At 38.6% G+C, this 144,179-nt stretch overlaps 5 protein-coding genes across 10 annotated transcripts; 4 read left to right on the top strand and 1 right to left on the bottom strand.

The window, feature by feature from the left end:
* Positions 1-50,712: 50,712 nt before the first annotated feature.
* Positions 50,713-66,530, top strand: bag6 (BCL2 associated athanogene 6). Of its 3 annotated transcripts, none has more exons than XM_063016285.1 (25): positions 50,713-50,866; positions 54,132-54,233; positions 54,342-54,459; positions 54,941-55,170; positions 55,425-55,496; positions 55,643-55,726; positions 55,825-56,003; positions 56,501-56,630; positions 57,100-57,303; positions 58,074-58,293; positions 58,381-58,440; positions 58,740-59,167; positions 59,608-59,692; positions 59,806-60,191; positions 60,466-60,739; positions 61,778-61,947; positions 62,069-62,122; positions 62,211-62,313; positions 62,910-63,034; positions 63,150-63,284; positions 63,547-63,600; positions 63,705-63,887; positions 64,067-64,174; positions 64,731-64,877; positions 65,497-66,530. In XM_063016285.1, exons 2-25 carry the CDS (start codon positions 54,150-54,152, stop codon positions 65,590-65,592), a joined length of 3,729 nt encoding a protein of 1,242 aa, XP_062872355.1. In that variant the 5' UTR covers positions 50,713-50,866; positions 54,132-54,149; the 3' UTR covers positions 65,593-66,530. The 3 variants fall into 3 exon arrangements, with proteins under 3 accessions (XP_062872355.1, XP_062872356.1, XP_062872354.1); XM_063016286.1 differs by having other exon boundaries at positions 55,604-55,726; positions 58,074-58,194; XM_063016284.1 differs by having other exon boundaries at positions 55,604-55,726.
* A 564-nt stretch (positions 66,531-67,094) lies between these two features.
* Positions 67,095-71,295, bottom strand: tspan13a (tetraspanin 13a). Its single transcript, XM_063016224.1, has 5 exons — positions 71,211-71,295; positions 70,469-70,831; positions 69,823-69,930; positions 68,786-68,896; positions 67,095-68,529 (listed from the first exon to the last, which is right to left on the bottom strand). The coding sequence occupies exons 2-5, from the start codon at positions 70,544-70,546 to the stop codon at positions 68,455-68,457; spliced, it is 372 nt and encodes a 123-aa protein (XP_062872294.1). The 5' UTR covers positions 70,547-70,831; positions 71,211-71,295; the 3' UTR covers positions 67,095-68,454.
* On the top strand, positions 68,662-79,529 carry ankmy2a (ankyrin repeat and MYND domain containing 2a). 3 transcript variants are annotated; one of them, XM_063016223.1, is made up of 11 exons: positions 68,662-70,345; positions 70,493-70,564; positions 73,406-73,470; positions 74,283-74,421; positions 74,577-74,675; positions 75,319-75,479; positions 76,120-76,334; positions 76,485-76,620; positions 77,108-77,236; positions 77,338-77,467; positions 77,637-79,529. In XM_063016223.1, exons 4-11 carry the CDS (start codon positions 74,289-74,291, stop codon positions 77,774-77,776), a joined length of 1,143 nt encoding a protein of 380 aa, XP_062872293.1. In that variant the 5' UTR covers positions 68,662-70,345; positions 70,493-70,564; positions 73,406-73,470; positions 74,283-74,288; the 3' UTR covers positions 77,777-79,529. The 3 variants fall into 3 exon arrangements, with proteins under 3 accessions (XP_062872293.1, XP_062872292.1, XP_062872291.1); XM_063016222.1 differs by having other exon boundaries at positions 68,662-70,564; XM_063016221.1 differs by lacking the exons at positions 68,662-70,345; positions 70,493-70,564 and adding an exon at positions 72,724-72,822.
* A 9,502-nt stretch (positions 79,530-89,031) lies between these two features.
* sostdc1a (sclerostin domain containing 1a) lies at positions 89,032-93,828 on the top strand. Of its 2 annotated transcripts, none has more exons than XM_063017039.1 (2): positions 89,032-89,300; positions 92,970-93,828. In XM_063017039.1, the coding sequence occupies exons 1-2, from the start codon at positions 89,072-89,074 to the stop codon at positions 93,389-93,391; spliced, it is 651 nt and encodes a 216-aa protein (XP_062873109.1). In that variant the 5' UTR covers positions 89,032-89,071; the 3' UTR covers positions 93,392-93,828. The 2 variants fall into 2 exon arrangements, with proteins under 2 accessions (XP_062873109.1, XP_062873108.1); XM_063017038.1 differs by having other exon boundaries at positions 92,964-93,828.
* Positions 93,829-99,679: 5,851 nt separating this feature from the next.
* crppa (CDP-L-ribitol pyrophosphorylase A) lies at positions 99,680-139,149 on the top strand. The gene is made up of 10 exons (XM_063016834.1): positions 99,680-99,885; positions 100,853-101,129; positions 104,044-104,193; positions 109,951-110,055; positions 110,181-110,226; positions 112,863-112,960; positions 117,205-117,285; positions 117,385-117,477; positions 121,155-121,286; positions 138,941-139,149. Exons 1-10 carry the CDS (start codon positions 99,740-99,742, stop codon positions 139,043-139,045), a joined length of 1,233 nt encoding a protein of 410 aa, XP_062872904.1. The 5' UTR covers positions 99,680-99,739; the 3' UTR covers positions 139,046-139,149.
* The last annotated feature ends 5,030 nt before the right edge of the window (positions 139,150-144,179 follow it).

Genomic DNA, 144,179 nt, shown 5'->3' with positions numbered 1-144,179 from the left:
CATAAGTGAGTGCACCCCACAGTGAACATGTCCAAATTGTGCCCAAATGTGTCTTTGTCCCTCCCTGGTGTCATGTGTCAAGGTCCCAGGTGTAAATGGGGAGCAGGGCTGTTAAATTTGGTGTTTTGGGTACAATTCTCTCATACTGGTCACTGGATATTCAACATGGCACCTCATGGCAAAGAACTCTCTGAGGATAAGAGAAATAGAATTGTTGCTCTCCACAAAGATGGCCTGGGCTATAAGAAGATTGCTAACACCCAGAAACTGAGCTACAGCATGGTGGCCAAGGTCATACAGCGGTTTTCCAGGACAGGTTCCACTCGGAACAGGCTTCGCCAGGGTTGACCAAAGAAGTTGAGTCCACGTGTTCGGCGTCATATCCAGAGGTTGGCTTTAAAAAATAGACACATGAGTGCTGCCAGCATTGCTGCAGAGGTTGAAGACGTGGGAGGTCAGCCTGTCAGTGCTCGGACCATACGCCGCACACTGCATCAACTCGGTCTGCATGGTCGTCATCCCAGAAGGAAGCTGACGCACAAGAAAGCCCGCAAACAGTTTGCTGAAGACAAGCAGTCCAAGAACATGGATTACTGGAATGCCCTGTGGTCTGACGAGACCAAGATCAACTTGTTTGGCTCAGATGGTGTCCAGCATGTGTGGCGGCGCCCTGGTGAGAAGTACCAAGACAACTGTATCTTGCCTACAGTCAAGCATGGTGGTGGTAGCATCATGGTCTTGGGCTGCATGAGTGTTGCTGTCACTGGGGATCTGCAGTTCATTGAGGGAAACATGAATTCCAACATGTACTCTGACATTCTGAAACAGAGCATGATCCCCTCCCTTCGAAAACTGGGCCTCATGGCAGTTTTCCAACAGGATAACGACCCCAAACACAACCTCCAAGATGACAACTGCCTTGCTGAGGAAGCTGAAGGTAAAGGTGATGGACTAAACCCAATTGAGCACCTGTGGCACATCCTCAAGTGGAAGGTGGAGAAGTTCAAGGTGTCTAACATCCACCAGCTCCGTGATGTCATCATGGAGGAGTGGAAGAGGATTCCAGTAGCAACCTGTGCAGCTCTGGTGAATTGCATGCCCAGGAGGGTTAAGGCAGTGCTGGATAATAATGGTGGTCACACAAAATATTGACACTTTGGGCACAATTTGGACATGTTCACTGTGGGGTGTACTCACTTATGTTGCCAGCCATTTAGACATTAATGGCTGTGTGTTGAGTTATTTTCAGAAGACAGTAAATCTACACTGCTATACAAGTTGTACACTGACTACTCTAAGTTATATCCAAGTTTCATATCTATAGTGTTGTCCCATGAAAAGATATAATAAAATATTTGCAGAAATGTGAGGGGTGTACTCACTTTTGTGATACACTGTATATCAGATACACAGAGACAGTGTTGATGATCACTCAGCGTTTCCTTCTGCACGACTGTCTCGGCTATGTTAGCACAACACTTTCAGAGGTTACCATTCAATTAAGCCCGCTCGCCTGTCTCACACCAGACAAAGAGCCCTCATCTTCCCCTCCACCCCTCTCCAACGGCTATCCCCTCTCCCAAAGTTGTAATTACAATGTTCTACACTCTGCTCCGCCATGACCCACTGTAAAATATGACCATCAATTCCGCCATTATCTCCTCATCGGGATTCCTGGCTGATAGCTGAGATTGGCCGGCCCGTGCCGAGCGTCAGGATGAAGAATATCGCGCTGCTATCTGCCATAATGAATTACTTTAACTTTTAACCTCGCCGAGCTACGCTTGAACTAACCACCACAAATCACTTTTTTTGTCTTTCACTTTCTTTGCACCCCGTCTTAACAGCACACTAAATTAAAACGAAGTCAGTCCATTTAGGAAGTTGCTGCTGCAGCATTTGTTTGATGGGAGATGAGTTATATGGATAACAAATGGTCTGAAATGATAAAAAACACTATTTAGAAGAATAAATACTGTGTAAAAACCTTGCTCCTAATGTGTCTGTGCCATCTTTAAACAATGGGCACTTTTGTCATTAGTGTAGGAGACTGTGCATGAATAGTTCAGGGAAAAGTTTGTGATCCCTTCAGGGTTTCTGCATTAATGACGGCATGAAATGACGTCTAATCTTTATCTACTTTAAAACTGCAAAGTCTGCCTAAATCAATAAAACAAACCATTTTCTTTGTCATTATTAAACACGTTGATTATTTATTCACAAAGCAGATTGGAAAAAAAAATTATTATGTTTTTTTTTTTTCTTTTTTTACTGGACGTCACCAGAAATCCTGATATTCAGTTACGAAAATTTTGTTATGATTTTGGTGTAGTACAGTGGTACCTTGAAACTCAACGTTAATTTGTTCTGGGAGTGGCATTGAGTTTAAAAGACGTTGAGTTTCAAGGTATTTTTTCCTATAAGGATGTATGTGAAACCTCTTAATGCGGTCCATGGTCCCATGGAACTGCATATATTTTAGGCTAATGTAAAATTATGGGGTTGTTTTTGACACTTATACACTGAAAATAGGGAGGCACGGTGGCTAGCACTGTCGCCTCACAGCAAGAAGGTCCTGGGTTCGACCCCCAGGTGGGGCGGTTCGGGTCCTTTCTGTGTGGAGTTTGCATGTTCTCCCTGTGTCTGCGTGGGTTTCCTCTGGGAGCTCCGGTTTCCTCCCACCATCCAAGAACATGCAGTCAGGTTAATTGGAGAGACTGAATTGCGCTATAAGTGAATGGGTGTGTGTGTGTGTGTGTGTGTATGTGTGTGTGTGTATGTGTGTGTGTGTCCGCCCTGTGATGGACTGGTGCCCCGTCCAGGGTGTTACTGTGTGCCTTGCGCCCAGCATTTAATTTACTAAAGTTGTAACTTGCAACTTATTGCACATTGTAACACATTGCACATTTAGGCTTGTGCAGTACTTCCATGCATAACTAGCTAGGTTTTTGCACAGAGCGCAGCAAAATTGAACCTAAAATAGGTGCAATGCAACAGGCTGCATGCAAAATGTGTTTGTTTATAATTATAGCCTAGATAAAGATGAGATATTTTATCTGTAATGAATTTACAACTATTCAGGTAATTCAGTAACATTCACATTTTTTCCCCTACAGCTGTATACAATTTATTCCTAACTGGCATTTTTTTTGCTGTTTACAGTCTGTTTACAATCTGAAAAAAGTGAACTTTCTTGAAAAACCTTGACCAAAGATGTTTATCCAGCTCACGATAAAACAATACAAGGACAGTGTGTAGGACTGACCATCATTCAAGGTCATTCTGCGTTGGGTGCATTACAGTATGGCAGATTTTCTTTCATTGCAGTGTCCTTGGTCTATGCTGCACCACATTTCAAAAAGCTTTAAATTCAGGTGTTTATTTACAGGAACGCGTACAGATTCCAAAAACAAGCCCCCAAGATCCCAGGGTGCACTCGGTTTTATGTGTACAAGTCAGATTCAGGGCTTTTTGTTTGCTAACGTTTGCTATCGTTGATGTATTTTAAATAGTGCAGTGCTAATGCAGGTGCAGTGTGTGTGTGTGTGTGTGTGGGGGGGGGGGGGGGGGGTTTGAATAGGGGACTAGCTGGTATTAGATACAGAGATGCACCTTGACCAGCCAGGGCTGTGTGGCACCGCGACAGACCAAGGTAACTTTCTGCTTTTGCAGATTTTGTACAATTGTAAGATCATGTAAAATCCCTGAACCATACTAAGCAGTGTTGCTAATTTACATTAAAATGGTCAGTCATAAAATGTTCATGCTTAAAGATCAAGAGAAATTGCAGAGAATTCAGGGTTACATTATTTTAACCCTGAATGATTTTTGTCAGTGCTCTGTTACAGTAAACCTCAAGTGATGCCAGTTGTGACATCTGCTTGCAGTTTATAAAAGACTGAATAACTAATTCAGCCAGAGGCTCAATAGAGTCTTTGGTATATGATACTGGCACTAAGAAGGGCCAAACAGAAAAGTCTTTAGCTTCAGTGTTTTCTGACAAACATTGCACCAGCATCAAAGTTCATCCAGTCTAGTGCAAAATATTGAGATATTCGTAATGGACCTTGTGAATGCAAGACCTGGAAGGTTGCAGCCTCTGCAGCAGTGGTAAGTGGGTGTGTTGGGTTGTCCCCATTTCCCCTGTGCCCTCTCCATGGAACTGTGGGAACACAGCTGCTTGGACATGCAGGCTCCATATGCCAGTGGCAGTGGGGTGCACCACAACATCAGCACGGTCCATCAATCACCGGACTACTGCACACTTCAGCATGCCTGAAACTTCAGCTCAGTGACTTCCCACAGTGAGTTTAGAGACACTGAACTCTAAACCCAGCCGCTTTGATTGATGGATATTAATAATTAGACAAAGGTGACACCAAATAAATGAAATAATTGTTTTATTAATATGAAACAACTTTTTACTATTTATTACTTCATATTTATTATGGTTAACTACAATAAATTAGGGTGTGATGTCAAACAAGCTTATGGTCAGGTGTCTACATACTTTTTTTTTCCAAAAAGTAATAAGTAAACAAGGGGGGAAGATCTAATTGTTTCTGCTCTGTTCAATATTATCAAACTAATTACTACTTCCTGTTTTTATTAACAAATCACATACTGTACAAACCTTTCTAAATTTAGGGTTTGTTTATTTTGTGAAAATGTTCCATTAGCATTTTGTTCTCGCTACCTGGTTAGAATGTTCTTTTTACAGTATATCAGCAATGACTTCCAATCACGGCTTTAAAAACCCAATTTAATAATCATAGTTCCAGTGTTCCAGTTACATCGCCTACAGGAAATCAGGAACCTGGTGGCTCATTAGCTGTTAAGATCAGTCAGGTGTGCCAGACCTTGAAATTGAACAAATACTCCATGAGAAAGGACTGGGGGTCCCCATGGACAGGCCTGAGAACCACAAGCCATGTTAGAGCACTTGTACTGCCTGATTATGTCCACTATTTTCACTAACACTGAAGACATTTTATATGTTTTGATCTCAAATGATGTGTGTAATAGTAAGTAATCAAATTATACCGTACAATCATGTATTTCTGAGTTTTTGTTGTGTCAGTCATAGGGGTTATACAGTGACTGGTACATGGTACATGTACATGGTGTGACTTACAGTGCCCTGCATAAAAAATGAAAAAAACTCAGTAGCAGAATATTGTATCATACATATTAGATAACTACTTGTTACAAAAAATACATACATCTAAGCTCAAGTAATTTCTACAGTTCGAAGGCTAGAGGCTGACCACAATCTTCTAATAAAGATTGTCTACACTGATTAACAAGCCAGTCATGATAAAAAATGGACAATCAGAATTCCACCTTGGCAAAGGAACACATTCCGTCATCATTCCTGTTCATCCCTTAATGAAAGGATAAGGACTGAAGGTTTGTTTTGTTTATTAGGATTTTAACATCATGTTTTACACTAGGGCTGCAACTAACGATTATTTTAGTAGTCGACTAATCTGACGATTATTTTTTCGATTAGTCGACTAGTCAACGATTATTTACTGTATGTCATACTAGGGCTGGGCGATATATCGCTATTTTAAAAATATCGATATATTTTCATACGCGATATAAGATAAGACAATATCGCATATATCGATATAAATGTTGCGTTCCAGTTAGATCCGACAGTTCGTCTTTCTCTTCTCCCAGTTTGTCTCTGCACATGTTCACCTGCCCCGCCCCTCTCCCTCACTGAACACAACTCGCCCCTCCCCTCTCCCTCACTGAACACAACTCGCCCCTCCTCTCTCCTTCACTGAACACAACTCGCCCCTCCCCTCTCCCTCACTGAACACAACTCGCCCCTCCTCTCTCCTTCACTGAACACAACTCGCCCCGCCCCTCTCCCTCACTGAACACAACTCGCCCCTCCCCTCTCCCTCACTGAACACAACTCGCCCCTCCCCACCGCTTCACCAGTAAGTCCTGCAGGCAGCGATAGCATGGAGACGGATAAAGACGTGACAGAAGCTATCGAAGAGGAGCTGCTTACTAAAAAGAAAAATAATGACTAATTTTGTAATTATTTGGAGATGGTTCGAATTCAAAGTGTCAGATGAGCAGCAGAATAATGTATTCTGTAGAGCAGGGGTCGGCAACCTTTTTTGTACTCTGTGCCGATTGAAAAAAATAGGTTGAAGATGAAGTAATAAGTGTGCCATAGAATACGTCATATAACACAAACTGTTGCTATGTATGTGACATACACCAATTAATCAGTTAATTAATCTTGTCAGTGTGATCCTTGTCCCTGACTCTCTACAAAGATGATCCATCTGTAGTGTATATGAGGTGAACTTACTGGCTTAATTTTTGAAGAACACTGGTTTGTTTCTTGTACCTTGAAATTGCTCGTTTGATTGATTCCATTTTGTCAGCATCATCCTTAAATGAGCTTTGGTGCTTTGTCTCAAAATGGCAGCGCACACTTGAGGTGCGACAAACGATGCTTTCACCGCACATAGCATACACAGGCTGGTCTTTTTGTTGAATAAATCCATACAAATCTGTCCAGTCTTGTTGAACTGAACGAACATCCACTTTTGCACGTTTAGCAGCCATGCTATACCACGTTTTGCACAAAACTGAAAGCTGACTCACTTCTGACACCTTGATTAACCTTAACTAGCATAAATTACTCAACCTTAACTGACCATAGGTGGAGGAGGTTAAGGTGGAGTAATTTATGGTTGTTAAGGTTAATTAAGGTGTCGGGAGTGAGCATATGGCATAAGGGTGTAAGGACGGATCCAACTAATAAGGCGCAACCCTGAGCATGAAATAATTTTTTTTACTCTTACCAATCAGAGTGCCAGACAAACGTGCTTCAAGTGCCAGCTTTGGCACGCGTGCCATAGGTTGCTGACCCCTGCTGTAGAGAATGCCGAAAACAAGTCCAGATAAAAGGTTCCAGCTCCGTGTACCTTCATTCGTTTTCACTTCAAATCCCAAAGTTAAAAAACAAGAAAACGAGTCGTTATTCGTTTCAAAAACCAACACAAGCGCATGCACGCGCTGACATGCACGTATTTACTTCACATTAAGTGTTGAGAAAGTAATAATAACGTAACGGTGCGTCTCCTGTTGTTCTGACTCTTGTGTTTGTATATGTGATGTGCATATATTTGCTCTATCTGTAAATACAAACATTATGGGGAGTGATTTCTGTACTGGATGTTGTACGTGGTTGTGTTAGTTTATACTGGACGATCGCCCGACGTCCGACACGTCATTTATTTATTTATCTTCTATTATAGTATTTCTTGTTGTCGGCCAATAAACAACCAAACATTATTAAATTGCATGAACTAACTCTGCAGTAAACAAGGAGCAAACAGCAATTAAACAACAAATAAAGCTGTTAAATAATAATAAAGTGCATGAAGAAGAACGCTGATTAAAATGCATTAAATGTTGTAATAGTTACACAGTAACATGAACGATTAGTTCTGCCTGTATTACAGAACTGAGTTCTATACAGTAAAAGAAAATATTAATGTAAATGTTAATGTTGTGGCGACATATACATAAAATAATGTATAAAGTCCAAACATGGGGGGGTGGGGGGTTAACGAGGGGTTTACTTTAACGGGGTTTTACTTTTAATGTCACACAAGCTCAGCCGGAAACCGTGTCATTCCAACATCTTCCCTACACACTCGCTCCCTGCGCCCTATAGTACACTTAACATTCTTAAAGGGCCAGACAATATATTTGTAATTCACGTTAGACAACAGGAGATGCCTTAGAAAACAACTTTTTTTTTTCTTAGAATCGCTCTTTTTTTTTTTTTTAAGCAAAAATAATTCTTGTGTGAAGCTTCCCCAACATGAATATTAATAAAAGTGCCTGTAAAAAAATTGGAACATGTAGCTTTGTCTCAGAAGTGTCTTTTTGTTATTACCTTATGGAATAAAAAAATATCGAGATATATATCGTATATCGCCATTCAGAAAAAAATATCGAGATATAATTTTTGATCCATATCGCCCAGCCCTATGTCATACCCTCCATCTCTGCCTTAACATAACAAAACTCTGTTATGTTATTCAAGTTCCAATATCAAATTAAAATAATGACCCATGAAACATGAATATGATAGTTTAATTAAATATATTTGAAACATTAATACACAATCACAATAAAAAAAATTCAATGAAATAAGAAAGCTTTGGACAGCATTAGAAACTGTTATGTTTCAGAAGTTATCACTCTGGAAGTCAAAAACATTTATAACATGTCATTGAGAAACATGTGAATGCTGTCTGTGAAGACCTCAGCCATTTGAGGGGTGCATGAACCTCTTCTCATTCACACTCCATTGCTTAGTGCTATTAATAGAAAGAGCAAAAAAGAAAGCTGTATTAATTATCACAAACTGCTGGCGTGAAACCACAACTCTGCTTTGTAGTGTCTGCGTCCAGCTCGTTTCTTTGGGTTATTTTGGCTGAAATACTTTAGAAAGTTTCGGTCTCTTTATCTTTGCCTGTCTTTCTTCATAAACCCCCCGCTGCGCCATGGAAGCGATGCTGCGCCCCCTGAAGTCCCTTTAGTGCGTTGCAATAATAACGACGCGTCGACAATGAAATTCTACGTCGACAAATTTATAGTCGACGTTATCGATTATGTTGACTAATCTTTGCAGCCCTATTTTACACTTTTGGTTACATTCATGACAAAAACGGTAGTTACAAGGTTCATTAGTTTACAAGTTTACATTGAACACAGTCTTGGACAATGTAGTGTCTCCAATTCATCTCACTTGCACGTCTTTGGACTGTGGGAGGAAACCGGAACTCCTGGAGGAAACCCACACAGACACTGGGAGAACATGCAAACTCCACACAGAAAGGACCCGGACCGCCCCACCTGGGGATCGAACCCAGGACCTTCTTGCTGTGAGGCGACAGTGCTACAGTCAGGATGATGACTGAGGATTCAGGGTTGATGGGAGAAACATCAATAACCTTTATATATGCGGATGACACAACACAAAAAGTCATGAGGACTGGAAGGCCCTTATGAGAAAGTCAAACATGTCAAAAGTCATGACAACAATAAAGACCACTAATTTTACCATTGCTGGAGAAGATGTAGAAGTGCTGGACAGCTTTTGCCTACTTGTATAATTCATTAACAGCAAACAATCCAGCAGTCAGGAATTCTGACAAAGTTGTCCAGGCTACTCTGATCTAGTTGTTTAGTGAAGCTAAACCACCTTCTGATATGGGGGAAAAAAACTAACACACACTAAAGACAGGCATCTAACCAAAGTTCTTGGGTCCCACCTTGATGCTCTCATGTGCAATTGCTTTGTTCCTGATATTTTAACTGAAATTAGCCCTATTCTACTTCTAACACTTGTCCACTGATCTAAAACCTGAGAGCATCCTTTCCCGCTTTACTCTGTGAGGTGAGACAGTGAGGAAGTAAGTAGACCTCCCAGCCGTGGCATCTTGTGTTGTAATCTGCCTCGTAATCAGTCCATTATGAGAAAGTAATGCTGTGCATTTCGGCAGGCCCCGCCGCTCAGGGTCCAGGATCAATAAAACCTACACAGTGGGGTGGCTCTGAGGCTCCATGGACCCTGTGTGATGAGGGACATCAGTACTGTCGATTGTATATTAAAAAGTACTCTGTCAGCCGCTGGTCACACAGGGGTGGCAAAGTAGCCTCCAGTGTGTATTAATACTGGGGTTTTCCGATGTCTGCCACCCTAGTTCTTCTGGGATTCAACAGTTAAGGTGAGAAGTAGTTGAACTGAGTAAAAGTGTAGAAGAGACAGAAAGAGAATGAAAGAAAGAGGTCAGTATGCACTGTTAGTAGGCCAATTTAACTATAAGAATTATTTAACTCAATATTAGAAAATAATTAAAATAACACTTTATATAAACTCTGCATTATTAGATGCCCTAAATGGAATCCTTTAGTATTTGGTACCAAGACATTACCAACTGATCCTTTAACTTCTGTACATTGGGATCTGGATCTGTAACAGGCCCACCTGCTGTACTGCTCAGCAGGGTGTGTGGATTACAGCATTATACCCACCTGCCAGGTCACTATGGTCCAGCGGAGGGCATGAAGGCACAGATGGCTGACAGTCTCAATTATGGAATTAAGTGCTAATTCTGCAGCTATGAGGAGTGCTTTAATAGCAGCTGACTCATTGTTGTGTAATGTTTTTGTGCATTTCTATCACTTGCATGCTCTGCAGAGACATTGGGCTTTTTTTATGCCCAGATTTTTTTTCCCACCGGCTTGTGTGGCATGCTTTTGGTCTTTTTCCTGGGAACTCAGCCGGCAGCTGTTTTTTTTTTTTCTTTTTAGTCTGCATTTTAGCTCCCTGCCATTGGTCTTTCTTAAGAGCTTGAGTTGGCACTGGCTGGTGGAACGAGTAGCTGACATGGTAGGGGTTGTTTAGCCTATATCCTATTTCTTTTACCCTTCAATGCTTGTCTTTATTTTATCACCTCTATGATTTCGGTTGCAGATTTTGATAAATTTTTTTGTATTTTCTTATATTTTGGTTACTTATTTTTCATTTTATTTTCAACAGCCACTTGATCCTGGTCAGGGTTGTAGCTCATCTGGTTTCACAGGAAAACACTGGGTCCAAGGACCCAGAAATACTCTGAGCGGGGCACCAACTCACTGCTGAATTTCCCCCCCTCCCCTCAGACATAGCCCATAATGTCTGTGTAGATGCCCAGTCAGCTGATAGCACTAATGAAACATAGTAGTGATGGACTAGCATAGTAGACCAAGTGTTTCTCTTTGTTGTAAGGCTCTATCTGGTGCAGAGGAATTGAAAATGCCTAAAAAAAAAGGTAAAAATGCCAGAAATTTACATCATAACATGATAATATAATAAAGTAAAAATCTTGGGCAGTCTCAGTTCATAACATCAGAACTTCTGTTTGATTGGGATTAAAAAGGACTATTTAACTGAATGTTAGTCACATGACCCTAACTGAGAAATAAACTGCAGAGAGGAAATCTGTAACCGGCTACTCCTAGTGCATTTAGTTCTAATGTGTGTGTTTTATTATAATAACTCTTTTTTAGAGTTACCTTAGCTTACCACTTTCTCCCTGACAGCTGGCGTTAAACCTCTTCCTTATTCTCACACGGTCATTGTTTTCCCACGAAGGAGTACCAGCTCTCACCAATACCACTCTGCAAAAGCAAACAGCTCTGTCCATACCACACAGTTACAAAACATCAAAACGATTGGACAAGCTCCGTTTATGTGTAAACAATAGTGTGTGTTGGAGGGACAGTGAGCGGTTCATGAAAGGTGCCTCTAAGGGCAGCAAACTCATTTCCACTCCTCCGCTAACCTCTGACCCACAGGCCTCATTAACCTAGCTTCCCATCATGCTGTGGGGTGCTGGCTAAAAGTGGAGTGGGTACGGTGAGTGGGTACAGTGGAGGGGGGAGTAGAAGCCAGGTGGAGGTTCTCGATACAGAGGTGGTGGCTTCACCCTTTGTTTTAACCTCTTTAACCATCATTTATTCTTTTATTACTTCCGATGCGTATGTGCTTGGTCACAAATCTCGGTCACGCTCCTAAAGCTGTCAGTGCTGCTCGGGGCCTCCGACACGGTCACCTTGACAGCAGAAATCCGTCGAGAAAAGAGACACACTTCATCACAAGCTCTCAAAACACGCGTGCGCGCACACACACACACACACACATGTGATGCATAAAAGAAATACTTTAGTTTATTTTACCTAAAGTGTATTTTGTTAGTTGCATTCGTAGCATACAGGGGTGTCAAAAAGTAATTGCCCCCTTTTTCGATGGCACAGCACTCTATTATGCTAGCCCGCTGTCTAGCTGGGTGTCTACACAGACATGATTAGCTGTATTTGAGAAGGAAGAGGGGGCCTGCAATGGATTGGTGCCTGTTCAGGGTATTCAGGCCTTGCACCCAGTGTTTCCCCAGTGGAACTGGGTCCGTTGCAACCCTGACAAGAATAAAGCTATTGTTCAGCGCTTGGCTTGATCGGTGCAGTAAAACGTCATCAAAGTGTGAATATGAGACAAATCTGCAATTGTGTGGAATAACCATCAAATCCACTCTGAAAGCTCCACATGTATCTGTGTTTAGCTGAATTTTTCTCCTGTTTTACTTTTAAACTTGTGTTACAGCTCAGGGTTCTGAGAAATTGTAAGAATCAGCTTTTCTGAGTCTAAAACGCTTATCATAAAAAAAGCTTGATGTGACTTAATGTATTAAAAGAACGACATAGAAACACTAAACCTAAACAAGTTCCCTTCATTAATGAAATTCCTTGTTCATCATTTTAGTACAATAAGTCACATTAAGTTTTGTGCACCGCCACACTCCATAGGAAATAACGGCACAGCCAGGGCAAAAGCTATTTTGCCACTTCTCATGTAAAAGTGCCTTTACTGAACAAAATATGATATTCCGAGATCAAGCATCTCCACGATTATGAAGAATAAAAAAAAAATGAAGAAGGTAAAAAGCAGGTTTTATTATATACAACTGTTTTTTAATTGTTTTTCAGTCTATATTACATTAGTTTTATTATCAGTGTATAAGTGTTAAAAAAACAACCCCATTATTTTATATTAGCCATTGGGGGTGCACATATCAGTGCACTCCTAGTGCCAGTCACAAGCCCAGGTAAATAAAAAAGGTTGCATCTATACCAAATCAAATATGCAGATCAAAAGTCAGATATTTAATGACTGCTTGTACCTTAGCTAGGACAATAAGTGTGTTTCTATTTAAAGTTCATGTGCTAAACATATATAATAAAGATTCCAAACCCTGAAATGTTCATCTACTATCTTTTATTCCTTTACATTCTTACATTCTCTCAGTGTTCCTTCTGTTTTACTCTGTGGAGTGTTCAATGGTCCCGGATCCACATAAACCCTCACTGTTAATTAAGTGAACATAGCCTCTTGATAAGGGGAGCTGCCTCACAGCGGGCACCACGGGAGGTATTAGAAACACCCCAATTCACACTGCTGGGGTGCTGCCCGGCCTGCCGGTGTGCCAGCATCTCAGAGAACCTGGCAGTTCTCATGGCCACAGCAGGATGTATGACAGGAGATTATGTGAGCTTGGGAGTAGAAAGAATGAACCCTCGCTCGGTGTTCCCAGTTCTTACTATTCCTACTCTGCAATAACACACTGACCTCTAAAAAAAGCGTCTTGCATGTATGAACGATTACTAATATTTTCCAGATCATGAACTGTTAAATGAAAATTCCTGCTAATGATGTGTGTTAGCCCTTATTTCCATTTTGTTTTCTGATTATACTTTGTGCATTTTCTTTTGTTCGGCCAATGAAGTTTTTTCCAGTTCTGTATTACAATTTCTCTACCGCTTGCTCCACCTCCATGCCGGTCAAGAACATGCACACTTGTAAAGTCACCACACACTTCTTTCCAAAGGCAAGCCACATATGAAAGGTAACACTATGTCCTTTGTATTCCTTTACTACTCTTGCTGGCATCTTTACCAGACACCAGAGTCGGTAAGCAGTGATTAGAAAACGTATCCAACCTCTCAGACACAGCTAGTAATCTCTGTTAAGCGCCCAGCTGGCTCGAAACTCGCATCGAGACTCAGAATCTAGAGCTTGATCTCTATGCAGTGGTAGGCTTGCATATTATACACAAGTAACACATCCCAGACATGGCGGCAATCCATCACGGGGGCCTCGGCCACCACAGAGACAATCATTCGTGTATGTAGACGCCCGACTGGGCATTCAAACACTATTTCAAACCAAAATTAGGATAAGAATCATAAGAATGTCAGTATGTCAGTGTCCATGTGTGTGCGGTGAGATGCCAGTGAGGTGGATGGCATTATCATGTGTGTTATTGGGTCAGAGGGGGTACTAACACAGGCCTGGCACACTGTACCGTACCATGTGCATTTATATTAGCCACAAAGCTGTCTACACAAGCAGTCGAGACTCTGGTGACTCTGACTCTGACTCTGACTCTGACTCTGACTCTGACTCTGACTCTGACTCTGACTCTGACTCTGACTCTGACACACACACACACAATTGCCAAGGACAATGCAGAGAGGAAAGACACACCAGGTGATAGTAGTGGGTACACAGCTAGTCTGTTAGGGTGTGTAAGAAATACACTCCTCACACTGCATCACTGCTGTGTGTTCACACTAGGAAAAGTGAACATATACTGTATTTGCCTGACAACTACAGATCTGCACATTTAATTACAGAATTGTTTCAGATCCCTCAGACTTTATTGTTCTTTTTAGTGGTATCTTCTCTTCAGCTCACACCACAGCTTTTCAACAGGATTTAGATCAGGGGACTGGGAAACCCACGAGTGTTTGTTGCCAAACATCTCTATTTGTGTCCTATTTCACCATGTAACCTGGTTTTAGTATCTAGTTCTTACATTTAAGGATAGTTAAAGAAAAATGTTATCTTCTAAAACACCTTTTTAAAAAGTTTATTGATATAACATCTCCAACTTTGTTTAAAATGTTGTCTTCCTAACCATTTTCACACATAATTATTACCTTACATTCTGTAGTTATTGCCTAAACGTCAAACATTTGTCTTATTTCATCTGCGTATTCTCCAATTTTCATAAAGATGAATGACCAAGTAAATTTGACCTCTGTGTCACCTTATATTTACAACTCAGTTAAAAAGAAAGCCAGCTATCATCCACAACATTAGTTGAACCTGGGGTGTAAAACAACAGGAACATGCTTTAGTTTAAGTAAAATCTTAAGATTTTAATTTAATTGAAGTAAATGTATTTTGTGTACAATTAAGCCTAAAACAGACTTTTTTGCTTCTCTATCTTTACCAAAGGTGTAAAAAAAAAATTAAAAAAAAGTCTGTATATGCGTTCCACTTTTATCTGCAGTTAGCTTGATCATATTTAGTATACGAAATCGGTACAGTGGGTACTGACTCGAGTTAAATTTTCTGCCTATAGTCACCATTGGTAAAAAAAAAAAAAGTTGTATATGTTTAATATCATGTGTTTGTGTGGATTATTTCCTGTGTTTCTCGCACCTTTTATGCAAAAGGTAGACTGGCTACTCTAAATTGGCCATAGGTATGAATAAATGAGTGAATGTGTGCCTGTCTTGCCCTGCCCTAAACTGGCACACTGTCCAGTTACCTGTTCAGAATAAGCAATTGGCTTAAATAACACATTTTATACTTTATAAGTCTGTCTTTGTTATCTAAATTATTAGATATTAAATATTATTGATCAATGTTTAAGACCCAGGTCTAGACTTCCTACAGACCCCAGCCATCCTTGATTTTATTGAGAATGTCTTAATGTAGGTGTTTGTAGCAAAGAAAAAAAAGGCGTGGCTCTGTTCTATCTACAATAAAAAGCTCTAGACCAGGATACTCCTCACCAGCTCAAGATTTAATACACATACACAATAAAGAAAATGCATCGTCCCAACCCACTGCTTCAGCCCCCCAGTTCACCAGAGCCACAACACTCGCTTCTATTACAGCCTGCAAATTGAAATTTACATGTTATTGCTTCCTAGCATGCAGCGATTTGCAATGTGTCATCTAATTTTAAATCGAGCCTCCTTTAATTCACCATGGGCGAAAGAGAAGACGGGGTGGGGTGAATACTGTACAGAAGGATTGAGGAGACTGGAAGGAGGGGGGGGGGGGGTAGAAAAAAAAAATTTCTGTCTCAGCAAAAGTTTTCATTAAAATTTTAGACAAATGATCTCTGTGTCCTTCTCCCATGCTGCCTGGGGCGTCATGCTATTTCTATGCAAATAACAACCTCACGCCTTCCACCCTATTATTTTTACAGGAGCTGCTGCAACATGACCTGCGAGAGAGAGAGAGCGAGAGAGAAAGAGAGAGAGAGAGAGATGGGTGCTAGATGAGAATGAGTTTGCCAGTGCAGGCGATGGAGAAATAGAAAGAGAGAAAAGAAAAAAAGAGAAAGAAAACAGAATAAGCCAGAGAGAGAGAAAGAGAGATGGTGCGAGAGGAAGAGAAAAAGCGCGAGAGCGAGCATGGCAGGGCACACGAGAGAGCTGAAGTGGGGGAGTGTGTGTGTGTAGAGTAGATTCACTGAGGTGTGAAAATATATAACACCAAGAGTGAGAGAGACAAGAACAACACAAAGACACCAGGATAATTTGTTTCTCTCAGCCTCCCGTTTAATGCGTTATAGGTCTTTGCTGCAGCCCAATCCAGAACCTAACGCTGCTTAACTACTCACACTTCCAACCCCACCGCCCCATGTCTTTCCCACCCCAATAATTAAACACACACAACACATACACTCAAACACAAGATCTGCATACTCACACTGAATTTATGCACTGCTTATTGAGCCTCATGAACCTCTCAGAATGGAACAAATGCTGAGCAGGAAGAATAAAAGCTCTGATTTACTTTACGTTTGCTAAAGTATCCTTCAGAATCTGTGTACAGTCTGCAATACACACCTCAGTAGCCAATAAGTGACCTTACAATGTGATCACCTGACCTTGGGGTTTTTTGGATATTCAGGCAGCACCGTGGCTCAGTGGGTAGCACCGTCGCCTCACAGCAAGAAAGTCCTGGGTTTGATTCGCAGGTTGTGCCACCTGGGTCCTTTCTGTGTGGAGTTTGCATGTTGTCTCAGTGTTTGTGTGGTGTCCTTCAGGAGCTCTGGTTTCCTCCCACAGTCCAAAGATGTGCAAGTGAGGTGAATTGGAGATACAAAATTGTCCATGACTGTGTTTGACATTAAAAAAAACTGTAACTATCTGTCCTGTCATGAATGTAACCAAAGTGTGTAAAACATGTCATTAAAATCCTAATAAAATAAATCAATAAATAAATTATTGGATATTCAATTTCAACAAATGTACATTGCTTTGTCCACTGATGCAGACATCATGCTACCTGATTGCATTACGCTTCCTTTCTACTGATATTGACCTCCACTCTGACTGAGGAGAGCTGTGACTAACACACCACGTCCGACATGTGTGCAGTAGCTGACTGCATCTTTTCACCTGTGCGAGGCGAGTTCATATGCGTTTAATATTCATTGTGTACGGAGAGCCACACCCTGATCACACATTATCTCTGAGGAGGCGCCATCAATCAGTCAGCTGAGGTCATAATTGCATCAGTTATGAGGAATCCTCTCTAGCACCCTCTCTCGAAAAACAAACTAATCTTTGTTCGTGTAGGCGCTCAGCCAATTGGTGTCAACCGCCTTTTTTTTACCTGCACAAGTATCACACACCAATCTCTATTATTACTACATCATCGTTTAGCCAGCAGAGGTCGTCATGTGGAATCCTCTTTGGCATTTCCCACCCGTGGACAAGCCAATCATTGACTGTACTGGCGCCCAACCTGCCGGAAGCAGAACTTAGATTTAAAGATCAAGATGTTAGCTTTGAAGTGCTACCTTGTGCTAGTCTGAGCGTCCACTGCAAACTAATTTTATGAGATTTGCAGACAAGACGCGGGAGCATTAATATGTGAGCTGGACCTTAAACAATTCTTGCTTGTAAACAACTGTGCCTTTTGTTATTGGTTCTCTTATGGCCAATTTTAATGGCGTCATCCATGGAAAGTTAAGAAGCAGGTCTTTTTGATCATTCCACTGATGCCTTTTAGTGCCCCCTTTTTACCTGTTCTAATATTTTTGGATTTAGTGTTGTAAATAAATACCATCGTCAATCTAATGAGGAGCTTTTTAGTAGTGAAAGGTGGTGTGTGGTGAAAATACCATTTTATATTGTCTTTAATTTGGTCTGGACCACATTTCTGGTGTGTACAGAGTAATGCCATTATTACTCCCACCAACATAACAAAATATGCTCTTGTTTATATAGAAACATACAAACATCACACCCGTATTTACCCTCCCAAACATAAGGCCAAGAAAACACTTGCAAACTGACTCACACCCCAACAACCTGGAGTTAATCCAGAAGGTAAAGTGTCAACTTGGCTACATCTAAACTGTAAAGCAGCCAGTCAAAACAGAAGTCTGATTAGCAGCTAATTGCTGCTGGCTCCATTAGGGGGTTAATGACCTCAATGTGCAAAACCTCAATGTGCAAACTAAGAGTCATGCCTAGGTACATTTCACTGCCAATCCCAATTTAGGAAACCACATCGGATAACCGAGGAGACAAAGATGACCTGCGAATGCCCCATGACACCCTTCGCAAATACACACACACTTATACACACTCAGCACCTCCTTTAAGATTTTGCAAGGGCAAAGCGATGGCACTCAATCCATCTGCTCCACAATGTTATTTGCATTTTATGCCTCCTGGCTTTTTTTTGAAGTGGCGATACTATGATGCAGCCAGAGCGACACATTATCATTATTTCAATTCGGCGCCACAGCAACGTGGTACAGGGTGGTGGAACTGAAGCCAACCTGTGTGACACAGGGCTAGTGTCTACCAATCACTAATCCCACCCACAGGCACACGTTGTCTGTTTACAATTCATCTTTTGTAGTTCAAGTGAGAGACAAAGCCATAGAAACCAGAGAAACACCTATGCAGAAATAAACAGATTATGGAAACAATTATTTACTAAGATCTTAAATAAAAAGTAATAATTTGGTATGAAAAATAACGTACAGTTAGTGGCTGTATTGCTGGTGATTATTTAAAGGTTTTTTGGCAGCTCCCATATATTATTATTTTATTATAATTTTTTTTTTACCCAAGATGCCCTTCCTGAGGCAACCCTATTTGGCACTGAGAGCTCAATGACAAGTGCTCCTCTCATTGGCTAGGCTGTTGTGGCCATCCACCCCCCAACTTTTTCTTGCACCCCCCCCCCCCCCCAACACCTTTGACCTTGACCTTGACCTTGACCTTTGTGGATAGAAAGCTGGAATGACCATGCCAGTGATAAGCATGCAGCATTACATACAAAACAGTAGCCTCTACATGATGAACTACGTAGACTAATATTGCCCAAATCACTGCCAACTGTTTTCATTAAATTAGTTATTAAAAACAAATTCACTTTTATTCAATTATTTCCTTAAACTAGATCCCATCATTCTTCACTAATATCCATCAAAACTGTCCATTCTTATTAAAATAAATGTGAACTAATAACTAAAACATGTAATGCATTAAGGACCTTTCTAATTGACAGAACAGGTGTTAGTGATTAAAAGAAAAATAATGAACACAGTGGTTGGAGACTGCAAATCATTTCTGATTCTAAATCTTTAATCATTTTAATAAATTAATAGCATTTACGAAATATTCAAAACAAGTTTTGTGTATACAGTAAAGTGACATTGTATATTTATGTTTTATGCTAGAATTGCAACTAGCTGTTAATTCTGTATCAGTTTTAAATGTGTCCAAATAATAAATATAAATTAAGTAAAATGCGAATAAAATAGATACAGGTTTTGTTCATAAACCCCAGAGACCAGACTGCATGTCTGCACATTTTTCAGCACAAGCAAAATGCACACATCAGGTCATGTTGTGTATCACCAGACGCCAGTTGACCAGACTCTAATGATCTAAGATGTTTACCGAGGTTGTAACCTAATAGTATGTCTGAGTAGTATTATGATCCTGAACACTTTATTGTTTCATGAACAATTATCAAGTCCCTCAAGCAGCTAACTGGAAACCAGTGTAGACTTCTAAATTTTGGAGTAATGTGGTCATGTCTCTTACTTAATTTCAGCAGAAGTGTTCTGATTGACTCCATTGATTAGCCTTTTCAGATCCCGTGGAGACAAAATTTTGTAATACGCTTCATTTGGCACTCAGGTGGTGCAGTGGTAAAAGTATGCTAGCCCACTACCACAGAGATCAGAGGATCTGGATTTTGAATCTCTGCAGTTCTATCAGTCGGCCAGGCGTCTTTTGGGACGGGCACCAACAGCGCACTGACAAGTCTATTATTATTATTGTTATTACTGTTATTAATATTATTATAGTACTGTTATATTATTATTATTATTAATATAACAAAAACAATAATAATAATAATAACTTTATTCTAAAAAATTTGAATAATACTAATAAATGGATGAAAGTGCATAACCTTCTGAACCTTGTGATTATTACAGGTTCTAGTCAAGACTTGGTACTAGGGGTGGGTTTATAAAATCGATTTTTCGATTCGAATCGATCTTTATTTGAACGATCCGATATCTATTCATATAAACGCGAGATCGATCTTTTAAATACGCCCCTTTTTACGGTGTACACGGAAATCTGTTACCCCCTTTAATTTCGCGTGACCAGCCAGTGTTTTTTCATGCAACGAGATCTGACCTGCACATCAGTTCAGCATGGCAGAAGCTCAAGTTATGACCACTACACAACTTTTTGCACTGATTTTCGCTCGGCGACGGGTCGGTGCTGGATTCGGGAAGAACTCGGTGTTCGCTCTGCGATCAAAACTCGGCTCTCAATCAGTGTGAGAAACAGCGAGGGGAAACACAGGGGAGAGGTTGGAAACAGGTGGTGGAGCGCAATATAGTTTCTATCAGAATACATCAGCACACGCGAGTTTTACAGTATTTCTGACCTGATCGTTCTCTACAAAACAAAATATTTATTAACCTCCAACTCACTATAGAACAAGCCATGCTGCTCGTGTTGCCAAATCCACTCAGATTCATTTATTTCATCAGCGCACAAACTTTGATCTCTCGCTACTTGTTGATGTGCATGTTTGGACGTGGTATCATTAAACCTTTCATCACTTCTCACGTGTGTTTTCGTGACAAAACGTAGTTTTGGAGACCAGAGAAGCTCGCCTGTGATTCCCCCTGGTGATAGATGGTGTAGTGTAAAAACCCCCATCGCCGATCAGTCATGTAGTGTGAACATTACAGCGACCAGGTGTTAATCAGAGTGTCGTGTCGTGTAAACTTGGCATAAGCTGTTCAACAGCCAGGTGTACGTTTACATTACATTTACAATGTTGTAGCGTGTCAGACATATAAAATAATAATAAAAAATTTATGTTACTCTTTTGGATTAATTATTTATGTAAACAAAATACACAAATATTTTTAATAATGAGTGTTCTTTGTACAATTATCACATTCGTTCTCTGAACATCTTTACATATTTAAACAAAACCTGTTAATGTAACTCAAATATGCAAATATGTGTTGAATCGAAATCGAATCGAATCGAATCGAAACCTTGTGAATCGAATCGATCCAGGAAATTAGTGGCGATACCCAGCCCTACTTGGTACCGATGTTCATTTTGTCTTAACTTGACATGGACTTACCCCCTTTTTAAACAGTCTTGGCTTGATCACCGTCACTTGTTTTGGGACTCATGCTCAACACAGTTTATATATTTTGGGTTCATGTTAAGGACGCTTTTAATAAAAAGCTTTCTGCACGATTCAACACCACTTTTCAGACAGAATGGTGCCCAGAGCTAAGAGAGACTGCACAATGATCACATCAGCAAAATCAAGATGCTAAACTGCAGGTTGACACGGTGTTGAAATGACCCCAAATTTCAGTTCCACTACAGCATCGCCTTCCACCAGTACCGTGCAATTTAGAGGAAAATGAGTGGCCTTTACATCAGTGAACACAATCACACATGAGCATAAAGGATTATTAGCATCTTTTCTTTTTGGCTTGTTTGTATTTAGCTTACACTCCGGAATCCTGTCATCTACAGGATGAATGGATGAAATGAGGACAGGCAGGTTTGGTACAGAAAAGTGCTGTTTGCTGATGAACACTGGGACTGGAAATGAGGTACACAAATGTGATTCGACCCTGCGACTCAGTCAGAGGCAATGCTAGGAAAGAAAAAGAGAGACCCCCACGGGCCAAATCTCAGCACTGCATTCAGGGAGGACTATCAAATCCAAGAACCATAAGTTAAAGAAAATATGTGGCTAAATAAAAACCTCAGGACAGTTTTAGTAAATACTCCAAACACTCATCTAATCATTAATGTTGGTAACCACTTCATTTAAAGCTGTTTAAACCTTTTTGAGCAGTTAACATCTGGATTATCGGGATTTACGCAACATTCTACTTATATTTCTTTATTGTTTACTCAGATCATTTTGAAGACTTAGAGGATACTACGATAGTATTTATAATTGCTGTTTTATTTACTGCAGCACTTTTTTGAAAATAAAAAAAATGCAATGCTATGTTTTGTTGATTTTCTTAATGGAAATAAGTTAGCACGTCATCTACAAGAAACAAACTTCTTCTTTGATTTCACCTGATGGGTGATTTTGCAAAAGATTTAAAAAATAAAAAATGGCATTTAAAATAAAGATCAAATAAATGCTTTCTCTTCTCAAACCAATTTCCACCTTTTAAATTATAATTGGGGCACATGGGCAAAACCCAGAGTCAGTTTGCAATAATCTTTTGGATGCTGTACTTTCCTTGAGCATTTACAGGAAATATTCCTGCACTCCACCCAGTTCTTTGGCCCCTGTGACCTTAAAAATGAATAAATTAATGAAAATTAAAACAAGCAAAAGCAGAGGTTGATCAGACACTTGAATGCCACTAGAAGAGAGTCCCAGATTTATTAATTTAATTTTCCTTTTGTTCTTATTAAATTGTTTGTAATTTTTTATATTATTATTTAAAAAATGTAGTGTTTAAGACTTTGGAACCAAGCATGTTAATAACAGTCAGCTGTGCTCAACTGTATCCCTTGCTCATTATAACTGCCCTTTTTTCCACTTAACTGGACTATGCATCCTCTTATGCACTATTAAAAAATCTATAATAAATCTATATTGAATGTATCTATTATTTAAAACTGAAATGTAGTCACAAGTACTAGATCATCATGCAGGGATCAAACATAAGCTCAAAAAAAACAAGTAATCCAGTGAAAGAGAGATCAGTGCAGAGATTCGACTTTAAATGACACGGCTGTACCATCCTCACAGCCTGAGCTCCTACTTCATTCCAAGTGGCCTCAGAACTGCAGGGAAAAAAGGCATACAGATGTTTGGACTGAAAAAGGAATCATTGTCCATGAATTTGCAACCGTAATGGTTTCATTATATGGAGGCATGAATGAGCTTGCCTTATAGCTACAGTGCTAAGTGTTAATTAAGGAGGTGAACACAATGCACTGCAACTGGATCCTTATTTAATGCAGGCTGGCATCTTTAAATAGGAAGAAAATGAAATTCTCTCTTTCCTCCCAAACTTATTACAGCCACTTTCCTGTTTATAAAAGCAGAAATACACGATCACATTAATGTCTCCAGCTGTAAATGTATTATTCTGCATGTGCAGTGATTGGTTAGGATATAATGGGTTGTGTGTATATTCAAAGTAGCCGGTGGACATAATCATATGGCGTCATCTGCGCTTCTGAGTTTGTCTATTAAGACTAATGAAAAGCTAGATTACAAAATCAAGTCTGTAACGTACATGTAAGTGGTAGAAAGATGGTTTAAACAGCTCATTTACATGATGGTTACATTTATAGCAAAGTAAATTATTTATATTTCTCATTACTAAATTGAATGGAAAATGTTCTTACTATCCATACAAATAAAAACACAGATTTCATCCAAAAATAGTGTTATTACCGTCAACAACATATGTCTTTATTCATTGTTTGGAAACATTGGCTCTGATCATGCACCGGTGGAGTCCTAACACACTAGAAAAAATATATATAACCATCTCCAGATTCAGAAAATTACAGAAAAGAGTGTTTCAGTGAGCATATACTGTATGTCAGTGGCATAGTGTTACGAATGATAAGCGTGAGGATGAGTAAGATTTATACACAGGATACACTTTAATCAATGAATCAAAATAAAATTATGCTTAATAAATGATGTTTTCATTTAAATTCCCTTTATGTGATCATATTTCGGGTTTGTTTAATTTTTTTTCTCATTTGTATATAAAGTGTAGTGTTGGTATCACACAACTCCACCAGCCACTTTGGTTACATTCATGACAGGAACGGTAGTTTATCTTCACACGAGGGTTATCAGTTCACAAGGTTATATCGAACACAGTCATGGACAATTCAGTGTCTGCAATTCACCTCACTTGCATGTCTTTGGACTGTAGGAGGAAACGGAGCATGGGGAGAACATGTAAAATCCACACAGAAAGGACCCGGACCGCCCCACCTGGGGATTAAACCCAGGACCTTCTTGCTGTGAGGCGACAGTGCTACACACTTAGCCACTGACTTAGCTGTCATGGTTGTATTTTAACCCTCAGTGGTTACTAAAGATAAAGAAACTTATTTATTATTGTCTGACATTGAACTGATAAGAACTTATCAATTTTATTAGCTAATCAGTTGTTCAAGAAATTGTGTTTATAAAGTAGCACTGTTTGTAACAGGCAGAATAACATGCTGTCTGATTCATTCTAAATGAATGTACATAAAATATCAGCTGTTGGTGTGTGGCACACTCACTCTTAATGTTAAATGTGGAAAAATGTAAAAACTGTGAACGATTTGTTACATACTTAAGAAATTAGCAAAGCAGAGTAGACTTTAAAGAATTGCTTTATGGTAGCCTTAAAGGTGGCATAAAAGAACACTAAACGAAACTGAGGGATAAAACTTGAATGCTGTTTCAGAGGAGAAATGGAACACGATAAGATTAGCATCAGTTTTTTGTTGCTGTTAATGATGTCATATGGGTGTCGATTGACTTGAATTAATATAGGTCTAAACATCAGACAAAAGAGAAAGTTATAAAGGTGAAAAGTATTTAAGTTGTATATAAGCAGGATGAGGCGTCTGTACCTGCACTGAGTTTTAATGGAGAGATATCGACTGCTGGAAGGATGAGGAGTTTATTGAGATGGAAAATGGCCACACTTTAAGCGCCTAGGCTAAGTAAATGAAATAAAGGCCAATCGCATTTTATTAAATGAGACTCTTTCCTCTCAGCAAGGCAAAGTAATTATAAAGTTAATTATTGTAATGAGTTAGGCCATTCTGCTCAGGCCAGGGAGGAGAGAAAAGCAGACATTGATCAAACCGCCAAATCATTCAAACTGGCACGGTGCTGCCTAGGGCTGATGGGTTATGAGAATGAGACTGACTTTGGTTTGCCTCGCCGATGAACTAACAGTCTATATCCTACATTTATGCATCATGTTTAAAGAAAACGCTGTCGTTTTTTTGGTCCTTTCTAATAAAACTTTTAGCTATTGGGCAAAACTAATAAGATTAGATGTTACATCCTGATACACTGAGCTACAATGTGAAATGACTGGTAGCTAATCGTGTGCAGTGTGTAAATAAATAGCAGTAAGACAGAAGCAAAAAAACACACAACCTAAAGCACAATCCGGTTTTCTCCATCACGTCTGTGTTTTCTTTTTGACAGGACAGGACAGTATCTTGCTTATATCATGGCCACCAGCCAACATTTACGAACTGTGCTTTTGTGCATTTTGCTTCCTTATAATTATGTGATAAGAAAAGAGACAACATTTTTTAGGACGCTTTATATTTCTATACCTCAGCTGATTTTATATGCTTGCTGTTGTTACACATGGACGTCTCTAATGCTGCAATCAGAATGCTTACAATAATAACAATATTAGTCTAACTGAGAATTTTGGGATATTGCAGTCTGTTATCAAGTCTGGGCTTCATTTACTTTGATGATAGCTTTGATTTCTTTTTCTACGCTTCTTCTGATCTATTATATTGATATCTTCCTCTGTTTAATCATTGTTGGTGCTTCCCTATAACTTTCTTAGTCCTGACCCTGTGTGGCCAGTTGAGTCTGGAGACCAGGCACATGGCAGCAATGAGGCACAAAGAGTTAGTGCATTAGACTGTTGGACCAACTAAACGTATGGGGAAAAATATGTTTTACAAAGCTAGAATTCACCTTAATGCACCTTAAGTTTAATACAATATGTGATCTTAGAGAAAACAGGATTCATCAGATCAGACCACTTTCTTGCAATGATCCAATGTCCAGTTCCAATGTCTGTGTGCCCACTGTAGATGCTTACAGCTAGGGACAGGAGAAAACCTGTGCACTTTGACTGGGCTGCATTTCCATACATAGAATTAGATAGGTGTGATACACTGTGTTATGTGACGCATTAACCCAATTTCCAGTATTAAAATGATCTGTGATTTGAGTCACAATAGCCCCTTTAATGGGCCACCATAAGAACACCATAACCTTCGTGTCCTCTGGCATCAATGAGTTTTGGCTGACTAACAGCCTGTCAGTGGTTTGTGGCTTGTCCCTCCTTGGACCACTGCTGGTGGATACTCATCACAGCTGCCTGTTGCCGTTTCTGAGATACTTCAAACCAGACATCTGGTCATAACAATTTGGCCCTTATCAAAGTCACTCAGGTCTTTATGGTTGCACATAACTGCAGCATTTGTTTTTTTCCAATCAATCAGTTTGCTTGTTAATAGGTCCACCGAGGAATCCCAAAGATTAAAAAAAATTTTTTTTTTAACATATGAATATTTTAAACTGTCAGTGGACATCTTTCAGGCGAATGTCACAGTGGTAATTTTCAACGAGCTATTTAAATATGAAGCTAATATCTGTGTTGAAATAAGTGAGTTGGCACCCCTTCGGCTTGTGTAAATGATTTCTGAAGTGAGTCGGAGTGTGCGGCGGGTTTGGTGGAGACTCGAGACTCCCTGAACAAACACTCTGAACAGCTGCTATGACAAATATAGACAGCAGTGATCGTACCTAAATCGATATCAACCACTCACACACTGTGCTGTCCACTAATCATCACTTTACATCCCAGTCTGAGAAAGAAGAAACAAGAGGGTACAAATATGGAAATAATTTAAAAAGGCAGGTGCATTGAACCACTGTTAGGTAGTAATAGCTATGCTTGCTATAAGCACAGTAAAGCTATAGTTTACATAAACTATAGTTTGTTAGTGTTATTACACTAGCAATAATGTGTTTTCATTCACTGACCATGTACGACAATAGTTAAACCAGATAACCAAACTAAAGCTCTGTTAGTTTGGACACATTATGAAAACAACCAACTCATTGAAAAGACAATTATGCTTAGGAGTTAAAAGTAAAAGAGAAAGAGGATGGTCAGCAACAAGATGGATGGATACACACAGAGTAATCATAAATGAGCCATTAAGAAGCCAGAAAACCCAAACAGAAGACAATGTTCTGGAGAAACACTATCAATATAATTACCAGGAATCACTTAATCGCTTAATGATGGCATTTAATGATAATAATAATACATATTTTTTTCTGTATTTTAAGCATTTTCTGCTCCACAAGCTCACACTATTCTTAGAATGACCATAATAATAGTTATTATTAATATAATTATAATAATAAAATGATCAGTACTTTCTTCTCACAGCTTAAATACCATCTGCTTTGATCAAGCCGGAAAAAGAAAGCAGAAGAAATAGAGCAATTGTAAGACTCAAGCTAGTGGGCCGGGGCAAGTGGGTCCCGCTGGGTGATAATCTGATCAGCGTTATGGAAACAATCAAAATAATTCCCTTAAATTAGCCTGACGCGGCACCCCGCCAACCAGGAGATTGGAAAGTGATCGCAGAGAGACCCATCCTAATAAGAGCGCTAACTGTGCAACCAGGGCAGAAAATTGGGTGCCTAACAGAGTAGGATTCTTTACTGGCAAACACACAGTGATCAAATTAGCCACTGTAAATACAGGCGTGGTATAACAAAGCCCCCAAAAGAGATTCAAACACCCATCCTCGTATTGCCCTAATTCATATTGTAGCAGAGATAATTTAGTGTAATGTGACACTTTTCATTTATTACCCATAACAAGAAAATTGCAACAAGCTACTTTCTGAAACGTGTAACAAACACTTATTTTAATTACTCACTCACACAGAAGTGAAGAATAAATTAGCCTGAATAAAAAAATCACTCATGAGAAAAAAAGTATTATCCATCAGTAATTGAACAGTTTAACTATTTTGCCCTTCTACAAAAAATCCCAAAAATGCAAAAGATGAAGTGAAGGCTTTAAATTGTGCCTTGGTGAGTGAGTACGTGTGTTGCCCCGAGATGAACTTGCACCTAGTGTTTCTGGAGAGGGGGGCAAAAAAATAGATACACACTTACATAGATGTTATCTATGGATTTTTTATTTAAGTTAAATCGAAATACAGAAGCAATGTGTAGTATGATGTTAAAAGAGGGATCATATTTGTCCTCTTATGTCTGTAAAAATGTAATATTACAACTAACTTTTATACAGGTTGTTCTTTGGTTGATGTGTGAATACATTTAGTGTGTATACATTTATATGCTTGTATTTATTTTTAAGGTAAAAAAAAAAAAAAAGAAAAACCCATTCCAAATGTTTACAAGACAGACTTGCTGGTCATCTAGAGCAGTGGTCCCTAACCACCAGGCCGCACGGAAAGAATAAATAATTAGAGATCGCTACATTAGCAATGAAAACACAAGTGGGAGCAGCATCTCATTGCAGCGAAAAAAGCGAATTTGTGAGTAGTACAGTTATTCTATTTTAAATCCCCCCGCCCCTGCTGGACCATGAAATTATATCTTATATGAAACCGGTCCATGGTGCAAAAAAGCATGGGGACCACTGATCTAGAGCAGGGTTTTTCAAACCCTGGGTAGCGACCCTTGGTTGGTTGAGTAAAAAAAATAGTTCGCCAAAAAAATAATAAAAATTAAATAAACTAATTTTAACAGCCACATAAACACGAAATGAACTTGTACACGAACAGGGTGGCACAGTGGCTTGGTGGGTAGAACTGTCGCCTCCTCACAGGAAGAAGGTCCTGGGTTCGATCCCCAGGTGGGGCAGTCAGAGTCCTTTCTGTGTGGAGTTTGCATGTTCTCCCAGTGTCTGTGTGGATTTCCTCCGGGAGCTTCGGTTTCCTCCCACAATCCAAAGACGAGCAAGTGAGGTGAATTGGAGATACAAAATTGTCCATGACTGTGTTTGACATTAAACTTGTGAACTAACGAACCTTGTGTAACGAGTGACCACCGTTTCTGTCATTAATGTAACCAAAGTGTGTAAAACATGAGGTTAAAATCCTTAGAATGTAATAATATCACACAAACAACCCTTGTGGATGCTTTACGTTTCTTTTAAACCACAGTGGGACCAGATTGCCACTACTTTTATTAATTAATTCTATTTCATTTTGTGTTTTGTTTTGATGCATTCTGTGTGTCATCATAGACCAAATGTGAGTCGCTTAAAAAAAATGTTTGAAGAAACCTGATCTAGACGTCTTTGGTTCAGTGAGCCTCTATTGTGACAGAATTCAGTGGACAGGTTTGAATTTGTTTTAAAAAAGCTGGTGTGATGATAAATAACAACACCGAAGTTGACCTGGAGATTACGAAGATATCATGGAGCGTAAAACCTTCCTCCTTGTCCAGCTAACATCAGGCTGAACGTCCCTGCTACCGAAACCCCACACTCACGCCAGCTAGAACAGCAATTGAGCTTAAATGTGTGGGGATCCCTATTATATCTGAGTTAAGCTTGATTTGACAGCAGTACGGCACCAACGCTGTAATTTTCATTAGCCACCGCCAGCCTTAGCTTACCACCATATCCAGCTAGCAATTTAGAGTTTACAATTCATCCTATTGTGAGACGGTCTGCCATGTACTATTTGTCATTTGCTATTTGTCAGCACACACGATGAAGTGAGAGGAAACATAATCCACTTTTCTCTTGTGAAAAACGTGCACACAGCCGGCATCTCGCCGAGCGCAAAACAAAAACAACTGCATGGCGGAGCGAAGGCTAATTTAATAGGATTTAATTCAGACACAGGGAGCGGTGAGGGGAGGGAGAAAGGAAGGCAATTGAAGAGCGTTTTCATGTTCGGCAGGAATACCTCACAAATTATGGAAGGAGGGACACAATGACGCTGGTGATTATTTTTGAGGGCCAAGAAACAAATCGGCCTTTTTGCAATCAAGGCTATGGTGTGTCTAATCAAATGATGAAGGCAAAAAAGCAAATCCCAGAATTAGAGGACAAATTGAGCTGCTGCTGTCACCCATCCAGATACACATACAAACACGGGGGGCATAAAGAACTATAGCAGCCGAGTTATATCAAGCTTCCGGGACCGCAGTGCACTGCTCAGCTCTGTGTTGTGTATTTAGTGTGTTTTGTGTATCCTATGGATATAGAGCTTACTTTTATTCAAGCTAGTGGTATAAACTTTGTGTTCTTGAGGGATGACCTACTAGGACTTTAAACAATGGGTCGCGTCGGCATAACACACCCCATCTCAGAGGAACTGAAACGTTAATATAGGGGGTGCATTTCTGCATTAAAAATGAGAAATGTATTAAGTTTTGTTTATTTTTCTGAGATAATGTGTACAGTATTTATTTATTTATTTGGATTTTAACGTCATGTTTTACACACTTTGATTACATTCCTGACAGAAAAAGGTTCATCAGTTCACAAGTTTAATATCAAACACAGTCATGGACAATTTTGTACCTCCAATTCACCTCACTTGCATGTCTTTGGACTGTGGGAGAAAACCAGAACTCCCAAAGGAAACCCACGCAGACATGGGGAGAACATGCAAACTCCACACAGAAAGGACCCGGATGGCCCCACCTGGGGATCAAACCCAGGACCTTCTTGCTGTGAGGCGACAGTGCTACCCACTAAGCCAACGTGCTGCCCATGAGTACAGTAATAGTACCTATATTTATTTACACCTATAACCTGGTAGAAAAAGCATACTCTATGTGTCTGTGGCCTTGACCATCCCCTACTATTTTGTATTTTTTTGGCATATCCAGTTCCCTTATGTACTTTGGTGACTGTATATTTTTGACTATCTAGTGTACATTACTAAGTACAAACAGACGCTAGAAAAAACCTTTCCCGTTTTCAGCCTTGCTAATAAAAAAGCTTGTTTGCTGTCTTTTCTGGTTGTGTATCAGCCGTGTCTGATTCACAAGCTCAAATTTAGAGGGGCAGATTAGGTCATCAGTTACCAGCAGTGCTACTATTGTGTCTCGGTGCTAGCAGTCTGCTCAGGAAGTCGTTCAAAGCTAATATCTGCCCGGGAACACAATGGTCCCGGCAGCCTCTCCAGAAGCATTTGTCTTTGTACGTGGGCTGCTTTGCTCCACGCTTCCATGCGGTGCAGAAGAAACCTAGCCAGCAAATACATTTTACTGTTATTATATTTTACTTCCTCGCCCACTTTTCATAGTGACATTTCTCTGAGAGCGAGAACATTTCGCTAAGAGTCGGGAGCCTTCCTGCTGCAGTGCTCAACATAAACTTCACACATAAAGTGACGGATTGTCCACAGGAGCACAACTCTTCTACAGATGCACTATATGGCCAAAAGTATGTGGACACTTCTTCTAACTGTAGATTTTAATGGTTTTAACCACACATTTTGCTGAGTCATATAAAACAAAGTCATTGTGGCAGCAATTTAAGAGGATATTTCCTGATTCCGTTTCAGCATGACTATGCCCTAGTGCATAATACAGTGTGTATATAGACACAGTTTGATGATTTTGATGACCATATAGTGTATGTGGTATGTACAGTATTATAGACCTGGATAAGAAACAGGATACACATACTAACGCCAATGCTGGCGTCTCCAAAATGGAAGGTACTAGTACCTACCAAAAGTGGTCCAAGAAAGAACAACCGGTAAACTTGTGACAAGGTCATAGGGCTGGCTATGTTAAAAGATATCAGAACACACTTTGCACTGCAGCTTGCCACATTTGGAGCCACAGGCTGGTCATAGAGCCCAAGCTGAACCATGTTTACTGTTGAAAGCACCTACAATACGCACATAAGCACCAGAACTGGATCATGGAGCAATAAACAAAGGTGTGATAATTTCAGTTTCTCTCAGGTTGGCAGAAACTGACCTAGAATCCCAAGTTTCATGGGTTTCTAATTGGGCCAGTTTCTGTTTTCAAGTTTGCAATGGAGAGAAAAGAAACTGGTCCAAACCTGCAAGACCAGTACCAAACTGACAAGATAGGCTCTAGTGGCCTGTACAGACCCGACTTTATACCCGTTGAACACCTTGGGAAGAATTAAACGTCAATTCCTCATTCAGATTTTTCATTCAGACTGCTCAAAATCCTCTTTGAACTGAATAGATACACAGACACCATCCAAAATCCTGAGGTAAGCCTTTCAATACAATTAAAGGCTGTTAAAGCTGTAAAGTGTGAAAACATATTAATAAATGCCTGTACCAGGGCGAGCAGCTTCTGCCGCTACAGTGGGAAATAGAAAGTTAGTTTAAAATAACTGCATTTCCCACAGGCCACGGCGTTCATCAATGAATATTAGCAACACCTGGGCTTAGTACTATATTAATGTGCTTTCCCAACAACGTGGTTCTGAGTCTTTGATATTCATTGATGAGTGTGGTGGCCTGTGGGAAATGTACTGTAGTTATTTTAAACTATAGTGTGCCGCTGGGCACTTTCTATTTCCCACGGTAGCGGCAGAAGCTGCCCCGTTACAAATGCCCATATAATGTTTTATTAATGCACATGGTTTTGGAGAGGGGTGTCCAAAAAACAGTGTATATGGTATGTACAGTATCATAGACCTGGATTAAGAAAACAGAATACACATACTAACACCAATGCTGTCTACAGACCTGCAGACAGACAGACAGACAGACAGACAGACAGACAGACAGACAGACTTTATTAATCCCGAAGGAAATTAAGGCCTCAGTAGCAAGTTACATAAATCAAAAGTCAAAAGTAATAGTACACACTACAGAGATTCACATTATACAAACAAGTATCTGTATAATCACAACAACACTCAGACAACACACTACAACAACAGGACCTGAGGGTACATATGGAGGTGTTATTTCGGTATATCGTAAGGCTGGTATATATTGTAAGTAACAGCGGTAAAATATAAGTTATAAAGTGAATTATAAAGTGAACCACAATGCAAATATAAGAAAATGTGCAGATTGATGTACAAAAGGTGCGGATGTGCTTGTCTGTGCATGTGCACACATGAGTGCACACACACACGTGCTCACCCACATACATAAATAGAAACTTCGTGCTTCTTTAGTTATTATATAGAGTTAAATCAAAGCTAAGAACATCAGTTATGTTTGAATATAATCTAGAGCTATCACAATATTAAACTTTAAGTAGTAAAGTAAAATCAATTTTAACAACAATTAATACCACAGCAAAAAATGCCACTACAGACTTACTGGCTACTGCATTAGGAAAGCATACTAATACTGAGTAGGATGCCACTTTGTTATTAGAACAGCCTAATTTGAAACAGATTGTGCAGAGTGTTTTGTTCCATTCATACCATGCTGGACTGGCATTGGAGGCCCTTTGTGTTTCAAGAAAACATTGTTCATACCACACAGTACCACCACCAGCCTGAACTGTTCAGTATTTGATAATGCTTTGCTATCACTGCAAAATGCACGGTAAACAGCAGCACCGCGACCCAGATCAACCACACAGCAGCATAATATAATAACCGCGGCTTACCTGGGCTTTTCTTCTTCAAACTGAGACCAAATCTATACTTGTGTGTTGCTCCATTCGGGATAAAATCCACTTGTTTTTCTTCTTGGCGGCCATCTTGTATGTTTCCAGAATATTTCCAGAACTGTGTTTGTCCAACAAATTAACAAAACTTGTAGGTCGGAGTCCGATAATTTAGTCTCTCAGCTTTCACGGTAAAAAACTGAAACTGGTAATTCGTTATTTAAGCTGTCAATTATACTTCTATAACCAATAAAGACAGAGTTTTTTATTGCCAGCTCACCTAAATGGCGCACATGAGAGAAATCCCCCAAAAATTAGCATATCTTGCTTTGGATTAGAGGAACTAAAATTCCGCCCAAAATATGAATTCGGAAGCTCTGATTGGTTTATATAGCTGTTCATCAAGGCTTTTGAACCACGACCGAATCTCTGAATCAAATTCACTGATCCATGGAGGGAGCAAAACGAATGAATCTTTACCATACATAAGATATAAATTGTGATAGATTCGATTCCAATGAATCATTCGTTTGAAAAGAGTCGTTTTTGACTCAGTGATTCAGTTTGCTTTTGCACAGACTGACGTGAAGAAATGGGGGAGGGTAAATTTCATGTGTATGGACAGAGTCTGACAGAGCTTTACAGCCAAAAAGGCACAAATGTATTGAATAATGACGCTATTAAGTACAAATAATTCATCTTACATATTTTCTCTGCACCATAATCTGTTTTTTTTTGTGTTGAAAAGCTTTAGAGACCTTTACTTCAATAACTCCAGATCAGAATTAGTTAGAAACTAAGCATTTTATACGTGATTGTAAACAACATTTGCAACAGGAATAAATTGTTGGTAATGAAATATAATATTATAATAGTATTAATATATAATATAATATTCATATAATTAAATATATGCAGTTCCACAGGACCATGTAACACATTATCAGATAGATAGATAGATAGATAGATAGATAGATAGATAGATAGATAGATAGATAGATAGATAGATAGATAGATAGATAGATAGATAGATAGATAGATAGATAGATACTTTATTGATCCCGAAGGAAATTAAAGCCCCAGTAGCATAATACAACAAATAATTAACAGTACAAAACAAAACAAAAGCAAACAGAAAAGTAAAAATAGAACCGAGTCTTTCTTGTGATTAACATAAAATGAATAACTGGTAACTGTAATGATGCATGAGGTATATTGCCAGTGTAAAAATTGAATAGTAATTAAATTATTAAATTATTAAATAGTAAACTGACATGTGACAATATTGCACAATGAGGCCAATATAGCCATATATATACATACACATATACACCCATATACATACATATTCACACATGCAAATACATACACATATATACATATATACGTACATATACAGTATATACACCTGCACATGCACACAAGTGCATACAAGTGCATACAAGTAAGTACACACATGGCTACACTAGAAACCCTCACTCTTTAGCTACAGTCAGCCGTCCCTGCCTGGTGGAGTTGTAGAGCCTAATGGCTCTGGGTACGAATGACTTTCTAAGCCTGTCCGTGGAGCAGCTCTGAGACAGCAGCCTGTCACTGAGCATGCTCCTTTGTTTAGTAATCACTGTATACAGTGGGTGACTGACATTGTCCATGATAGAATAGAGTTTACACAGTGTCCTCTTTTCTGCCACTGTTACCAGTGGTTCCAGTTCAATGCCTACCACTGCACCAGCTCGTCCAATCAGTTTGTCCAGTCTTGCTTCGTCTTTCTTTTTAATGCTGCCACCCCAGCACAGCACCGCATAAAAAAGAACACTGGCTACAACAGATTGGTAGAACATATTCAGGAGTTTGTTGCATACATTAAAGGACCTTAACCTTCTAAGAAAATAGAGCCGGCTCTGTCCCTTTTTGTATAGAGTGTCAGTATTCACTGACCAGTCCAGTTTGTCATACAGTTGCACTCCTAGGTATCTGTAGCTCCTGACAACTTCCACAGTATTCCCTTCGATGGATACTGGTTGCGTAGGCCAATCTGACCTGCGAAAGTCCACTACCATCTCCTTTGTCTTTGATGCATTGAGTTGTAGATGATTCACATCGCACCATCCAACAAAGTCTCTTACCAGGTTAATGTATTCCTCTTCCTGTCCATCTCTAACACACCCAACAATAACAGTATCATCCGAGAACTTCTGCATATGGCAGGTTTCCGAGTTGTAGTTAAAGTCTGATGTGTAGATTGTGAAAAGGAAAGGGGAAAGTACAGTCCCCTGTGGTACTCCTGTGTTGCTGACAACAGTCACCGATGTACAGTTCCTTAGCCTCACAAACTGTGGTCTGCCAGAGAGGTAGTCAGTAATCCATGATACCAGGTGTGGGCAGAAGTAGCAGTCGCTCCATGGTTTTAATAATGTGTGAAGTGAGTGCGATAGGTCTAAAGTCACTCATCTCACTTGGACACCGCTTTTTTGGCAATCAGGTTTCCCATACATACTTATGGGAAAAAATACCTTAAAACTTGTTGTAAAAGTTGTAATAATGTTTTTGTTAATACTGTATATACATAAATGGCCTGAGACTATGCAGTCACATACATAAAATGCTTTAAAGCACATCACCAGTATTGAAATTATCTAAATTTAGGCCACAGTAGCCCTTCTGTTGGTCCATACCAGACATCAAAGCCTTTGCTGCCAAACAACCTGTCGGATTGGATTATCTCTCTTTACACCACCATCAGTGAGTACTCAACATGGCTGCCTGTAAGCACTCAGTGTTGTTTTAGAAATACTTTAAGCAAGTCATCTGACTTGTCATCAAAGCCATTCAGTTCTTTATGCCTGATCATTGCTGCATTTAACTCATGTACTACAAACATCCAACATTAACCTAACATTTAATAAATGCCTGACCATAACAGTGAATAACATTAATTATCTTGTTACAGTGGCGCCTGTTAAAGAGTGAAAAAAATTAGGCAGCTGGTGATCAGTCAGCTGGACAACATCTCCAAGTAGCTACCAAACGTGGTCCAAGAAATAGCAACCGGTAAAACTTGTGACAAGGTGTTACAAGTTAAAAGATATCCGAACACACTTTGCACCACAGCATGCCGCATTTGGGGCTACAGGCTGGTCATAGTGCCCAAGCTGACACATGTTTACTGTTGAAAATGCCTAAAATTGCCTAAAAAGTGCCACATGAGCACCAGAACTGGATCATGGAGCAATAGAAGAAGGTGGCCATGTGTGATCATTTCAGTTATCTCTCTGGTTGTTGGAAATTGACCTAGAACCCCAAGTTTCATGGGTTTCTAATTGGGTTTTCAAATGTGCAGTGAAGAAAAAAAATGGTCCAAACCTGCAATACCAGTACCCAACCAACAAGTTTGGCTCTGTATTTTTCAATATTTCTTTAAACTGAATAAAACACATTTATGTTTGCATGCAAACAATTCCCATAATACTCAAGACTTAAAATGTCAAATCCCCACCCTATTCAAAATTTTTACAATTGTATTGTACATTTTTATGTCCATTTTTAAAGGTTTACCTCTTTACCTCCCAAAGCCATACACATGTCTCTCTTCCTCCACTCCACTAAAAATAAATAAATAAATTAAACCATCACAACTAAAGACTACATTTTAGCTTGCGTGATTGGATGGTTCTCCTGACTTTTCCATCCCACCAAATTGCTTACCAGTTTCAACTGCTCTACAATTTAGCAAAGCTGAGCTTGTTAAATATTTCATTTCCTTCAGTGTGCAGCCTGACAATTTGTTTCTATTTCCATCTCAAATTCATTACATGTAAGAAAATGGGTGCGCCTTAGAAATTACATCCAAACCGCGAATGCATCTTGATGTTCTCAGACATAATTGGACTTTATCCAATTTAAAGATATATTGTAGATATATTAAAAAAAAAGACAGAGCCAAACTGTTGGGCTCTGTTGGTTGGGTACTGGCCTTGCAAGTTTTGATCCGTTTTTTTTTTTGTGGATTTAGTTTTTTTTTTATTCTATGGTTTATTTTATGCACCTTGAGCTACGGTCCAGTTCATGGTATAAACATGTAAAAGTTGAGAAGAAAACAGACACAGGCCCTACACTATTGTTTGACTGCTGCAATGTACAAATACCACAGTCATTAGCTTGATAAACAATGCAAACTGTGATTATCCAACTAAATGTGTAAATGATTTTTAAGAAGTTGGATATCTGTTTATGGTTAGTTAGTGGTGTTTTTTAAAAACTTTTTAAAAGAGTTTGGTTTAAGTGATTGTTGTACTTACAGGTTTACATCAGGCATGCAGGCAGCTGTGCTGGAAGTCAAAGGACCCGAGTACTCATGGTTGATGGTATTTGAAGTCCTTGGACTGCACCATGTTGGAAATGTGCTATTTTGAATGTATGTGTAACCGGTGGATGTCGACACTGCTACCAGAATAGACAAATGGACTCTGCGTTGTGTTTTCGATGAGGATTTTATTCTGTTAACAAAAACAATATAGCCCTTAATACTGGTAGCAATCCCCTGCTTCTCCTCTACACTCCTCACATCCTCCTCATACAGTACAAAATTCAAAAGGGCCAGGAGCAGGGCTTATAATAAAGATTACAATATAATACAAGGAAATTACTAAAACAACAGCTTATTAACAATAACAATTGCTTTTCATTTACAGTCTAGACAAACACATACAGCAATGACGTCACTCTATTACGCTCCGCTGCATTAGCATAGCCAACTGGCATACTCAGATTTTATCAAATTTATACATATAATTAAGCATACCTGTTAACAAAAACAATATAGCCCTTAATACTGGTAGCGATCCCCTGCTTCTTCTCTACTCTCCTCACATCCTCATATAAAAAGAATATAAAGAACAGACTTAACTGACTGATACATTGTGTGGACCATGCTGTGCAATATTAGCAATATATGAAGAAGCATAATTCACTTTAAAACTGACGATTAACAAAATATAATAATAATAATAATAATGAACCCAGGAACATATACAGTATATAAACCTGGTGAGATACTTATATTAACTAAACATGTATGATTAATATAGATTTAATATGGAGCATATTGTGATACCTACCTCCTCATACAGTACAAAATTCAAAAGGGAGGAAGTAGGGGGAGGGGAGGAGACTTTAAGAGAGGCAGGAAGGGGACGGGACGTCCCAATGTGAACTTACCCAACACCAATACAGGCTATATGTAAAAAGAGAATTGTGTGTAATTATAACATAAACATATAGAGATTTTTAACTATGTTACATATGGAGGGGGGAGGGGGTTTTGTGAATTATCCTTGGTATGTGTTCTTATATAATTGCGTTTCTGATATTGTCGTAAGGTAATTAATATGAATTTTTTTATTAATGTAATGATGTAATGTCTTGGTTTATCCTAGACCAATGTATTTTGATAATGGTGAACTTGGGGAAATGCTGAGTTACCTATAGTTGAGTTACCTATATTTTAATCCCACAGAGTATTTAAAAAGCAGACTTCAGCCAATGTTAGGAAAGAGGGTTTTTTTTTTGTCATAGTGGAGACGTAATGGTGGTGGTGTAGTTAAGAAGCACTTTAGTTTTCATTTAAGTTGGTTTATTAGTTTAGGCTTTATCTGAGTTTTGATATTGTGCACCTGTCATTGGACTTAAATAAATCACCATTATTGTGTCACAATCACTGATCCTGACTCAGTTTTTCCATCACCAATCAGCTCGTCGGTAACACACCTGTTAGAATGATTATGTAACGTTGTATCAGTAAGGGTTCAGGAGTTGGTGCTCACAGTTCCATTTTTAAAAAATGGACCTAGTGTGCGATGGAAAAGGGTTTGGCACCTGCTCATGGTGTATTTTTGATACCAGCTTTAGATCATATCGTAATTGCTAACTTTCACTGTCTCAAGGAACACTCCAAACTCGAGACAAATATCTCCAGCAACGACAGTGATCACAACTTTAAAAATCTTCCTTTCTAAAATGCCCACATGTGGTCAGTATCCAGGTCCTTGTCATGCTAATGCTACAACAGCTTTCTGACAACCTGTACTACAATAGCTCCTGACTATCCTCATGCTTTGACTTCATAAATAACCTGTGATTGCTGGCTTACCCTCTCCTGTCGTGGGGCTGGACGTTACTTGGCATGTCATTCTAACGACCACTCTGCCAACCAGGGCTGGCGAAAAAGACAGCCTATGCAGACTAAATCACTGCAATATGGGTCATTATGGGCTAAACCACAGGGCAGGAGTGTGAGGAGGGGACAGGTCTCCTTATGAGAGAGCTTTGTCACATCCAGTCACAGAGCGTGAAGGAGCTGACATACGCTATAATCAAACAGATTTACCTCCACACACACACACACACACACACACACACACACACACACACACACACACATACACAAAACATGAGCACACAGAACACAGTTGCACAGGGCTTTCAGCAGTCCATCAGAGTCTGGGAACAATAACACTGGACACACAATACAAACACTCACATCTCAATGTTCAGTCAGGGCTGAAGAGAAGGAAGAAAGGGAGAGAGAGACAAAGGACAAAAAAAAAGCATAAATAACAGGATGCACTGACCCATGCTGGCGGTGGGAGTTCAGGGACAGGAGATGGAGATCTCTGCTTGTGATACCTTTCCAAACTCCCTTCCTTTTTGCATGAGGAACCTGATCAGTCACTGTTGGAAAGACCTCGGGAAAGTCTTGCTCTGTAAAATGTTTGTTGTGGTTATTTACTTGGTATTTTGAACTGCTGAAGTAAAACACAGATTTACAATGTAATGTAATTACCAAAATGTTTACCAGTTTGCATTCATTTACACAGAAATGACTTGATGTACACGGTGTAATATACAGGTACGTGTTAGATTTGTAGGACTTTATGTGTACATTTACGCTTTTATCCACAGCGACTTACAGTACGGTGACAGTATATTTTCTAAGTAATTGAGGGTTAAGGGCCATGCTTAAGGGCCCAACAGTGGCAACCTGGCAGTGGTGGGGCTTGAACCGGTAACCTTTCAATTACTACTCTAGTTCCTTAACCACTAGGCTACAACTGCCTTAAAGTAACTTCTGTATAAAATACTTATTTTGTTTATCAGCTGTATTTACTTAGAAATTATTAATTTTTATTACAGAATCATTACAGGGCTACAGGTACAGGCAGCCTCAAGCAAAAAAGCCAAAATAACATCATTTTTAAAGAATGTCACACTGGGTTCAAAAGTAGAAGTTGGAGATTCTTAAATGGCCAATCTCCTTACTTGAATCACACTGATAATGTTAAAATTGCAAGTCTATCATTGGGATCATTGTAATATTGGTATATTGTAGACAGTTTGCTAAAAAAAAAGGTCCAAAACTGCGTAACATTTCTGCAAAAAAGTGATTTATTTTTTATGTGCCAAAGTTACAGTTGCCAACAGCTTTGTCATATTTTTTGATAAAACACATTATGCTTATAAGTTTTTGAACACGTAATTATGTGTTTCAATCAATCAGTAACAGTTGTAGAAATCATTCAAATTTTAAGGCATATAGGCATATGTAAACTTTTGACCTCCACTGTAATTATTTGAGCAGCAACAAAGTAGATATTTTTTAATTCATTTATTTAAAGGGACTGAAATTAAATTAAGCACAAGCCTCAGAAATCTGTAATATCAGAAACATTGTAAGCATTTGCCAGGGTGTTCTGCTGGCCCAATTAATCCTGCCACTATAAAACATGGCACAGTTATTTACAATCTGTGCACGGCTACACCAATTAGCAGAAATTAACACCAGGCATGGAGCACCTGCATCTTGTTTCTCGGCAAACACTGGGCCAAAGTTGGCGTTGCCCATGGTGAGAAATCCCCCCGACCATACACCTCTCTTTACTAAACATCTCAGCATGATATACACAAGGAGTGTGGCTTAGGTGTGTTTGTCTTTATCTACACGCCAATGATCAGTATCTGCTATGTTTGGAAATGCCGGATGATCTGGCTAGATGGCTAGATGATGAGGAGGTGAGAGAAGGAAAAGAAAGGTAAAGACGAGGAGACGACTGGATGAAAGAACAGCTGTATACTAATGACAAGCTTGCGTTGCGTGTGGACTCCTGCTGCGAGGGGTCCTTGTGCGGTCATCGAACAGCTTCAAAGCACATGAATCAGCCACAGTGCACAAACCGCCTCAAAACACTCCTCTGTGTCAAGATTCGTCTCTACATGATATTACTGCCTACATGCCAGATCTTACTGTAGATTTGACAGAAAGCTGGTTTAAAAAATCAGCATTAGGACATTTCTACACTATACAATTCCTGCATTGCTTTGTCTTTTGAGCATGAGTACTGGATGGAAGGTGAGAATGGGATTAAATATGGGATGAGAACAGCGAAATGCTTGCACTGACTTAAAAGAATGACTTGCCACATTTCTGATCTAAGCTCTATCCACTCTAAATGCATACACATCATTCAGTGTTTTGACTTTGTACTCATAAATGTGAACATCTGTATTTCTAAGCAAATGTTAATAAATCAAAAGCATTCATCACTGCAAATTAATAACATTAGTAAATGCAAAAATGTTGCAATTAATTAATTATGCCTTTAATACGTCAACAGCACTGTGGTTCAATTTTGGGCCTTTTTGATAAACCACCTTTAATTCTTCAAGGTTACAAGGAGTTTTAAGGCTGAATGTCTTGGAAATGTTACATTTCTCCATAAATTCTTAATAGGATTCAAGTCAGAAGCACCTTCGCAGGTGTTCAGTAGGGTAGGGTCACACCACTGGCGTTCCTCCACAAACTCTACATTTAAACCACGTCTTTATGGACCTTCCTTTGTGTTGTGTCATGCTAGAACAGAAGATGGGCTTTGGTAAGCACTGGGCTACCAATGGTCACTGTTGGTTTCTGAGCAAGGTGTTTGCAAAACCCTCTATTGCACTGTAATTAGTCACAAAAGTTGCTTTGGGGAAAAATCTCTGCTAAAATGCAGCAAATGTAAAGAGGAAAGTGTACTTAATTGTGTTATATGATTAAGGGTAATGTAATGAATAACTTAATTACAGAAAATGAACCAAAATACCAAGTCTAAAAATCATTACTATTATTATTATTATGCATGTAAATGCACTCAGTGTAACCTAGGTCAAATGGTTTATCAGTACTACTATATTTTAATGCAGGCCAAGCTGCAAGATGTCCATAATGGTCTCTGGTCAGTAGTTGCTCACCCAGGTTACAAATGTAAATAAAATAATAATAATCTTTAATCACAGGTCATGACAAACAGAAAGACAGTTTATTAAAGGAGGACATTAACATGGCAGAAAACTGTATTTGGCACGGTGCATTTCATCAGCAGGCAGGTTTGAATCTAATTCCCTCACCTGGAGTCTACAAAGGGTGGGTGGTATTTACTGCAGCTGTGGGGCATCAAGGGGGGTGTCTGAGAGCTGGAGTGGGTGAGGGTGGTGCGGTGACTAAGAAGGGGGTGAGTGTTACCAGGAGAAGGAATCACACCTTCACGACACCCCATAGTAATTACACACTCGAGTGGCTGGACTGTAGAGGAAATTGAAGGCCTGAGCAGGAGCCCAGCTGCCTGGCTCTCCCTCGCCATCAACGTACCCGTGATTGAGGCTGCACACGCACACACTTACACACACACGCATACACCCTGTACTCGCCTCAATCCTCTGAGGAAATGCTGCTTTGTGTCCTGGTAATGAGATTCTCACACACCAACCTTATTTACCATCGCAGACGGAAAAGCGCGAGCAGACGTGAACAGGGCAGGAGAACAGAGAAGGGGGAGTAATCCACAACTTTACTTCTCAATTACAGAGACACTAATCAAACCCACTCCATAAGTACGTCTCAACGGTCTAAACTATAAGAGATGGGAAACATTTATTTAATTCATTCATTAATCTTAAATAACTGCTTTATCTTGACCTAACTCCTGATGGGTCCAGAGACAACTGAAAACAATGGGCACAAGGCAGAAATAAACCATGGACAGGGTGCCTGTCCATTACAGGGCACAACATACTCGCCCATTCACTCAGTTACAACAAAGCAATTAAACTGTTACCCAATGCTGGGAGGAAATTTGTCCAGATGGACAGATGTAATCCAGAAAAAACACAAATACTAATTCAGCTATGACAAAAAAACTTCCACACAGCATGTTAAAAGTTGAAAGTTTGGGTTTTCTTCTTTTGTAAGAGACCACTATTCCATGTATCAGTGTAATAGGTGCTGTTAGAGCAAACAGGAAATTATCTATCAATAATAGCATTAATAAACACATGAAAAACACACATTTGTGAAAAGCTTTTATTGACAAATAAGTAGTTTTTTTTTATTTGGTCACAGAAGAAAAACAGTTGCACAACATTTGAACTGTTACCACATTCTTGTCCACTTCTGCCAAGCCTTCTGCACTGTTTCAACAAGAGTGACCTTAACATGTAATAAAAAATGCACAGACAGAGCCAGAAGCATAAAAAAGAAGCTGAAAAAGACTACTATGTTTGGAGAAAAGAGGCACCTATATTAACACCTCACCTTGAGTGTAAAGCATGGTGGAGGTTGCGGCATGTTTTGGGGCTTCTTGCTGCCCCAGGGCCTGGACGGCTTGCAATCATTGAGAGAAAACTGATTGTCATTGTTATTATTGTTGTTATTATTCAGTGATGAAATGGGAAAGCATGATACAATATTTAGAAAGCAAAAACTAACTCTGACAATTTAGAAGTCAGTTTAGCGCATCTGCACCTATAATGACCTTCCTTTAAGGACACAACCTGTAGCTTATGTACAACAATCTATTTATGTAGAACATTTTATGCTTATTTGGGGTCTGATCAGGTCTAGAAATGCACTGTACTATAGGGGATGAAGATCTGAGATTAAATTGATACTATGATAAACAACATTGCTCTCAGATTCGGTACTTCTGCAACATTATAATTAACAGACTATTATGTACTGATTAAAACTGTATGTTTTTTATTTGGTTTTACTGAAAATCCAGGTCAGGTTCACAAACACTGGGCCCAGGGCATAAACACAACCTGGCTGCAGTTCATCACAGGTCAAAATGCGCTCACTCAATATTTATCTCTCGCATGGTTTAGGAGGTGAGAAAAAAAAACATGGTGAACTCCTCACAAACAGCAACCAGACAGAGCAAATCAAACCCAGGTCGTTAGGACATGTTTCTGTGTGCCACCCACTCTCTGATTTTTCTGATAAAATGCTGATTTTGTAAAACTGTTAAATAAAAAATACTGATAAATAAACAAATATGGTTGTTTTGCTGGTAGTCTTGAGCAAATCTTTACCATTTGTCAGAGTTTGTATGTTATTATGCTCAAGGATGTGATGCTGTGTGTTGGCGGTCAGGTGGTGAAGTGGTAAAACATGCTAGCACACCAGAGTTTGAATCTCATCTCTACTACCGGCAGGCTGGGCTCATATACGGACAACGATTGGCTTGTTCGTTGGGTTGAATGCTGATGGCAATTCCTCATAACTCACGCAATGACCCCTCATGACCGCTGCTAGCCAATGAACGGCGCTGACATCAGAGACGGGGGATAATGGACATCGGTGCATGACTCTTTGTATACGAGACTGAGCCTCGTATGAACTCGCCTCGTGCAGGTGAAAAGATGCAGTCGGCTACTGTACATGGCTCTCTACAGTCAGGAGTGGAAGTCAGCAGCATTAGAGAGGTAGCGAAATACAATCCAGTAGTTGGATATGACTAAATTGGGAGGGGAAAAAATTGGGGAAAAAAAATGTGATGGGTTTTGGCCTCCTTTGGGAATACATGCCGCAAGCCAAAAAATAACCAGGGCGGCGCACCAATTTAGTGGTAGCATATTAAACAGTCAGTCATTCAACTTTTCTTACACAAAGATGAAATTTAATGTAGACAGTTCACTTACTAGTTTGATTTTGGGAGCTAAGAGAGATTCCACATAAAAAGTAACCAGAGATCAGGACCAAACCCAGGTCTCAAAAAAATAACAGCACTTTTCCACAATAATGAAGCTTCAACCTTGTCGCAAAACCCATCTGTAGCATTTTCTTGGTCTTGCACTAGAAAGGTCTGACATCTCACTGGGCGTACCTGCTGTTAGCATGGTGACCAGCGAGAATTTTTTAGCCACCCTCTTGTGGAAGGAGATGTAGTGGGGTGCGCTGGCCTGACTGGCCTGACTCTCCTAGCTTAGTGTGAACACACGCTTGTCACAGCGGCCTGGGAACGCACACAATTAAACACGTCAGCATGTGGTAACTGCCCCAGGCCAGCCAGGACATAGCTCACACTGCCACCACACAACCCTGGCTGCCTCTTTCTGTGTGTGTGTGTGTGTGTGTGTGTGTGTGTGTGTGTGTGTGTGTGTGTGAGTGTGTGCATGTGCACATTTAAGAAGGGAGGATGATTAAGTTAGCCTGAGTAATACACAAAACAAAGCTCAGTTATGACCTCAATTTACACCACACTGCTGCAGAACACAGCGAGCGCACCAAGAACAGAGAGACGAGCTGTGGATGCCTACATTTCTGTCCTTCCTGTCAATACATTTACATTTATAGCAGTATGACTCTGAATAAATAAGACACAAGTTTGTCTGAACAATTTAGCGGGCGTCTGTATGTCTGCTCGCTAACACGTGCTGTTTTTGTTTGCGACAGGCACTGGCGGAATTGCTGCAATAATGTGCAAAAAAGTCAATTAAATTAACTGTGAAAGGCTATTTATTTTGACCTGAGGATACATTTATTCTCCCTTCTTAGAAATTATAGGGAAAACAGCACAGCTCAGACATTGGCGAGAGAACAAAGGAAGAGGAGCACTTGGGGTTGTGCTTGCATCATACTGCCATCATGTGGGAATCAGAAGTACCAGGAGCTGCATCACTGACTTGGACAAATTTAGATTATAGTGGAGTACGATTTATTCTATTTAAAACTCAAATCTCTTTTCACACAGATATATACAGATAAGGTCTAAAGTTTACATACTTTTGTACGGGGCATGTAAAAGTATATGGTCAAAACAACTATTAAGTTTAAGTGTTTAGTCCACACCAACTGCTAACTGGTAAAATAAATTAATGCTTCAGATTCCATCACTGTCCTGTTACAGAAAAATGATACATAAAGACATGTTTCGTGTGGTTTTGTGACAAGTTTCGTGTGGTGGAACGAAACCTTCATATAAGCTTTCTTTTAAATATTACCCATAGTTTTGGAATTGGACGTCCAACAATCTTATGGTCAGATATTCACATACTCTTGATAGCCAAGGTTCTGGCACAACTCTTTTGGATTTTTGGTACTTGGTAGATTTGCTAGATACATTTTTTGGTTGTTAAAGAAACATGATTTAAAAAAAAAGTTCTTGGGGACAAAATTATTAAATGCTCAAATAGAAAAAAAGACCTTAAACATCCTGACAGTACAGTTTAAATAATCTGCAAGTGGACAGTTTCTAGAGCCACAAATTGTCCCTGGACAGATGCACTGTGCAAGATTTTACAACGTGGTCCCTGGCTAGTAATAAAAGAGAAACTTGCAAACAGTCACAGTACGACCTGAAAGCAGCATTAACAACAGTTACACCATAAACAATAAGCACTAAACATTGTATCAATACTGTAAGCAGTGCTGTTTAAAAAGACATCCACATAAAGAAAGCCAAAATTAAGAGAATTAAGAAAAAAAATTAAGATGAATGTGCATGTTGTATGACCCAGACAGTTCTCACTTTTCTGAGTTGTATTGCAAATTAAGAGTCCATCTGAATAACTCCTGCAACCTTGAGTAATTTGTGTAAGGGGTCAAAATTACCATTCATTAATATAAAGTCTGTAACAGCCTATAGTCTTCTGGAAAGGCTTTCCATAAAATGAATGAGTGTGTAAATTTTTGTGCAGATTCAGTCAGTAAGTAAATTGTGGATGAGAAGCCTTGATATTCCAATTCATCCCAAAGAGTTCTTTGTAGGCCACTTGATTTAATCTGCACTAAACCCATCAATCCATCATGCCCTTATGTACTTGTACGTCTTTATGGACTTCAAACTTTTGTTGCTTCAAAGTTGGAAGCATATAGTTTATTTATTATTATTTATTGTATGCATCTGTTAGTGATGGCTGTGGCTAAAACTCAATCATTAGGATAATAATTAGGGCTGTCCACATACCTGGCCATATAGTGTATAATACATGGCAAAAACAAACAACAAAAACAGTCACACATGCACCCACAAGCACACTTTTTGTTTTTAGGATCATGTTAATCTGATTCATTGAATCTATCAGACTGTAGTACTGCATGACGTTACATTCTAACAAAATGAATCTCACACCTTCCACCACACAGGCATGCAGGGAGGGAAAATGACATGCTTGTAGATTCTTGTTATCCGTCTACCCGCTGACTGCAGGACTGGCAGGACTGGCAGGACTGGCAGGACTGGCAGGACTGGCAGGACTGGCAGTACAGAGCGAGAGAAGCGTGTACTGCAGTAAGCTGCTTCTCTCCTGATGGGCACTTTGCAGTCAGTCATACACTCGTCTCAGGACTTTCTGCAGCTCCAACCGAGTCCCACACATATCCTGCTGAGTTCTCATCATATTCCGAATTCCCTTTGTTCATCAAGAGAGAGCAACAACAAACACTCACTTCACTCAACTCACACTTTATATGGCCAAACATCAGTGGACGACCAAATATCACATCCAAAGCTTTGAGCATTATTATGGAGTCAGTCCCCTCTTGCTGCTAAAACAATCTCCCGTTTTGTTGTAGGACTTTCTGTTGGATTTGGGAACATGACTTCTGGACTTGCTACTATTTAGATACCAAGGCATAGTGAGCTTTACCGCTGATGTTTGGCAATACCATTCATCCTTAGAGTGTTGGACATAGTTGAGGTTATGGCTATGTGCAGGTCAGTCAAGTGCAGCCACACCAAATTCTAACACCTAGTCATAGAATGTTAATGTATGTGGTAGCATTAATATTTTTATTTGCTGGAACAGAGGGCCACATCCCAAAATTGCACTGTTTGCATTAACTGTAGCCCAGATCTGAGTACCAAACTGCTTGGGGATAAAGTTGGATGAAGGGCTACTTAGGATGAATGAATCAATAAAGCATCAACATACAGCACTATTTAATCTAACCATAAAGTATGTCATCTTGCTTCTCTCAGGTTTTTGGACCAAGCCAGCAGAAATGTCACTTATGAAACAGCAGTCTGTGATATGGAAATGAGGTTTACTGAGCCCTGAGCATGTTAATGATGCTAATCCTGGGATTACTGGCACATTTCTAAGGTGCAATTACATAACCCGGTGTTTGGGATCACCATAATCAGAGATTTCACATGCCGCTTCTGTTTAATCCTGTCACATTTATTATCAGACCAGGTGGAGGAGTGTCATCTTAGCTGCTGGGAAATAATGCTGAATAAAAAGGTGTGTCTTTTAAATTTATTTGGATTCAAACATTTAAAAGCTTTTTTTCAAAAATAACATTTAAATAATAATAATAATAAAATAATAATAAAAAAAATTGTGGTGTGAATAAGTAATTGACCCCTTTATGCTCTATTATTGCATATTCGTCACCCCTAAGAAATTCAGATCCTGGAACTTAACTAAAATCACAACTCATTTTCTAAAACGATTTTATTTATTTATAGGACAATGGTGTCCTACACACATATTAGCTTTGTAAAAAAAAAAGTATTTGCACCCTTGGTTAAACAAACAACCAGTTTAAAACAATTTAATCGTAGCTAAATTGTGCATGCCATTAAAATTGCAGATATGACAACAAAAATGTCAAAATACACCAGTGTGGAAAAATAGCATATAAATTACATTTAATCAACAACCCCACTAATATATACAAAGTTACTTAACACTCAATCCATAAGGAATGGGCCAAAATTAAACTGCAGTGATGCAAAAAGATTTATGTTTCTTTTTGTAGAAGTCCCATAGCGGCAGCTTTGCAACAAAGTACTAATGTAGTTAATTTTATGTATTCTTTATTAACCACTTTATCCTGGTCAGAGTTGCAGAGGGTCCATCTGGAGACACTGGGTGCAAGGGAAGACGGGGTCCAGAGTATCAAAGGTATACTAAAGCCAGTTATGTCTGAGTAGATGCTCATAGCATTACCGAGATTCGGATCTGAAAAGACTGCTGGACCATTCCTGCGCCCATGTACTAAATATGGGGTAATTCCTCTGTCAGTTTTCCACATATCTTTGTATATGGTTATATATTAAACAAATACACTCACTCACTCACTTTCCTAACCGCTTATACAATTAGGCTCTTGGGGGGGGGGCCCTATCCTAGCTTTTCAATGGGCGCAAGGCACACAGTAACACCCTGGACGGGGAGCCAGTCCATCGCAGGGCAGAGACATACATACACACACACACCCATACACCTATAGGGCAATTCAGTGTCTCCAATTAACCTGACTGCATGTTTTTGGACTGTGAGAGGAAACCGGAGATCCCAGAGGAAACCCATGCAGACACGAGAGAACATGCAAACTCCGCACATAAAGGACCCAGGTCGTCCCGCCTGGGGATCGAACCCAGGACCTTCTTGCTGTGAGGCAACAGTGCTACCGCCCTAAACAAATACAGACATGGGTAAATACTTGTCTTTCACAACTTTAAATAAAAATATATAAATACGTTTATACTTACAGTACAGGGACAGTATACAGTCTAAGCATTTGAAGGTTAAAGGCCTTGCTTAAGGACCCAATTTCGATTACTAGTCCTGTACCTTAACCTCTAGGCTACAACTGCCCTAAATAAATAAATGGAGGCGTATTATGAACTTTACTTGAGCAGGAAATGTGTATACTTGTGTAGTAGTGTAGTAACTCTGTGTATTTTCCAAGGTGTAACAGTTTGAATGGTAGTGCACTATTTTAAAGAAAGCCGAAGGGAATGGGCGTGTCCTAACAACGTCACGAGCCCAGTACTGAGGGGATCTCTCCCAAGCCTGTAATAGCTAGGTCGCTAGCCAGCTGTTTTAATTCTGGTGGAATTACCGTGGTGACACGTTGTTAAACAGCATAACGCCAATTAATTCGTTTAATAAGGACAGAGACGACACAAAAGCCACAGCCGAGGAATAACATACACTTTCAAGGTAGGAAACACGTTAGCTTCTTGTTAGCTGGATACTTGTCTTATGCGTTGTTTTGCTAGATGCTAACTAGCTAGCAGCAGCAAGTCTACTAAGTAAAGTTATTGTTTTAATCAGAACAGCTGGTTTTATAGAGTTAACTTGATCTAAAATATAAGGGCGCTGTTCTAAACCTCAAATAAACCTGACAGTTTATTTTTAAACCCACGATTACTTGTTTAGCGAACCTTGCTAACATGATGCACTTAACAAGCGAGCTAAGTAGTATACACACGTTATATTGTGCTGTTTGTTTATGACAATCATTTATATACCTTAACTTGCACTTAAGAATGCAGAATTGTACTCAAATCAGATATGAATATTCAAGTCATCAGCTAAATTACTTTAGTCGAACAAGAATTCAATTCTAAACAATGAATCAATTGTCCGACTCTTTATTTCTGTGAATCGACTCAGAAGTTTTGGAGTCGACTACACAGTGGATGCGCGCGCGCTGTTGAGTTTCACCAACCGTCAGGGTCGCGATGGGTCCGTTTCCACCCGGAAACTCTAGGCGCAAGGATGGAATATCGTGGACAGTGCTCCTATTTATCACAGGGCTTAGGTAGTTAATGTTAGAGCTGTCCTAATCCGATACCATGTATCAGTCAGCATTACGCCTGAACTGCTTTAGTTTATTTGGTTTGCTGATACGTTTTACTTTACATTTGCCTTCACACCTATGTTTCCATTAAGTTCTTGCAGTGAATCAAATTAGTATCAGTATACTCAAACTTAATGCTTTTACATAGACTAAAGTTCAGACTGCAGGTTTGAGACTAACCCTCACTGCGCATGCGCCAGATCATAGGCATACGAACTAATGTAGTAAAAGAGTTGCCGTTTTAAACAGTAATAATTGTGTGTGTTTATATTATTTAGATCGTTAACGGCGTACTTGTTAAACATTAATCACAAACGGTAGCTGTTTTATGTTAGTATAAAGTGTAAAACAAACCATATGGAAATGTGGCAGATATTTTGAAATCGACCCAATTGATTTTTAACATCTGAATCAGAGTCGTTTTTTTATCATTTCGGAGTCGACTCCTGATTTCTAGAAGCGTTCAGGAGTTCAGTTCAAGGGCGGGGAGTTCAAGAAAGTTCTTGAATCATGGTTCCATACATACAGGTCCTTCTAAAAAAATTAGCATATTGTGATAAAGTTCATTATTTTCCATAATGTAATGATAAAAATTAAACTTTCATATATTTTAGATTCATTGCACACCAACTGAAATATTTCAGGTCTTTTATTGTTTTAATACTGATGATTTTGGCATACAGCTCATGAAAACCTCAAAAAATTAGCATATTTCATCCGACCAATAAAAGAAAAGTGTTTTTAATACAAAAAAAGTCAACCTTCAAATAATTATGTTCAGTTATGCACTCAATACTTGGTCGGGAATCCTTTTGCAGAAATGACTGCTTCAATGCGGCGTGGCATGGAGGCAATCAGCCTGTGGCACTGCTGAGGTGTTATGGAGGCCCAGGATGCTTCGATAGCGGCCTTAAGCTCATCCAGAGTGTTGGGTCTTGTGTCTCTCAACTTTCTCTTCACAATATCCCACAGATTCTCTATGGGGTTCAGGTCAGGAGAGTTGGCAGGCCAATTGAGCACAGTAATACCATGGTCAGTAAACCATTCACCAGTGGTTTTGGCACTGTGAGCAGGTGCCAGGTCGTGCTGAAAAATGAAATCTTCATCTCCATAAAGCTTTTCAGCAGATGGAAGCATGAAGTGCTCCAAAATCTCCTGATAGCTAGCTGCATTGACCCTGCCCTTGATAAAACACAGTGGACCAACACCAGCAGCTGACATGGCACCCCAGACCATCACTGACTGTGGGTACTTGACACTGGACTTCAGGCATTTTGGCATTTCCTTCTCCCCAGTCTTCCTCCAGACTCTGGCACCTTGATTTCCGAAAACAGTACTTTGGACCACTGAGCAACAGTCCAGTGCTGCTTCTCTGTAGCCCAGGTCAGGCGCTTCTGCCGCTGTTTCTGGTTCAAAAGTGGCTTGACCTGGGGAATGCGGCACCTGTAGCCCATTTCCTGCACACGCCTGTGCACGGTGGCTCTGGATGTTTCTACTCCAGACTCAGTCCACTGCTTCCGCAGGTCCCCCAAGGTCTGGAATCGGCCCTTCTCCACAATCTTCCTCAGGGGTCTTCCTCTAGAATCCGGTCACCTCTTCTCGTTGTGCAGCGTTTTCTGCCACACTTTTTCCTTCCCACAGACTTCCCACTGAGGTGCCTTGATACAGCACTCTGGGAACAGCCTATTCGTTCAGAAATTTCTTTCTGTGTCTTACCCTCTTGCTTGAGGGTGTCAATGATGGCCTTCTGGACAGCAGTCAGGTCGGCAGTCTTACCCATGATTGCAGTTTTGAGTAATGAACCAGGCTGGGAGTTTTTAAAAGCCTCAGGAATCTTTTGCAGGTGTTTAGAGTTAATTCGTTGATTCAGATGATTAGGTTAATAGCTCGTTTAGAGAACCTTTTCATGATATGCTAATTTTTTGAGAATTTTGGGTTTTCATGAGCTGTATGCCAAAATCATCAGTATTAAAACAATAAAAGACCTGAAATATTTCAGTTGGTGTGCAATGAATCTAAAATATATAAAAGTTTAATTTTTATCATTACATTATGGAAAATAATGAACTTTATCACAATATGCTAATTTTTTGAGAAGGACCTGTACTGTTGTATAATCCGTAGTTCAGAAGTCATTTCTTATTTTGCTTTAGTAACCTCAACTGTAACATTTCTTAACATTTCTTATTTTGCTCAACTGTATTAACCTCAGCTGTAACATATTTCGTAACTGTAACATTTTTTATTTTGCTTTAGTAATCTTAAACAGTAACTTTTCTTAACATTTCTTATTTTGCTTTGGGACAGTGGTAGCCTAGTGGGTAGAGCTTTGGGCTATGCAGCCACTGTTGGGCCCTTAATCAAGGCCCTTAACCCTGTCAGCTTCAGGGGCACCATACAATGGCTGACCCTGTGCTCTGACCTCAGCTTTCAAAAAAGCTGGGATATGTAGTAAAAGACTTTCACTGTACTGTACTTGTGTATGTATGTATGTATGACAAAGGAATTTTTCTTCTTACTTTACCCGACAGTAACAACAAGGTTATGAATGGTAGAAAGCTGGGTGATTAGTTGCCGCATTGTTAATTCACTACCAGTAATTTAATCTGTGCCCTTTTATAGTCACCAAGTCATATTACTATGGAGGAGCCAGAAAATAATACTATAGATGTTACTGTTAAGACTCTGGACTCACAGAGCCGAAGTTATACTGTGAGATCTCAGGTGAGTTTCCTAGAATATCTGATTTTAAATAAGTTGTCGAGTCCTGGATACTTTTCAGCCTGTTTAGTATTAGAATGTAGTAAAACAAAGTTTTGGTTTACCCTCTAGATCACAGTGAAAGACTTCAAAGAGCATATAGCTCCATCAGTTGGAATACCTGTTGATAAACAGAGACTTATCTACCAGGGAAGAGTTCTTCAGGATGACAAAACTCTGGCAGAATACAGTGAGTTCATTCTTTTATTTGCATTAAAAAGCCTGTTTTGAACTGGTTGTGTTTTTCAGTTACTCAGTCCTTGAGGGGTTCATTAAAGGTTGGCGATTAGAACTAACAGAATTTTACTTATGAGAGGGATACAATGATCCTACTTTTTTGATTTTATTTTTTTAGAATAAGGATGTGCAAAGGATGTAAGGATTTACAGAATACATTGAAAACCTTTTCTTTGCACTTTTGTCATTTGGACACTGAAACAACCTATTTTACCCATAAACACAGCAAAATGGCTCAAAAGGCAAAAGAAGAGAAAATACAACAAATTAGGTTTCTTTTCAATGCATTCATTATGTGGCATAATTTACAACTCTGTAAAGTCTACCAGTAGCTACTGATTACTTAGAATGAACGTTGGTATCTGTTGTTTTCTGTATTCATGCTTTTTTATAATTAACCTTTGTCTTGATCATTTCTTCTCCTGTGCTGGTAGATGTAAATGGTAAAGTCATCCACCTGGTGGAGCGAGCCCCACCTCAGACCACCCAGTCAGGTTCTGGTTCAGGTGGAGTACCTGGGACTTCAGGAAGCTCACAGGCAGAAAATGGCACAACCTCTCAGGGCGTATCTCACGGAGCCACACATGATCGCAACGCCAACAGCTATGTCATGCTCGGGACCCTCAATCTCCCAGTGAACATCATGGACCCCCAGCAAATTCAGGCATGGACATAGATTTTCTTTACTACATTGGGCAGTAACTGTTACTTATTCATTTATTCATTATTAAGCAACATCATGTTAAAAAGTGGACACATATCCTGTACATAAAAACAACAAGTTTTTATTTTGGAAGTCAGAAATAAGTTACAAGCAGCATTAACACCTTTACTAATACTACTCCAAGCCCCCCACCCCCTAGAAACATTTAATTTCTGTAGAAATGTTTAATGTCCTGCAACGTGATTTTTCTTTAGATGTCGATACAGCAGATAATGGCAGGTCTGGGAGAGGGTGTCAGGAATGCACGAGTCAGCAGCACTAATGGGGTAACACGTAAATTAATTTAAATTAAATGAATTATTTAAATAAACACCATAAAGCGTTCATATAGGTGTAGTTTTTTAGGTTTCTATTTTTGTGTGTGTATGTGTAGAGCAATGGCTCAGTAAACGTGCATGTTGATGTGGATCAGTCTCTGCAGAGTGAACCCAGGCTGCGGCTGATCATGGCTGAGAATCTGCTGAGGGACACCATTGCGCTGATTCAGAGACTGGAGGTACTTTGAAACTAAAAAGTACAATGCTTAGACCTATTTATGTACAGTATCTGCTAATATATGTATATATGTACCTGCTGATCTTATTCTTTCAAAAGGGTCAGCCTGTGGATGGCTCCTCGCCTCCAGCGGACTCTGCCGCTGCTGCTTCAGCCACTTCCACACCTTCTCCTCCTGTCCAGCCAATGGATACTTCTCCTCCTCCAACCAGCTCCCCTCCATCATCCTCTAGCTCCACTCAGACTGATGGAGCACCTCCTCCTTCGTCAGGCCACAAGTAAGGACATGTAAACTACTATAGCTAAAGCAGTCAAATCCATTAAACATTTACTGATCTGTGCACTTACCAGCTGTAACTTAGAGTTTTTTTTTTAATGTATGCTAAATATTAATGCCCTAAGTAGTTTATTTTTTATGTTCCAGTATTATGTGTCTTTGTTTAGCAAGAAATAATCTTGGTATTTTTAGGATGGTCAATTTCTATTAAAGCCAAACCATTAACAATTGCCTAATACCCTGACGAAGCATCTCTGGCCTACCAAGTCATGGGAAAGCCGGCGCCACCACCACCCTGGCCAGGATAAAGTGGTGGTAAAACCTGAAAATGAATGAATTAGTTTCATTGCAGCTATGTATTTAACTTTTGCTTTGATGAGCACAGTACACCAAAATTGTATATAACAATAACTGATACTTCTGTAAAAGTGTGTATAAGGTCTGCTGTTATTATGATGGAATGGGACCCTTTTACAACCTGATTTTTTTTTTTATCAGTCACCCAAGTCCTGCAGAGCTGGTAGAGATGTTGGGAGAGCTGAGGAGAGTGGAAGAGAGGCTTCAGCCATTCATCCAAAGAGCTCACTCCATCCTGGAAGCAGCCACCACCGCTGACTACAACAATAATGTAAGCAAGGGGTAGTTTATATTGTTAAAGGATTCAGCAGTTTATAGACCTGTTCACTGCTTTCTTGCAGTATTTGCCAAGATACATTAGTTCTGTCCTAATGTAAATAATTTAAGTCATTCCAAAGAGATTTACATTCTGCTTTTTCACCTCCTGTCACATTTAACATGTTAAATTTACTATTTACATAGATTAAAAATGCACTGGTGAACTACTAAAAACATTGTAAACATTGTAAATCTTTTCTCTGTACTGTAGTCAGTTAAATATAAGCTCAAGATCATTCAAAAGCACTACAAATTTTGTGTCAACAAATCCCAAATTCTTGTTTTTATTGTATTTTCCAAACTTTTCCAGCTTGAAATATAACAGAAGCAGACATTTTGTCAGTTGTTACATTGTTGGTTTGGTGCGATGTTAAGTTCCTTCATTCTTTACTTCTGTAAGTAAATACAATGATTTTTTACAGACCCAGGAAAGAGAGGAGGATCAGCATGTCCTGAACCTGGTGGGAGAGGCTCTTCGGCTTTTAGGAAATGCTTTGGTCGCATTAAGTGATTTGCGCTGTAATCTGTTGAGCGCTCCTCCCCGTCACCTGCATGTGATCCGACCCTTCTCTCACTACACTTCCTCCGTTTTACCACCAGGTGGAGTACATCACATGCCCATTCAGGTAAGATCGAGCGTACAACTCTAAATTGTCAGACTGGCCGGATTACACACTTCAGTACAGTTGGAAACACACTGTGCAGTCAAGTGGAAACAACGTCTCACCAAAATGCTCCCATAAACTGACTCTTAACTTGTCATTTCCTAATCTATCAGTGGTGATTAGCCTTTATTCGTCATTTATACATACACACATGTACAGTAAAACAGTACAGCACTTTTCTGTGCTAGAGGAAAGTAAACACAACAACCACAGCAGGGCAAACAGAAAATCTTCCTGTTGTTGCTGTTGTACACTTCAGCAACAAAATTGTCGTTGCTCTGAGTGCATGTTGCAGAAGGTCATTACTGCCTCGCCTTTCCTGTGCCCTTGTACTGTTGCAAACAAAAGCACATTAGGTACGGCAAATCAGAACTTGGAAATGACTACATTGGGAGATAAAGAGGAACTTTTATCCGTAATGTGTGTTCCTTGTATTTTTAGTTGTAGTTTTAGTAGTTTGTTTAGAACAAAAAAAGAAAAAAAAACTCTTGTTGGTCCCCAATTGTCTCCACATCTTAGTGCGGTTATCAACTGGATAGGCATCTATACAGACATGATTGACTATGTCTTTAGGTCCCAAGCATGGATACAATTAAGGAGGGTTGTGTCAGGAAGAGCAGCAGGCATAAAAACTGTGTAAACCTTTTGTTCAAAGTTTTGCTTTTGTTACAAGTTTACCTTGTTTGTCTTTTGTTTCCCACTCTGAATACCATTGTGTTCAATTGTTGTAGGTTAATCTGGGAACCACAGTGACCATGTCAGCCAATGGCAGACCAACAGCTGAGAGTCAACCTCAATCTGCTGATCAATCAGAGCAGCAAGGGCAGGAACAGACGCCCACCCAACAGCCAGGTATGGGCACTCAGCAGAGGGGACAGTCAGGGCCCAGAGTGATTCGCATAAGCCATCAAACCGTGGAGCCAGTGGTGATGATGCAGATTAACATTGATGGTGGGTCTTTCGTGTGCATGGTCGTGAGTAAGCAGGTGCATGTATAATTAAATCATCTTTATGTTTGCATCTTTTTTCCCCTCTCAGAAAATGGAGGCAATGCTCAGACTCCTGGACAGCAACATACTGCTGGAACTGGACAGCCTGGTGAGTACTCAGCATTTCTTTAAAACTGCACCTATTGATATTATTCTGTTCTTATTAGCAGGTACATTGGTCAATCAAGGTATCCCAGCATTCAGAACTCAGGTTTTATTGGCTGGATAGGTGTTTCATCTGACAGACACAGTCAGTTCTTTATATAGAACTTTTTCGGCTGTAATGAAATTTAGCGGATTGTTTCTTATACAAAAATGATTTTCTGATTCACAGAATCCAGTTCTGTTGGTTACCTGCATTGTTATAAATAGTTCTTTTATTTGTTTTTGTATGTGTTTAAATCCTAGGTGCCGCTCCTAATGTACAGATTCCTGGTCTACCTCCAGAGTTCATGCAGACCATCATGAACCAAGTTACCCAGCAAGCCATGGCTATGGCAAATGCTGCTGCTGCTTCTACTGCTGCTGGTCAACAGGGACAACAAACACCCAGTCCTGGCACAGGTTCAACGGGCACAGGTTCAACGGGCACAGGTTCAACGGGCACAGGTTCAACGGGCACAGGTCCAACTGGCACAGGTCCAACTGGCACAGGTCCGTTCAGCACAGGCCCTGTTCCTCCCCCTCCTATGCCCCCTCACCCTCCTCAGGCTAGAGTAGTATTTACTCTGCCTCCCTTTGCCCACCGTATGGCAAACCCGTCCTTCACCACAAGAGGCACCGGCAGTAACCTGAGATTTGCTGTTCCTCCAACAATGGGCCCGCAGCCTGGCCAGGTTAGCACCTCACCTCTTCTGTTTAGTGCACATTACAAAACTCATTTGTTTGCAAGGTATTAACTGCGTTAAAAAACAAATGGGTTCTGTTAAATTCAAGGGCTACTTGCATTAAAAAATTTAAAGTGGCTACTGTCAAAATGAGAGAACAATGGGCCCCTGAATACACATGCAATTCATAAGGCTTTAAGTGCTGACTGTATTAAGCAGCTTGCTTAGAGGCTCATATAATTGCTCAAGACAGACATTATTATTTATATGCATTTGTCTATGTTTCGTATGGTTTGAATACATCCATCCTGAAAATTAGTTCCACACTAGTGCTAATGTAAAGCAAGCATAGCTTTGAAGTAGTCTACAACACCTGGTACTTATTTCTAGGACACTTAAAGTTAACGATTATGTACCTGTTATGTATTTTCTTTGTATCTTTTTGAAAGGTTCCACCTGTGAATCCAGCTGTTCTTAATCAGATGATTAGTGGACTGGTAGGCCAAATTTTGACTGGGGTTTCAGGCCATACAAGTAGGTTTATATTATTTATAGCTCTCTGTATTTATAAATAATAAGGAAAACGATGAATGTAAAAATTTTTAGAAAACCTAAAGATTCCTTCTTGGTTTTTTTTTTCTCTTTAGCCAGCGAAGCCACCACATCATCTTCTCCTCACACGTTTACGTTCTCCACCTCATCTTCCTCTTCATCCTCCAGCTCATCCTCATCCTCCACCTCATCCTCCACTTCATCCTCCTCCTCTACTTTTTCACCAACATTCCAAACTGCCACTAGTGCCTCAGGACCCACACAGTCCACAAACACTGCTGCTAGTGCTGCTCCTCCACCTGGACCGACCCCTGCACCTCCTCAGGCAGCTCCTTTTGGAGGAAACTTGGAACAGCTCCTGGGCTCTGTCCTGGGAGGAGGGATTTCTGCTTCTGGTCAGGCTTCAGGAGCAAATCCTTCTGTCACTGTGACCATGCCTGGAATACCTGCCTTCATTCAGGGGGTCACTGACTTTCTACAGGTTAGTAAAAAAAAGTTCTGAACTAATCATAAAGAAACTGGTCAAAGCAAAAACATGCAAATGCTACATGTGTTGTGCTGCAACAGTTTTAAAGCTCTGTACTTTTTTCTGATGGCCAGTGTCTTAATAATGGGACTTCAAATATCACAAACATACACACCTAGAGCTACCTACTCACTTACATACATACACAAGATTAAAAAGTTTGTCCATAAACCTTCAGGTCTCCTGTTTATCAGGCTTCTGTAAATATATTTTATTCTTACTTCTTCAGCAGGCCTCCCAACAGACCCACTCTCAGCCTACAAGTCAGCCTTCCGGCCCCACGCCTACACCTCCAGCAGGTGAACAACAGCCACAGTCAGCAGGGAATGCACCTGAGGAAGTCCTGAACACAGAGCTTTTTACTGGAATAGTGCAGGGGGTTCTGTCCACCATGATGGGCTCTCTAGGTGCCCCTCAGGGCAATACAGAAAGCATCGCTCAGTTCATTCAGAGACTCTCCCAAACCAGCAACATTTTTACCCCCAGTTCAGGAGAAGCTATGGGTGAGTGCTTCTCTAACACCTTTGTATCCATATTTCATGATGACAGACAAAAGAATTAAAGCAATAAACACATTTGGGATAAACTGGGTCTTTGCGTGCCAGGTCTAAGTCACCTAGTATAAGGATGCTGGTCACTTGGTTGTTCCTAGGCACAGACTCAGTTCCATGGGCGGTCGTTCCTTTAGTGTTGCTGCCCCCTCACTCTGGAACTCTCTTCCTTCCTCTTTACGTTCCTCTTCCTCTCTCTGAATTTTAAATTCTCCTCAAGACTCACCTTTTCTCTTAGTACTCCTAGTACTCTTATTACTTTCTCACTCCTTAAGACTCACCTTTTTCTCTTGTACTTTCTCACTTCTTCTTCTGCTATTTCTGTGTGATTGTTTTATTTTCTGTTCAATATTGTGTGATTGTCTATTAACTTTCTGTTCAATTTTGTGTGTTTGATTATTTTCCGCGTTGTGCTCATCTCCGGTTTATTTTCCGGTGTGTTTTGTTATCTTTAATGTAAAGCGACCTTGGGTTTGAGAAAGGCGCTATATAAGTTCAACTTATTATTATTATTATTATTACCTAGTATAAGTGCCAGTCCCAACGGTCAAAAAAGCATTTGTTTAGATTTCCATAAACAACTTCATATTAATGAAAAATTGAAGTGAATTGGAGATACAAAATGGTCCATGACTGTGTTTGACATTAATGATTTGGACTGACGAATATTTTGTAGCGAGTAACTATCTGCTATGCCATAAATGTAACGAAACTGTAAAACATGACATTAAAATTTTAATTAAATAAATAAATAGACCAACCAGATCGTGGTCAGGTGTTCACATACTTTTGGCCATTTAGGGTTTTTTTGGTCAGAGTATCTGTGGGTCCCAAACAAATATCATTTTATTATTTACAGCTTTAAGTGTTTGTTTAATTATAGACAAAATTCTAGACTAATAGACATTCTGTTTAACTTCTTTTTTTCCTACTGATTTAAAATTGGTGTGCTCCTGTTGCCTGACTTGAAATGTACCTCTGTGTGTGTAGGTTTCTTTGGAGAACTTTTGACTCTCATTTGTCAGAACTTCTCCATGGTGGACATGGTGCTGCTGCTTCATGGTCAGGCTCAGCCTCTAAGCCGTATCCAACCACAGCTGTCCCAGTTCTTCATAGAACACTACCTGCAGGGCAGAGGGCCCACAGAATCCAACATTAATGTATGTAACACCATGTCTTTGTTCCTTTATCTTTCTTAAATAGTGAGTGCTACTTATTTCTGCCTGCGTATAACCCATTCCGTTTATCTTACATAACTGTCTTGTTAATTCCAACCTAAAGGCAGCGGCTGATGAGTTAGTAAGAGAACTCGAGGGATACATCACAGAGAGTTTTGTAAGTGTAACAAGCTCAGTGTTTTATCCTGTGTATATTATACATTTGGTGTTGTTGTATTATGCCTTCATCTACCTTTTCTCATTAGTCAACAGTCACAGTTCGAGATGGGGTCGACATCACCCAGACAAACCGAATGTTTTTAAGACAGCAACTTGCAACCCTAGCCAGTCACATTCTGCAGTGCACAGGTGTGTTTTTCATACAGAAAATATATATATATATATTTTTTTAATAAATACAACATTTTATAGCAACTAATAAACAGTTATAAAAATAACTATTATAATAATAAATGTAATAACTCTACATTGCTTTTTTTTTATTTATTTATTTATTTTTTTTGTGGTCCACATACCTGATCTGGCACAGTTTTACATTGGGTGCTTTTCCTGAGGCAACCTTCCTTATCTTATCCAGGCTTGGAATTGTCATTGAGAGCGCACTGACAGGTGCACCTCCCAGTGACTAAGCTGTTCGGCCATCCATTTCCTTGTGAAGTAGCCAATCATGTATAGGCGCTTGACCGGCCAATAGCACCGCTGAGAGTCTCAGTAGGCTAAAATATTTTTACAGCTGTGCTGCCAGAACAATATTTCCTATATTTAATATTCATAGATATCTAATCATAGATTTAGATAAGGCGAAATTGTGTGCGTATTGTGCTAAAATCATCAGACCACAGTCGACCAGGACAGACCATACCAAGCTGTGAATCAGGGCTGTGTTTTAACTTATGTAAAGCAATTCTGGCTGGTTATATGCTTTTTTTTTTTTCCTTTTTCAGACCACACGTTTGGACCTTGTTTGCTGCAACTGTGCAACCAGGCTCTATTTGAATGCTTGGCCCTCAATATGTTCTGTCTGAGAGGAGAGCAGAGTGCCCTTACTGCAGTCATTAACAACCGCATTGTCAGTACTGCACATATGAAGTCTATCTTTCCCTCACTCACTACATTTATTTGTTGTTTTATTACAACTAACCTGTAAAAAAATCACTACTTTTGTGTGTCACTCTCTTATCTAGAGGACCATGTCTGCAGAGGTAAACCCCAGTGTAGTGAGCTGGTTGACTAGTATGATGACTATGAGACTGCAGGTCATTCTGGAGCACATCCCAGTTACAGAGGAGCAAATCCTTCATTACATTGTCCACACTCAGGTAAGACCAGAGAACACAGAACTTCTTGTATTCATGCATATTTCACTGCATGTACATGTACTGTGAGGCTGACGAGCATGTAAATCACATGAACACAGTATAGAAGTTGTCCTAAAGCATGTGGTAGTCTGCGGCTCTTCCCAGGCAGTAATTCTATGTACAGGGTGTCAAACAGAAATGAATCTTCTAGCGGGCAAAGATTTGATTGAATGTTGATTGTCCATGGTTGATGATTACACATAAACCTGTTGTTTTTAATCAGGGTGAAGAGGCAAGAGAGGCACCCATACGTGAATCAGAACCTCATCCTGTGGAGGTACCCATTATGATTAAATAGCTGTGTTTTGATGATAATGTATTAATCCATTTTTCTGTTTCTGTATTCTCATGACTAACATCCACTCTCTGCTCTGTTTTCAGATGGATGACAGTCTCTCTCCAGTCCCAGCAACTACAGCAGAGGAGGCCATGGAAAGCTCCCAAGAAGCAGAGGCAGTTGGATGTTCTGCTGGAGAGACAGTGGGAGCAGTAGGTGGTGCGGAGCCAGGAGAAGGTGCGGAGCCAGGAGAAGAAGCTGAGGCTTGGGCAGCTGCGTTACCTCCTGTAGGTCCTTCAGTCTGCTTTTGATTTATATTGTGGCTGTTTATGGCTCACAGCAGTCAACTTTTGTTCATGACTTACATCTACAGTATGAAATGATTACATAATACTACAGAAGATCTTTCACACTGTTTTTGTGGTGTTAACATCTGGAATTTATAAATGACCTTTTTCTTTTGCAGGAATGGGTGCCCATTATCAGACAGGATCTGGTAACCCAGAGGAAAATAAAGACTCAGCCTCCTATGTCTGATGCCTATTTGCAAGGGATGCCTGCAAAACGTAGAAAGGTAACAAACTGGTGTTTTCTGAGAAATTCAGTAATTAAATAGTGGACAGTATAGACAGTAAAATATGTGGGCAGCTGAACATGAGCTTAATAGAAATCCAGCTTTCTAACAATGTGCATTATTATGGATTGGGCATGTACTAGAGCTGTACTGTTATATTAGGCCTAAAGCTGAACTAGCATTTCACAATAAGAAAATCATACCAGCAGTCAAATGTGGTGGTTACAGAGGGATTGTGTGGGGATACTTTGCTGCTTTAGGTCTGATAAACTTAACTTTGAATTCTGCTTAAAATATCTTTAGTCATACTTTTGTTGATGTCAAGTCATTTTGCTAGACATAAAATAAAAGGATAAAATAAAGGATATTACAAACATAAAATAAAGGATATTATATTGGTTTTCTAGCACTGTAGAACCTAATTTATCTTGTAGTACACTGCCAAGCCTTATGACATCTGTATTTATCTGTATCAGTCAGTTCAAATAGCTGGAATTAGAATCAAAGTGTACAGAATCCCTCAGGGATTAATTGCCCCACTGTGTGTGTTTAACAGACAGCACAATGTGAAGGCCCCAGACTCACTCTCTCTGAGGCAGTAAGCCAGGCTGCAAGGGCAGTCGGTGTTACTCCAGTCACGTCAACCAGTGCCTTACAGGAAGACCTTGAGACACCAGAGCTTCAGGAGGCATACACACAACAGGTACAATACACACAGGGGTTTTGTGTCATACGGCCTAAATCATTAGAAGATTATATGTGATGTTTTGGAGATATTTAAACAAAAATGCAATTTTATGTCGGTTTAATACACACTTATTAGTTTTATATGACCACATGGTTTTAGGGCAAATAAAGTTTTGGGGTTTTAATTTCTCTTTTTTGTCTGAAATAAATACAGGACAGTGATGCCCTTTTTAAATATCGTAATTAAAAGTTACTGTTAACATGATTTCAAAGTAGAGAAGTGGACAAATTGCATCATTTTCAGTTTTCTACAGAATCATTTTACTGCTGATTACACAGTTTATTAAACTGTCAAAATGTAACCTTAATTATAGTGTTTTTGCTGCTAAACAAAGTTTTTCAAATTCTGTTAAAAAAGCTGCCTCATCACAAGCTTGGATTCTGATAGTTTTCGTTTTAAGTTATCATTTTGTATCTTTGACATTTAGTCTTTGCAATAACAGAGCAATTTGGCTGTTCATTTATAATTTGTGCAGAGCTTGTGCATAACGTTTAGACTGTTTTCCCTAGACGTTTACTTGCCAGGCATACAAAATTAGTGCGTAAATGAGATAATTTTCTTGTTCTGTTCTCAGGTGAAAGAGGACATTAAGAAGCGAGTAAGAGACGACCCTGACTACAGTTCTAGAAGATTTCCCAACACACACACAGCCATTTCACCAGACTCCTAACTAACCTGCGTGCTTCCACCCTATGCTTCCCTGTGTCACATGTGTACGCTTATTTCTGTTGGGTTTTTTTAATGATTTAAATAAAAAAGCGACACTTGATGTAATCAGAAGATTTTACGCTGTTTTCAGGATGCTTCCTTTTCAGGTGTTAAATTATTACCAGTGCATTGTGGACTGTCCAGGTGAAGTCATGGTACCATTTTGCTGCTTCTAACTAGAAATGCATGGCTAAAGTCGAAAAGAATTAAAAAGGAAACAGAATGTTCCAAAAGCCACAGTCATAGATGAGTGTGTATAAAGGTAAGGATGGTCATGGAACGTGTATGGGATGTGTTAACGAGCCTGACACAATGCTGATTGAAATACTTTTTAATCCCTTCATTATCAGCACACAAATGAAATAATTCTTTATTCTGTATTCTGTGCCAAGATCATGATTCATGTCTGTTTTATGCATTTGTTACAGTATCATGTAATGACCTAATGAGAACAAACATTACTGAATCTAGTGTTCAGAGAAGTTTTCTTTCTGATGTGGGTAAAGCTTTCGTTTTTGTTTAGTTGTTTGTTTAAGATTGCAAATCTGATGATAATTGATGACTAAGACGAAATTTTAATTGAAGGGCTTTTTATTACTCTTCAGCTTGCTGTGTAATTTATAGAACCGACAGTACGACTATAAAACATACAATTAAACAACTTGGCAACAGACTAAAATGTTATTCTTCATTTATAAATTCATTTCTGTCATTGCTGGTTTTTGTTAATAATAAGCAAATAATTTATTGACTTATGATAGTCATTTAAATAATGTGCTATAAGTAAGATTACATCAATGTATTTTGCCTATGTTGCAACATCTATCAGCTACAGACTGCTCTAAAGCCACCAGGAATAGGAGTCTCGAGACCCTTTAAAATTAAAAACTGCAAATACTGGGTTATGGTAACGTCACTGCTTTAAGACCTTCACACATCCTGCCTTTATTTTTAACAGTGTATAACAACATTCCAGAAAGTGCTCTGTCTGTACTGTCTACCTACAGAACAAATCTTAGACCTGGTTACGCTTAAAAACAGGAATACTAAATCATGCATGTAGTTAATTAATGATAAAAATAAAAACAATTCCAGTCTATGTGTTATCTATTAATATGTACTGATGAGCCTAACATGATGCAATTTTACTATACAGTACATACATGTTACATCATTGTACAGATTTTAAGGAGACACGTCAGAAGATCATACCCTTCTGATCAGCTTATTTTATAATTTCTTGCAGGTGTTTCTTTACTCACCTTTACCTTTATTTACTCACCAGCATTTTTACCTGGTGATATGTCAACCTTTGTTCACACATACATTTGCCTGTTCATGTGTGAATTTAAAATGTATTTACATTCTTGCAGTTATAATCAACTAGGTTAAAACTAAAAATCAGACACCATCAAACTGAGGTACAGAAACTTTTTCCTTTATTGAGTTTATATCAATAAATATTTACCAGTGTTAAGTGCAAGATTGTACATGTGATCATTGGCCAAGATGTGTATGACTATTTTGAAACTTTTTCAAAGACTGACAACCTGTGCATCGTGTAATATTAAAATTTAATTATTATAAAGTGTAATATTATAAAAATTTATATCTTTAAAAGTCTACTAGGTCATACTGTAGTCACCTTTTCCTCTGTGTTATAAACATGTGTACGCATTGCAGACAAGTTTAGCAGTTCTGTGTTTGGTTGAGTATGACCTCACTGTTGTAGTTCAGCACTATCCAAACAAGTGATCTAGAAGTTCCTGTTTATATCCTGTTCAGAGTGCAACCACGTGGTTGCTGTTGGTGTGAGCCTGTGCAAAGGTCACATATGAGATTAGGTAAGAGGTTTAAAGACATATGAAACCTAGAAGAAAATTACTAGTTTACACTTTCAGTTTAAAAAAAAATTCATTAATGAGTACCTGGAGAGAAAGGAGACAAAACCTCTTTTTCAATGTTTGGTTTAGGTTTACAAGTCCTTCAGAAACACTTGGGGAAATGAGGTAAGGTTAAAGTAAGGTTTAAAAAACTGTTAACTAATATTTTAAAAGTAGTTGTTTAAAGAAATCTTGTTTTGAATTACTCCTGAAATGTAGGTGGTGAATTTTTGATGCCAATTATGTAATGTGGCTTTGCCACAGAATTAGTCATCACAGTTCAAAATAACACGTTCCTTTACAGCAAACGAATCAGTGTAAAGGACGTGTATTATGAGGGTCACATCACTAAATTATTGACATCACTTTAAATGTGAAACATAACTACTTTTAAAGAACCTGCTCAGAATTTAATAATGTAGTTCTTACTAACATTTGTGATAAAAAAAAAAAATACACACACATATATATATATATATAATAAAAGCATCTTTACAATGCAGTAAATTAACATTTTTTTAGGAAAAATACATCATATCAATGACCCAGCAGTTACAGTTGTTTAATTATGTTTGTCAGCTAGCTGATTGGTTCCACCTTCATGTTTTCTAAAGAAACATGACTGTTATGTAAAGGAACAAATTTATGTAAACAACTGACCAAATGCTTGTTAGACATCCTATTTTAAAACCCTAGGTAGGCATTTTGATAATCACTGCAGACACCATGTTACAATCTTATATCAAATGCAAACAAAAATAACTTTTTAAAAAAACAGCTAGTATTTTGCTTAACCACACACAATCATTTACTGTTGTAAATATGCAGTTAACTGGATCGTTAGGAGTAAACTTTACATATTTATAAACATCATGTATATGAAGATAGCAAGTATGTCTGTAGTTAAAGCAGTGAGAAGCTTAAAACTGTATTTCTTGTCGTTAAGGTCTTGCACGAGTATTTAAACGAGGATCCTTTTGATTCCTGTATCTGTATGTTAGCCATAGACACAGAATCTGAAACAACAGTAAATCATGGATTAATAAAACTCAAAATATAATGCATATGTAACAACAAATATAAAACTGTATGCATAAACACTAACGCAGCACAGATATACAAAACTTTTACAAGTGTTTAAACTTTTGACTTTAACTGTAATTTCTCCAATCACACTTAATAGATTAGAAGCAAGAAGTACTTTAAAAGTATTCACACAAATCAAATCAGGTAAAGCACCATGCACACGAGTAAAACAATGAACTGACCCACCTCTGTGAAACTAAAGAACAAACTGGTTCCACCTACAAAACGCAATGCATCATCAGCATACCTCTGAATGATCACTGAACATGGATCACACAGCTGCTTTTCAAAACATGCCTGTAGTCAAAGAAAATCACAGTTAAGCACTTTAATTATAATGTAATCATTTGATTAACAAAATAAAAAATTATACATCAGCATTTGGGTGGCGCCGCTGTAAATTGCGGTAAATTAACATACTACCTCTGGGATTCAGGGTTCGAATACCCAGTGGTGCTATCAACTGGTCAAGAGTCTACATACAGACATTGTTTGCTAATGCTATACCCTGTGATGGATTGCCATTCTGTCCTGGGTGTGTTACTGCATTGTACCCACTGATTCCAGGAAAGCCAGACCCACTGTGACACTGACCAGGATAAAGCAGTGATAATTATAGTATTTACATTTACACTAATCATGGTTAGAGTTATCGTGGCTCCGTAACCCCCCAAAAAACACTGGCCAAAATACTTTGTAAAAGTTCACCGATCTATAGCAAGGCAACATACTTCTTCACTCACACTTAGGGGCAATTAGAACTAATTTGAAATGAAGCTGAAGCACCTGAAGGAAACCTATGGAGGCATGGATAGAAGATCCTTACAGACACTGACCAGAGGCAAGAATCAAACCCAGTTCTCCAAAACCCATGTTGCTGGGTGATGGCATATCAACAACCAGCTGCTCCAAAATTCTGGACAAAATAATTACTTATCATGAGTAAGCGTTATATATAGTGTGTGTTGTTCTGTGATCTATGCAGTATGATCAAGGGTGCCACAATAAATAAATTATGAATTTTGAACAACTAATTGCCTGGGGTTCCTGTGGACCTTCTGTCCCCTCCTGCATTTTGGAATCACCATACATCCTTCCATTTACAATACCTTGACTGATTAGCAAATGTATTTATTTTAAACTTTGTGAGCACAATTGATTAAATGTATAACCACATTTAAGAGAATAGACTGTCTTTATAAGTAAATTCAGGTTATACTTACAGCTTCACATGCTTCATTGTAGTTGACCTCAGAAAAATCACAACAGTTCAGCGTTCTCTCCAAATGCATGGAGTCAGATTTATTCCATCCAATCTCCAGAAGCAGTTCCTACAGGATAAAGACCATATAAAGAAGTTGCTCATAACATTGTTGTTCTCAACATCTTATTCCACTTTTATTTTCGTCTTATTCTTCTTTCCTTCCAATTATTTCTCAATGTTTTTAAAATCCTTTTTCCTTCTTTTCTTCCATCCATTCATTCATTCTGCTATCTATCTATCTTCTCTGTTTTACAACATAGAGGTAGCTAAATAAAAGCTTAATGTTTTTCTGTGTCAATTACAAAACTACTTTATTAATCATTTAAATGTCATTGGTAGTCAAGCAAGTTGTATAAAAAAATGGACCACTATGGCTCATGGGCTGGACATTCACTGCGTTAACTCTTGCCCACACCTTTAAACATATATTGTGTTGTATGAATTACCATCTATTCTACAGTGCGATGCTTCCCAACATGCAAGTAAGTAAGAAAACAAGGACTTTCCTACTTAAGACAGTATACCTAGCAAAAACAAAACTGTCTTATCAAATCTTTGTCGTCTACTAATACAGATTTGATTAGCCATCGTAATGTTTTGCTTACCTGTTGTTCTTTATTGATGGCCAGGCATGCACAGGACACTGAAAATTGTATGATAAATACCACGAAAAGGATGAACATGTACTGTAAACAGTAAAGGTAAAAACCTCTCTCATATAAAAACCAAACTCATTCACATGTTTTCTGATAATTGTACTGAAATGTAAGTGTATAGTAAATAGTTAATTTAAAGGATACAAAGAACAAATAGACTTGATGATGCTTCAAAGTTCCATAGAGACCCAGTGTAGCCACAAAGAACATAAATACTCCCACTCCAACAATGGCACCAACTACTTGGAAACTGGAGACCAGTCCAAACCATTTCCCCCAGCCTACCACTGCTATGAGGAGTAAACTCACCAGCTGTACAGGGAGAAAAAGAAAAAAAACATACAGTTTAGGGAAGGCCTTTTCCTATTCCAGCTTGACTGTGCCCATTTGCACAAAGCAAATCCTGTCTGGTGTGTTACTGCATTGCACCCAGTGATACCGGGGAAATCGAACCCACCGTGACTAAATATAAAGTGACCAGAATAAAGTGGTGATAAAACATGAAAATGAAAATTACTTTGAAACACATGAAAGGGAAGCACTTAAAATAAAAACACATTAGTGAATACATAGGAAAGCAATATTTTTACAAAGTACTTATAGCAAGCAGGAAATAAATCTACTGGCAGCTTTCAGAGAAATAAATACTTCTCAAAATTCCAAAACACCTTTTAGAAAGAGGAACACTTACCATATACAGAATGTTCAACACACACAGAGTATTCCTTAAACAATTAAATCCACCACACATCATGTTGGATGATTATTCAGTCCTATGCAGTTCCTTCAGGTTATGGAACAGGAGAGGAGCGTCTATGAGGAAAGTAATGGCACCTCCTGCAGTGCTCCTCCTTCAACATACCTGAGCAGGTGAAGCCTGATGATTGGTTACTTGCTCCTTCAATATTTAAATAAGGAACAAAGTCCAAATACCGAGTATTCAATACATTTCACTGGAAAACTGATAGCACTCAGTGGGGACACCTGTTGATCATGTCACTCTTAAGACCTTCTTAATTAATACTTGTAATTTCATTTTTCACTTATTGATCTCTCTGAAATTTTAACATAGTTTTATTAGGTTTTTATAGCAGATAAAGCATGATTAATAGTTTGTTAATAGGTTGTTTCACAAGCTGAAGTACTCATCAGAAATATGTTGTCATGTATAATTTTGAAAGGGATAGCAATGTAAATAAAATATCATCAGATAAATACTGCACATCAGTGTTTCCCACAGATCTAAAATGTAACTAGGGGGGAATGGGGTGCACAGTCAAATAATGACATTGATATAATGACGTGTCATGACATATTCACTTGATCACCGGTATTAAAATGATGTGCAATTTGAACAACAGTAGCTCTCGTGTTGGGCTTTACCAGATGCAACAGCAAGCACGTCTTCTGACATCAATACGTTTTGGCAGCCCAACAACCTGTTGGCAGCTTGGCAGCTAGCTTGGCCCTCTTTGGACCACTGATCTTTTGACCACTGACCATTTACTCATCTCGGCTGCCTGTGGGCACCCCATGTTTTAGATACTTTGACCTAGTCGTCTGGCCTTAACGATTTGGCCCTTACTAAAGTCACTCAAATCTTCATGCCAGCTGGCCAGGCCACAACTGCCAACAGGTTGCTGGGCTGAGTACCACAAGTAACTATTAAACCCAGCATTTAATAAATCCATGACATGCGCAATCGAAATATGCATCTCCACGCACATTTTGGGGTTAGTGCTAATGTTGTGACATTAGGATTCTTGTAAGATTAATAAGACGCCAATATGTTGAAAATTCTTCTAAAAACTATAAATGCACCAAAAACAGAAGCAGGATTTACTGCTGAATCTTCTAGACTTTGGTGGCTTATACCACTATGGCACGCTCTGATAGTGCGATAGTAAGTTCTTTATATTTAATCTATTATTTAAAAACTGCTTATTAAGCAAACGTTAACTTCGAAATAATTTATAAATATAGGTTTGTATGTAAATGATACAGAAATAAAAGCTTTAAGAGTTACAGAACTTTACAACAGGACATTTTAATTTCCCCCTTTTGAAATAGACATGGTACAGTCCGGGTGAGCTCGGTTAAGAGGCGCACACTGCAGCCGAGCTAGCTGTACTTACACTGAGATTAATCTCGCCTGCATGTCATAGTGAACAGTTATTCGCCTACATATAACGAAATTATTATTTTTAAAAAATATTATTTAAAGCATTAGTTCATCATGTCTGCTCCAAAGAAAGGAGCATTAACTGACACTGAGAAGGAGTTACTTCAGGTTATTGCTGCAGGTAAACGTCAACGTTAGCATGTTAGCTAACCACTAAACTGATTGAGTGCTGCTATGGTAACAGAGTTAGATTCTCATTATTGCTTAAGTTGTATTAAACAGACTATGAAATGTTAGATAAAGCATTAGTTACTGAGATAAATGAGCCGTTTTAATTACTTTTAGTTTCTACAAATAATTTGGGAAATTTTCTGCTAGCTAGCGTGCTAACAATCTGTTACTGACTAACCATCAATGTTGGATCATATTATTCCATACAGGTGGTTTTAATGTCGATTTTTGTATTTATTGTATAGAGACTAATATAACAAATGCATGTGCGGTCCCTTGTTGTTTACCAGGACTAATGCAAAGTTTTCTTCCTAAATTAATACATAAATTCATAATGAGTTTAACTGTAACACTGACCTTTTGTTTACACCCCGAGCTCCCCAGTGTCCAACGTCTTGGTCAGCTGGTGAAATTAAATAATTAAAATTCTTATTTTAGGGAGCTATTTAAGGTTGGGAGCTAACTAGTAAGCAATGTATTATTGAAAAGAGTTATTTTAACTGTGACATAATGTCATGTTTGTTTCATTGTAGGAAATGTGCAGGAAGCCTCAAGGTTGCTCGGCTGCAAAGATGTCAGAGTCAACTGTCTGGATGAGGTAGGTTGTTTATAATTTGTTAATTGTAGGTTGTTTGTAATTTATTGGTGTACATGCACTGTGAGATTATTTTATTCTGGTATAATAAACAAGCCCATCCTACAGTATGTTTGTATAAGAGGTAGGGAATGGTTGTAGCATGCTCCACCAGTTGCCAAAATCAGATGTCGGGAACACTTGACTTCGAAAGCAGCTGTAGCCATAAAGCTGGATATTTGCTTAGTCTGCTTGTGATGGTTTCTTGTTTAAAGTGGTGGTGCTATCACAGTCAGCATTTAACATTAGAGCCAAAATAAATTAATGTGTTCAAGAACTGCCGATTTACTCCCAGTCAACTCTGGATTTATCATGTAAGCTTTCCTTACACATTGTGTCAAATGTTATTTAGAAATTAGAACTGGCGGCTTTACATACTGGCAACACGACCACAGAAAAACTAGAATTCTTTCTTGGTGTTAATGCTGTATCAACTGTAATTACAAGCAGATCACCTAAACACTAATGTTGGTTATTTGATGTCTTAGCCACGATCAGGTGTTACTTGATTTTTTTTTGTGTTTGTGTTCAATGTTAAATTGTTTTATATCAAACAATCTCAGTGCCGGTCAAAAGCCCGGATAAAATAAGCAAGGTCGTAAAAAGTGCCAGATCGGTCCAAAATGATCCGCTGTGGCGACTGTGAACTGGCCTTCACTTATATATTCACATATATTGACCAAATGTTATCACTATCATTTCTTGAAATGTATTTTTGCAATGATTTTAGGTACTGTTTTTAGTACTTTTTTGATTTATATATATTTTTTCTTTAGTATGGAATGACCCCCCTTATGCATGCTGCCTACAAAGGCAAAGCAGATATGTGTAAGCTGCTGCTGCAACATGGAGCGGACGTTAACTGCAACGAGCATGAACATGGCTATACTGCTCTTATGTTCGCAGGACTCTCTGGTATGCCTTACCATTAATCTCTATTTGTGTGTGTGTTAAACTGATTTAGTAATCTAATCTAGATGACTGAATAGACTAATGTCAGGGACACTTTCTGGCTCTGTTTGTGCTTCTATGAATCTTGCTTTAAATCATAATTACTTTGTGTGTTTAAGGCAAGACTGAGATCACCAGGATGATGCTGGATGCTGGAGCAGAGACAGATGTGGTGAACTCAGTAGGCAGAACAGCAGCACAAATGGCTGCTTTTGTTGGTGGGTTGACAATGCATGCAATAAATAGTGCAAATACGTTATAAGGCCAAAAGTATGTGGACACCTGACCATAAGCATGTTGGGACATTGTATTTTTAAACCTTGGGCCTTGTGAATAAAATCTGAAAGGGCAGTTGTAGCCTAGCGGTTAAGGTACTGGACTAGTAATCAGAAGGTTGCCGGTTCAAACCCCACCTCTGCCAGGTTGTTACTGTTGGGCCCTTGAGCAAGGCCCTTAACCCTTAATTGCTTAGGTTGTATACTGTCACAACTGTAAGTCACTTTGAATAAAAGCGTCTGCTAAATGCTGAAAATGTAAAAAATTTAAATGAAACAAACCTCACAAATCTTATATATTTGAGCTAAAGTTCACAGTCTCATAACACACCTCAATTTTCACACTGGTGGTGTCCTGATGCCAACTGGGAATTAAACTGCATGATTTGTAAGATTAGAAGGCAGAGACTTTACATATAAATGATTAAAATGTTTTTCCAAAAACAGTAAAAAGCATTCTCATGTACATTAATGATGATGTAAATCATCATTGTCCGTAAGAAGAGTATTTGTGTTGTGCTATAAAGAAACTGTAAATATATAGAATATAATGAAATGTAACTTGGTTTTTTTCCCTTCTATACAGGGCAGCATGACTGTGTGACTGTCATTAATAATTTTTTCTCCCGGAAGAGACTCGATTATTATACAAAACCACAAGGTTTAGAAAAAGAGCCCAAACTGCCTCCAAAACTGGCTGGACCTTTGCATAAAATCATCATGACCACCAATCTTAACCCTGTCAAGGTACTTATAAATTCAACATCCACTTCCACACATCCACTGGCCCTTTTTAACTTAAAATGTTTGGTGTTATTTTTGTTTTTAAACTGTAATAATGCTAATTGTAACATTGTCATCAGGCAACAGATGAATAGAAATACACTTCTAGGCGATGTTCACAAAGACATTTTCAGTATCTATCAAAATCACACTCTTGCCTTTTGATGATTTAAACAATGCATTACTATCGTAATGATGCTCTGTTATATGTTTAAATAAGCTGGGTGTAGGGCACTAAAAATTCATTCAGATTTACTGTATCAGGTGCATACAGTAAGCACATGTATTTGGGATATAAAACAATAATATAAAACTCTAAATAGCAAGAAAAAGAAAATGCTTATAAAAGGTAATAGAGAAATATGACTTACAATATTGAAAGAAAAAAAAATTGTAGTTTTTTGTAGAAATGAGGGCTTATACAGCAAAGACTAGTAATTATATTTCTCAAAAGGTGGATGATCCAGGGATTTCACATTTTGCTAAAAAGCTTTCAAGTTCTTTGATCAGTATTTTGATCATAAACAAAAGGTTCTTTGCAATTTTTGGGGGCATTATTAGTAGGATCCCTAAGATCTTCTGACAAATGTGGTCTCCTCTGCAGATGGTGATGCTAATAAAGGAGAACCCTCTGCTTCTGGATGTAGAAGCTCTTGAGAAGTGCCATAAAGTGATGGAGCTGATCTGTGAGAAATGTGTAAAGCAGCAGGACATGAACGAGGTGCTGGCCATGAAGATGCACTACATCAGCTGTGTGCTGCAGAAATGTGGTTCCTTCCTTAAAGACCAACAAGATAAGCTGGAAGGTCTTATTAAAAGGTATAGCAAAATCCATGGTTTAAGGAATGTGAGATGGAGGTGTGTGTGTGTGTGTGTGTGTACGTGTACACAGACATGTTGATGTGTTAAAACACAAGCTGCTTTACTTGCTTCACTCTAAAACAAAAAAAACTTTTTATTGTTACCCAGTCTACTGAAGGGTCGAGACAGCGACGGCTTTCCAGTGTTTCAGGAAAAATTCCTACGTGAATGCATCCGAAAATTTCCTTACTGTGATGCTACTCTGCTGCAGCAGCTTGTCAGAAGTATAGCACCTGTGGAAATGGTAAGTAAAACAATGTCAAGACGTAGTTGAGACTTTTTTTTTCTTTAGGGTGCTCCTATATTCTGGTCCACATACCTGATTTGGCACGTTTTACACCAATGCTTTTTCTGACATAACCCTCCTTATTTTGTATCCAGGCTTGGGACCAGCACAGCTCCCAGTGGCTAGGTTGTTTGCCAACCACAAACATAGCCAATCGTGTGTGTAAACACTTGACTAACCAATAGTAATGCTGTAATTCGAACCCCAGACCTCATCAGTAGTGGGCTACTGTGGTTTTACCGCGTCACCACCTAAGCAGGAATATTAAACAAAATAATTTTGTAAATTCTGAAATAATGTATCACATTATTCAAGTAATGATAAACAATTTCAGCTTGATAAAATTCAATTTTCGCACATTTTAAATCCAAATTGTAATAAAGCATGATGTCATACATACTATGTTTTTAAAAATACATGTCCCCCCCCCCCCCCCTCTCTCCAGGGCAATGACCCCACAGCTTTGTCAGTTCTTACCCAGGCCATTACAGGGCAAGTGGGCTTCATGGATGCTGAGTTTTGTACCACCTGTGGAGAGAAAGGAGCAGAGAAGAGGTGTTCCATCTGCAAAATGGTACACATTTTTCTCCACTTCTCTACTCCTTTAGTCATGCATTCATATTTGTATTCATACTTATAACCTGCATCACTGACAGCACATTATAATATCCTCAGGTGATCTATTGTAACCAAGACTGCCAGAAGCTGCACTGGTTCACCCATAAAAAAGTCTGCAAGAAACTGCAGGAGCAGAGACAGAAGCATGAATCTGATTCAGCCAAACGACTAGAGAAACAGGCCAAAGGTATTCTGTCAGCCTCTGGCTTTTAATGTGTCCCTTTGATTTAACCACATCACCAGCGCAGAGCTGTGCCAGTACTTTGTTGTGCCATCATAGTATACATATGAAAAGCATATGAATTCAAAACCACTGCCAGTCATTATGTTAACCTGGCCTGCTTTATTTCCTTCAGAGTTGGAGGAGAAAAAAGCATCAGAAGAAACATCAAATGCCATGGAGGATTTGTCTATAGAGCAGAGAGAAGTTACCAGCATGTCAGACACCCTTATAAAAACCGAGAGTGCCGAACCCATTCCAATAAATGCAGACTGAGTCATGTGGGTGACAGAGACACGACATCTGCCCAGTGCTGCACTTCATAATGATTATTAGAAATGACTTGTGTATAACTCTCTGATCTCAATGTTATCCAAAATCTGTCAAGAAGTTCTGCCAGGGAGTATTTGGCAAATGAAATCTAATGGAAAATCCAACAGGTTTGCTAAACCGATGCACAAAGGGTCTTTGTTCATGTATTATGTATTTAACTATACTGTTAATTTTTAGATTTAGTACAGTTAGAATTATATAAGTGATTTGGATGGATGAACAGATTTAGTCAAAGTATTTATATATTTATGATAGTTGCTTAAGTTAAAGGTATTTCAAGAGATTTAAGCAGAGGTTGGTTCCATAACATGATGCTGTAATTTGTTTAGGTTTTCCTACCAACACCAGGTAAACACTTTGCTTGGAGCAGAGTACCTGAATGCCAGTGCAATAAGGACTCAGAATTGACTGGCAAGTAGAGATGCCCTCGGGTCTTAAAAGGTTGGATGTGCCTGCTCCACACGATTTGTTTCCTTTTCTTTTTATTCATTTGACATTATGGCTGTCATAAAACTGAAATATTAATAGGTATTTGGTAACCAGCTAATAAGCGTGTTATATCTTGCGGTGAAGTGGGCATGGTTTCTTACTAGGGATGCAAATTTTGACAGTTTCTTTTAACCAATAACCAACTGTCAGTAGTCAAGGATTAACTGATAAACCAGCAAGCGTAGAACCAGTTCAGCGTCATGTATGTAGAATGTCAGATGGAGAGTTAACTAAACATGCTAACCATAAACAGCATAACTATTTAGATGCATGTGCCTTAAACCATGTGGCCACGTCTGTATTTGTGGTTGGGTAGTACACATGACACAAAGCTAACTTGTTAACTCCACCTTGATTGGTACTGCTACGATAAAAATAAATCTCTAAACTGCTAGGTGGAATGAATTGAACAACAAAGCAAATTGTGGTAAAATATCGTTGCAGCTCAAGTGGCATCGCGGTAGCGTACCACTGCATGGGTGTTTAAGTTTGTGATTTTGACTCTCGCATACAAGAACACAGTTGGCTGTGTTTGAGGGAGGGAAGGCCAGACAGGGTCACTTACCACTGTCTCTTAAGATATTTGATCTCACTGGTCTGGACACCTGCTTTGGGGAGCAGGTGGGTCATATAGCGTAGCTCTCCTTGGCCAAAAGGAAGATATCACAAATGTCAGTGAATTTACAATCGGTAATTGGAAATGACTAAATTGGGAGAATAAGAAGCAGGGGTCTCGTTTTAATCTCATTTCAAAAATCATTAAATAACAAAAACGATTGGAGTACTGTTGCTAGATTTGTTCTTCAATCTCAATTTAAGTTGAAGTAAAAGAAGGGAGCGATCGTTTAAAAAAAATGTGGGTTATAAATTAGTCTTTTGTTTATTATACATGGTTTTTAAGCACAATAATGAGAGCACGTTCGTTTTGTTTGACAGTAAGGATGTTGGCTGTTGTCCGTTTTTGCTCCTCCAGGGGGCTGTGGTGAACCGCATTTACACCAAACACACCACACTGGAGAACTTGATAACAGAGCTCAAAACAAACTAATCATTCTTCACAGTTTGCATCAAAAATCTGGTACTTTCAGTCCAGTGTAAAAACTATTAACCAGACCAGCTTTGTGTCTGGCACTCCGAAATGAACCATGTGTGAAAGTAATCTGTACCCAAAGCCAGACATTAAATAAAGGCATAAGGGTTTTCTAAATTCTTCTTATGATTTAACAAGAGAGATTGTTGTTTTTTAACAGGTACTACTTACTTCTAAAAAAAAAGAGCTGGATCTAGAACAAATAATAAAGGAATGGAGGAGGAATACATCACCAGCAACACAATGTACCATTGTTATTGTAGGCACGTCCAGTCAGTTATGTGCTTCATAGAAAATATGTTGTTTTGTCAAATGCCAAGCAGTGTTTCTTTCAGTCCGACAGCTTATATGAGTCATGGTTCATTTATAAAGGTAGCCTATATTCAGATGTAAAAACTTTGTGCTTTGGAATTGATGGTTTTAATCGGGCAACAGAACACCAGAGAACATGTTTTAGCAAAAATCACATCAATGCTGCAACGGGTTATTTAAGGATTATTTTGTCATTATTAGCTTCTTCGATAAAACTCTGCAGGACAGTGTTGCTTCTTAAAAATCCTGCATTGTGTTCATTTAAAAATCATGTTTATACACAGTTATTATAAGTATGTGTAATATTGAGGAGACTATGAATTTAGTGCATGGCAGGTAACAAGGATGCAGCTTTACTCGCCTCTTGAAAATGTCATTCAAATTTTTCTTCTGCTAGTTTTAGTGCTATAATTTTTTTTCCAACGGATCTTTAAGCTAAAGCCATAAAAGAAAATAATTATGAAGGTCAGTGATGCAGAACTATTAAAACAGTAAATTGTTCAATTTCTTAAAAACACCATACTTTGATTTTAGAACACCCTTCTTTGTAGATTCCACACAGTGTTATAAATCCCTTTTGGATTTTAGAACATGTTGACCTGATTGATGAACCACTTGTTGTACCACATGCCAAAGGACCTTTATTGGATTCAGATCCAGTAGCTGGATGAGAAGAGGAGGTGTACATTAAACTCACCAACATGTTTATGGAACCAGTTTAAGATGACCAGTTTAAGACCAGGTCTTAGGTATCCAATGGTCGTGTTGGCCCTCAACAAAGACTGGGCATGTAGAGAGCCACCTGTAAACAGGCACTGACCAGAAGGTGCCAAAATGTGTAAATAATGATTACACATGACTGTTTTACTGTTTAATGTATTAAGAGACCTAAAGTGGGAGCTATATGCAGAAGGAAACTAAAGCCATGAGGGCATCTGTTGTTGGACATTCATTTCATATTTGTTATATTTTACTGACTAAAAATATCAGTTCATATGTAGCGTATTGTCCTGTCCCTGTGTCTTTTTCCACTGTTGCACAAATTGTGGCTACATGTAGTGCATCTACATAGGAAACAAATGGTCACCTGTCACGCTTTACAGAAAATCCAGGATTAAGCTTCTTTGATGAGTGTCTGAGCCAAGGGTTTTTCTGTTCTTTCCTTAGCTACTATACATGATGGACATTTTGATGCACGGTTTGGACTTACTGAGGGTTTGGAGGTGCTTCATGTTCCTCAGCTCGGTCCCTGTCTCGTCCAGATTTTTCAGCTGGTTATTATGAAGCAGCAGGACTTGCAGAAAGTGCAGGTGCCTCAAAGCCCCTGTGGGTGAACATATGAGTGAAGATCAAACAGAAATGCAGTGATGGACAGTGTAAGTTCTGCTGGATGGTTATACATGAAAAATAAGAAACTTTAAAATAGAACCATAAGGCAATATTATATACGACTCTTTTACCAATTTAATCACTCAGGAATGTAATTTTAAAGTAGCCTGTGGGTTCTAGCATGAAATTGTAATGAAACACAAGTGCGCGCTGCCAGTTTTGAAATTTTGAAAATTGGCAGATTTGAACCACACTAGTTTAAAAAAGGACCGTTAAGGACAAAAATTAAAATGTTTTACAATGTGTTTTGCATAAACATTCATTAACTGCTCTGGAAAAGAAACTCCCCTGTGTATTTTATTATAATGGTGGTTAGAAACAAGCTCTCTGTTTTCTGTTACTGTTAATGTGTATGTGGCCAGTGATAGCTCAGTGGTTAAGGTACTGGACTAGTAAACAGAAGGTTGCCGGTTCAAGACCCGCCACCACCAAGTTGCCACTGTTGGGTCCTTGAGCAAGGCCCTTAACCCTCAATTGCTCATTGTGTTCCGCTCACTGTGTAAGTCGCTTTGGATAAAAGCGTCTGCTAAATGCTGAAAATGTAAATGTGTTTAAACTGCTGTCTGAGGTAATTCTAAGATTCAAAAATTGAAATATTTAAATGTTTTATTTACAACTGATATATTATTGAAGAAGTACCTGAGATTGAGATGATGTCATTATTCTGGAGGTACAGCTCAGCTAAGCAGCAGCTGAACACATCACCACGTAACTGCTTTATCTACAAACACAGAAACAATGTAGTCGAATAGCTCTGACTCACATGGACTCCACAAAACTACTAAAGGAGTCCTGAGGTATCTGGTAGCATTACATAGCCAGTAAGTCAACATCTGTGTGTTGGTCCTACAGTGCATCTACAGGGGTTGGACAAAATAACTGAAACACCTGTCATTTTAGTGTGGGAGGTTTCATGGCTAAATTGGACCAGTCTGGTGACCAATCTTCATTAATTGCACATTGCACCAGTAAGAGCAGAGTGTGAAGGTTCAATTAGCAGGGTAAGAGCACAGTTTTGCTCAAAATATTGCAATGCACACAACATTATGGGTGACATACCAGAGTTCAAAAGAGGACAAATTGTTGGTGCACGTCTTGCTGGCACATCTGTGACCAAGACAGCAAGTCTTTGTGATGTATCAAGAGCCACGGTATCCAGGGTAATGTCAGCATACCACCAAGAAGGACAAACCACATCCAACAGGATTAACTGTGGACGCAAGAGGAAGCTGTCTGAAAGGGATGTTCGGGTGCTAACCCGGATTGTATCCAAAAAACATAAAACCACGGCTGCCCAAATCACGGCAGAATTAAATGTGCACCTCAACTCTCCTGTTTCCACCAGAACTGTCCGTCAGGAGCTCCACAGGGTCAATATACACGGCCGGGCTGCTATAGCCAAACCTTTGGTCACTCGTGCCAATGCCAAACGTCGGTTTCAATGGTGCAAGGAGCGCAAATCTTGGGCTGTGGACAATGTGAAACATGTATTGTTCTCTGATGAGTCCACCTTTACTGTTTTCCCCACATCCGGGAGAGTTACGGTGTGGAGAAGCCCCAAAGAAGCGTACCACCCAGACTGTTGCATGCCCAGAGTGAAGCATGGGGGTGGATCAGTGATGGTTTGGGCTGCCATATCATGGCATTCCCTTGGCCCAATACTTGTGCTAGATGGGCGCGTCACTGCCAAGGACTATCGAACCATTCTGGAGGACCATGTGCATCCAATGGCGGTGCCGTGTATCAGGATGACAATGCACCAATACACACAGCAAGACTGGTGAAAGATTGGTTTGATGAACATGAAAGTGAAGTTGAACATCTCCCATGGCCTGCACAGTCACCAGATCTAAATAATATTGAGCCACTTTGGGGTGTTTTGGAGAAGCGAGTCAGGAAATGTTTTCCTCCACCAGCATCACGTAGTGACCTGGCCACTATCCTGCAAGAAGAATGGCTTAAAATCCCTCTGACCACTGTGCAGGACTTGTATATGTCATTTCCAAGACGAATTGATGCTGTATTGGCCGCAAAAGGAGGCCCTACACCATACTAATAAATTATTGTGGTCTAAAACCAGGTGTTTCAGTTATTTTGTCCAACCCCTGTAGGTGCCATGTCTTCCATAGGTTAATGGATAAATGCACACATGCCCGACTGTCTATGTGATCTAGGAGAACAGAATTAGTCAGTCCAGTCGACCTTCTTCTATTGCTCAGATGTCCAGTTCTGATGCCTGTGTGTACAAGTTCTTAATATCCACTATATGACTAAAAGTATGTGGACATTTGACTATTAGCTTGTTGGACACCCCATTCCTGGACAATCAATATTGTTTCCTTACCCCTGGTCAAATTTCTTGTTTTGTTGAGCTCATAAATAGAAATCGTGCACTAAAATGAAACATATTTAAGCTTTTTTCCTGTAGAGGATGCATTTGCTCATTTTTCCAGAACTGGAAATGATTGTGATTGTCTAAGCGCCTGTGGCAATTCAAAATCACTGATTTTACCTCCAGTTTGAGTGTAGCCACATTGACTTAATTTACAAAGTGATGACCTACCTACCCTGTTATTATTAAGCCATATGTATCTAAGCTGGGTGAATCCGGACAAATCTGGAACAGCTTTAAGGTCCAAGAAGATAAAGATGATCATACAAATGAGCTTTACACTGATGTTAAAAATTTAGCCTAGCATTTTACAATTATACAATTATCCACAAGCAGCATTACCTTTTTGCTAGATAGAGTTCAGTGTGTGAAGCATTATCCTGCAAAATTAAAAACAGACATGTATATAAAAATTCACTGAAGTATAAAAGTGTTAAAGTAAACTTTTTGCTACCTTCCAGCAAAGTTCCATATCTCACACAGCCTGTTACCAAGACACACTGTGGAAACAAAGCAAACAAAGCAGAGTTGCTCTTCTGTGTGCTCACAATGGCCAGTTTGTGAATGTCAGAGTTGACTGGAAGAGCCTGAGCCATCTCACTCAGGGGTAAATGGAGCAATTAATCACAGAGTGAGAGAGTGAAAACGACATAAGCACTCCTCCGCCTGACAGGATTATCGAGGTTTTTTAGATCGGTTTGGATCAAGTGTAGAAACATTTGCAATGACCTGTTATTGCCAGAAGGGGGCACACTTCTGCCTGAAATATCAATTGGTTATTCATTGTAAAATTCTACAGACATTAAATGAGTTCTAAGATTTTACAGACTTAAAATAAGTCAGTCATATTTTTTTCTTCATTGAATGGTTCCTTCTGGTCAGTGCTGTGGTAACATTTGTTGTTTGTTGATTTAAATATTTCTGATTGCTATTGTAGGTCAGTCACTGTGCCTGCAAAAAATGTAACAATCCAGCTTTTAGTCGTTGTTTAAAAGTCTGGCTCTAACTATAAATCTTTAGCATCGTACTGTTGTGTTCTATTGCCTTGAATTTATTATTTTCCCCTACTTAACGAGCAACTTCAACTATCGAAAAGACCTTGGCCTTGCTGTCTGCAGTGTCAGTTATTTATTGGAGGAACATTTGCCACTTTTAAGTAGCCCCAAGAAAGTTTTAAACAGGCATGTTTCCATCTGCTATGGTAGATTTTTTATGCCTAGTTTTGAAGTATATGCTTGTATTTAATTTTCTGGCCTGTAGTAAATACTAGAGATGTTCTTTCCTGGTTATTTCATGGTCATTTGTTATTTAGAAACTAAGAAACTGAGCCATTATAGGCACTCTGAAATAAAGATCAGGATACTGGTAGTTGACGTGAACTTGGACACATACTTGTCTGATTATTATTATTATTTTTTTAATTGTAATTAATCTTTTTTAAATCAAAAATTTAAATTTTAATTCAAAAATATGAACTATTTTGCCACAATATAGGACATGACTGTCACACAAGTTGACATGTTTAGATAATCGGCTACTTAACAGCATTAAAATAATTGTCATAGTGTAAAGATTTCATCTTTATTTAAAGATAATAATCAATCAAAGGATTAATGAAGTCACACAAATGGAGTGCATACTTTGTCTTATTTCCAGCTGTGTCAGTGTTTTGATTTATATTTAAACTAAGACCTTGTGTTTAGACCATAGAACTCTGGTCCATGTTCTACCTGTACAACAAACAACCCATCTCAGTGATCAGCTTCTTGAATAAATATCCATTTTATATTTACAAAATAGAATAACACTAAGTAAGAATTAGTAGCACCATCATTTTTAATATCAGCATCAAACCCAATCATTTGACTTCATGCTTATTTATGTAACAATATCTTGCAGATATAATGTTACCCTGGTCAGTCACACCAGTGAAGCATTAGCAAATACAACATAAAATGAAATATGAAAGATCTGTTTTCAATTTATTGACATTTGCTAGGTTGATGTATTTGCTGAGGTTAATAAATGATAGCCAAAGTCTATAGAAAGTGTCATGTCATCCATGTCATCCCACATACAGTATCATTAGGAAGGACATATGGTATTTGAAAGGAAGCAGCATTCACATACATTCCTCCTTAATAAATAGGCAGTACTGTGTTACCCAGGACTCACTAGTAATCAGCCAGATCATAAGACTACCTGAAGTTCCCAGTGTTTTTTGCTTCATTATCCTTTACAGCTACATTGCTTTATCATTTAATCTCTTGTATCAGTTGCAGAATAACTATAGCTTTGTTCACACTGCAAGTGAGTGCAGTTCAGTTTTTATCTGATAAGTAAAAACCCTCATGTGGCAAATATGACTGTCTGAGCCATTGGAGCCACTGTTGTATCTGCTACTGAAACATGATACATATCAAATATGGGGGCTGCATAATAGAACTGCTGGTAGAATGGGTGCCACACAGCAACATGGGTACACAGGTCCGGGGTTTGAATAGTAAACCTTTCCCTCTGAGTCCTTTACTTTCTTTACACCCTGTAAAGATATATGTGAGTGTGTAGATGTCTGTGGTTGTGTTAACCTGCCATGGATTGTAGCTCTGTGCTGATTATAATTCTGCCATGTGCCCATTGTTTCCAGCTAACAGGTTATGTGTTCCTATTAATAAATCAGCATGTTTAAACAGTATTTTAAATGCAAACAACACTGCTGGACCTTATAGAGTCATATCAAAACAACACTCACTACCATGTTACTACCATGTTACTACCATGTTACTCGAGACCCAGCACTTGAGGAAAACGGGCATCAAGGCACTTTTCTGTACTTGCACCCAGGTGGTGGAATGAACTTTCCCTGTCTGTCTGAACATCTAAGTCTCTCACTGTCTTCAAAAGACGACTAAAAACCCCCATCTCTTTACTTAGCACTTAAGCTGAGAACCAACATGTACTTACTAATGCTCTTATTCACTTCTTAAAATAAAAACAAACAACTTTGTTCTAATAGAGTTTCAGCAGATTTGTTTTCATGGACTGCTGTCTATTTAAACTAGAGTAAAGAAATGTTTACAGTGGAAGAATTTCTCCAAAAAGTCGCTTTGTATAAGAACATTTGCTAAATGCCGAAAATGTAAATGTAAAATGTTAGTGTCATTGCATTGCTGAGAATGATCAAATTTTTTTATAGGTAATGTAGAGTATGTACATTCACACTGGTATGGCTTTCTAAATTCTTCCTTTAACTACTGTATTTTTTACCTGTTTCAGATTAAATAAGACAGCTTTGGTCCTACAGTATTGATAGCACAGGTTTAAGCTCTAGGATCTGACTGGATTCAAACTCATTTTCTGTAGTGTCAGATAAAAGTCTGTGAAATGAATAAATGCAAATGTTGCATGGAAATCTGAAGACATTATGTACATATTCCCTCTAATCCCCTAATAGCTCTTCCTGGTTTGTCCTCAGCCAACATTCTTTTACTTAATCCACATGGAGAGATGTGTACTCGCCCTCACACTGCTTTTAGCCTCCAGGCTTATTCTTTAGCGCTGGAAGTCAGACCGGCAGTGGGTGGGCGAGTTACTGCATTCTCTCACACTGAAAAGGTGAAGTTCATACTGAGGCTATGTTCTGTACATTTCAATAAGGTGTGCATTCCCCTCTAATCTATTTTAAGGAGTTGGCTAAGATGTTCTTTCTATAGATCCACCCTGCTTTTCAACCTTTGCTTATTTTGTTAAAAACAAAAAACAGCATTTCCGAGATTTTATATAAAGGTCATTTAACAAAAACATGTTTAAAAATGAAGATTTAAAATAGTTGGCATTTTTTTGCTTCTTTATTTTGGTTTGCGAAGAATCAATGAACTCCAAACATCAAATTTAAACGCCTTTACCTTCAGTCAGCCTTTTTTCTACTCTTTGTAGTGACATGTTAAGTGTTTCGTATTGTGTCTAATGTGTCTAATCATTGGTCTGTTGTCACTTTTAATGTGTTGCATATAGAATTTAATGTAACATCATTGGTGCTACCACAAAAACATCTTTCCCATTTAAACAAAATTGTACTTTTATATTTTTAATATTCATATAATGTAGTGGTTGCAGCAAAATGTGCTACATTTGTTCATATATTTATGTAAGATATATACAAGTAAAATATAATTGCATGATTATCTGGATAAATGAACATCAATACATTAGTAGTCTACCTAAATGACCCTTAAAGTAGCACTTGTAAAAAAAAGGAGTTTATAGATTTAGTTGGTGCCAGGTAGCAGGTGGGACAGACTCTTGGTGTTGCACAGTTCCTGGGGCTCTTTCCTCTGGAAGTCACTATGAGGTTTGTATATTTGTGTGGTGTCTATTTTGGTTTCCTCAAGGTACTTTGGTTTTCTTCTATGTCCTAAAATATACATAACCTGACTACTCTAAATTGTAGCTAAATGTGGGTACATGTGAATAAGTGAGAGTCCAATGCTCTATGATGGACTGGCGGTTTTTTCTAGGTTTTATCCCCATATTTGCGCCCAGTGTTTTTGAATATGCTCCAGACGTCCTCTGACCCTGATCAGTATAAAGTGGTTAATGAAAAAAGTGGACTTAAATGTTTTAAATAAAATAAATGTTAAATAAAATGTTTTGCAGGGACATTTTTAAATTTTAATTCCTGTTAACTAACTGCTTTATCCTGGTTTTGCCGCCACCTAGTAACAGTAGGTGAAACTCAGGAATACAACCTGGCAATCCATCACAGGGCAACAGACATACACTTTCACTTACCCACTCAAACCTAAAGGCAATTTAGTGCACCTCATCCACCTACTAAATGAAAGACACCAGGAGCATGTGTGAATCTGCTTTTAGACATTGACTGGAGACTGAGGTAAGGTCAAATCCAGGTCATCAGGACATATGTTGATGTGGCAGGCAGTTTACATATTCAGCATTTGGCAGACGCTTTTATCCAAAGCGACTTACAGTACTGTGACAGTATATTGTCGAAGCAATTGAGGGTTAAGGGCCTTGCTCAAGGGCCCAACAGTGGCAACCTGGCAGTGGTGGGGCTTGAACCAGCAACCTTTAGTAGTCCCCTACCTTAACCACTTGGCTACAACTGCCCTATGGCTTTACCAGCAACACAACTGTTTAGTTTCCATTGTTACTTAGATTATATGATCTGTATTCATATTGTGTTGTTTTGGAAGTAACAGGTTGCCTTTTACGTCAGATAACCCACGCACATACTGCAGATGTTATCGATGAATCCACTCCACGCGGTAACTAGGGTGATTCATCGAGTTTGGACTCATTGTGTTGGAAAGCTCGTGCTGGGATCTGGGTGGACCCGGGACTCACCTCACACAGCATAATGCAGTAATGATGATGGGCGTGTCCGCGCGCGCTCTACCTGAAGCGCGTGTATATAACTGAGTCAGAGGCATGTCCGCGAGAGAGTCTGTGTGTTTGCGTGCTCGCGCGTGTCTGTGCTCGTGACTGCAGCTCCATCCTCACCTGCCTCAGATCCAGTAACACTGCTGTGGTGTTTCACACAGCCATGCGCACTAACACATCCGACTCCCGCAACCTGCTGGTTTTACTGCTGTGCGTGTTGCTAATGACCTGTGCGGGGATGAAGAACGACGCTACGGAGATCGTGTACCCGCACATAGCGGAGAGTCCAGCCGAAAACCCCGCGGATGACGCCGCTCAGAACCGCGCGCGGACCGGTGGAGGAACACCGGGCGCCGGTGTGAGCTCAGAGAACACGGCGCGAGAGCGAGCCGGTAAGAACGCTTTCTGTACACCGCATTCTTACAGCTGTAATACTACACACTGTACCACGTGATCCATCTCGGTGCATTTAATATTCTAGTTTTTAATTCCTTAAGTTAATGCACAAGACTAAAGTGTTTCTTGCAGACGATCTTTAACCCTTTGATGCACCTGGGTCAAAAGTGACCCAACTGAGTTTTTATTTTCTATATCTTTGCAATAAATTAATTTCGTCATTCAAGCTTCCATGAATTTTTCAATTAACTTGTTTTTGATCATCACAAATCCTCATTTCAGTTTTATATTTTTTGCTTTTTTAATAAAAATCATTTTTGTATCACTACCCTCCTAATGCACAACATGGGTCAAAAATGACCCTTATGTATTTACTATGGAATTTGACAGAAACTACTGACATTTGTAAGTCTTTGTAGTCAAAAACATATTTACTGATCTTTTGAAAGACAACCAAAGATTAGGCTCTTGAATCTTGAATATGTCCAATACTATTTGCTTGCTAGCTGTTTACATATTCTAGTATAGATAGCTTTTATTAGCTAAGACAGCAAATACATGAATAGCTGACAAATGTGCATATGAAAATATTCTTGAATGGATGAATATGGGTCATTTTTGACCCATGTTGTGCATTAGAAGGGGTTTGCTTAGCTTGTGCATCAAAGGGTTTAAATTGTTGGTGCCTAACATGAACCATTTAGGATTTTAAAGAAGCACTTACTTCAGGGTTTAAAAACGATTTTAATTACAGATAAAACTTATTTTGTGGAATTAGCTCCTCAGGCAAACCCATAACCAATAATTATACAAAGGACCAGTTTAAGTGTGTGTTGTTAACAGCATCCTGCTCTTTAACTGCCACCTACGGGTACATTCAGCAAATAAAAAAACTGGCAAGATCTTCATTAAAAAAATAAACTAAACAAGCAGCACCCCTAAGATTTAAAGTAGAACCCCTCTAAACATTTTAAAAGACAAACAAAATTATTTTAAAATGACCATTACTTAAAATAGTTGTACCTAGAACCATTAAAACTCAGTAAAACCCAGAGAAATAAATTTTTGGAAGTGAAGTTCCATGTACCATCCTATATATTTGGGGGAAAAAACAATACACAATACAAATAACAATTAATCAGGCCTTTTTTTGTAATTTTTTCTTTATTTAATCCATTAAAGTCCAGAGAACCATTTGAAATACCAAAGGCTCATAATTTAACTATAAAATTGATATAATGAAAAAATTTAATACCTTTTAGCATGCAATATTGAGAGACCCATAGACAAACCCCTTTTTAAGGTTGAATATTCTAAAAATTTTGGGGGAAAAGTTTCATTAAGAAACCTATTATGTGATTTGTGCCCGTTACACTTTGTAAGGACCAACAAAAACTGATTAGGATTTTGAAGCAATTAAAAAACAATTGACAAAAAGCAAAGCCAAACTATTTCTTTAAGGTAAAAAAATCTACTCCAAACTTTAATCCATCCAAACAACTCCTAAGACAGTGTATATTACTAAAAGCTGTGCCTCATTTCCACAAAAGTTTCAGAGCAACCTAAAGTTTATTAATGTTTCTTCATGAATCCTACAACAGAAAACCTTCCAAGTGGAACCGCTTTAGAAAAATCCCTATTAAAGCATTAAATAAATTAATTTTGTTATCCCTTAAACCTTTGTGTTCACAAATCTTTAAGAAACCTTTGTATAAAATGTATATAAGAACCATCTAGCACCACAAAGAGTCTGACTATTTGGAAACACCCAATTTTTGTGTAGAATTTGGTGATGTAGAAGTTCTAAAGTCGTTTAACATATGACTGTACCCAGTAAAATAACCTGGAACCATGGTCTTTAGCCAAGGTTGGTAATCAAACCAAAACGGCCACCTTTGAGAAGGGGCTTTATGCAGTGTGGTCAAACATAATTGAAATACCACCATAATAGTTCTGTCTTTACTTTAAGGCCGCTGGAATCTGGGTTACACTGTCCACAGTCAAGTAAGTTTTACACGGTCATGCAAAAAGAAGCCCCCTCTTTGTCTGTGTCAGGTTGTAAGGTGCTGACTTTGAAACAGGGGCTTCAAACCTGTGAGCCATGTTAAGCTCACTTGACTGTGAACAGTGTCAGTTTTGAATAATGCTTCTTATAGTTGTTTCCTTTTATTTGATATTTGACCACTGATTGAAGTACTTTAAGTATTTGTCTTCAGTCCTACCAATCAGCAGCACTATTGTGAAACTATGTAATTCCTTTTGGGACAGGGCACTGCAACAAAGCTGTAGCAATTACACTTAGTGTCATCTGAATGGCCAACAGCACAGCAAAACTTTACACTGATGAGATAAGTTCTCCAATTTATAAAGAAAAAAACACAGAACTTGAAATCTCACACCATGGTTTTAGACGTTTGGCTATGTCATCACCTATTAAGTGTTTTTTTTCCTCAATAAAAGGCTGAATGAATGGATAGGGATTACAAAATCTTTTGGCTCACACCCATGTTAACCCAGCAAAGATGAGAAACCTCAGAGCACAAAAGCTGCTGAGTGAATCCTGACAGGCTGTGTGAATGGTGCTGCATCTCAGTTGCTTGCGATGTCTCCGGTCAGAACTACGCTTGTCTTGAACCCCTGCTACCTGAAGCGGGGCAACATAAAGCCCTCTCTTCTCACTATTCATCACTGCCTGTCATGGAAAAGGGGGCTCATTGTTGCTGAGGTGTGTGTGTGTGCGCACACTGGTGAAAGCCATTTGGCTTGGGTTGCACTGTCAGGTGGTGTAGCCCGAAGGCAGAGGAATGCTTATAGTATCAGCAGCGGGGCTAATCCAACAATAAGAGGTACTCGGTCAACATCCGTCAGCGCATTAAACCATTTCCTCATGTAGGTGGCACATTGTAATAACACACAAAGAGCAAAAACCTCACACATGGATTTACGTTTAGGATGGATGTATTATACTGTCTTCATGATTCCTGCACAACCCATAATTACTGCATGCCAGAACATGCATTTCTGTACATGTAAAATGTGGTCTGACCACCCGTAGGTATGTCATTACTTTTTGCGAGATAGTTGCTTCTTCAGGAAATGTTCAATTAGCAGGTGACAGCTGTTTATCATTTTTTACTACTATTATTTTCACAAAATACTTCATCTACATCAGAGCTGTGATGGGTCTGTTGCCACCCAGAAACACTAGTTCAAGGGCAGGAATGCATTCAGTACAGGGCACCATTCCTTTGTAGGGCAACACACTGACACATTTACTTAGTCACTCACACCTAGGAGCAATTTTCCAGTACCCAATCCAGTTTAGGGATGAAACAAGAGTATCGGTAGAAAGCACATGTGGACATATGGCCAATTCCTTTACAGACGGGAATGACCAGAGGCAAGGACAAATTAGATCCACAGGACCCATGATGTTGTGCAGCACCCACTTCAAAAGTGGCGCCAGCTTTCTTTCCCATAATTCAACTACTCTTGTGGGTGATTGGTTGGTGACCTCCCAGCAAAACTCACATTTTAGCAAGACAAGAATGTCTAACACATTACAACTATACTTTTCATCAGTTATGACCTGAGCTATCTGCAGCATCTTGGCTTTAAGTAAAATTTTCTAACCACTATTTTTTTCTTTGTATTTACAGACCCAGGTCCAATGGGCTGCCGCGAACTGCGCTCCACTAAGTACATATCAGATGGCCAATGTACCAGCATCAACCCTATCAAAGAGCTTGTTTGTGCAGGAGAGTGCCTCCCTGCCCAGGTGCTTCCCAACTGGATAGGAGGATACACCAGAAAGCAGAGGAGCCGCCGGGGCAGCCACGACTGGCGTTGTGTCAATGACAAAACCCGCACTGAACGCATTCAGTTGCTCTGCCAGGATGGCAGCACCAGGACCTACAAGATCACAGTGGTGACTGGCTGCAAGTGCAAGCGCTACCTGAGGCAGCACAATGAATCTGCAAAGAAGTCTGAAAGCATCGCACAACTGCCACAGACCCACAGGTCCAAAAGCAAGAGGAAGCACCGGAATAGCAAGGTGAACGGCAATTGGCATGAGCTGGAATCCTGAGGTGCTGGGCTCTTAATTAAGACTCTGGATTATTAAAGAAGGACTGCATAGGACAGAGTTGATGAACTTGGGATCAGTGGATCATGTATTTAATGAAAGAGGTTACAGCCCCACAATGTGCCATACAAACATTATGCCAGAGTGTTTGTGGCATTTTGAATCTAAATTATCACCTAAGATGACTGTCTCTCTGTGAGAAATCATACCTCTGGCTACACGATGCATCGGATGCCAGATAAACTAGAATCTCTCATGTCTGAGAACCTTATAGCTGTGTAAATATGTGTGTGTAAATAAACAGCATATGTATTCATATATGTAATTACCTTTGTTGCAAGATACTTATTTCTTTATACCAGTAGCAAGTATACATTGAGATAATATATTTTATTGTTATTTCCATGTTTCATTTACCCTAACATATACATGTTTAATTTTATACAGGCATGATGTTGCACTGCTTCATACAATGGCAATGTTCATATTCACTGTTTTAGTGTGAAAAGTATTAAAAGATCAAAATTTTAATATGCCAAATTTGTCTGTCTTTTTGATGTCTAAAACTGTGGTCATATTGAATGAGAATAAAAGCTCAAGGGTAAGAAAAAAGGATGCAGCATGTAAAAAAAAAAAACGCTCATCATTATCATTATTATAGGACTTACTTGCTGTAATATTGTCAAACTAGCTAGCATTGCCATGGATGTACTATACAACCAATAAAGAGTGACTAGTATTAGCACATTTTCACTGTTGTTTGCCACAGGGGTACAGTGAACCCCAGAAAGTATGGTTCACAGACACATTTTTACCAGTTATACATCTGAACCAATGATTCAGGTCACAAATGTCGTGTGCTGGGCCACTGCTTTTCATGCAATGATGGCAATGAAAATTGTTTCAAGTGTATCTTTACAGTCATGATGCAATCTACAATGTAAATAAAAAGTTATTGTAAACAGTAGAAGCTGTCTTAATTAGAAATGAATGAATTGTGCTAGAAAAGTCCCCTCCCTTGAAAGTTACCACTAAGGTCCTTCCAATGTCACATGACAGGATACTTGCCTTACCACAGCTAAGTGTAAACACTGCTATGAAGGAACAATTTGGCCAAAAAAGACTCCCAAACATGTATTGACTGGGCTGTATTAGAAATGGTGTTAATTTATTCTTGTTTTTAAAGATATTTTTGATATGGTTTATATAGAAATGATTGCTTCTGCCATTAAACAGAGGTGCTTTGACTAAGCAAAGTATGGGAATCACTGTTCTTGCAGATTACAAAAGGCTACATAGATACAGACTCAGACTCAGCTTTATTGTCATTCAAAACCATGTACAGTGTATCACAAAAGTGAGTACACCCCTCACATTTCTGCAGATATTTAAGTATATCTTTTCATGGGACAACACTGACAAAATGACACTTTGACACAATGAAAAGTAGTCTGTGTGCAGCTTATATAACAGTGTAAATTTATTCTTCCCTCAAAATAACTCAATATACAGCCATTAATGTCTAAACCACCGGCAACAAAAGTGAGTACACCCCTTAGTGAAAGTTCCTGAAGTGTCAATATTTTGTGTGGCCACCATTATTTCCCAGAACTGCCTTAACTCTCCTGGGCATGGAGTTACACAGCTTCACAGGTTGCCACTGGAATGCTTTTCCACTCCTCCATGACGACATCACGGAGCTGGCGGATATTCGAGACTTTGCGCTCCTCCACCTTCCGCTTGAGGATGCCCCAAAGATGTTCTATTGGGTTTAGGTCTGGAGACATGCTTGGCCAGTCCATCACCTTTACCCTCAGCCTCTTCAATAAAGCAGTGGTCGTCTTAGAGGTGTGTTTGGGGTCATTATCATGCTGGAACACTGCCCTGCGACCCAGTTTCCGGAGGGAGGAGATCATGCTCTGCTTCAGTATTTCACAGTACATATTGGAGTTCATGTGTCCCTCAATGAAATGTAACTCCCCAACACCTGCTGCACTCATGCAGCCCCAGACCATGGCATTCCCACCACCATGCTTGACTGTAGGCATGACACACTTATCTTTGTACTCCTCACCTGATTGCCGCCACACATGCTCGAGACCATCTGAACCAAACAAATTAATCTTGGTCTCATCAGACCATAGGACATGGTTCCAGTAATCCATGTCCTTTGTTGACATGTCTTCAGCAAACTGTTTGGGGGCTTTCTTGTGTAGAGACTTCAGAAGAGGCTTCCTTCTGGGGTGACAGCCATGCAGACCAATTTGATGTAGTGTGCGGCGTATGGTCTGAGCACTGACAGGCTGACCCCCCACCTTTTCAATCTCTGCAGCAATGCTGACAGCACTCCTGCGTCTATCTTTCAAAGACAGCAGTTGGATGTGACGCTGAGCACGTGCACTCAGCTTCTTTGGACGACCGACGCGAGGTCTGTTCTGAGTGGACCCTGCTCTTTTAAAACGCTGGATGATCTTGGCCACTGTGCTGCAGCTCAGTTTCAGGGTGTTGGCAATCTTCTTGTAGCCTTGGCCATCTTCATGTAGCGCAACAATTCGTCTTTTAAGATCCTCAGAGAGTTCTTTGCCATGAGGTGCCATGTTGGAACTTTCAGTGACCAGTATGAGAGAGTGTGAGAGCTGTACTACTAAATTGAACACACCTGCTCCCTATGCACACCTGAGACCTAGTAACACTAACAAATCACATGACATTTTGGAGGGAAAATGACAAGCAGTGCTCAATTTGGACATTTAGGGGTGTAGTCTCTTAGGGGTGTACTCACTTTTGTTGCCGGTGGTTTAGACATTAATGGCTGTATATTGAGTTACTTTGAGGGAAGAATAAATTTACACTGTTATATAAGCTGCACACAGACTACTTTTCATTGTGTCAAAGTGTCATTTTGTCAGTGTTGTCCCATGAAAAGATATACTTAAATATCTGCAGAAATGTGAGGGGTGTACTCACTTTTGTGATACACTGTATATGATTAGAACGAAATGCAGTTACTTAGGCATCGGTGTGTGTAACATAATGAAATATGAATAACAAATAACTATGTTATGTTAAGTATAAAATAAAACTTAAGATATAAAAAAATAAGTAGGTATATACATAATATATACAGTATATACATGGGTTGGACAAAATAACTGAAACACCTGGTTTTAGACCACAATAATTTATTAGTATGGTGTAGGGCCTCCTTTTGCGGCCAATACAGCGTCAATTCGTCTTGGAAATGACATATACAAGTCCTGCACAGTGGTCAGAGGGATTTTAAGCCATTCTTCTTGCAGGATAGTGGCCAGGTCACTACGTGATGCTGGTGGAGGAAAACGTTTCCTGACTCGCTTCTCCAAAACACCCCAAAGTGGCTCAATAATATTTAGATCTGGTGACTGTGCAGGCCATGGGAGATGTTCAACTTCACTTTCATGTTCATCAAACCAATCTTTCACCAGTCTTGCTGTGTGTATTGGTGCATTGTCATCCTGATACACGGCACCGCCATTGGATGCACATGGTCCTCCAGAATGGTTCGGTAGTCCTTGGCAGTGACGCGCCCATCTAGCACAAGTATTGGGCCAAGGGAATGCCATGATATGGCAGCCCAAACCATCACTGATCCACCCCCATGCTTCACTCTGGGCATGCAACAGTCTGGGTGGTACGCTTCTTTGGGGCTTCTCCACACCGTAACTCTCCCGGATGTGGGGAAAACAGTAAAGGTGGACTCATCAGAGAACAATACATGTTTCACATTGTCCACAGCCCAAGATTTGCGCTCCTTGCACCATTGAAACCGACGTTTGGCATTGGCACGAGTGACCAAAGGTTTGGCTATAGCAGCCCGGTCGTGTATATTGACCCTGTGGAGCTCCCGACGGACAGTTCTGGTGGAAACAGGAGAGTTGAGGTGCACATTTAATTCTGCCGTGATTTGGGCAGCCGTGGTTTTATGTTTTTTGGATACAATCCGGGTTAGCACCCGAACATCCCTTTCAGACAGCTTCCTCTTGCGTCCACAGTGAATCCTATTGGATGTGGTTTGTCCTTCTTGGTGGTATGCTGACATTACCCTGGATACCGTGGCTCTTGATACATCACAAAGACTTGCTGTCTTGGTCACAGATGCGCCAGCAAGACGTGCACCAACAATTTGTCCTCTTTTGAACTCTGGTATGTCACCCATAATGTTGTGTGCATTGCAATATTTTGAGCAAAACTGTGCTCTTACCCTGCTAATTGAACCTTCACACTCTGCTCTTACTGGTGCAATGTGCAATTAATGAAGATTGGCCACCAGACTGGTCCAATTTAGCCATGAAACCTCCCTCACTAAAATGACAGGTGTTTCAGTTATTTTGTCCAACCCCTGTATACTGTATAATACAGAAGGTGTGAAAGGGTGATTGGCTAGGCTAAGTTGCCTGTAGGAGAGAGTAAATGGGCAGTGGTGGCTCAGTGGTTAAGATACTAGACTAATCATAATGTCACTGCCAAGTTGCTATTGTTGGGCCCATAAACAAGTCCCTTAACCCTTTGCTTGCACTGTAATTAGCTACAATTGCAAGTCACCTTGAAAAAAGGTGTCTGCTTAATGTCATAAATGTGTCAGTGTGTGTAGCTCCACAATAGAATAGAGCAACATGCACATTACCACTGAAAGACAGTTAAGGCTAGCCAAAGGACTTATATGCCTTGAAGGGATGGAAGGATTGTGAGGTGGGAACAAAAGCTGAATGTCTAGAGCTGTGTGAAACCACCACTAACTGGTGTAATACCACACAATAAATAATATCACACACTGTAGAGTAGAAGTAAAATATCTGTTTTTACAAATCACAGATGGGCGATATTCCAAAAATGTAATTTTTAAGGTTATCTGTGTATAGGTTGAACAGATTTATCCAAACATAATACATAAACATGGGTATGTTTCTGTTTTAATACTTTTTTTTTTTTGCCATATCGCCCATCTTAAGTTTAAGAATCAAGTAAAACAGTTTTAAAACTAGATGATGTAATAATGTGTAGCAGGTAGGGGTCATGTTGCACAGCTCCAGACACCCAGGTTCAGTGTCAACCACTGATTGTTGTCTGATGTTTGGTATGGTCTACAATTGACTGGGTTTCCTCTCATTACCAAAAGCACTTGTGTAGGTGAAATGACTCTTACATGTGATGGTATGGTTTTCCAAATTGTGTTAATGTTTCAGGACTCAACATGACCCTGACCACGATAAAGCGGCCACTGAAGATACACGAATGTAATGTAAATTTTCCCTGACTGTGTGGCAGTTTTTAAAGATATTTTGGATATGGTTCATATAGAAATAATTGCTTCTGCCATTAAACAGAGGTGCTTTGACTCAGCAAAGTCTGGGAATCACTGTTCTTGCGGATTACAAAAGCTAATGCAAAAGCAACATAGATACAGAAGGTTCGGAAGGGTGATTAGCTAGACTAAGTTGCCTGTAGGAGAGAGTAAATGGGCAGTGGTGGTCAGTGGTTAAGATACTAGACTAATCATAATGTCACTGGTTCAAACCCTGCCACTGCCAAGTTGCTATTGTTGGGCCCCTAAACAAGTCCCTTAATATCACACACTGTAGGGTATAAGTAAAATATCTGTTTTACCCAATGCTCAAATCACAAATGGGCGATATTCCAAAAATGTGATTTTTAAGGTTATTTGTGTATAGGTTAAAAAGATTTATTAAAACATAATATATAAACATGGGCGTGTTCCTGTCGATTGATACATCATTTTAACCCAATCATTTTTGCCATATCGCCCTCCTTAAGTTTGAGAATCAAGTAGTTTTATTATTAGGTAATGTAATAATGTGAAGCAGGTAGGGGTGGTAGCAGGTAGCTCCAGACACCCAGGTTTAGTGTCAACCACTGATTGTTCTCTTATGTTTGGTATGGTCTACAATTGACTGGAAGGGTTTTCTCTCACTACCAAAAGCACGTGTGTAGGTGAAATGACTTTCAGGACTCAACGCGACCCTGACCACGATAAAGCGACCACTGAAGATGCACGAATGTAATGTAATGTTTCCCCGACTGTGTAGCAGGTGTGCTAATTTTGAAACCCGTGCTAAAGCTTCTAAGATAGTGTAGAAAGGCTGGGTACCAATTCGCGAAGCACAAACGTTATATTGCTCTACATAGAAGCACTATAGCCCCTCCGTAGTGCACGAATAAAGGGACTTCGGTATAATTTGGACGTTATCCGTCTAGTTAGCTTTTAGCGGAGTAGCTTTACGACCGAGTGGAGCCAGAAAAACTAACAATCCAGGAAGTTTCCCGAAACTCCTGACCGGCAGCAGTGTGGAAGAGATGGGAGAGGATTCGGTGCACTTCCCGGTGGCTGTAATTCTACCAGCGGCTGGTTGTGGTGAAAGAACGGGGCTGCCAACACCAAAACAGTTCTGTACCTTCCTAAACAGACCTCTTATTAGCTACACCATTCAAACGTTTGAGAGGTAAGATTGTCAGCACTGCAACCCGCTACTTGCTGGTAATGCACCAGTCAGTAAAACACAGACGCGCGTTTACGCGGATGTACAAGCAGCACATTGAAGTTGCAGTGTATGTTTCGTTGACTGACGCGCAAGGTGTTCTGGGTCATGTAGTGTCTTAGCGTTTAAATATCTAGCACAAAACTAGATAAAAAAGTAGCTTTGTTATTATGTTACCATTCACCATTTCTTCCACATTGCTGCCATTTATGACGATAAAGGTTTTGTATTTGTATATTCGCATTTGTTTTCATTCATTTCCTTTTCATCAGTCACACTCAAACCCATGACACCTAAACCAAATTAATTCACATGTAGTTTAAATACCAACAGTACATAAGTGACCCATTCCCTGTTTACATAACACAATTTTTGTGGAGCTTTCAGTGGACCGTATTTGCTAAATCATCAGAGAAAAAATAATTTTTGATTAACTGTCATTAGAAATTGTCAGCAGATGACAATTCCAGAGTATTGTTCATAGCAGGAATAGCTTAGCAGTTAAGGTACAGGACTAGTAATCAGGAGGTTGCTGGCTCAAGCCCCACATCCTTAACCCTCAACTGCTTGCTGTGTATATTGTCCCAATTGTAAGCCACTTTGGATGAAGGCGTCTGCTAAATGCTGATCACATAGACTTCACATAGACATACACTGCTAGTTACAGATTTTGCTATTTAGTTTGTTCATGCAGTTTGTAAGTGCTGTATTTGCAGACTTCTCTCAACTGAGCAATAAAAGATACAATTAGATGATTTACCTTGTGGATTATATGAATGTCAGTGTTGGAGAACATACTGCCTTTTGAAAATGATGATAAAAGAAAGCATGAATAATAGAATATCACAATATTTTGTATAGTTAGTAATTAGTACTAAATGCATTGGTTATTTTACTGAGGCACTTATTGCTCATTATTTTCTTTTAACAGAATCCCGTGGATTAAAACTATCGTTGTTGTAGCTGCCAAGGAAAGCTATGACCTAATGCAGAACATTGTTCACAAGTTTCATCACTCAAAAGTGAAAGTGGTTGAAGGGGGAAATACAAGACACCGGTCCATCTTCAATGGCCTGAAAGTGTTCAGTGATAGCACAGAGTGTCCAGCTCTGCCAAAACCCAGAGTAGTCATCATCCATGATGCAGTGCGGCCATTTGTAGAGGAAGACTTTTTACTGAAAATCACACTTGCAGCCAAAGAGCAAGGGGTAAGTGCATTGTTCATGTAAACATTGATACACTAATCAAACCAGACAATCTTTTCCCTCATGCTGCCAGAGAGAAAGTCCTTTTAAGCTGTCATATGCTTTTTATTTAAAAGTGGCTTCTGTCTTGCCACTTTGCCATATTGGCCTGGTTTATGGAGTGCTGCAGAGATGTTTGACCATCCAGCAGATGTTTGCTTGTCTGTTGTCTGTTCTCACATTTATGCACAGGACTTTTGGAGCTCTTTTTAAGTGACCAGTGGATTCTTATTTTCTTTTAAAGCATATGATATTGTTTTTTGTTATTTGAGCTCAGTACACATATTAATTCTAATTAAAGCAGTGTGCACCTGACATGTCAGTGTGCAAAGTATTGTGTGCTGACATTCATTCACCTGTGTCCCATACAACTTTACTGTGTCTTATGTTAAATTAGAAATGACAACATTTGTGGAACTTTTTGAGAAGGCAGCTAGGGTGATTTAAAGAACAGCACTTAGAATTAAAGTAAAGGGGCTTCAGTTATTCTCTGATTATTGCTCTGTATAATTTAAGGTGTATCTATATGGTAGAAGAATCTCATAAAATGGCCAGTGATTGTAAGTTTGGTGAACCTAATAAAGTAGCTGGTGGTTTTACCATCTTATTCAAGTAAGAGACATTGTGTTGTACAACTGGAAATGTAAACAGAATTATACAGCTGTCAACTTTTAATTGATTCGCATTTGCATTAAGTTGAATATTTACATTCAATTTACATTCATGCCATTTATTTCACTTTTTCCAAAAGTGATTTACAATTTGACTGAATACAGTGCAAGCAATCAAGGGTTAAGGGGCTTGCTCCCCAACAGTGGCAGCTTGGCAGTGGTGGGGCACGAACCAGCAACCTTTCGATTACAAGGCCAGTCCTTTAACCACTGCACTCCATTTACATTCATGCATTTTACAGACACTTTTCAAGAGCAATTCACAGTTAAGACAAGCTAGAGTCCAAATAATTGGAATTATAGGCTTTGTTTGAGGACCCAACATTTGCAGCTTGGTGGTGATAGGGCTTAAAACTTTAACCTTTTAATCAGTATGCCAGTATTTCAGACAACACAGTTTAACATAAAGCCAGTCCAATACCAAAGTTTGGTGTACAGGGCTAGTCGTAACAGTCAAATGGTATGAAGTTGGCTTTGTTGGCTTGGAAATGTTTTCCCATAGATTCAGCAGACCATATTTTTCCGAGCGACGTTTGGTCTCCATGTGTTTGTTTTATTCCAGTAATGAGTTTTCCAGTGATTGTTTGTTTTGGGATGGCTTGTAAAGTGTTGAAAAAGATATTTTTTCTGCAGTGATGTCTTATGGCCTATGAGTGTTTTTAGTGTTGTGAGTTGGGATCTGCGTTTTAATAGCAAGCAGTATACTGACGTGTTATAAAATGTACCATAATGTACTGGGGCCTTGAAAAGTATTTTGACTCCAGTTTTTTTCCCCATATAGCTGAAAATAGCTATGGGAGGTGATCCTAATATTTAAGTTATGGTTCATCCATGAACATTTTCTTCAATCAGCAATACATGAACCCAGTTTTCCGTCATAAAATTTATTGTGAATTTGGGTAAAATTACAGTGCGGTACTTGAAAGAGGGGATTTTAATATCCTTGCAACACCCAAGTATAATTAAATTTAAGTTAAAAACAGTGTTGTATAATATGCAGTATGGACAAACTGGTGTTAATGTTGCTAGACAAAATGCCTTAGTCGCAGGTACATATTCATTATGTTTACATCTTCATACTACTTCAGGGTGGGGTTTAGTATGTGCAGTATGCATAATATGCCATTTTGAACACAACCCCATTCTTTGATTCTTTTTTCAAGAAAAGTGCAAACAACACAATATAACAAGGGTGCAGATAAAAACAGTACTATAAATACAAAGAACTACAATAAATATAAGGCATATTTTCTAATTTAAGAAGTGATTAAAAGACATGAGTGTTGTTGGTCAGTACAATGTACTGAGTAAATGTAAAGTCTCTAGTTTGTTAAGTACATTTCTCCATACACAAACATTTACTGTTAACAGGCATGAGAAATCTTCTTAATCCCTTATAATCTGTACTATGTTTAACATGCATCCGGAAGACTGTGTTTTTGTCTGTCTATCAATGGCAATAATAATGTAGTCTTGTTCATAATGCTGCAAAAATGTTGAAAGTATGTAGACATTATGTTCTGGTTTCTCTCACTTCCAAACTTATCACCACGCTTATTAAGATAAATGCTTTTGCTGCCCGATCCTTGCAGAACCAAACTAGACTCTGGTTGGTACTGTGTCTGTTTATGAGGTGAGTAAGATTTGCCCACCTGATCCCAGAAATGAAAAATGTTGCAGCTCTTCACAGCGTGCTGGTAGGAGACTTACTTGGCTTATTTCAGCTGTCTGTTTCTTCCTTCCTATGCTGCTGCCAGCTGGTCTTTATTATCTCCACATTATTCTTGATTAGAAAGGAATGTCAGTTTACTGAACACTCGGCCATTAAAACCTGCCTAGCTTAAACACTACCCAAGCCTACTACTTACCCACTTCTCACGATGATTAGCTAAAGTGGGTAAAAACATAAAGAAGTTTCCTGGTTGGCTTAGTGTTGCAGTTATTAAGGAGGGGTTACGTGCTTAAACCTAAGCCGCGAGTTGGGAACTGCTAAATTATTTTCTGACAACTCAAAGAGAAAGGAATAAGAAGCAAATTGTGGTTTAAGTGCAAGTTCATGTGTAAAAACCAGCCATGACTTGCACTGTTACACCCAGTAATCTATGCTTCAAATGATCTATGTGTAATTGGTGTTCAAGTAGAAGTAATTATTTTAATAATGCGGTTAGAATATGTGATTTACTCAGGCGTTTTGACTCTTCTGCCAGGCTTCTGGAGCCATCCGGCCTCTCGTGTCCACAGTGATTGCCACCACCTCTGAGGGTTACCTGGATCATTCTCTGGAGCGGGCAAAGTACAGAGCCAGTGAAATGCCACAAGGTTTCCTCTATGATGTCATCTATCAGGCCTACCAACAAGTAAACAAATATTTATCATTAATTAAATATATATATATATATTTTATAAAATAACATGTATGGCAAAATTTTATTGTAGCCATCTAGAAGTCTTTCTATTCTTAGTTATGTAGATTTTACCTACATATTTTTCCAAGGTCTTGCATGCACAACATGTTTAACATTAGCTAAAGCTGCTTTTATATAGTCAAGTCAAATTTATTTGCGTAACGCTTTTTAGAGTAGACGTTGTCTCAAAGCAAATCTACAGAATCCAGGACCAACAGACCAAAAACCCCTGTTGAGCAAGCCAAGGGTGACAATGGCAAGGAAAAACACTCTTAAAATTACTCTTAAAAGAACCAGTCTCAGCAGGGACCTCCACCCTCCTTGGGTGACCTGGAGAAAAAGTTGAATTAATTAGACTTACACAAATCATACATATAATTATTTTCAACTAAAAGTCCTTACTAGCAAAAAGAACAAACAAGCAATTGGAGTTCTTCATTATTCAGTCCAATCTGTGATAAGGTCTTATTTATAGGGTTTATTTAGGGTTTTTGCTATTAGCAGTTTTATCTGAGAGACTTGTTGATCTACCAGGTCTGTGCTTAACATCCTGTACCTTTAACCGACATTTCTTAATAACATTTTATTGAATGTGCGAGCTTTGATATGTCTTAATCTCATTTAAAGCCTATAAAGGCAATTAGGTTTTACAAGTTTAAAATGTAAATAATGTCTATTAACATTTGCTTAAAAAGTCCTTAATTTTGTTAATAGTTCTCTAAAGCGGTTAGGTTTACGGCAATCAACAACATGTGTAATTAGATCAGGAGTGCTCAAAACGTTTTACACAACTGTACATTTACACAAGTCTGGTCACAGTACATTCAGATCCACATATTGTTTCATGTTTTACACTTCATGACAGGACAGATAATTACAGGTTACACATCATTCATCAGTTCAAGTTCATGCCAAAAACAGTCACAGGCAAGTTTGTATTTCCCATTTACCTCACTTGCATGCATTTGTACTGTGGGAGGAAACCGGAGCTCCTGGAGGAAACCCACGCAGACCCAGGGAGCTATGCCCCTGCCTCGGACATAGCCCATGATGGGAAGAACATGCAAACTCTACACAAAAAAATGACCTGGACCATTCTATCTGGGAATTGAACCAAGGGCCTTCTTGCTGTGAGGTGACAGTACTACCCATCGAGCCACCGTGCTGGCCAAACACACACACATCATAACTTGGTCATTACAGGTTGGTTAGAGTCAAAGGCAGAATGAAAAAGAGGAGAACGATATTAGATCAAGATGGCAAAAGGAAAAGATCTAAGTGAAAGAGAGTTCATCTTTAAGGCACAGATAAATGACACTTTAGCCACAAACGCTGGTAACTGGTTAATGTTTTATTAAAACAGTGACTAAAGTGTCTTCTTGCCTTGGTCTATTAGAAATACATTATAGTATGTATACACAAATGTTTTAGTGACAAACCCTAAAAAATATGAGAGCATATACACCTAAGTGCAAAAAAACATTAAAACCAGAAGACTAAATACTAAAACATGCTGTATGTGTACCTTCCAAGCAGTGGCGGCTGCTGGTCTTTCAAAGAGGGGAGCTCATTGTCGGCTTACATCATAAAATTTGTCAATTTATTTATACATAAATTCTGCCCTCCGTTCCTTTTCAAGAAAATGGCCTGAAATGGGTTGCAGTTTGTCTTTCGACTTCACTCGCAAAATCCGCGATGGGACTAAAGCTCCCAGTGATGGTGTAGTGATCAAAATAGCTGTCAATCAAAACGGGATTCAGCCTTTCGACTGATCCTCCAATCATCTTGCAGAAGCTCAGCGTCCAGACCCGCCCACAGCTCCATTCACCCCCAGAGACGCTCAGCGTCTGCGGGCGGGACAAAATCGTGGCATTTATCCAATGACCGGCGAGTTTCGAAGCAATGACAAAAAAACCTTTCCATGCAGTCCAATAGAAGTGAATAGACGCTCAGCTTCTGCGGGCAAATGCATTGATGCAACTGTACATATTTGACCATTTCATTTTTGACATTTTAGGGGAAGCTGAGCTTCCCTTGCAGTCTTAGAGAGATCGCCACTGCTTCCAAGTATATGCAAGCTTTTGACTTGAAATGACTGAAACATACTATGCAAAATAACTATAAGTAATACAATTTAAACTAAACGCCCAAACTATAAAACAACTTTAGTGATACCTTAACTGATAACAAATGTTTAAGTGTTCAAGCAGTTTTAAAAATAGCTTTTTATCCAGTTCAAAATTATCCAAAGTCTGATTAAAATGACAGTACTTCTAATCAGAAACTGTAGGCATTCCTACCTTTGAACTGTAATTTATTTTCTATTACTCCTTATTACTGCAATTACAACCTCAAAGGATGCTAATGTTCCTCTCCTGGAGGAGCATGTGGTATTTGGTCATTTCTGAATGTTGCTAATTGGATATTGTTTTTAGGCTTGATTGATAAAACAAGAAATTATCAGACCTTAATCAGAAGCAGGCAGAAAATCTCCCAGTTTTGAAGATCTTGTCGTAGTATCACAGAGTCTTATCAGGATCATCCATCCTCACCAGGATATAGTCTGTATAGTCTGTATTGTATCTAATACTGTATCTTAGGTATTAAAATGTATATGTGTACATAGCAGGGCATTTTTAGGGATTAGGTGATGGGTGAATTGGGTGTTCCACAGACAGAAATGAGAAATGAGGTACAAAGTATTAGTAGTGATCTAAAAAAAGCTGCTGTTCCATTTAAGTGGATACAAATCCCATTTAAACTATATTGGCAAGTATGTGGACACAGTTACTGAGTTTCTAACATGCATAAAATAGTTAAATAGAATAAAAAATGTATTTTTCTTTTCCAACATGACTGTACTATTGTGCACCAAGTTATTAATGTACAACACCTTAACCATGCTAAGCACTTGGATTGGAAGCATTGATGGCCAGCCATGAGTTCTCTTCCAACATCAGGTCTATTTTAATTGAATGGGCACACATTTCCACAAGCACACTGCAAAATGTAATGGAATGCCTTCCTAGAAGAGTTGATGCTGGCATTGTCATGTATGGGGGTTCAACAATATAATACTGTCTACAGTTTTTGAATGTAATGCCCAAAAGGTTGTCCAGATACATTTGTCCATGGTGTAGGTGGCCCACCTGAAATTCACAAAGGCAGGTAAAATCCTTTTTTTATAAAGGGCCCAAAATATTTTTTTAGATATTTAAAACATTGTCCATTGTTCATGTAACATGCCTATTTTTATTGACTTACAGTCACAGTGTAAGGTTTGTGAGACTTTTATGAATACCAGAACAATTTAATCAGCTAATTACATTTCCAAAGACATAAAGAAGGTGGCTACCCTAAATTTCCTCCTAGAAGAAACAAAGGGAGTAAGTGAGGGAGGCATTAAGGGAGTAAAAGAGTGAGAGTGAGTGACAGAGAGAATAGTGAGAGGAGCAAGAGGTTGAGGGAGGGAGTGAGAGAGAGTGAGTGAGAGGGTAAAGGCAGGGAATAACAGCGAGGAAGAGATGGAGTGAGTGAGAGAAGAAGTGAGGGAGGGAGTGAGAATGGGAAGGAGAGAGTGAAAAAGAAGGGAAGGAGTGAAATAGGGAATCAATAAAAGAGCGAGAGAGTGAGAGATGGAGACTCCCTATTCAGGATAAGTGTTCCTGCCTTAATTGCTCCCAGTATTCTCAAGTGGGTGCTGTAGAATTTGAAGCCTGAGATGGTAGTACCTGTTCTATTGTCCAGAAGTAAAACGAAGAGGTTGTTACCTTCAGCTCTTTTTATTCCTGCCAGATTTACTAAGTACGCAGACATATTTGGCTGTGATAAAGAACACGAGTCGTTGATATGATTGTCACATTATAATGAAAGTCTCCAGGTAGCTGACACAGTGAAGCATGTAGTCAGGCGGCTGTAGTCGTATACACATGATGTAACACTGATAGATGATATTACACTCCTGGGCCTCCGTGCCTTCAGCTCCTCCAGCGACGGCCTTTCAGCTGTGAATATATAGCTCTCTGCTTTTGAATTCAGAGGTTATAGATCTTCCAACAGATGACGTGAAGTAATCCAGACTTCACTTTTACTTCATTTTTACTTTATTCGCTACTTTTAAGCTCAAGGTCACTGCAGTTTGTCTTTTAATTCAAAAAAGAGTCCTTGACAGCCTGTGCAAATGTGGCCGAGGGCCATGTGTCAGAGCTCCAGCAGCGGCCCTTTCTTTCGATATGATGTATTCACAATGTGACAACCTTTGAGAATATAAAAAGGTATGGAAGTGCCAAAAAAACCCAGGTTGTCCCTACCCAGTTGTTATGCTTTAGTTAGGGTTGGTGTGTATTTTTCTTTTTATACTGCTTGAAATAACTGATACCTGTTATAAATTTACAGTGTTTAAAAAAAGTTTTTGCCCTCTTTACTGATTTCTTCATTTTTTCTTTAATAAATGTCACATTTAATTGTTTTATATATTTTAACAAACTGTAATATGAGACAGAGACAACCTAAGTAAACACAAAATGCAGTTTTTAGATGTTTGTGTAAAAAAAAGTTTCCTTTGTAGCCAAATAACCACATTTAATTAATAACTGGGTTCAGTTTTAAGGCTGCTCAGCTGGCTAGTGTTTCATATGTTTCATGAAATATGTGGGGTACACAAAGGGAACAGGCTTAAATGTAAAGCCCCTGTAGTACAGGTATCTGGTGTCACTGTTATCCTAAAGGAGGTATTTTGGCATGGTTTTGGTACACTAGTCCCCTTTAAAGTTTAAGTGAATGCAAAGTTATTCTAACTGATAACCTAAACAATATCATGGACAATTTTATCCTAATGGTAGTAAAATTCCTTTTGGGATGATGATTTCTAGCTATTTGTTAAATATGTTATATATCAGTGTATTAAGAAAGATGTATTGAAATTTTACTCAATTCTCATTATGGGTGATTATACATTTAGGGTAATTCTCTCAGTATAGGTAAGGGCAGCACAGAGGCTGGGTGGGTAGCACTGTCGCCTCACAGCAAGAAGGTCCTGGGTTTGATTCGCAGGTGGGGCGGTCTGGGTCCTTTCTGTGTGGAGTTTGCATGTGCTCCCTGTTTCTGCATGGGTTTCCTCCGGGAGCTCCGGTTTCCGCCCACAGTCCAAAGACATGCAAGTGAGATGAATTGGAGATACAAAATTGTCCATGACTGTGTTTGACATTTAAAATCCTGAACTGATGAATCTTGTGTAAGGAGTAACTACTTTTCCTGTCATGAATGTAACCAAAGTGAGTAAAACATGACGTTAAAATCCTAATAAATAGTGAATTATAATAACAGTACAGGTAAATGTGTAAAAGGTGAACAAAGCTGCAGTATCCCAACTTGAAATGAAAATAATCCTAAAAGAGAAAAATCTAATTTCCAGGATTCTGGGAAACAGCAGCTAATGCAAGACCTGATTGATGCAGAATGGTACATAAACCTATACGTTACATGTTTGTGTTGACACTGGTCTTAAGGGGGTTTATGGGTTCGTCCAGCCAGTCTTTCCATTTCATTTTGCATGGATATTCTTTCTGAATGCATATTTACCTCTCTTCTCTTCTGGTTTCTTCTTATTCTGCCACAGTAAATAAGCAAACAAGCTCATTTCGGTATTTCCTAAACACAAACACATGGATCTGATGTTGTTTTGTCTCACGTCCTGATTTCTCTCCACAGTGCAGCGAGCTTGACTTTGAGTTTGGCACAGAGTGCCTGCATTTGGCCATGCAGTACAGCGGCACCAGTGCCAAGCTCATTGAGGGACCACCGACTCTGTGGAAAGTAAGAGACGAGGCAGTCACTTTACTGGAATTCCATGCACATCCCTGACTTACTCAGACTTACTTTTTAGCTACACATAAATAAGTCATGATTTTTCCTTTAACTTATGTTTTTGACATTTTTAGGTGACTTACAAGCGAGATCTGGCTGCCGCAGAGTCTATAATCAAAGGTATTCATTTCCAAATTTGTTTGATTTGCATTCTTGTAATGGATTTTTATAGCGGAAAACTTCACAACAAGCAAGCATATCAAAAATAATCAAAGTACTTTGACATTGAGTTCCACTTTTTAAAAACTGTGGTTTAAAAGGCTTGGAATGCATGATACACTGTCAGTAGTGAAGATGTGTACATGTGCTCGTGTTTGAAAAAAAAAACTCAGAGATGAACACTGATGTCAGTGATAAACAGCCCACCATGTGTGTTTCTGTTCATCCAAAACAGTGTGTTGCAACTGCTGTGATCAATTACGTTTTGAACAGTCTGTCCAATATTCAAACTATGATCTTATTTCTTCATCCTGTTTCATGCTTCCTTGAGTAGGTATGTATTTCTTTTAAAATGTGAAAACACCTATAAAGCTTGTGTTTCTCATATGATTTGGGACATTATTCTAGAGTACAGGGGCAAATCCAAGAAAACGTGTTCAGTCAGCTGATCTGTGCCATATGTTGGCTAAATAAAGTGTTGCAGATGGGCTATACTGCTTCAGGTGATTAACAAGATATACAAGGCAGCAGTAGATTAGTGGTTAAGGTTCTGGACTACTGTACTCATGAAAAGGTCAGGTCACTGGTCCAAGCCTTACCACCGCCAAGTTGCCACTTTGGGTCCCTCAGCAAGGTCCTTAAATTTTAATTGCTTGCATTGGATTCTGTCACAATTGTATTAAATCCACTTTAAATAAAAGTGTCCACTAATTACTGTAAATTTCATGCTTTAAATGCCTCAAATAATTCATTTAAAATAATAAAGCTAAAAGTTAACATTCCAAACTGTCATCTGGAAACTTTGTCTTGTAATTCAAGAACCACAAAAATCAGGTACAGCTTGCTTGACTGTGGACAGTGTCCCTGTACTTTAGGAGCTTCTAGTTAATATATTGGTATTTAAATTACGTTATATACATTTCTTTTGTTGTTACAATGTGATTGTGCCCAAACTGAGGTCAGTAAAGTTTGGTGTAAAGGAAGTCCAGCGGCCTGCATGGAGCCCTAAGCTCAGGTCCAGTCGATTGCTTGTGTCCTGTGTGCCTGAGCGCAGAAATGCTTTTTTAAATTAATGGGCACAAATTCCTTCAAACACAAAACTGATTGGAAAACCTTACAGTAGTAAATGAATGTTCTGCAGAACCCAAGCCAAGATGCAGGATGTCTGTATGTGAATTACTTATTCTTTTGACCTTAATAATTCAAGCTTTAGGACTGTTGTTTAAATTGCCAACTGGCCACTATTCATTAAGGCACAGTGTCCCAAATTGATGAACATAGATGGATAGATGGCTGGCTGGCTGGGTGGATCACCTGCACAAATCTCCGGAACCTAAAAATGTGGTTAGTGTGTCCACTATGAGAAAAATACTAAACAAAAATGGTGTTAATAAAATGGCTATAAAGAGAAAACTGGCTGCACACAATTACACTTAATGGCAGCTGTAAAGCATGGTGGCGAAAGTAATTTGAGGCTGTTTTACTGCTTTAATGCTAGACAGTTTGCAGTCAAAGAGAAAACGATAGTAAAGACTGGGTTTCTGAATATCAATGCAACTTACAGGAACCACTATGGTAGCAGTTTGTTATTCAAAGTTTAATAAGAATTACGTCATGCAATAAGAGAGTTGCTGTAAGAAAAAAAAAAAAAACTTTCTTTATCCGAATCCTTGTCTGAAGGACAACTAAGACCACAGGCTGTTCTGATGTACCATGAAGATTCCGTGCTTTGAAGTTCATGATGAACTTCACCAGGGAATTTCAGCAGTACCCTGTGCACCAGGTTCAAGTGTACTAAGTTATCGCTGCTATGTGAGGGTTTGATGTTTGTGCATTTTTATGTGAGGGATTAGGATTGATGCATTAGGGCTAATTTCCATTCTGTCAGCCTGTCTACTGGCTCTTGTGCCTGGTCATTACTCTCTTCTTGGATGGCAGCCGTGTAACATAATGCCAGAGTTTAAAGTGGAAAAACAACAAATTGCTTTAAGACCCTGTCCACAGAGGGCTCAGCTTCAGCTCCTGGATTAACGGCTTTTTGGGGCTTGTGGCAAGGCTAGGCCAGTTTTTCTTATAGTGGAATTTACATGCATTTCCACTGATGATAAACAAAAGGTTTGTCCAGGTTGGTTGATTTTTTTTGTTTAATTAGGTACAGACTAACCTCTTAACTGGACCCTTTGTGCTGTCTGTGGGAGGTATTTTAGCACTAATTAGGCCTGCTGGCTTTAATTACATTACGTTCTTTTTATTCACAGTTTATTTGTACTCAATCCCTGATTGCTAATTTCATACCGTTGTTTAGTGTTCCTTTAGAAGAATGTTCTTTGCATGGATCAGTGCAACGTGACATTTCTAAATAAAGTAACAAGTTATTTAAAATCAAGAGATGGTTCAGTGATATTGGTATGTTCTGTAGGACTGTTTGGATGTTTTTTTTTTTAGGGGGAGGTGGGTTAATAAATAAAAATGAAGAAATTGCAGCACTTGAAGTAAACAAATCAAATCAAACTTCCTTTTTTCACAGGTGTCTTGAGTCTCACTGAAACGCTGTTCTGTTTTCTATCATCTGACCTCAGCATTGTTCTCATTTTCAGAGACCCTCTTGCTGTCAGCGTGCCTAATCTCAGGAGCCATGGCGGAAACTGCGGAACTGGCCAGTAAACTCCAAAAGAACCTGGCAGTCCACCACATGGTAATGAGAATCATTTTCTAATAAGCCAAGGAACAATGATTGTGATCACAATGCCTATTGGATTCCATATGACCTCAGTTTTGTGTTAGGCAAGCCGAGTCGCTGCTTGGGTGGGCTCGGTGTGTCAGATGTTCCTAGGTTAATGTCTAATGGAGTATGAATGGAAAGCCCACCCCCCAAAAAAATCACTCACTCTGAATGTTTTTGCTTTCCCACACTCTTAAATAATGCAAATGCACAGAGTTGTATATGAAAATACATGATTGCAGCACCTGCAGATGTTTTCTTGAAATCAATAAATTATTCTGCTAAACTCTTAACACCCTTTATTTTGCTGCACTTCAGTCTTGAAGCTGCCCAGCTTAACTGAAAATCTTATTATTACAGTACAGGCTGGGGTTTCTATGCACTTTTAAAAAAACTGACTGTGAGAGTAACCATGACCTTATATTATTTTTTTTATATAATAATTTATGTAGAATTTGAGATTGCGAAAGCAAAACCAGTGGTATTGTTGTGTCCATATCGAAGAGGGATGATCGTAACATATTAGGATTGAATATTAATTACATGGTTTATCCGTGCATGCACAATCTAAGCAATGTAGTCCCTGTAATAAAACAGTCATGTATCTCTAATCTACCATAAGTCATTTTATTCTGAATATTAGTTTACTGTGGCAGACAGTTGACTGAAGATTATTCAACTGCGCTACGATTATTGCAGAGAATTGAAATATAAATGATTACATTTTCCTTTAAGCTTTATCCACTACAGCCCATTATAAATGGAAGCAGCTTCATACATTCTTCATGCATAACACAGCACATTTAAGACAACAGTTATGATAAATCATGTTTGAGAGAAATGAAGTAAGCCATTTATAGCTTGCGGTTTTGATACTTTATGGCAGATTATTGGAATTTATTTAGGCTATTTATTTTACATTCAGCATAAAGTCTGAATGTCTGTACTGTACTGGCAGTTTACTAATGTAAAGCTAGGAACCTTCTACTGTCCTGCTAAACTATCGTAGCTTAAAGATTTCAAAATTCGTTTTGGGCTGCTCTCAGCTGCACCTTTGAGGAATTGTATCACTACCTTTAAAGACAAAGCTGGGATTTGAACCCACAACCTATTAAGTTGGAGTTCCTTGACATTTTCTGGGCTTTTTTAGTCGAATTTAATCATGATAAAACAAGTGCTGCAGCATCCGACGATTATCACCTGTATAGATGATCTCCAAGCCATTTTATTATTTTTTCTAATTTAAACTGACTCCATTTACTACCATATTTATGAATTAATTTCTGTAAATAAATTAATGAATTAATTTCTGAATTGTCGAATTAATTTCTTTTCACCATTTCCACCAGTACAGTTATGGTTTGCACACAGCTATAAAACCACGATGGATGTGTTTGGCTCAAAACTGTATGAATTGGACTGTAAAATAATGATTTGTAATTATTTGTAATTTGTAAATGTTTAAAGAGTCTGCTTTTAATTAAAATGACTTTTCAATCTAAATCAGCAATTCAAGACTGAAAATAATGTTTTTAAGTTTAGGGATTGGTCAAAAAAAACTTCAGCATAGTCACGCACCTTGGAAGTCTGCGTCCTTCTTTGTAATTGATCCAGGTTCTAAATCACTAAGGTTTAAGCATACGTCTTCCTTTTGATATTATATTAAATCTGGAGCTCTCACATCCATCTTGGCCTCAGAAATGGATTTAGTTGAATGTTTGGAGTTTTGCCCAAGAGATCTGCTTGTTTTGCCCATGTGGCAGGTAAAAGAACAGGTGAAATGTTGAAGGACAATCATGATTCTCATCCAAGAATCCTGTCATTTCTTATCCACATATGGGACTTTCATGATCTGGATAATGCTGGTCGGCTCAGGGTGTAATATGTACCTTTTTGTGAGGAGAGAGCTCTTATATTCAACATTGCACACAATGAATACTTTTTTAAAAATATTGATTCCACCTGGAAACACTGGGCACAAGGATGATTGCACCCTGGACAGGACACCAGTCTATAGCAGAGCATCACACACACATTTACTCGCATGCTTTTACACCCAGGGGCAATTTAGACTCGCTAATTTCCTTCTGCTTGTTTTTGGCAGGAAAAAACAATGATAAGAAACTAACTCAGGTTCTCAGGACCCATGTTGCTGTGTGGCACCTCTTCTACCAGCCACTATATTGCATAAATTTTTTTATTGTTTATTGCACATACATATTGTACTTACAACTTGTCTGACCATATGGTACCATAGACATAAACACTGGAAACCCTTGTGGACAGTCCTCCTAAAACAGTGGAATAATGTAGCTGTTACAACCACAGGGATGGGCAGGGGTACATTTGTATTAATGCCAATGGGATGCCCAAAGTATTTACATACAGTTGGTCATATAGGATAAAATAATGACTTTTTTTATTTATATACTTGAACAGTACAATTCTTTTTCCTCAAATCCTAGCTTCTTTGGAAGTTAGGGGCAGAGTGCAGGGTCGGCCATTGTAAGGCCATCCTGGAGCCAAGAGGGTTAAGGGCCATGCTCAAGGGTCCAACAGTGGCTGCTTGGCAAAGCTAGGATTCAAAATTACAACCTTTTTAATTGCTGGCCCGAACCTCTACCCACTGAGCTACTATTGTCCCACATATATTACATATAGCCTATGAATATGTGTACATGTCCATTACAAATAGAAACTTTTGGCTGTATAGGCAAATTAATCATATATTACTCATGAGATAATTATGAAAAAAAATTAACATTGCCTTTGCATTAATTTTAAGTAATTTTGTCTCTGTATTGGTGGGTAAATTTGCATGTCAGTTATTAAATGCTTAAAAATATTTGACAACACAATCAGATAATTTCACTTCAAATTACTACCAAATGTAACAAAATAGCTTAAATGATCTAATAGTAATTGTAAAATGATCTCATAATCAATGATATGATACATTTACCCATGTTAAGATGTTTTCAGTTACCAGGATGCCTCTTTGCCGTGTAGCAAGATGTAGTAATAATAGCAGGGTGTGCCATCTCAAGATAGCCAGCAGCTATTGGAATGGTTTATTTAATCTAATAACTCTGTTTTGTTTATTTCCAGGTCCTTTTGTTAACATTTTTAACAGAGGTCGTGTTCATACTGTTGTCTTGGATGTGGACTTGGTTAAATAAATTGTTTGGCAAAAACATTACATTTATGCAACCTTCTTACCTCAGATGTTGTCATGTTTGGTCTCATTTGCCTTTTTTGTTTTGCACAAAGCTACAATGGAAATGTCAGTGATGTTACTTTTTTAGCCTTACTTTGCTCCTTTATTCTCTCTGTCCACGCTACTATTTCTGGGTCAGCTACTTAGTATTTAAAGCACCTAATGTGCCATTCTGCGTGTGTTTTAATTTAAACTGTAAATTAGGTTTTTTGCTGTTCCTATGTAAAAGTTGTATTATTTATATTTGCAACTTTATTTATATGTAAGAGTTGCATATAAATCTTTAATTTAATCTTAAATTTATATATTTTTTTAATTCTTAAATTTATATATTTTTTTATTTTAATCCTAATTTTATATATTTCTTTAATTAAATCTTAAATTTATATATTATATATTTCCTTAATTTCATCTTAAATTTAATTTAATCTTTAATTTGTTTATGTAGCCCAAAAAGGCCTATAATACTGACACAACTAAAGAAATACAACAGACCAAAAGCAGCTAATCTAAGGACTCATTTAAAAATATGATCTTCCAGTAAATAAGTCTGTGATATAATTATTACTGGTGTTAATCCATTTTCAGTCCATAGTCAAGAAGCATTTCATTTCTAACCTGGTTTAGATCAGATAAGATCAGAATGTCTACGGGCAAGATTAAAGTGTTGCTTCTCTGCATGAAGCCCTGGTTGTTTTTATTTTAGCATTGTTTAATTTCTAACATGTGTTTCTTATAGCAATGACTTTTTTTAGTTTTTGCAATTCATTCACCAGTGACTTTACACCAATCATTTCTTAGACTTGTTTTTCATCTGTGTATTTTTTTTTTCTTCAAATGAAATTTCAGAAGTGCGTTCATATGTTGACCATGTGTATGGATATAGTGGTATGATTGGTATGGGTACAAGTTTATTGCTGATACTAATTCTTATTAAATGTCTTGTCAGTTTATAATATTATGATTTTGTTTGTAACTCATTTCTGCTTGTGTTTTGCAGACTGTGAACCTGGTCCCATGTGTTAGGGGAAATAATGAGCTACTGTTAAAGACCAGGAACTTTATTCAAATATCAGTAATGGTGTGTTGGACATGACAGCATACAAAACATGACCAAGAGCTAAATCAGTGGTCAGATTAATGTAATAATGTGTTTTTATTTTATACATGTGTTGTTTAGGCCAGTGGGGCATGTTTATCTGCAACAGCAGAAATGGTACAGATGTTTGAGGAGACAAATCATGCTCTTTTATATCCGGTGGTTATTATATGGGTAAGTATTTGCTTCAACTGTACCAGTTACAAACAAACTGATGGTTTGTATTAACTGGTAAATTATTTTAGTACATTTGTAGAATTAAACTGAGGCACTCAGGTTGTGCAGCAGCAAATTATGCTAGCCCACTACCACTGTGATCCAGAGTTTGAATCCACAGTGGTGCTATCAGCCAGTCAGGTGTCTACATACAGACATGATTGGCTATGTCTGAGGAAAGGATGGGGTTGGTTGAGGCTTTGCAATGGATTTGCGTCCTGTACAGGGTGTGTTACTGTATTGCATCCAGTGATTCAAGAGAAACCAGAACCTATGCAGCCCTGACCAGAATGAAGTTGTGGTAAAACATAAAAATGATGATGTAAAATATCCTAACATATTCCAACAAGAATTTGCTGCTGTTGAGCGCTTTAGGAACTTTAAAAAACCCATTAAAATACACCAGAATTTATGAATCTACATAAATATGCAATTTGAAAAGGACTGCTTGTCATCCTGTAATAGTGTTCCATTTGGCTAACTAATATAAGTAGTTTTAACAGTGGGAAGCCACAAGGATTCACTTACTATTGAGCCAGGCAGCTTTGGCTTAAGGCCTGTTTTACCTCTTGTATGTCCGCATGGGTTTTCTCAGAGTACTCTGGTTTCTTCCCAACTCCCAAAACATGCCTGTAGGTACTCTAAATTGCCCCTAGGTGGGATTAAGTAAACGAACTGGTGAATGTGATGCCCTGTTATTTGACATCCTGTCCAAGGTGGTTGCCTGGCGACCAGAGTTTAAATTAACAATTTATTTTGTGTCCCAAACCGCACACATCTGTATCAAATACTGTTAGAGTGCACTTCTAAAAGTATTTTAGTATTCTGACACACCATGATAATGGAATACGTCATTATGCAATGGTCGATTGTACCTCAAAAAACTTAGGATATCCATTATTATATTGGTATATATACACCATAATTAAAATAAATCAGTATAACACACTATTTGTAACAAAGTACATAACTAATAGGCTGGAAGCTATTGTGAACTAACCAGCATTAGCATGTCTTGAGGCCTCGTTATCTCAAGTTGTGGAGCTTAAACATCTGATCGCTTCAAAATGCAAACACTTAAAAAAAAAACCTTCTTTGTGCTATAATGACTCCAAAGAAAACATATTATTATATATTAATATAAGTATACTAATGTACATTATAATATACTTTTTATATACTTTTTTTTACTTTTCTACATTTTTAATATACTTCCATACTTTTAATACATACTTCCATATATAGGGGTTGCCATGGTGGATCTGATGCAACCTTTTTATTTTTATCCGGGATTTGGACTGGCACTGACAAGTGCTTCTCCCAGTATCTAGGCTGTTTCAACCCCCCTCAGACATTAGCCAATGATGTCTATATAATAATATATCCAAGCTGACTTTTTTAGTAAGCCCTCCTTGTTTTATCCAGGCTTATGACTGGCATCATTAAAAAGTGTTTTGTGTTTACAAGGGTTATCATTGTCTAATATTAAAGGTAATTTCATGATCTGACAAATATGCAAAATAGAACAAATTACCCAGAATGGTAAATGTACAGAACATCACTGTAACTTCTGGTTGAACTTCTCATCTTATTTAAAGCCAGATGGCAACAACATGAGTTGGGAAAAATCGGATCTTTATGCATCATAGTCTTTTTCCAGCATGTCAATCCCAAAACAAATCTTTATCTAGTGAAATGTTATTCCTTTGAAACATAATTCAGTCTTTGGCCTGATTTGTAAATGTCCTTCAAATGTATTGAGAAAACACCACAGATCTTTGCCTGTAATTGTTGGGCAGGATGCCAGTACAAACTGGGCTTTTAAGCGATGTATGCTCTTTATCTGCTGTCTTCATCTGAAGTGGAGATAAAGGCAGCGGTCTGTAAGCACTTGGACGGCACCTGCTTGTCATCACTTAAGCTTTTCGGCAGATGTGATTTCAAATATCGTACGTCTTGTGTGACTGCTGGCTGCAGGACTGGCCACTTGACCTTTGTTGACACTGATATTGGAAGAAAGGTCTGTTGACCTCTGGGGAAATTTAATTATACTGAAGGGAATACATCACTTCCTGCAAGCACACAGGGTGTAGGAGAACTTCTTTTCAGAAAAAGTAAATATAAATAAACCCCAGTTCCAAAAATTGCAAGAAGCAGTGACTTGTAAATTGTCTTTCACATATTTTAAGTTAAAAATATAGCACGGGGCCCAACAGTGGCCAGGATTGAAGCCCACAACCCTTCAACTGATTGCCTAAAGCTAGCCCATTAGGCTACCACTTTCATATGGGGGATGTTTTTTTTCACAGGTGATGCTATTATAATACTGTATAAAAAAGATATTGATAAAAGGCCCCAACGTTATTGAGCAAATATGGCTCAAAGTTTGCCATTTGACATGTAGGGATTTCACCGTCATCATCACATAGAGTTGTTAAAAGATTCAGAGACTCCAGAGACATTTCTGTGTGTGAAAGGCAAGGCTAAAAACCAATATTAAATGTGTGTGACCTTAAACCTTTCAGAAAACAAAGCCTTAAAAAGCGCCATGCACACATGAGCTGGGATGCACACATGAGTTGGAAAAACACTTAAAAGGCATCAGTCCCAGTTTTTCACTGCATCCACCAAATGCAAATAAAGACTCCACAACTCCACAAGCCACATTCTACATGTGTTACAGCAACATGGTTTTGTAGTAAGAGAGTGCTGGTGCTAGACTTGCCTGTCTGCCATCCAGACTTGTCTGCGATTATAAAAATGTGTCACATTATGAAGTGCACCTGGACTCAATTAGGAGGGATACTTTAAGCCATATTGTGTATATTTCCTAATCATTAAACATGTTAAAGAACACAAATAAGCACCTGATATATTGCATCTTTAAATATCTTGTAATATTCAGTTCTGCCATAGCTAGTTTTTTTTTGGGAATTCTATTTTTCTATGATGCAACTTGAATAGAAAGTTGTTTTAGTCACGGTGGTGTTTAAACATTACTTGCTGATTATTGCATAGTAGTTTTTAGGAACTAATAACCACGAGTTTCCTTTGCAAAGCCAAATGGCTTAAATTTAAAAGTTAATCAGTTTCACGGTATGGGCAAAACCCACAGAAAACAGACATTTTAATGGCATTGTCATTCTCTGTTAGTCATTGCTTTCAGGATTAAATCCAGCTCCATGTCTCACAGTCTTTCTAAAAGACTATGAAGCAATCTCATGGAAAATAAAATTGCAGTTCATTTACTTAATCCCAAGGCCTGGGTGAGCAGCATATTTTTTTGTTAGTTTTTGGATGCAGTGGAAACTTCACCACATTTTCACTGCCGTCTTTGAAGTGGTTCCTCTGTTTACTTTTCGAATTGAAAGAGGATACTGCTGTACAAGCTGAAATCTGCTGTGTAGGAAGATGGATTATTGTCTAGACACAGCAACCTTTCATTTCAATCGTGTTCATGGGAATTTTTCGGGCGACTTTTTAAATTCCAGACTTAAACTGCTTTGTTTAATCATCAGATAGTGAATGTGTTTTTAACAGTGTGGGTTTTGCTGTTTGTTTTTCCACAACTTGGTATGTGTGGCATTGCGACATTCTTAATTTGTGTTTAATGCTTAACTATTTTATTTTGATAGGTTCATTTATACACATCAGAAGATACATCACGCACACAAAAGAATGATGAGCTGACGGCCATCATGGATCTATCTACTAAGCTCAAACAGGGAAATATTTTACTCTACGGCATTAAGATTGTTTACTCAGAGGTAGGTCCACAAATCATATTATTATATTAACATTGGTGATTAAAACATTGTAAACCAAATACCCATCCAGTAAAAATATCTCACATTGAAATGTCAGTAAAATAATTAATAATGGGATAAACAAACTACTGGAGACCAATAATTTCCCTCGGGATAAATAAAGTATCTATCTGTCTGTCTGTCTGTCTGTCTGTCTGTCTGTCTGTCTGTCTATCTATCTATCTATCTATCTAATATTTAATGATCAGGTATACTCTTCAGTACTGCTTTGATTATTGTAGTCTCATTTGTATTACTTGCTTGTAGAGAAGCCTTTATACGTTTGTTGGCTCGTCTGTCTAGTCACTGTTAGCATAGCCAACTCCGCTTCCAATACAAATAAAAACACAACCATAAATTACATTTACACATTGTAAGCCATTTAATTGAACCTCCCGATTGACTGTGAATCATGTTGCTGTTTTTTTTTTAATAACATTTCTGGTTGGGTTGTGTATTATTGTACTTAGTCTGACGACCTGGCATGACTGGGTTTAAATCCTGGAATGTAAAAACATGTGAAGATGTAACACTCAACAAATCTGTGTGGACAGTTCTGTTTGAGCATTATTTTCCAGGCTTTCTTCTTGGACCCATGAATTCCTTGCTTGACTCATTCTTCATTGTGCTGTTTACACAGATAAATATGCTGAATTATAACCTTAAATAGGGCTGCAACTCAAATATTATTATTTTATTCAAATCCAGGAACTCTAGTAACGTGTAGAGAGCCCTGACCTCAACCCCAATTAACACTTTTGGGATCAATTAGAATGTCAATTGAAAGCCAGGCCTTCTCGACTTTACATAAATTCTTGACCAAGTTGCCAAATATTCCCACAGACACCATCCAAAATTTTGTGGAAAGTCTACTACAAAGTAACCATGCTGTTTGTGATGGAAAAGTCATTTAATCCAGGTGCTAAGATTTCTGATGCTGTTGATGATTAGTTGGGTGACCAGCAAACTCATAAAAAAAACCTCAGTTAGAAAACTTGCTTACCCTATATTTGTCATCGGGAGGTTGCCTGTAAGCCTGTGTTGGATTTTACTCCTTGTAGCTTGACCCTTCCCCATAATTTGGAGGATTTCAGAGTCCATTGTTTGTCATACACAGCGATAGTGCAGGTTTACCCACCAGCTGATAAAGAAAGAGAGTGGACAAGGATGATTAGTGTGTTATGATAAAACACATTATACACAGATAATCATGTGACCATGAAAATATAAAAAATATTGGTGATAATAAGACCAATTCTTCACAGATGCTGTCTGTTCATGCTTTCTGTATATATTAATTATAAGCTTACTTTAATTTTGTACCAGTGTACAGAGTGCTTTTTATTACTTTTGACTACAATGTGATCCCTAAAGCATTTATGCAAGGACAGTGAATTTAAAATAACAGCCAGAACTTCTCTTGAGTAAAGTTAAATCAGAACTGTTATTAGACAATCCCCAGTTTTTCTAAGCCAAGTGTTTACTTCAAAGAGTTGGGCGGCATGGTGGCTAAGTGGGTAGCACTGTTGCCTCACAGCAAGAAGGTCCTGGGTTCGATCCCCAGGTGGGGCGGTACGGGTGCTTTCTGTGTGGAGTTTACACGTTCTCTCCGTGTCCGTGTGGGTTTCCTCTGGGTGCTCCGGTTTCCTCCCACAGTCCAAAGACATGCAAGTGAGGTAAATTAGAGTAACTAAAACATGACGTTAAAATCCTAATAAACAAATAAACAAACTTCAAAGAGTTTGGTCTTAAAATTTGGTCATTTCTGTTTTTTTTTAATATTAGAATGATTCGCTTTGGTGAACACTAAAAATATAAATACTAAAACAACCAAAACAAAATAAGAAAAAAGGGATTTAATAGAAATTATTTTGACAATGGACGTGCAGTTTTCAATGTTCTATTAAAATAATCTTGCTGTTTCATCTGAAAATTTATCATCCCTGCATTTACCAGCTACAAGTTAGTGAAACGACACCTTTGTCATGTACAATTTCCTGCTAGATCGTTTTGAATTGTTGGAGCTACTAGGTGATGAAGTATTTCATTAGTCCCACACGTTTTCAGTATGCTTTGCTTAGCATGGTGTTTAGATTGTGATAGGTTCACTCAGCGCTTTAGGAAGTATGTTTGATGTAAACCTAGGGGACCTCACAGTGCTGAGACGATGTTTGAGACTGCAAATTCTTTTTCTTTTCTTTTTTTGACTTCTGCTTTTGTAGCCTTTTTTTCTACTCTGAAAATAGCACAAAACCTCAACAGTTTAAAATGTACAACATAATAAAGTAAATAGTGAGGCAAGCTGACATTGTTATGACATTGAGTATCATTGTGATTTAAGTCCTGTATGAATGTCAGTCAGTTACAGCTGTGTTCTAGTAATTGAAAAGCTCACAACATGAAAATGTCTGATATGAACAGCTTAAAAATTGCTGACAGTGAGATTTAGCCATGTGTACTTGCCCTTAGTCCAAGTGGTCAAATGCAGTGTGGCACCAAAAGTCATGGACTTAGATTTTGGTCTGCTTGTTTATTTGCCAGCCTATCCAGATTTCTTCTGGTGTATTCCAGTTGACCCTTTCTTGATCGAGTGGCATGCTTCATTGAGTCTAGCCATGAAGTCTTTGGTTGTTAAGTGATGATTCAGATCCAGTCAAAGTTTAGTAGCCTCTAGCAAACTCCAGATGCTACTTTGTGGTTTTCTTTAGTTTTTTGGGAACGTATGACTGTGATTCCTGCCTCACTAACCATACTGTATGTTGAGGCTCAACATGTGTGTCTTTTTTAACTTTTTTTATCAAAATGATGTCTAGCATCAACTATTGTTTATAATAATGTGCACTTTCCTATAAAAAGTCTTTTTGATCAGTTTTTAAAATATACCAACAGTGTTGAATGATTAATTAATTTGGATTACTTTTAAGGCCATATTCTAATGGGCCAATTAACTTAGAGGTCTATTTTTAATCTTTCAAATTTAAAGCTACACATCACAGTTTCCGTAAACACACTTCACTGAGGCCTACTTCCACACCACTGTGTTGGTTAAGTGATCAGATGGTGTGAGCAAGATGATTTTTTAACCTGATCTGTGATGCCAACAGTGACAGGAAGTGTCACCGGATCCGTGTAGCGCAGGGCCCTGGTGACCCATCACTTGCTGAAAAGGCTTGTCATGATGATATATAGGCCCACTAATCCCCTTGGTGAGAGCCCTGGTGTTTACCCTCCCTTTGCTTCCTTCTTCTCAAAGAGCACAGCCAAGGAATCCAAAACCTGAGAGATTAGCCACTGCTACTTAAAAATGAAAGAGAAAGAGTGAACAGAGGGTGGTAGTGTGTGTGTGGGGGTTTATTCATAGCCATTCTCCAACTCTTTAGATCCACCTCTAAATGACAGGTTGGGAAACTGGACACTTGGAAAATGGAGTTTCTTTATAGGAATGTGGTGAATTTTGGGCACGGCAAAACATTCCCACGGGATTCATCGCTCAGTCTGTACTGTATGTACTGTATATATTCATACATGTATAACATGACCTGCAGAAACTCACTCTGTCATTGTAGAAGGCTTTGTAGTCATGCTTGTTTCTGATTGGCTGTCAGGTGTGCATTAAAAGCCTATATCAACGAACATCTAAAGCAGCATTTTTCAAACTTTTTTTCAAGTGACCCACATTTTGTCCATGATTTTTACCACGAGCCAGGCAACACAAACAAAGCATCAAAATGAAACACAAAACAGATATACTTTATAAACATGGTAACAATCTGGTTTACAAGATGTAACATAAAGCCTCCACACGGGGAGGCTTGTTGTGCCTGTTAAAATATGTTTATGTAATTATTATTATTTTTCTGTGCGACCCATTTTTTTGGCTTGTTACCCACTCAAGGGTCGGGACCCAAGGTTTGAAAAACCCTGATCTAAGGTACACTATAAGAACAAACGTATTGGGACATCCCTTCAAATTTTTTTAATTCTTATGTTTTAGCCACTACAATCATAATAAATAGTAATAAATCAATTATATAAAGGAATTATATTCTTTAAACATTGCAGCAACAGTTTAAGGAAGACCCTTTCTTGTTTCAGCATGACTGCACCCCTGTGTACAAAGCAAGCCCTGTGCCCTACACAGAGCCCTGACCTCAGCACCACTGAACACCCTTGGTCTGAACTGGAATGTCAATTGAGGCTTTCTTGACCAGTATCAGTGCCCAGCTATACAAATGCTTGTTTGACTAAATAGGCACAAATTTCCACAGACCAGACGTACTTCAAAGTCTTGTGAGAAGCCTTCTCAGAAGAGTGGCTGTTGTTCAAGTTAAAAAGATCACATAGAGGTCAGTCTATTTTAATACCATTTGTCTTTAAAATGGGATATCCAACAAGCTCATGGTCATGTGTCCAATACGTTTGGGGATATAGTGTAGATTCATAAATAATGGTATGTCTTTATTTATACGTCACTAAAGCCTCAGCCATTGTGCTGCTAAATGAAAATAAGAAAACAAAATGCCATGAATTTAAACAGCAGGTTTTGTATGTGTAGTGTAAGTATTAAAGAATAATCGTTTTATGCTTATGCTGAGGGAACATGAAGGTGCAGATCTTAACTGACAGTCACCTGTGTATGGTTGGGAGTTAATTCGCTCCAAATGGAGGTGTTTATCATGGGTTTTTCCTCACAGATTTGCCAGCTCCTCTGTTGGGAAACCTGCTTTTCTGTTGGTCCAGTTCGGTTTTCTGCTGTATGGTACCAGATACTTTTTGTCTTTCTGGGAACTTAACTAGTTGGTGGGGTCAAGTGCCTTTTATACATTTCTTTCTTCACCGTGTTGTGTGTTTTCTTACTTTTTTCTTTCTCTGAGAACTGTGTTGTTGCAGGCACTCTGAGTAGCTTTTCATTTTTGGACAAATAGTTTTCACTTCTGTGCAATCCCTTTTCTTTCCTGCGAATGTTTTTGTTTTGTTTATTTGTTGCTGTTTCTGTTATTTTTACTGCCACTTTTATTTTCCTGTTGTCCTTTTTGTTTGTGGCTTTTTAGCCACAGTATTGATCTACCTTGGTTAAGCATCCTGCATATTGGGTGCATATTGGGTTTATGAGGCGTGATCCACCCCATTACACTGTGTATGGGTCTAAAGCCCCAAGATTTGCATCTGGTTAATGTCACAGCATGATCTGGCTCTAAATGGTCCTGAAATTGAGTGTGGCCTCACCCACTGTTTTTCCAAACATCGTAAAAGTTTCATCTACAACACACGCAAAACGCTGTCTTAAACTAAGACAAAGTAAACAAGACCAGTCTTAAAATGTAATGTTTTATTAAATCACAGCTTATTCAGCTATGTCTGAGGAGTTTTGATGCACTGTGTAAATTTTTATTCCCCAGATTTTTCATCATATTGCTGTAGCCCAGTCTACAGTTATTATTTTACAAATATTACTATTTATTTTTACTGAATTGTTCTCATTGGCAAGGAAAAACTTTCCACTTAACCAACATTTTACCTGGTGAGTTTTACTCATGTAGACATTGTTTACAAGCTATTTTACTGATGTCTTTCATACTTCATCCAGTGTCCTATATAGTGTGGAAGTAAACCATTCAAAGTGCACTAATAAGACATACTATTTAGTAAAGTCGTGTGTGATTTGGGACACAAATGTTTAGAATGCTTTAGGGACTCCATGAGCTCTGCCTTCATAAGGCATCAATTGACATACAATTTAAACCGAGTTTATCTCTTTCTAATTAGTCTTTGTTCCCACTTACTTTTAAGTCAGAATGAACTAGCAGATGCTCCAGACTCCAATCTCATCAAAAATAGAAGACTAGGAGGAGGGAGAGAGAAGCAACTAGAAGATGTTCGTGTCTGGTTTTGGCTTTAATCCTTTTGGTTATCAATAAGTGCTAAGATTGACTTTAGAATCCTTTATTTAAACACAAAACACTTAATAACTACTATTGTCTGGTGAACGTAGTCTATACCACCATAGCAAATTATTTATTTCAAGTCTAGTGGTTAAAAGAACAAACCGAGCTAACACTTAAAGCTACTGGCCACAGCAAGACTTGGCTAGCTTGGCAACTCCCCAAAGAAGCATCGACCCATATTCTGGTCACCTTCAAGTATAAACTAAAACAGAAATAAAGTGAAAGTGTGCAGTTTTTATAGGTAAAGACACAAAGACACCATACACACAGTAAGTACTGTCTTAAAATGTGTTGACATGTACAATCCGTTCTTCTTGTGCCCACAATATATCCACCTGATGATTGTAGCTAAGTAGTTTTATTTTTACTTAGTTGGGCTGTGAATCTGTTTTCTGATCAGCACAAAAGCAGTTCTGTCTGTCTATAGAACTGTCTAACTTTCTGACATCAAGAGTTTAATGTATTTGACATTTTATTACATTTAAGACAAGTACAATTAAAAGCTGTAAGTGAATTTTACATTTTATAGCCTTCCTCCGCACTGTAGATCTTAATTAGTTCTTTTTTTTCAAGTTCTCGATTGGCTACTTAGAGAAGCTCATTGTTGCTGAGTGTTAGCAGAAGGTTTACAAGATTCAGGATATGCATCAAGCTCTAAAATTTGCATCAGCTACCAGTTCCTAATAACATTTGTTGACATGCCTAATGAGTGATAAGAAGTCAGTTATGGCACAACTCCCCCCCCCCCCCCCCCCCCCCCTTTTAAATGCATTAAATTGTGGATTGCCGATGTTGTTTACTTCTTTAAACAAAAATCCCCAAAATATTTAATTCAGCATACATCTGTACTAAATGTGTTTTCTTTGCATCGTGAATTTTGTATTTACTTATGTAGCAGACAGTTTTGTTCAAAGTGGCTTACAAGTCGAAATACAATCCTAACATCTATCGAAAGCTTTGAAGGTTAAACGTCTTTATTGGGGTAAAAATGTCACTTTAAGTCATTTTAAAGCAGCTGAGCAGTTTTCAAAGACGTTGTAAAATTGGTAAAATTATAACTTCAAAACATGGCATGAGATTTATTAAATAAGGACCAATATTTTCCTCATAGAAGGTTCAGAAGTGGATTCTTTAGAACTGGAGATAAATTGCCTAAGAAAATAAATAACCGCTCCATTGAAAACAAATTAGAAAAATATATCAAGCTGTGGCATGCTTTTTTCTGCATCAGATGTATATTTGGCCCTAATAAACGAAGCTCTTAAGCATTCAGATTTTGCTCCAACAGTCATTCCATTGTGGTACCTGCTGTTACTTGTTGCACATTTGTTTTTCATCATGAGTTGTAAAAGCCAGATAAACCTCTTTCTCTCTGTTGGCCTGTTTTGGATGGTCTTTGAATCAGCCTCCTTTTCCCTGATGTTTTAACCTGGTGTTAAAAGAAAAAAAAGCCACAGGAGGTCACAGCAGTCCACGACGACTTATTCCGTATATCGCCAGTGGTGTATTTCATGCTTACAGAGATCCAGATGTGCAGTGGCATGAGCAAATGTGAGTTGGCAAGGCATGTTATAACTCACTGGACTGCTGTTTACCCAGCCTTGATTTGACAGATTACACAAAAATCATTGGTGCTTTTCAAGCAACTTTCACGAATATTTGTGCGAAGTCTCACTGCGAGACAACATTCCGACCCTGACCGATCACAACACGAAATGTGTTTTTATGCAAGACAAGACTCTTACCAACTCCTCGGAATTGGTTTGTAAACATTAAATCAGTGAAGGAACTGTTGTTGATCGTGCATTCTGTACGTGCAGCCTGGGCTGGGGGAACAGTTGGTTTAAATTTGTGGCGACCACCCACTCTTGTGTTGCGTGTCCACTTCTTGATCAGAAATGTGTTGAATATTTTGCTATTTTAATGTGAGGTTTGTTGTCAGGAGCTTTAGAAATGGCAGTGCTCACCAGACATCTCACTACTCTGAGCTGTAAGTAAATAATGATATTTATCTTAAAAATCTGTATAAACACTTCATGTGGTAGAAAAAGCAGGAACACTGCCCTATTTACATGATGATGGAAAAATCACATGACTGTGGATGTTATTACCTGTGTTTCAGCATAAGGTGAGAGTGTGGGTTCTGTCTCCATCTCCTCAGCCACCCACCCACTCATTCGATCCATTCACTCACTCACTCACTCACCTACCCTCCCAATCCACTCACTCACCCAACCACCCACCCACCCACCAAGTCTACTCACTCAAACTCAATCCATTCACTTACTTAACCAGCCCACTCACCCACTCAATCCACCCACCCACTTAATCCACCCACTCAATCCACCCACCCACTCAATCCACTCACCTACCCAATCCACTAAATCCACCCACCCAATCCACTCAATCTACTCACTTGCCCACCCACTCACTCACTCGACGCAATCCACCAATCCATTCAATTCACTCACCCACCCAATCCACTAGCCCACGGACCCACCTAATCCATTCAAACCAATCGATCCACCCAATCCATTCAATCCACTCAATCCACTCACCCACCCACCCACTTAATCCACTCACCCACCCACCCACCCACCCACTTAATCCACTCACCCACCCACCCACCCACCCACTTAATCCACTCACCCACCCACCCACCCACCCACTTAATCCACTCACCCACCCACCCACCCACTTAATCCACTCACCCACCCACCCACCCACTTAATCCACTCACCCACCCACCCACCCACTTAATCCACTCACCCACCCACCCACTTAATCCACTCACCCACCCACCCACTTAATCCACTCATCCACCCACTTAATCCACTCACCCACCCACCCACCCACTTAATCCACTCACCCACCCACCCACCCACTTAATCCACTCACCCACCCACCCACCCACTTAATCCACTCACCCACCCACCCACTTAATCCACTCACCCACCCACCCACCCACTTAATCCACTCACCCACCCACCCACCCACTTAATCCACTCAATCCACCCACTCCACTCTACTCCATTCATCTGCTTAGTGTCCAATATCCCATTGTACCACAACCCAAAGGTGCTTCATGGGGTCTGGTGACTGAGCCCATTGAAGTACACCAAATTTACTGCCCTGAATTATTTCATTAAATCACTTTGAGTCTGTGCTTTTTGACATGTGTGCCAATAAATTATTCTCCACACCATAACCTGGTTTGTATCAACAATTCAGGCTGGTTGGGTGGTGTTGAGTCCAGAAATGTATGCTCTTTAGTTCTGACAGTGTCATCTGGACATATATTTAACTGCCCAGTTTTGGTAAGCATGTGCTCATGGTTACATGGATTCCTTGATTGACAAATATAAAACCCACTGTTACCTTCTGCTGGTGAACCCACCTAATTTTAATAAATTGTTAGTATTAACATTGTAGAATAATAACAGCAATAATAATATTAATAATACTATGAACAGTTTTATCTTTTAATGCCTATCATGGACATAGAGGGACGGAATCATATCTTCATACCTCATTGTTCTACAGTACTTGTTGAATTCATTGTAGCTGAGGTTTTGTATGTGGGTTAGAAATGTTATTTCTGTACATTGTTAAAACTCCTCGAAGTTCTGTTTAGCTTCACAGTGATTTAGGCTTGACTTTTTGACCCATCATGTCTCATGTCCGGTATCGTAGGTATGTATCATGTATAATCAGTTTTGTCTGTAGGCCTTTATAAAGAGTTAATATCAGGGCTTCCATCTTTCCAACTATTTGACCTCTGCTTGTAGGTTAATGACAGTTGTTTAGTCTGAGTTCCAGGATTGTTTTGACAGGCGTGTAAAAAGTAGGAACTATATATGTTTTAGCTGTGGGTACTCCTATTCTGCAGCAACACACTGGGCACCTCGGGATAGTTTGAGTGCTTCTTGCTAAATGTTGTGTCATTCATGGAAATAATATTGGTGACCCTATTGACCTTTGATGGGATGTATGTAGTTAATGGTCCATTGAGACTGAGAACTGCGGAAGTTTTGTTTCTCTATGTGGGATTGGGGATGTCATAACACATATTTCCATCGTTCCTTCAGAGCTGTGAATGTAAGAAAGCATTGTAGGCATTATTGTTTGCAGGTGTGTCTGTCGCCAAGCCATGTACAAACACAGTAATCACTCACTTGTTTAAACAGAAACGCATTTACTCAGAAGGCAAGCAGAGCTTCCTGTATTTTCTTTGCTCCGGCGCTACGTGTGTGTCCGATTATGATTAAGGTGTGCTTCAGAAGAAAGAAGAGGATATAGAGCCAGACAGCGCAGACAGATCTTTGTGGATTCCTGTTTAGTTAGACAGGGAAAACTCTATAGATAGCCGCGTTCTTTTGAAATGCAAAGCGGAAACTTGCTTTATCACTTTTTTTCTTTCTGTTCCTTAGTTTATCTGAGGTGCTCTTAAATCAACATTGTGCAGTGCAGCGTTTCAATAGAAATGCTGGGGAGTTTGAGGACGAACCCTCAAAAGAAATATGAACTGTCAAACAAAACACAAGCCTTCTATATTGGGTGAGTAAGATTAGGGATGACCGGGTCGTCATAACTACAGCAATTTTGGCACCGTTCCACAGAAGCACTTTCCTTTCTTTGGGGAAAAAAAAGAACAGGTAAAAAATATGACAGAAAAAGAATATATGTCACCTAAGTTCATAAAAAGTCTTGTTTTAGAGGTTATTTAATCTTTGCTTTGTGTTCTGTAACTACCCCAGGGTAGATTCTTATTGCAGAAGGTGCCAAAATTGATGAACCTGTTAATAAAATAGAAAGTCAGATTAATCAACACTGCAGTGACATCTCTGCTTTTTGTTCTGTTGTATGGCTCTAGTTTCAGTGCTGTTTTAACACAAATATAGTAAAAAGCTTTTTTGCAGCTAAAATGAATCACAAGCTGGTTTAAAAAAAAAAAAAAAAGATTCAGGATAAGTTGCAAACATTAAAAACACAAGATTAAAAACAGCTTTTATATGACCCGCTCCTGCTGTCATTCGACTTCAGCCCATCTGTATATAATAAAAGTATCCAGTTTAAATGAAGGGATAGTTCATCTAGTACTACACTCAGATTTTGGCCCATATCAGATCTCTCCAACTGCTGGTAAAGGAGATGGAGCTTTTTTTCATGGTCTTGCCCTCTAGCTACTGCCCACTGAATAGAGTATGGGGATGAAAAGGGGGGGGGGGTCATTCTGCACCCAGTGCTATCACAATACCCTAAAAGTAATACACTGTCAGGGACAGTAATGCAATACCGCTCAACCAGAGACACGAATGCTTTTAAATCCATTGTTTTGCCTTTCAGTTTATGTGTATAGCTTTACGAAGGCAAAGGTTTTCCTGAAAGGTGTACAAACCTAACTCCAAAAAGTTGGAAAAAAACCCAGAAAGCATAAACAATTTCCATAAGTGTTGTGACAGAGGCAGTGTAAGACTTTAATGTTTGTAAAAAGATAAGAAATGCCAGTTTTGGAACTTTTCACAGGTGAATCAGTGAACAGGTAACACGTGATGCTATCATGCCTGTATAAAAGTAGTAATTGAGTCATTCTATAATTTGGGGTACATTCCATGTCCAGTGATAATAATTATATTTATTCTAACAATTTTCTTTAAAAATTTCATATTTTACCTATTAATGGAAAACATGTTGTAATATCACAAAAACATTATGTGCATCCTATGCTTCATTTAGCTTGAAATTTGTCATGATGTTCCTAAATGAACAGTTTTTGCTGTGTCTGTTTTCTAAGTTGAGGGTGCCTTGGTTTCAAAATAATGAATCAAATTATTAAGGGCATCAACATCTTTTTTATTTTTTTATTTCAATAGTTTAAATACTAAAGAAAAATAATATTTTATATTTTAAATATCTCTTTTAAATAATTTAAATATATTTATTTATTATTGTCCGCAAAAGTTCTGTCAACTATGTTACTAACAGAACTCCACTCAGCAACTCAAAAATGGTTTGTTCTAAAACTATGTGACCAGCATTACATGATATCATTTTTCTCTGTGGAGGGCATATTGAACAAACTGTGGTGAATGTTCTCTTATTTTTTTAAATATTTTATCTATAATAGAACATTGTCAATGAGTATATTAATTGACCGTCAACTATGTTACATACATTGTTATGGTTACAATTTGTTTAATAATTTTAATTCAAATGTATGTTCAAATTAGACATTATTCTGTTCAAGAAATGACATGTGGTCAGCCAGTCAAGGTCTACCACTGAAGTTATGGGTCAAAATAGGGAAATTGTCAACTATGTTACCTGTCAACTAAGTTACCTAGTAGTCTACATCTACTTGCCCTTTTAAATAAAATAAAAAATAATTATGTTTAAGCTTTGCAACTAGTGGATATGTTACACTAAAGGAATATATTTATTTGAACCACTGATTGTTCTATTGAGAGAGAACATTTTTTTTGTACTTTTTTGGAGACGTGAAATGTACCCCAAATTATAGAATGACCCTATTAATAAGACACTGGGTTATGGTGTGGTATAACATTACAATTACATAAATTGACTTTGCCTTGGTTTTAGATTCTTTGCTGCAGGATTGCAAATTAGGTTGGTCTCCTCTGACGATTGCTTACAATATTGATACCCAACACTAATATAAACTTGAAAATATGACGTTCTACCGAGTTCATTACCATTGTTTGCAGTGATTGGTTGGTTGTTCATGCTTGTTTTGAGGTGGTGCCCTCTTGTGGTAGTTAGGGATTTTTGCAGTGAACACGTCATGTTCAGAACGTCATTAAGAGCTGATTGCTAAACCTATTTAGCTGTCTTTGACTTGCCATCTATAAATCTGCTGACTGCTATTAGCATTCTTTCCCATCTTCTCATTATAGATGACGTTATGACATGAAACACCTTGCAACAGCATTACAGCAGAGACGCTGGCAGAAACCGGGGGAAAAAACGATGAGAGGCCAGATAAATACCTGGAAAGAGACTTGAAGTAGTGCAAATTGTCACTGTTAAGTTCCCAAAAAACTGATTCTTCAACTTGAAAGCGTATACTGTTGTGACAGAGCTGAGGGCTGCTCAGAGCAGATTGCAGATGTGGACTTTTCAAGGACAGTAGGGAGAAGCTGCTCATTGTGTGGTCTGGCTGACATTATGGCCATCCGATTTTCCTCAGCAAATTATCCTTTTCAAAACAAGCCAGTCACAGTAAGTGCCACTGCATATTTGCTTTTAATTGAAACAATGTCACTGATTTTTCCTCTGAAGTTAAAGCCAGGATATTACAATCATCTGTGCTCTTGAAGTCTGATGTTTGCATATGCTCTTAAAGCACATGTATGCTGTGGCAGTTCTGGGGTTTCCCTGATTTCATTATTTTCTTTGAAAATAATTTTCTATTTTCTGAAAATGAAACAAAAATATAGGTACAGCTTAATTAATCTAATATTTGGTTATATATTTCTTAGCTCTTTTCATCTCAGCTGTGTTTTTAACCCAGTGAGGCAGCAAACCTCTGTTTAGGAGTTTTCTAGCTACAGAATTTTGCTATTTTTCGAAGATTTGATTGTTCTACCAATATTATTTTGATATAAAAAATTTTTTTATTAAAGCTTAGTTTGTTGTATTCAGAAAATTATTTAGTTTTTAGTAATGCTCATGTAGAAGAATGGCATGGTGCACCAGTAAATGTTTTATCCATCTAATAAAAAGCTGGAATGGACAGTGAGCATCAGTGGAAAGTCTCTCAATTTAAACGACAGGGTTTTGTGCCCGACTAGATGGAGAATTTATATGAGGAATTAAAAATTGACGTATTGGATTCCATCTTTCCTTTAAGCACACGCCATAACAATGGCAGAAAATACAGCTCATTATCTGAATTATTCTTGGTGCTGTCAGTTCACAGTGGAAATGTAGTGGAGCGTGTGAATTTGGGTGCTTTTCACATTAGTTTTTGTCCAACTTGGGCTGATTTATGAAGCGTTGAATCCTCACTGCTGTGTCACTTTAGATCTGAGGGTTTTATCCACTTGCTCGGTTCTTTCTGGGGCTTAAGTTCTCTTGTATAAAATAGAACCAGAGCACATTTTATCTTATTTACCAGAAAATGACATTTGATCATATGAGTGTTCTGAAAAGTACCTCTTGCAATGCACAAACAGAAAATATTGGCAGGAAATAAAGACGTTTCATTAGAAGTAATGGCTTGGCTTGATATTTTACTTTCTATGTGACCGTGACGTCCTTGTTTAAACAGTAACATAATAAACTAAACTGGGTTTTTAAATGTCAAAATATTACCCTGTGTATACATTTAACTTGAGAAATTGTTTTTGATTTGCCATTAAATGTAGCTTTATCCTAGTGGTGTATTTTTCAGTGACCTTTATTAAGTCATATAAAGGAAGAATAGTGTCCAGGAAATTCTTACTTATACTGACCTTCCCTCATGATATATGGTTTATATTCCAGCATCACGTTCCACTGTGGAAATGATTCAAATGTACAATTTTATGCTGGCTTTCAACTTTTAGATTGGACGTGATTGGTTACTAGCTTTCTTTACTTGCTTTTCCTTTTTGCTAATGTCGTCCAAACAACAAAACAGACCACAAAATGGCTTTGGGTTAAACTGTGGTCAGCAAATAGAAACTGAAAAACATTTCTGGATGGGCAAACACATGTATTGTTTTATGCAAAGTAATTGTTAGAGCATACAATTTTATACTTATGGGTATGGAGACATGGTAAGTGGGTCTTTTACATTGGTCCCTGTACTTTCTTTTTATCAAGCAAGATACGAGAGATCTTCAAAAAGTTTCCGCACTTTTATATTTTGGTTGGAAACTGTGAGGGCGGGAGGAGTAGTAATCTGATTACCACCATTTTGGACTGCTCAAAGAAGCTTTAGAAGAAGATCTCTGAAGAAGATTTTCTATGATGATGATGATGTGAAAGCAGCGGTGCATCAGTGGCTACGCGCTCAACCAAAAACATTTTTTGCTGATGGCATTAAAAAGTTGGTTAGACGCTGGGAAAAATGCTTAGGAAAGTGATGAAAAGTGATGTCATTTGTTTTTGAAATTTTTAGTAAATAGAGTTAAAACTTTTTGAAGAACCCTCGTATTTAGGAAAGTACGTATACTTGTAAGGGACATGCATTACATGGCCGCCCTGCAAGAAAGCTTTTTCTTTGTCCACGTAATCAACAACAAACTTCAGTCAAGCTTAAATATTGGAGCTTTTGGGTTGCTTTTTTAAGCAACAGTGATATAAAGCTTGCTTGAATGTGAACAGTGTCACTCATGTTCCAGCGGCTTTTAATTCATGGCAGACCAGTTTTTTTGGTAGTTTTGTGGATGGCTTTTTACAATCTGGCCAACGTTCCTCTCAGCATGAGATGACAGTTTGGGTTTTCCTTCCAGGTGTCATGTTTTCACATGTTTTCAAGTGGAAATCAGTGCTTGGGCCTGAATTCAAATCCACCCAACTAACTATGGTTGAACTTTGAACTTTTCCATTGATTCTTGGCCTGTTCTATATAAAGTGTTTATCAGAGGGTTAGGCTCAGCTCTGATATTAATAACAGATGTGTTTATTTCTTAGGATCACATTAAATCTGCTTAATGTGTGATTGAATTACTAAAACAACACAAAAACAAGCCATGTGAGTGAAGTTTGGTACAGATCTCATGAAATCTTGGTAAACAAAAACCTTAAGGACAGGAAGGAATGAGTTTGGTTTGCACAAGTGTTGGTTACAAAAATGTAGAATTATTTATCCTTTTTATTCACATTTATAAACCAAAACACTTGAAGGTTACAATTTTTCCAGTGAAAATCAGTTCAAAACAAAAAGCCATCAAATTAAATACACATTTATAGTGCATGTAGCAGATGTTCATTTTTAAAGTGACTTATGGAAGTGTTTTGTACTGTTTATTTCCCAGTAAAGTTTTCCTTATTCTATTACAATTAAATAGCTGTAAGAACCGTTTAGCTAGAATCCTAATAAAAGACAGTATGCATAAGGAAGAAATAAGGAGGTCTTTAGTCTTCTGTGTATAAAACAAAAGGCCCAGGTGTTCAGATCACCATGGAAAGTTCATTTCACCACCTGTATACTAGTACAGATATAGACCATCTTTAAATCATGAGGCATGATACCAAGGTTAGTAGGTACGAACTGGATTTAACAAGTCCTAGGTGGGTGGGTGCTGGTCCATGTTTGGCTTTGTTGGCTAGCATCACTGTTTTAAGTAAGATATGGGTAATTGAAGGTAGCCAGTCGCGGGAAGAGAGCAGTGATGTGGCTTGGCAGAAAGAAGACAAGCAGAAAGAAAGTTGCAGTAGTCCAGACAAAGAAAGTGAAAAAGAGATAAATTAGTTGGAGATTTAACCACTGTGATGAACCTAAAAGCAGATTTGGCAGATGTTCCACAACACTACATGCAATGTGTCGGGTCTGGGGTGTGTGTTTAGCTTTTAAGGTCACATCATCACCCCAGTGGTTGGCAGTCTTGACCTTAGCCACAATGAACATCTTTGAGATAAATTAAAACACTGAGTGTGGACCAGGCCGTTCTGTTCCCACATAAGCATTGAAAACCAGTATATATATTTGATGGATTATATAGCTGATTTATAGTTGATAGTGCCACTGTTGAGTTGCTGCTATTATAGCAAAACAAAAGGCAATTTATATTGAGGTTCTGACAGTCGCTGCTCTGGTGGTGTTACTGTTTGAAATATTAGCGTCAGAAGTTGATTTTCCAGAGCATGAAACGTTGCACCATTGGAATTCATTAAAATAAACTGACAGGGTGATGTAGTTTATTCCTAAATGAAAGAGACTTGAAAGTGTGTGATTTTCCCTTTGATTTCAGCTGTAACTGAACAGAAAAGTATAATATGTGGGGAGAAAACCCTACAGCACATCCAAATGGAAGTTCCATTTCTGTATTTTCATTTTATTTTCACACAGTGAATCAGTTCAGGTGACAAAATAGAAACTTGAAGATTTAGAGCTGTTATTTGTTGCATGCCTATTTGCATCTGGTGCAAAGCACGAAAGGCAGAGTGAGGGTTCATTAAAAAACACACATGCCACATGAAATAACACTAAAACTAAAAACACAAATGAGACACGAAACTGAACCACCACAACAGGAGGGTGGCCATTTTCAAGAGCCGGACTAACTTCAAGAATAAAAGCAACTAAGGAATAAAAGCTCTTTGGTGTCTTTGATGTGTGTTTTTTTTAAGCTGCTAATCTCACGGCCTGTAAACTGTTAAGAATGTTGAGCTATCTGACACGACATCTCTTCAGTGCACTTAAAGCTAAATTTCAAACATCTGTACGGTAATAAACCAGTGGGAATTATGATGCAATATTGTATCGTCTACATTACTGCGTTTTAGCTACTTATTAGATTCTTCTCATCACTCATTCAGACTTTAGACACATTTTTATTTGTTTTGTCTGTCTTTGAACTGTGAAAGACATTTTCACCACGCATCAGAGGCCATATCATCATTTAAAAAGATCAGAAAAATGTCTTTGTGGTTAATTTGCCTAATCTCACATTGACAGTATAGCCCTTCGTCACTGAACTGTGCATGTGTTTGTCATTTCAGGTTCCTGAGCAGTGGGAGAAGTCTGTAGAGAGACTATCAGACATAACAATGTCTCTCCTCAGAGACAGAAACCCTGTCTTTACTGGACAGCTCTTACAGGCCTAAAACACCAGATTCATCATCATGCGTTGGACTGTTTTTAATCGACAGTGTTATGCAGCCCCATATACACATTTAACTTTATTAAAAAAGATAAACACATGTTTAAACAGAGTTTGTCTGGTATTGGTGTAATTGTTCTTCATTCCAGCCAAAATAGTGGGTAGAGTTAGTTTCAGTCATTTTTATCCTGTGTGCCTTAAAGATTTGTCTTTTTTTAGCTGTGGAAACTGCAGGATAAACCAAGATAGACTAAACTTTATCATTTTGATTGGAGTCACTTTTATATGTTGTACTGGTATCTGTTACATGTCCAACCAATAAGACAGACAGACAGACGGTCTGAACAGACAGAGAATGCTCTATGCTTTAAATATTTAAATATAACATGTTATGGCTAGATCATTACAATCAGTCAATTATTAAATTTATAAAGTAAATTATAGATTAAATTGCTTGCATTTATTTGGACTCCTAACCTCTAATAATGTGGAGATTTAGTATTTTGGCGAAATGTTTAGAAAAGAAGATTTTTATTAGATAATATAAGACAAATTCTATTTAAAATGGGACATAAAGCATTTTAAATGTATAATTTAATGATCATAACAAAAGCATTTTAACAATGGAATATATAACGGTAATTTACACGTTGTTTAAAGCGCTTGAAGACAGGTGGCGCTTTGTTAGCAAATACTGACCTCTTGTGGAAAAGCATGAGAACTACATCCTTAAGTACTGAACCACCATCCCTAGTAAGTGCGTCTTTTCTCTTCCACAAGCGCCTGCAGTAATTCATTCATAAACACTGCTAAAGTCATAACCAGATTATAATAACATATAATATAATATAATTAATGTAACAGTGGTGCACATTTGGCTTTCACTACAGACAGAAAAAAATGATCTTTAGAATTTTATAATTCTTCATAATTCTAGTGAAGTCTAGACTGCTTTTATCAGTATTTTATTCGTACATTTGAATTTTCATTAATTCACTTTAACGTGTAATTTCATTAAAAGCGACATACATTTTATTAAAAGAAAGTTAAGAAGTCGTTTATTATGTAGTAGATTCTACATGTTTTGCAAATAAAAGAAATGAACTCGAGACATATTTAAAGGGCTTTAATGCATTTTTTACCACTAGATGGAGGTAAAGCCCACCATATAATACAGTGGGTCTGTATCAATTGCGCATCACGTTGCCTTCAGGTGAGGTAAAGGTTAAACAGAGCCTGGCGTGGTGAGTCGGTATTGTGAGTCTATCCAGGAATAGAGAGCCTGCTGAAAATTGTTTAGTGACAACTCATCCAGGAGGTCACAAACTATCCCAGGAAAAACATATTTTATGTCGACTCGCTATGAAAGAGACTTACCAATGTGAGTAAAATGTGAGTAATGAACAGGTAAAGGACCTGGGTGGGCACCGAGCATGTTTTCTAGACAAAAAAAAACTAATTGGAACTTGGAAAAGTTGGAACTTATTGACAAGTTTCTTATAATGTCTGAAGAAATAACAACAGTCTAACACAACATGGCAGCTTGGTGGTGTTGGGGTTCTTTGGTGTCTCTGGACCTGGATGAACTTTTGTGATTGAGGGAATAACACATTTTAATGAACTTATTAATACATTTATTGAAAATAATTTGCCACCACTTTCCCAGCTACAACCAAAGTAAAAATGGGTAATGCAGCAACACAGTGATCCAAAATACACCCAAAAGTGTACCAATGTGTCTGATTTGGTATGAAGACACAGTGAAGTAAAAGACTACTATTAAATTACAGAATGCATTCAGCTGCTGAATTTATTAAATTCAGGGATAAAAGATCTTAAATTGTTGTGAGAAATATGTAAACATAAATTACATTAAATGGTACATTAAAAACGACCTAAACACATATTTGATTCCAGATTTTCTGATGTGTTTTTTAGGCTAAACCCCACCAACAAAACTGATCCTGGAGACCAGTTTTAATAAAAGCAGGTATTCTCACAACACTGGCTTAAAGAATGAACACACCCTGAACAGGGCACCAGTCTATAACAGTGTGACTGACACTTACACCTTTATTTACTCATGTGTTAGTTGTACCTCTAAATATCATCTCCAGAACCAGGATTTCTATAATAGACTGGTAAGACTGATTTAATTATTTGATTGCGCACGTATTATTGTAGTCATGTGACAGTAGGACTCTTGACTGGCCCTTTAACTTGTGTTCGCATATTGGGGCCAAGCTAGGTCTCGCTCCTCCTGAGCCAACCATTGATTGCTAATTGATTAAGGCTATGGGTTTCCTTTCAGCTGAGCCAGAGTGTGAGGTAATTATGGGTGGTGGCGTGAGGCCAGGAATGTTTATCCTGTCTTACTTTAGACCATGAAAATTACCATGTGAGGAGAACAGAACCCAACACAAATAGGCTGTCTATAGGTCCCCGAGCTTGTGATCCTTTGGTCCTTTGTGCTGCACTTTAAATTCTGAATCGTGGCCTGAACAGTCACTTTAATGCCTCCTGTTTTATATCTGACGCCATTTAGCTTGAAAATCTGATCTTTATTGCTCAACTATATTTCCAAAACGTACTTCTGTTCTTGGTCAGCCACTCCTCCCTCACGCTTTGGTCAGTTATTGCTGGTTTAATTTGTTCCACATTTTTATGCAACGTGCGTGTGAAGTAAGTTTTGCTTCTCGTGGTCGTGGGTAGCAGCAGGGTACAGAATCGGTGAAAGAGGAGAATAGCTCTCGGTATGAAGCCACAGTTTGTGATTGAGATGGATGAACCAGCTCTAAGATGTTCTGTATCACATACCAACACACATCATCAGAAAAGGTTCATGCTAAAGTGCAGTTGAACAAAATTGCTGTTAAAGAGTTAAAGAAATATTTTAAAATTACTTAATATGCATTGAAATGTTATTGTTAAATAATGACTCACTGTCCTATTAAAGTAAAGAACACTGACTGGGTCATCCCAATAACCACTGACTCTCTTGAGACTCGTGGTTTATGCCTCCTTATAAACCAGCTTCCAAAGCCTCTTAAAAGTTTTGGGTTATATAATACAATAAAAAGTATTTCCCCATTTTTAATCACATTTTTAACTTTATAAAGTTATTTAACACCCATATCAATAAAAATGTACTGACAAGACCCAAAATAAAGAGTTCATTCCCAGTTTATATCAGTGCAGTCAAATTTCTATACAGCTATCTGAAAAAGTAATATTTCAGTTAACTATTGTCTGGTTTTGCTGCACCAAAACTATTTGATTGCAATAATTGCTGCTTAAATTGGTGCACAGAGTTATAAAGTTTAGATGTAAATTGATTTTTCACAAGACTGATACTGGTGTTGGATAACTTTTTCTAAACAAAAATTAATATAAATACTCTTGAAAACCAAAATAAACAAAACTGTCTGTCATTTTCTTTTAGTTGTTTCTTTGTTTTGAGAAAGACAGAAATAATGTTTAGCTCACTTAAATTTTTATATAAAAATAACATTTACAGCCTTTTGCACTGTTGGTAGAGCTTGTGCTTCACAGCAAGAAGAGCCTGGGTTAGATTCACCTACTGGGCAGTTCTTCTGGTGTGGAGTTTGCATGTTCTCCCTTTGTCCATGTGGGTTTCTTCCAGGTGTGAAGCTGTGACAGACAATTGTAATGTGTTGGCTAAATTACTGATAGGCTGTTGTAAATACCATGTATATTTATTTACCATGTATAAGGAGTTTATAAATGCTATACATGCAACCACCTGCTGGGTACAAAGGTGTTGAGATCCCATTGCAGAAACATGATTCTCGTGTTCTCACGTTCCTGCAGCTGTGTGAGACTGTGTAAAATCCACTCTGATGGCTGCTAATTAAAAACAGATCAGAAGCAAAGGTTCAAGTGCTCATCATATTTACTCTTGAGAGACACTCTGGCAGCTTTGTATTAAGAAATGAAGCATGTAGAATGAGGTCTAGATGAAGTTCAGTCAAGGCTTTCTCTCCTCCTGGGGTTTGTATGTTTCAGCTTTTACTGGTTAGTTTGTCTTTCTGAGTCTTTTTTTATTCTTTACATCACCTGTTATTTATGTATATTATAAATATATTTATTATATCACCATATATCACCAATGTTGCAAAAAAAATGTGAACAATATTTTGATCTTTAACTGTTCTTTTTCTTTTTGAATGATTGGAACACTAATTTTTGTTGAGGAATGTAATGTGTTCTTTTTAAAGTTTTCTTTGTAATTACGTATTTTTTAATATAAAAAGAAAAAATCCACCAGATCAGGGCGCTCTTTCTACATTAAACAAAGGAATTGTGGAAACTGGAAAAAATCCCAGCATGTGTAGAAATGTGGGGCTGTGAATAAGCAATATTCACTTTGTAGAACATGACCGGTACTTTGTGTCTGGCAGCCTCCCACTGTCCTACAGGAATGATTTATGACTGCAGATAATTCACCACGTCCACTGAGAAGAATCTGCAGAGACATCACACACTACATAGTATTTCTTTCACAAACACAACTGCTCCTACTATCTTGTGTTGTTCTGATATAGTACTGAATGTTGAATGTCAGCTTGTATATGACCAAATTTACATCTGTTTTGTGTGAATCATAGCTGCAGTGTTTTATACGCTACATGTATGTAGACATCCCTACTAATTAGTGAGTTATTAGTCACACCCATTGCTGAGTTGTACATAATCAGTAATACAAAGTTAATTATAAGCTTATAACTTTGAGACAACAGTTTGGGGGCACTACAATGGCCAGTACAGATCCCTCAGGTCAACCACCTTGGAATGATCTCCACTGATTGTGAGTTAGGCCTTGTTGTCTAACATCAGTGGCTGATATCACAAATGTTCTTCTGACTAAACCTAAATTCCCAGCAATGATGAGGCCTAGAGGCTTTTATGATTTCAAAAGGGGGGCAACTCCATACAAGTCCATGGTTTTGAAAGGAAAATCCAAAAAGCTTATGGTCTGGCATCCACATACATTTAGCTACCCACAAGATAATTGTCTACATTTCTAAGTTGGCAGCATCTTATTCCCCCACATATGTCATCCATTTTTCTCGTTTATGATGAGTGAAAAATTGTATTTACCACCCTGTCATAGCTAC

Source organism: Trichomycterus rosablanca, chromosome 20 (genome assembly GCF_030014385.1).
Source record: "Trichomycterus rosablanca isolate fTriRos1 chromosome 20, fTriRos1.hap1, whole genome shotgun sequence".
NCBI lineage: Eukaryota > Metazoa > Chordata > Actinopteri > Siluriformes > Trichomycteridae > Trichomycterus > Trichomycterus rosablanca.
This window is presented reverse-complemented; position numbering and strand designations above follow the sequence as displayed.

Excerpts from the sequence above, each read along its gene's own strand:
- bag6 (XM_063016284.1), top strand. The coding sequence starts at position 54,150 with ATGGAGGAGCCAGAAAATAATACTATAGATGTTACTGTTAAGACTCTG. Across the intron at positions 54,460-54,940 it reads CAAAACTCTGGCAGAATACA|ATGTAAATGGTAAAGTCATC; the intron begins GTGAGTTCATTC and ends CTGTGCTGGTAG. Across the intron at positions 55,497-55,603 it reads GAGTCAGCAGCACTAATGGG|AGCAATGGCTCAGTAAACGT; the intron begins GTAACACGTAAA and ends GTGTATGTGTAG.
- tspan13a (XM_063016224.1), bottom strand. The coding sequence starts at position 70,546 with ATGTTCATCCTTTTCGTGGTATTTATCATACAATTTTCAGTGTCCTGT. Across the intron at positions 69,931-70,468 it reads CCATCAATAAAGAACAACAG|GAACTGCTTCTGGAGATTGG; the intron begins GTAAGCAAAACA and ends TTTATCCTGTAG. Across the intron at positions 68,530-68,785 it reads TGTTCTTTAGTTTCACAGAG|ATTCTGTGTCTATGGCTAAC; the intron begins GTGGGTCAGTTC and ends CTGTTGTTTCAG.
- ankmy2a (XM_063016221.1), top strand. The coding sequence starts at position 72,756 with ATGTCTGCTCCAAAGAAAGGAGCATTAACTGACACTGAGAAGGAGTTA. Across the intron at positions 74,676-75,318 it reads ACAAATGGCTGCTTTTGTTG|GGCAGCATGACTGTGTGACT; the intron begins GTGGGTTGACAA and ends CCTTCTATACAG. Across the intron at positions 77,237-77,337 it reads GGTGTTCCATCTGCAAAATG|GTGATCTATTGTAACCAAGA; the intron begins GTACACATTTTT and ends TAATATCCTCAG.
- sostdc1a (XM_063017038.1), top strand. The coding sequence starts at position 89,072 with ATGCGCACTAACACATCCGACTCCCGCAACCTGCTGGTTTTACTGCTG. Across the intron at positions 89,301-92,963 it reads CACGGCGCGAGAGCGAGCCG|ACCCAGGTCCAATGGGCTGC; the intron begins GTAAGAACGCTT and ends TTGTATTTACAG.
- crppa (XM_063016834.1), top strand. The coding sequence starts at position 99,740 with ATGGGAGAGGATTCGGTGCACTTCCCGGTGGCTGTAATTCTACCAGCG. Across the intron at positions 99,886-100,852 it reads ACCATTCAAACGTTTGAGAG|AATCCCGTGGATTAAAACTA; the intron begins GTAAGATTGTCA and ends TTCTTTTAACAG. Across the intron at positions 110,056-110,180 it reads GACCACCGACTCTGTGGAAA|GTGACTTACAAGCGAGATCT; the intron begins GTAAGAGACGAG and ends TGACATTTTTAG.